The sequence below is a fragment of the Lutjanus erythropterus genome, chromosome 11 (assembly GCF_056507025.1).
Source record: "Lutjanus erythropterus isolate fLutEry1 chromosome 11, fLutEry1.hap2, whole genome shotgun sequence".
NCBI classification, from domain to species: Eukaryota; Metazoa; Chordata; class Actinopteri; order Lutjaniformes; family Lutjanidae; genus Lutjanus; species Lutjanus erythropterus.
The window spans coordinates 25,825,098-25,930,311 of NC_139327.1; the positions used below are offsets into that span (position 1 = coordinate 25,825,098).

Here is a 105,214-nt window from a genome sequence, read left to right on the forward strand (position 1 = left end):
AATGTAGTCAGTAACTTAATTCACAACATTAAAGTATTGTACTGTGATTACTTTCAGTTACTTTTATTAATAGGTTAATCGTTGCAGCTCTAATTGCACTGTTACATGTCATCAGTTAGTCTCGAAGCCCTGTTCTCAAATAGTGCAAAGTTTTCAGATTAATTTATTTAAATTATCATGATATAAAAAACATATTTACAAAAGGTTTCATACCTCAATGAATATTTTCATTTTAAAAAGTAATAGGGTCTCTATTGTATTGAAGTCACAGGCTTTGCCTAATACTGATCTTTTTTTTTTTTTTTTTTTTTTTACATTTTTATGAGGCTTATTTTATATTATATATATTTTCTAGTATTTTAAATAATCATAATTGCATTTTATTTTATGTATGCACTAAGCATGAAACACTCTCTTAATGTGTCTGCATGTATGCTATGGTTATTCTGTGTTTGACACGGTGCAAATATTTAAAAAGATGTCTGATATCTTTCTTAGACCTTTTTTCTTGTGTGTTATTCTTTCTCATAAAGTGAAAAAGACAAAAAAAAAAAAAGTGTTTGAAAAAAAAAAAAAGGACTGCTAAATCAAATTATAAGGGACATACCTGAGCGGGTCCCCGGTATATTTTTTGTCTTGTGAGGGGTCCTTGGCTGAAAAAGAAACTGAGAGCCTCATTTCATTTCAACGACAACGATGTTAGCGGGGTGAGGCTTTGTGCGTGAACGGACAGGAAGCTGACTGACAGAAGATGACAATACAACCTTGAATCAAAGGTTTCAAATGTTATCAGAACATTAAAAACAGCGTAGAAACTCATGGGATTAAGTTTGATCCTGATGCAAAGTCCAAGAGCTGCATGAGAAATCACTGGCTCAGTCCTGCTTCTTAACAAACATTTAACATCGCAAGCAACACCTTTAAGATTTTCTCCAGCTTGCAGATACAAAATGTAGATCATACAGTTCACCAGTTTGAGCTCGTCTCTGTTGACTTCCTGTCACATTATGATTGCTTTCAAAATGGACATATTAGTAATAAATAGTCATCAAAGATGTGTGCTCTAGAGATGTTGTTCCCTCTGACTGCTGGTAGCCAGAGGGAGAAGTTCTCAGCTCAAGGTGGAAAACCAGACAATTGTGCTTTTGTTGTTGTTGTTGCTCCTTGACTCTTAAACAGGCCTCTCATAAAGTCCTAAAGAAACCATCGTCATCAATTTTTCTTGATTTATTTACTTTATTATTTAATTCTTGCACTTCACCTCAGTGTTTTTCTATACTTTCTTCTCCATCTTCATTAATTCTCTTTTCTTCCTCTTGTGAAGCACTTTGTAACTTCTCTTAAAAAGTGCAATGTCAAGTTTGTTTGTTTTTATAAGAGCTGCAACAAATTAGTCGATTAATCTATTAGTTGTCAACTGTTGAATTAATCAGCAACTACTTTGTTAATCAATTATTTGTTTTGAGTAAACAAAAATATGTAAATTCTCTGATTCCAGCTTCTCAAATGTGAATATTTCCAGGTTTATTTACTCCTGTATAACAATAAACGGAGGACTGTGGAAAAAAACAAGACATCTGAGAACGTCATCTTAGGCTCTGGGAAACAATGCTCAACATTTCTCACAATTTTCTGACATTTTATGGACCAAATAACTAATCAGTTAATCCATTCTCAAGTTTTTATGCTGTTAGTTGCAGGACTGCACGATTATTTTAACAATAAAAAAATTATAAAGAAACAAAAATTCTAATAAATTATAGACCTGTCTTTTTAACTTTAATTTGGGCTAACTCTGCCATGTTTTATTGTATTATGATCAGTTTTTGGTGGTTTTGTTTGTCTGTTTGCCTATTTATTACAAATAATGTTTACCTGTTGTTATTGCTTTTTATTATTTTTAATCTACTTCCTTTTGGTAAGCAGTTTAGGCTGCATCCTTGACAAAATGACTGTTGGAAAATCTTACATCTTGCAAAGTCTAACAAACTAACAACTAACATTTGAGAACCTGAAATCATCAAATGTTGACGATCAATTATTATCAAAATAGTTATCCGATTGAGTGTCTGTCAATCTATGAATCAGCTAATTGTTGCAGCTGTTGTTAGTAAGTTAATAATGATTATCAAATCATAAATCATTGACATTTTCTTTTATTTTGACTCAAGTCATTCAGCCCAACATTCCCACAGCCATGTTCCCTCAAAAATACACTCCCTCCCTTATTAAATCTCATATATTAACATTCGTTCTACCTGTCAGAATCATGATGAACAGATTCTCAGATCCTTCACGTTTCACTACATCACTCATTTACAGCTGATTGGCCACAAAATAAACATGAAGTAACTCAGTACACGGATCAGTCATACAGACGTTCTGTAAGCCGTGGCGACAGAAATGTGCGCGTAACGGTGGCCATCACAAGCCAAAATTTTTTAAAAAAAGAAAGGCAGGACCATGAAGAACTCGCAACTGTGTCACCACTTCACATCCAATCACGTGTGGAGAGGAAGAGGATGTGATATACAGCACTGAATGATGGACACAGTAGTTAATCCCACCTCATCCAAAGGTCTGACGGCCCTATCATAGGCTGTCTCTATGATACCAGGGCTCGTCTGATTGGCTAGTCAGTCTTACGGGGTGACTGCAGCTTCCAGGCTCCGGTGATGTAACGCAGGCGAATGAAAATCAGGTCCCGTCCCATCTGCAGCCAACTCCAAAACGGGACCAGCTTGGACCCTGGCAGAGCAAACACAAAGACACTTAAAGGGACAGTTCACCCCAAATCAAAAATAAATATTTTTCCTCTTACCTGTACTGCCTTTTTTTTAATCCACGTAGATAATTTTGGTGCGAGTTGCAGAGTTTGGGAGATATTGGCTGTAGAGATGTCTGACTTCTCGCCAATATAATAGAGCCCCCCCCCAAAAAGTATTTGGAAAACTCAAAAGCAGCGTCTCCTTCCAAAAACCATGACTGAGTCACTCAAGATAAGCCCCAGTCCTTGTTGTGAGCAGAAATACTTTCTTTTCATGATAGAATCTACCAGAACTGTGTTTTTTCTGCAGGACAATATCTGTACTAGAGAGAAAGTAGTTCCTACATGAAAATACTTTCAACAAGGTCTGTGGATTGTCTTGAGCAACTGGGTCATGACTTCTGGAAAGAGATGTTGTCGTTACATTTTTCAAAAGAAAAATTTTTTGGTGCTTTGAGCTGAGTGCCATTTAGTCCCATTATATTTGAGAGAACTAAGCATTTTTTCAGTCTAATCAGATTTGGCTGTACAATTTGAATATTTGACAGTTTGGTCTTTTTTCCTTCTTTCAGTTCAGTGTGTCTCGCTAAATTCCTCTATGAGCCTACATGAGTGTGTTTTAGCTAGGTTTATTTTGACCAAACCAGAATTAGTGATTATTGGAACAGTGGAAAGATGAACCAAGATGTTTTTGGTGAGTCTTATTTTCTATCTGTCATTTGAATAAAACAGCACTTTCTGGTTAAACAAAACATATCTTAGTTTTTAAAATAAGGTCTCTCACTGTCGCGATCCTTTTCATGTTATCAGACCCTTAGCCTGTCAGCCTGTCACACTACTGCACAGCTCTCTGTACAATGACGCAACTACAAAAGCAAGAAGTGAAACTTGTTTACCAGGAATTTCACATTCTCTCACCAGTTAACCATGCTGTCATGAGGGTTACACCAGCTAATATAAAAATACATTAATGCTTCACGTTATATATATATATAAAATTCCTCACTTAAGTCTTATTCCTGTACATTTTTATAAGCTTCTATCTGTTTTATCCTGTTACTGTAATACACAGTGACTGCTCGTCTAGATGAGTCTCAGATGACTGAGAGGTCTGCAATTTTTGATTGAAATCTTCGATTTTCAGGGGGCAGCCCTATTTTTTTCCATCAAAAGCTGAGTGCCGTCTAGCTCCATTATATTCGAGAGAAGGCAGACATCTCTACAGCAGATATCTCCAAAACACGGCAACTTGCACCAAAACAATCTAGATGTATTTTTGATTTTAGGGTGAACTGTCCTTTAATTCTTTAGTGATACTTTTATAGGACAAATAGTGGAATTGACATTTACTGCTGATTCATGAAATTATTCTAGCAGAAAAGTAAGTAAGAAGAAGCTGAGCATATAGGTGAAAAGATGCTTCGTAAATTGAGAAAAAAAAAGAGAAAATCACAGACAAATGAATCAATCAAGCAAACGACAACAAAATTGGAATAGAATACAAAAACCTACAATATGCAATTATTTATGTTAAAAATATGTCAATCACTAGGTGAAATAAAAAAAAAAATCAAAATCAGCCAATCGCAGACTTGCAAACACATCCATCTGAGATATTTATAGAAGTGCCGTTAAGTGGCACAGTGGGAGGACACACGTCCACATATTCCATGAAAAACCAACCTTCTATTTCAGTCCAGTTGACCGCCACCTCTGCTATGGGGATTTTAAAACACTGGGCGATATACAGGAGCTCCACATCAAAAGCCCTGTGAGAGGAGAGATAAAAGTATGCGACAGATGTTCAACAGGTGCATTAAAATTCATGTTTTATTGGTGTTTAAAAGTGGTGCCAGTGGTCTAGTCACTGGTGCTGGTATGAATCATCAGTATCGTTTTGGTACTGAGATAAAAATGTTCACAGTCCATAAAGTTTTGAAAACTATTAAGCACTGGAAACTAGCCTCAAATGTTTCATCAGATTTGTAGTTATTATTATTTGCTCACTATTTTAAATCGGTGGCTCCTTAATTAAAGGACCAGTGTGCAGGAATTAAAGTCATCTAGTGGTGAGCTTCCAGATAACAAACAACTCACCTCACCCTCACCTTCCAAGCTTCTAACAGTAACTAAGGTGGCCACCAAACTCACAAAAAACACGAAAGGTCCTAACTAAAGCCAGTGGTTGGTTTGTCTCTTGTGGGCTACTGTAGAAACATGGAGGTGCAACATGGCAGAGCTGTGTTCTCTGCAGTTGACTCATTCTAAAGTAAACATAAATTAAAACATACTTAGGAATATTATAATCCATTTCTGCCCCAAAAAACAAACTCTTACACACTGGACTTTTAAATCAAAATGTTGCCAAATGTTTAGGTGATGTCTTACCAAAACATTTATATAGCATATTTTATTGCAAGACTGTATTTTATTTAGACAAAGTTCTGGTTCAGCTGCTTGTGTTTGTGCTGCGTTTAGAAAACATTTGACATTTGAGAAGTTTGGTTTCTTTTGTGACATAAAAAATAGGTTTGCAGAAAAATACATTTATACTTCTCTATGAAAGTATCAAATTAAATCCTGTTTTTGATATTCAACCTGGAGTATTGTACTAATATTGTAAAAGTTAAAAACACCCTCTCTAGTCACAACAACCTTTATCAAACAATATTAAAGCCCCTACACACACTTTTTAACTTATGTTGCCTGATTAGATCTCTTCTCACGGCTGTGAGGATTCCTTCAGTCTCCTCCTGTTTTCTTGCATCTGTCCAGGCAGGACAATTTACACTGTTGCTATTCTTATTGGTCCATGGAGTTGGCTGACATCTATCTTCAACTTGGGGCATGTTCAGCCCCGACATAAGATGACTCACCAGATGTAGACTGTGAGTATAAGCCTGCCATTGGATGCTTGTTTCATGCGGCATCACAGGTTCTGCTATCTGAGTTTTCAAAGTCCTCGAGAAATAACAATAACCTCAGAGATAGCAACCTACATGCTGAAAATGGTAAATTAGCACCTGGATTGCTAACAGTACAAACATAAACAAGCAAGCAGCTGTTACATTTTCTTTTGCACTGATTTAGACATTTTAATGCCACGGCTTGCCTCCCAACGAGAAAATGTGCCACCAAAACAAAACATTTCTCTAGTTCTGAGCGCTTTGAGGCCTGGCAAAGACGATTTAAACTGAAACGCTTGTGAGGTGAAGACCCTGGTGTGTCTGCAATCGCACCACACTGTCTTTTTAATATGCCAGTGCTTATATACACATTACATTTTAAATAACACGTCAAACAGACCCACCCAATGAATGAAAATGTACCTCAAAGCCTGTTGCACACTGCTTTGAGTTAAGATGTTGTTCAATCCAGAAACCACAGAAAAATGGTGCACACCATTTTCAGATTGAAAATGCCCCAGACTAACGGTCTAATCAACCATATTTATTGAAAATATCTGTGTGGGATTTCTGGTTACACTTTTAGAATAGTGTTTTTTGGACCCAACTGTCAGATGGTTTTTAGACCAACACTTTGTTAACAGTATGATAGCTTAATAAATCATACAGACAAATGCTTCAGCGACTGCAAAATAAGTTAATAAACACTTTTGTTTTCAAAGACCCAGCATGAACAGGTTTGAGGGCCTTCCACACCAGGAACAATGACTATCGTAAACAACTGTTACTATAAAAAATTTGGGCTGCGACTAAAGATTATTTTCATAATTGATTAACCTGTCTTATGTTTCCCAAAGCCCAAGGTGACGTCCTCAAATGTCTTGCTTTGCTCACAGCCCAAAGATATTCAGCTTACTGTCACAGAGAAGTACAGAAACCACAAAAATACTCACATTTAAGAAGCTGGAATCAGAGAGTTTTGACTTTTTTTTTCATAAAAAAATGTCCCCAGTCTGATTAATCAACTAATCATTGCATGTCTATAAAAAATATAGTTCCAAAATAGTTCTAACTCAAGCCGATGGAGGAACCCACACCACAACTATAAAGCTGCAGTCTGGACTCCACCATCCGTTTTAGTTAGAATGATTTCAGAACAAGATATTTTTTATAGTTATAGTCCTTGATGTGAACGGCCCTTTATGCTTTTAACAAAAAGACACTGCATCGCAGCATTGCACTCAGTAATAAAGTGTCCATGGTGGAATCGGTGCAAGTCCTTACCATCGCTCTACGTGGAGAGAAGAGAAGGTCTTGAGAGCAGCCTCGCGTGTGAAAAGCTTGAAGCCGCACTGCGTGTCCTTGATCCCTCTCACACAGAAGAACCACACCAGGAAGTGGAAGCCATACATGAGGAATGTACGAAACACAGATCGCTGTAGCAGAGACACGACTGTGGTTATTTTAATGATCAGACAGGCATAATCTACAATAATCTGGTCTCCAAGGAGACAAAAAGGACAAACAGCTACCTGAGCTACCGACTCTTTCTCCAGGTGAGCTCTGGAACCGCAGGAGATCCCCATGTTCTCCTAAATGTACAGATGGGCATTTTTAGGACACACTGCTTTCTATTAATACGGAAATGTGAGACAGAACAATAAAAACTGAACACCACCACACCGGTTTTGGGTTGAGGTCATTAAGCCCAGCCTCCACTTTTTCAATGTCAGAAAACTTTGTGGCTCCGTCAGCATCTGCCATGAGAATGACTTTCCCTCTGGAGCTCATTGTTCCCTTTGAGTGGGACAGAAAAAAAAACATGTAAAATCAGCACAAAATCAACTCCATATTGTTGTTTGTGCTGCATTCAGACACACTGTAGTTAAACATCTACAGTCTCACCATCCGCACAGCTCCTCCTTTCCCCCTATTCTTCACCAGCGTCAGGACCCGCACTTTATCTGCACCGTGGCTCCTGGTGTACCGCAAAGCAACCTGGTAGGACATCACAACAAATCTCTGTTGGTATAACTTGGAAATGTTTAGCTAAGGAAAAAAGAGCAGGGGAAAAAATAGACATCTTGGTAACATATTCCCAAAAAAAGGTTTAAAATGATCACCTCTGTGGTTTTGTCTTTGCTGCCATCATCAACCACAATGACCTCATAGGTGAAAGACGGGTTCTGTTTCTGCAGTGGGGAAAAAACATGAGGAACTTGTTTCACAACAGGCACTTTTAAAGTTGAATGCTGCCACCTACTGGAAGCCATAAGAAATGCAGGAACATGAGACTGGCCCTGTTCAGACCTGGTATTATAAAGCTGTGAGTACAGATGCGGACCCACTCGGGACACAGGTGAGATCTGATTGCTCAGACCACATGTGGAGGTGAAAGACCTACTCATCTGACGTCCTGTACCTCGGAGGGTGAGAGGCACTTTTCAGGGCAGCCTCCAAAATTTTATACTTTTGCTATTTTTGAATCAGAAACCATGAATGCTCCTTATTCCTCATGTTCTTAAACTGCTTTTACATTACTTATTTATTCAAAAGTTTATGTGCTTGATTTTATGCTTCTGCTGTGATAAATCTGTGATTATGTTTGATGCATTTCAGGATTTACTGCTTAAAAGCTATGTTTTGTGCCAAACTGCCTTGTCAAACTGTAATGCAAATTATATATGGGCTCTTTTACCTTCAGCAGATGTTTGTGTGAACACATTAGTAACCCCAGACTACCTTTAGAAAAAAACAAAACAAAACACTATTTTGAGTGTTGTTAAGTGAGGAGAAACTTCAGAACACTGTCCATGACAAATTCTTGATAATGTGGGTCTTCTAGTAAATTTGGCAAATAGTATAGAGTTATTTCTTTATTTATGGAAAAAACACTGTGATCATTTATCACAACAGGCACCAACAGGCCATTCTGCAAACATGTACAGTATATTTGCTTTCAGAGAGGGAAGTGAAACAGCTACAGTGAATTCTTAATAAGCTGTACCTTCTTGTAAATTTGGCATTAAATGCAACACATTAAGTTGTTTCATTCCTTGTAAAACAGTTCAAGTATAAAATCCCACCACAGCACTGTCCCTGTCTGGCTGCTGACAGCACAGGTAAAACATGAGGCTCCTGTACACTGAAAGAGGAGTAAATGTTGCAACTGTTCAATTGACAAAACAGCCCTCGTGTATATTTGCACATAAAGTTGGGATGTGATCATAAGTGATCACTGGAGACACATCTGGAGATGCACTTCAATGCAAGATGTGAAGTCACATACTCTGAGCTGTCCACTTGTAATTGGATTACGCAGGACACATGTTAATACCAGGTCTGCCACAGAAGTTATGATTAAGGTCGAATTTAATGCTGCCTTTACGAGGCTGAGACACTTACCTGTCTGTTTTCCAGGTACTCCATAGCTTCATCCAACATCACAGGCACTGTAATGACACACGGTCACACATATTAGGAACTGTAACCTACTGTAGATATTATAGATTTACTAATGCACTTTTCATTAGTTTCTACTTTTACTTTGATTTAATTTTTGTTTTCAATTCAGTTTAGATTCTTTAGTTTACAGAGAGGGTTTGCTTGTTTCAGTTCAGTTTATAGTGTTTAAAAATGTTTTGTTTATTTTAGTTTTTATTAGCATCAGTGGTAGTTTTTCAGTCTATATATATATATATATTTTTTTTTTTTTTATTATAATATGGGGGGTATATGTGTGGGGAAAAATTAAAGACATTCAGAATTGGTATTACAACACAAACGTAACACTTTGTGAAAACAATCAATCAATTTGCACCAGTGCCCCCTCAAGCTTTTTGGTGTTGGCAAAACTGACAAGTACTAAAACTAAATACATTTCCTGTATATATATATTTTTTATTTGAGTTTAGCTCACTCCTGAACTCCTCGTTGTAGGCTGGGATCACCACAGAGAGCTCTCTGGAGTGTGGATCATGCAGGCTGGGGAACAGCTCCTTCTCTCCTGTAGCAGTGAGGAAGTATTTCTCCTTCTCATGGCATGTCAGGTTCACCATCCCGGCAGTGACGTGTGCAATTACGAGCACCTGAAAAGAGAGAAATATGAGAATCATGAGAATCATGAGAATCATGAGAATAACACTCTTGTTACTTTTGCTGTCAGGTACAGTCGTATTTGATATTTGAGAACATGTACTGCTTATACAATGAGTTATACCTACAATTACAAAATTTGCATGCCAGAACATCCACTTAAGTCTGTAATGTAGCTGAGGCAAAGCAGTGTTTGTTGGTACTATGACTTGTTAACTTTTAGTGTTTTTATTTTGTTTCAGTTTATGCCTTACATCTTCTTTTTGTTCCCTGCTATTACGGGTGTCACAACGCTCCAAATCCATGATAAGGCTTTTAAATTTCAAGATCATTATTCAATTTAAGTTTTTTTTTCTTTTCTGCACTGATGGCCATGCCATTATTAGAATCTCGAGTTCTCACCTGCAAAAAGCCATGAACCCCCTTTAGGAAAGGTGGCTGGTTTGTTGTAGGAAGTCTCTATATGACTTACATAAGCAAATAAAACCATCAGTGTGAAGAACAGCTATTTCTGTTAAATTGTTTTTAATGCCTGCCACTGATGGTATAATACTGGAAGAATCTCTGATCCTGCCTTTGAGTTTAACTTGATTTTGATATTGTTAGACTTGAAATTACGACACCCCTACATGTTTGTAATTTTTTGGTGCTTTGAGCAAGACAAGCCAAGTGTCATTTAATCCTATTATACTGGAGAGAAGGCAGACATCTTTGTGGCCTTTATTTCAAAACTCTGAAACTCACACTAAAAAAAATAGATGGATAAACAGCACCACAGGCCAGGGGGAAACGTGTATTTAGGATTTGGGGGTGAACTGTCCATTTAACAACAAAATGTTAGTGTTTTGAAACAAACACAGAAAGAAAAAGAGGAAGCCTAAAATCAGGTGAAGGTACAGGATGAATGAGAGTGTAAAAAGCCCACGACTAGCCTAACCATGATGCACTTCTCAATGACTTCTGACAGAGAAAAAGTACACAAAGGAAGAAATCCACCCTGTCACTGATACTGTCAATCAATGGGTGCACAAAGGGGGGGAATGCAGTTGGACAACTCTTACAGCTTCACATTACAAATACTGAACACTTGCTAGAACAAACTGCAACAAATGTCTGCCAGCACTATATCACCTAAATCTTTTAACTACTTGTCTATTTGTTTATTTACGCATACATAACATTTAATAAAGATACAGTATATATAATAATTTCAAGGGAATATGAGGGAGATTTGCCTAAAAACCCTTGAGGGGCTTTTTCCCAGAGGCTAGGCAGCATCTTGAGGGAAATAATTACAGTGAAACACAATTTGTAGAAACCAGTAAATTTAAAACTAGTCTAATACTTACCACAATGAAAGCTAGAGCTGCCAGTGCGGCCAAACCTTGAACTATTTCACAGAGGAAATCCATTTCCCATAAGTGTCCCTGCAGCCACAGACAGACAGACCACCAGTCAAAGGAGCTAGCTAAAAAGCTAGCTTACTTTATCCCCGCTTTTCCTCGTGTCTTCGGAAACGTTACTCTGACTTCCCGGGATATTACAAGAAAATCAAGCTTCCGAGATTGTTTAGGAGGTAGTAGGTCTGAATATGAGCCCTTTCCATTAACTTCCAATCACAACTGAACACAACGCCGACGCGGAAGTGGCAGGTTGTTCTCGACACATCATCAGTTAGAGGGAAGAGAGCACCGAGCGGCGCTACGGCAGCCTGCAGCGCCCACACCGCCACCTAGCGGACAGGAGTGGAAACAACCGCAACAACTCAATCATCAGGGGCCAGTATTTCAAAACTTTTAATCTAGACCAGAATTTACAAGATTTTGTCACAGACCAGATAAAAGTGACCCTGCAGGTTTTGTCCTACTTTTTCAAACAATTTTTTAGACAGGATCATTCTGATCCATAATAATAATAATAATAATAATAATAATAATAATAATAATAATAATAATAATAATAAGAAATAAATAAAATAAATCAGGATTACAGAACATCTAGGTTCATCTGTTGGTCAAAATAACATTTCATCAACACAAACGTGAAAATGTTAGGAGATGCATTATTATCATTATTAATTAAATGCCTTGCTGAATAAAACATAATAAATTTAGTTAGTTAGTTAGTTTTGTTTTTTAGTTTGCCAGACTGAATTGAATAATTGAATGAACGGATGATACACGGACCAGGAAAGTACAGGCATCCAAAAGACTACTTAATTACCGTAATTTGAGTATGTGTAATTAGTTACTTTCACCCCTGGTTTTTGCATGATCCGTTTTACTTTAATATACAAGAAATTCAGGAAAGAAGGATTAAATACATCCCACGAGTCCCACATGCCTCTACATCCACCAGAAGACATACACAAGTGCAAAACATCTGGACAGACAAACTTTGTTACAGAGAAATATTCCCAAACAAACAAGATAAAGTCATGTTTACAGTACAGAAGCATAAAAAGTGGAGTATGATAGTGTTCTCAGTCAGATCTTCTCTGAAGCACCATTATTCAGCTTTAGGAGATCTTCAAGATAAACTGGTCCTCAACCCAGCAATTATAGCTGGACCTCTATAACAGCAACACATCCACACTCATTATGCTTATTTAATATCTTGTCTTTGTACTACACTCAATTGAATATAGGTTTAAAAGATTTTGCAAATCACTGCATTCTGTTTTTATTTACATTTTACACAATGTCCCAACTTTTTTGGAATAGAGGTTGTAGCATGTTGCTCTTTATTCCAATTTTTGATAAATATTGTGGCCTAAACAACGCCATCTGCTGGAGTGTTTATGTGTCCACACCCTCTCAAGGCCACTGACGGATTCCTATTGGAGGGAAGACCAACACAAATGGAACTTTTGTTCCATTTGATCTGTGTTATGTGTTTTAATGTCTTAGATGTCCACGCTGGACAATAAAGGCATTTTAATTGTTTTAAAAAAGATAGTGCATTGGTGTGTTTTGTGATTTTGTACTATTTCAGTACACTAACAAAATTAGTGGGACCACTAAAGAAAATTGCAGAGAAAAGAACATTTAATATCCAGGAAGTCACATTATGGACATTACCACTGACTGACCCTTTAACAAACTGGACACATTTTCATGCACTGAAACTACATGAGCCATATACAAGGTTTTGACCTGGTCTTGTTTAGGAAAATCCTGCATAGTATGGTCAAGTCAAGTCAAATTTATTCAGTATATTTTTAAGTAGGTTACAAAGGGACTTACAATATACGATATAGCACACAAAAATAAATAAAACAGAACATCAACATCTTAATAAACAAATAGGTACAGTCTGTGACCATCACTGTCACTTCATGACTATAAAAAAAAGAACAAAATAAAAAATACAAACAAAACAACAATCATAAAAAACTATAGCTTGGATTCTTTAGTCTTATAATCAGCAGTGTTCTCCCCATTTTCAGCTTCCTTTTCTTGTTTTCCTCGTCTCCTGTTTGAACATTGAGAAGACGTTTAACAACAGTGTAGTTTTTTTTATTATACAGTACACACATCTTGGCATATAGCACATGTAAAAGCAACATATTAATAAATGATTTTCTGTTGCACTTGCAGCACTTTAGTGAAACAGTTTAGACAGGACCTAAAAATAAAAAAGGTAAATAGTAACTAATTCCTTTTTACGTCTGCCCTCTGTTAAAGTTAAACTAGCTGCGTCATCATTAAAACTATTTGTGCTGAAATATTAATTTGAATCTCATTAATTTCTCCAAGTGCAGTGGTATAAAGAGCTCCATTAACTTATCTTAACTTCTATCATCAGATCATATAGTGGTGACTTGTTAGTTCAGTAAACATACAGTGTCTCCAGTGTGTTAACTCACCCACATATCTTCTGCATTTGTGATATGGTCTCTGGCAAAGCCCTCTTGTATGTTTCTGGCAGCAGGAGACATAAAATGGCACCAACAATGGCTAAACTTCCCATAAATATGTACGGGAGTGCCTTGTAATATCGTCCTGCCAAAAAAGAAGAAAAAATACTAAGCAAAGGGAAGAAGAAACCATGAATTACAAAATCAAAATTAAATTGTTGATTGTTAAATTAAAATTAAAACTGTTCTGTGTGCATTTTTCCTTCATATGTGTGAATGTGCCTGTTCTATTTTCCATCAGCATGATGGATAAGCACTGCAGTGTGTGTGTGCGTGTGTGCGTGCAGTGGACGAGCAAAAGAGAGAAATGAAAAAATAGAGTGCAAGTGGCTCCTCTCAGAGCGGAAGGATTTAAGTTTAGCAGTTAAGTTGTCTAGTGGCAGCAAGTGTACATTTTGCCCAGCAAAGCACTGCAGAAAAAGTCCAAGACGTTCCTTGTTTTGCTTCCCAGCTGCTGGATAAAGTGAGGGGCGTGTCTGTGGGATCACAAACCAGAGCAGACTGAACTGATCTCTGGTTCTGGAGCAAACTCTGCTCCACCGAGGTTAGAGAATGTGGATAAAATATGTATTCAGTGTGTTTATACTGAGAACCAGTTTCTCGTTCATGCATGCACTGTAAAAAAAAAATTGAATAAATAAATGCTGCAGGGTGCATTTACGCCCCTTAGATGTAGCTGAGATGCACAGAACTGGTGCAGACAGCTGCATGGATTCTGTTTCTGACAAGTAAGAAATATGTCTGGCTCCCTTGCAGTCAAGAGAGAGAGTAACAGTCTAAAACCTTCGGATATTCAATTTACTGTCACGTGCCAAAGCAAAACACCTAATTGACACATTTGAGAAGCTGGACCAAGACGATATTTGGCATTTTCACTTGAAAATCACCTGAAATAAATTGCTTCAGCTACATGAAATAATTATAACAGCTATAATTTGTGTCAGAGACCAAAATATGAAATTAAATCAACTTACCCAGATAAATGATGAAGGGGGAGACAATGGTTCCAATGCGAGCAGCCATAGAACAACAGCCCATCGCTGTATTTCTGATAACGGTGGGGAAGATCTCTGATGTGACGGCGTACACCACACAAAATGAAGACGTGATGCCAAACTTCCCCAACATCTCAAGGAACACAGCCACACCTGGCAAACCTAAGGAAGTGAAAAATAACTTAAATTATTATAAGAATTACAAAAATTTGGGTGAGAAAATAAACCCAGCATGTTAACTGTACTTGTCTTTCTGCTGACTACCGCATAAAGATTTAAAGCATTTGATTATTACCTATTGGGATGAGGTGAACGCAGAGGATCATAACGCCTCCGAGGAAGAGTGTAGAAGATTGGCAGAAGTGTCTGGAGCAGTGCTGGAGCAGCAACAAGGCGATTATGTAAGCTGGAACTTCTGTCACAGCAGACAGGAAGCAGTTTATGTAAGGGTCACCGTGCAGGTTTGAGGTGTTGAGGATTAAAGCATAGTAGCTAATGGTGATGATGACCCTGCAGAGACATTCAGAACAACAGATTTAATGTAGCATAGGAATGGAAAATGTCAAAGACTAGACCAAAAACAAAAAATGTTGGGTTCAACTGTAATAAATACCTTTTACACCTATTTATTGACTTTTTGATGAAGTTTGACCATAAGTGATTTTATCATCTGTTAGTTTTGATGCTTAAAGCATTTGTTTAACGAGAAAGTCGCAGACTTACCACAAAAGTGCACACACTAATGTAAGAGAGAACATGTTGCAGCTGCTCAGGACAACTGAAATGTTGTATTTTGTTTCTTTCATTGCCAGTGCATCTTCAATCTGGGAAAAAGAAGAAGACACACTTTCAACAATTAAACCTGAAATTAGTCCTGAATCAGTGTGAATGAAACACAAGCCCTTAATTATACTGTGTGCACCAAGCTCTCTGCACCGAGCACCAAAACACCACAGAGAACGTGAATCTCAAAGGTCAGAGCGCTGATCGTGCTGGTTGTCACATCGGCTGATTGTTTAATATGTCACCTAACAAAACAGACTAATATGCAACACTGAGTCCGGACATAACAAGAACATCTCCATTTGTAGCTGATGATTATCACATACTAAAAGCAAAGACAAGCTGATGAACTTACCTCAGCTTGTGTAAAAATGTCCTGTGGAGGCTCTACATTATTCTCCTTGGCAGCGTCTCTCAGTATGGCCTCAGCCTCCTGCACTCTTCCCTGATAGAGCAGCCAGCGAGGAGACTCTGGGACTATCCTGGAGAGTTGAAACACAGCAAGGGGTACAACATTATCAGATGATACACAAAGAGACACAAGACAAAACCAAAGCAGTCTGTGGTCTGTAATCATAACCCTAAAGGGCCTGTTCAGTCCATGCTTACCTCTAAGGGGCTCTAATGTTAAATCAATATAGGGGAAGCTATCATGTTGGCTTTGTGCATCATCTAATTTTATATAACAAACCACATCATCTGTTCAAGTAAGTCTTTGAATGTTTGCTTCATTCTGGTGCCGCAGTGGGTTCATTACAGAAAGCAGAAAACACCCACCCACTGGGAAACTGCAGTCGTAGTAGTACCATGGACAGAACCCACTAAGATGAGTTTTACGCTGAAGAAAATTCTAGTTCTACAAAAGAGGAGGGTTCTATGAAAGAACAGAACAGCACTAAATACAAGTGTAAACAACCACCAAGATGCAATGTTAATCTGATCACTGAAACCACTTGCTGAGGTGGCATTTAACGACAAAGAGTGTAAATGCATCAATGCATCCTGATGAGTCCCCAACCAGCACGTAACAGGAAAATATGTCACCAATGCAGGACTTGGTGGTCCTTTTGCATCTTGTCCTGCACTCTTTTGCAAGTCACAGATGACTTTGTTCTGCCAGTATTAGTTCTTGAGAAATTGGTCATAGTCATGAGCTTGGGGTTGTGACTAGAGGAATGAGATTGGGGACACGAGCAGCTAAAATGAGTTTCCTTTGCAGAGTGGCTGGGCTTAGCCTTACAGATAGGGTGAGGAGTTCAGACATCTGATAGGAGCTTGGAGTAGGTCTATTGCTCCTTCAGTCAAACAGAGACAGTTGAGGTAGTTCAGGCATCTGATAAGGATGCCTCCGTTTCGAGGTTTTCGGGGCACTGGGAGGAGGCTCTGGGGTGGACCCAGAAACCGCTGGAGGGATTACATATCTCATCTGGCTTGGGAGAGCCTGGGATCCCCCAGCAAGAGCTGGAAAGTGTTGCTGGAAAGGGGGACATCTGGAATACCCTGCTTAGCCTACTGCTACCATGATCTGACCCCGGATAAGCCAAAGAAAATGGATGGATGGATGGACAGACACATGGGAAAGTTTTCTTAGTTAGCCCATGTGAGAGATGATACCTGTGTGTGGGTTTCTTTGACCTTCTAGTGACATAATCTCAACACAAGTGGAGCACAAGCTGGACACCCTGAAGACGCATGATGGACACAGGTGTGAACAGCGATGTGTCTCAATTGTCCGCTTGGGTTTGGAATGCTGAAATGCATTTTTTAAAACAGGACTTTACCGTATATTGTTCTGTATTGGCGGTAATATTTCCAACCAAATGTGACAAGCATGAGAAAGAAAGAGAAATTGCACATAAACCAAGCAATGAGGATATTGCTGTGTGTGAGCAAACTGAAACGGAATAAGTGAATATTCTTACCACCACAGAGGGACGTAGATGAGGCCAGACACAGCCATGGGAATCAGCAGCAGCCACCATTCACGGAGGAAGTAAGCCACAGCGGGCATCGCCATGTACCCCAAAGCAGAGCTCATAAAAACCCCAAGGGAGCCGAAGACCACTCGTGCTTTTGGGCTTAGAGTTTCCGTACCTGTAGGTGTCATGAAGATGAAGAATTAATACACTCCGGAGTCCGGATAATATTGTGCATCCCAGATTTTAATAAAAAGTAGTAAGTGCATTTCTATCACTATATTGACAGGTATGATTTCAGTGAATAATTTCCAGTAAGAACCATGATGTCTTCACTTAGACTATTTTTACAGAGGAGTACTGAGGATTGATAGAGATCTTCAGTTGTTATTGCAGAATAGTATTGCAAATTATGGACAAAAATATGTTTCCTGCCATCGCAGTGATGTTGACCCTTGACCTCCAAAATCTAATCAGTTCATCCTTGAAGTCCAAGGGGACATTTGTGCCAGATGCAATGAAATTCTCTCCAGGTGTTTGTGAAAATGGAGCTGACATGAGATCAGTGACCCTGAATTTTGACCTTCGACCACAAACATCTAATCAGTTCCTGCTCAAGTCTAACTGGACGTGTGTCCCAAGTTTGATGAAATTCTGTCAAAGCATTCTTGAGATATCGCATTCATGAGAATGGGACGTGTGGACATATGAACAATTTGAAGACATGATGCCTATGAACTGCACAGAAGCAAAAAAATGTTGATGTCAGCCGGTAGTATGAGATGGGAAGGACACTGAGCGTGCCACAGTCAAAGACACGCACTAATCTGAGCCATAGACACTGAACATGTGCATGATTGAAATCTTTAATGGAAAACACACCCAGCACAAATGCAATGGTGTAGTTGGAGAATCCCCCTGCACCCGCAAAGAAGAAAATGAGGGTGAAGACCTCCCAGTTCGGGGAGAAAATCTGCGCCGTGATTGCCACAGTCTGAAGAGCCATCATGAGGAAGAGTGCTGGCCTCCTTCCATACCTGTGTAAGAAATACAGTTTGTAGTTTCATTTTCTTCATCCCCAACAGCAAAATTGGACTGTTTACACACAATGTTGTGTACAGGACTTACCTGTCAGACATCTGGCCCGAGAGAAATGCTCCCACTAACACACCAATGTAATGGATGGAGGTGGTCAGTGGAGGTTTGTATGCATTCTCACATACCAAGTCCCACTGCAATAAAAAATCAAGACACGTCATCAGTCTTTTATGTCCACAGATAGTAAGCCTTCGAGAAGTAGCAGCAGCAGCATTCACACTCGAATCAGTCTTCTTAGTTGTTGTAGCGATGTTATGTGTAGCTTTGTGTGAGTAATACTGGCTACAACAATAGTAGTCAAACATTTAATACTTTCTGCTAGTAGTAGCAGCAACATAATTATCAGCAGTCGAAGTAATGATATAGTCATAGAAAATTTCCACTCATGAGGTCTCAAACAGTGGTGGGCAAGGTATTGAAATTTAGTAATTAGTTACAGTTACTAGTTATGTCTCTCAGAGGGTAATTGATTTACTTTAGCAATTACTGCATAAAAAAAAATAATTTAACTTGGGTGAGTAACTTTTATGTTGCTTTAAATGTCTGTACATTAGCTTTAGTTGTCAGATCGCACGTTGTTACGCTTTACATCCTCACTGAGAGCTGGGGCACAAATTTAACACTGGCCACCAGTCAAATGAAAAACGCGGCAGGTAGATTTGCTTTGCTCATCAGCCAAAAAAACCCAGAGGTAATTCTTTGACCATTCGTCTGTCCAGCACTGACACAGTGCTGTGAAAATAGTGTTAGGACTTGCTAATAGTGATGATCAATTTTGCAATAAATGACCTCTTTGCCTCTTTATGTGGGCATTTATCTTAGCAGACCCATATTTAAGCTACTACATGCCTAAAATGTGATATTATGGAATGTATTTTTTAATTTTAAAATGAGAAATTACTTACAATTGAATTAAATACCTTTTCCATGCCAGTATTTTGTATTTGTATTTTGATACATTTGATGGGTAAATGTTTGTAATTTCAAACTTCCTGATGCATTTCCGCTCCTCTCTTACCTGAACTCGCATCCACTGTCATAAGTAGCTGATATGACTCAAGGCTTCACAGCTTCTAGGCTTTTATCAACATGTTGACTGACATCTTATCTCCGGAGCTGCAATAAACTGCCTTTTTTTTTTATCCTAATGTCACTGTGACATTCATAACATAACAGTTAAACACTAAAACCCCTGTGTCAGTAAAACGTTTGAACTGTGGCAGATAAAGGATGGACACTGGATGATCTTGTTTTAGTATTTAAAGGCCCTGCTTTTGACATCACATATTTTGAGAAGTTGTTCTTTTGAACTTCTTTGTTCCTTAGTCCCATTTTTTGTGGAAGACTTGAAAAACATTTTGAAGGGAAGTTAATTTATATGACTAGACAACTGGACTTGATAGAACCTTCACAGACATTATGATTTATCGCTCACCTCTGTGACAATGGTTGACTGGTAGATTTCCTTGCTGTATTTCCACCCGTCCTGACAACTCTCCAAAGGAATTTCGCTCACGTTCACGTCCACATTTGGGATGATTTTATTTTGAGAGTAGTTCCTGACAGTTTCCAGGTTGAGCCTTGAGCATGAGCTGCGCTTCTGAACTCCATCGACTGTTTCCAGAGGGATCGTCACATTTCTCCACGCTTCACTGATGTTGTAGTTTTCAGGTATGTAGCACTCATGAGGTGGGGTATCAGCTACAAATACTATATAGATGCCAATAAATCCATTTGGGAGGATGCTGACGGCCAGCGCTAAGAAAATCCTTCGCTGAAAGGGTCCCCAAGATCCAAGAAAAGATGTGATGCTGTCGTAGTCTCTGATTTTTAAGTTGCCCATTATGTTTCCAAAATCCTCAGTGGTAAGATGGACAAAAAGGCAGACACGTTGTTAATACTGATGAGCACAAGTCTCAAAGCTCTCTGAGCCATGAAGTTGAGGCTCACCTTTTATAAGCCAGCTTCACCTGATGTGGGTGGACACACAGTCACATCCAGTGCTATGAAAAAAAAACTACAGCTGAGAAGTATAACATCACTCTGGCATATGCACAATATGTTGTGCTACATAATGCTTTAAAATGTATGCTTTTTAGATTTATATACTTTGTATAGGTGTTATGTAGTAATAAGACAATTGTAATCATTATATAACATGCAATACAAGGAAACCAAATTCAGAGAATTAGAAAGGAGGGTCAGGGAAGTTAATAATTTTCAACCAGAGGTGAAACATTAATGATGCCTGTCGTTGCAATGTCCAGTGATGCCTGTGAAAGTGAATCGGCATGAAATACTAAGATTTATCACTATCAAGATTCATCACTTCTTGTTCTGGGTAGGTCAAATTATCTCAGAAGATGATCAATTTGTCTCTTCTTCTCTTTTTTTTAAATTAAACTTAAGTTTCTAGTATATTTGGAAATAGTGTAGAAAAACTGACAGCAACACGCAGAGAAGAATTTAATTACACTGATAGCATATTTATTTTTGCATATGACAATTTTGAATCTGTTGAATAAAAAATGCAAAAAGTGAAGAAAAAAAAATCAATTGCTGCAATACTGGAGGGCTGATCTGTCATCTTTTATCAAGTATTTCTTCACCACCTGTATCGTTTTCTCAGTCCCTGCTGTTTCTGTTGTTGTGAGTGTGTCGGTTTACCTTGTTTTCCCCTTTTACAAATCTCAGTTCTACAACTTGTGTTGTTAAGTCTTTGTCGCATTTAATATTCAGATGAATTACATCATGTACAAATCTGACTCATAGTAATTTATTATTTTTTGGAAAAAATGCTTATGCTTGAATGAACAAATCAAAGTGCCTCAATCTAAAAATACTTAATGTTAAGAACTGTATGTAACAGTTCTTAACATTATTATTATTATTATTATTATTATTATTATTATTATTATAAAATCATTTGGATAAAACTGCTTTTATTGATCAATTTTTAAAATGAAAAAACATGTTTCATGCTAAGTTAACTAGGTTACAGATGAATGAACAATGAAGAACATTTAAAAATAAACATTTAAAATAAAAATACAGAGCACAGATCTTCACATGAAACAAAATATCTTAATGAGCAAATATGTCATTTTAAAAAAAGGGTTTAAAATGCATCACTTGTAGTCTAGTTACAGTCTGTGACCATCGCTGTTGTTTCATGAAAGAATATTTTACACAGAAAAACAGCAAAACCAGCAAAAATCATAACTATAACTTGGATTCTTTAAGCTCATAATCAGTGGTGCGCTCTCCATTTTCAGCTTCATTTTCTCGTCTCCTGTTTGAACAATGAGAGGATTTTAGCAAAAGTCCAGCAGCAGAGGTCGTAACAATACACACATGTTGCAGTGTTGTGCGTGTAAGAGCAACAAAATAGTAAATGATTTTCTTTTAATGTAGCACATAAAACACAAAAATAATAACTAACTAATTAATTTTTATGACTGTCCTGTGTTAGTTATCTATCATCATTAAATCTATCTGCACTGAAATATTTATTTGCATGTAATTACTTTCTCCTAGCGACAGTGGTAGAACAAGCTTCTTAACTAACCTTTATCTTGGTCATACAGTAATCGAACAAGACTGGTGACTAATTAACATTTTTATTGTAACTGCTGGTTGTCAATGGTTAAGCCAAATTATCTATTACCTTGATTCTCAACCTGTGGCAGGTGTACCACTGGTGGTATGTGAGCTGCCTCCAGTGGTATGCAGAGAAATGTCAGAAATATTTTAAAAAAAATGAAATTAACCACTTTAAAACATATAATACAGGCAAAATACTACAAATTTTAAAATAAACATTAAGTGTGAGATCACTGAAATGCATTTGAAAAGTTCTGTCTTACCTCTATTCTTGTTTTAATAACAGCCTGATTAATGGTAGTTATTAGCTAAACTGCATTGCGAGATGGTAAGTGGAGGTGAAATGTAAAGACTGAAAACGGATGGTGCAAAAACACCACAATCATGGCTCCAAACATGAATAATTATGAAGAGAAGTGCAGACCAGGAGAATATTTCAAGCAGCCGTGTTGAAAATGAAGTGGAATGACAGTGAACTGAGCACGTGCACCAGTGGTTATTTAAGATGCAGCAGTAAAGTAAATGTCCGCCTCGGCTGCTAACACCAAGCAGCACAAAACCGTAGGGTGGTACTTCAAGAGCTCAGTATTATCTGAAGTGGTATGTGGTGTAAAAAGTTTGAGAAACACTGATCTAATAGGTTCCCATGCACCCCATTTTTTTTTGTTTGTTTAGGATCTGTGATAGAAATTCCCATTTCTCATGTAATCCTGCATCTGCATATTGTGACTACCTAAATACAAGACAACATGAGATAGAACAAGCCAGAATTACTGTATTGTTTTTCTGAATGTCCTGTACCATCATGTGATAACAATATGCAACTCACCATTTCCTGACCTTGCATTTATCTGTATACAACATTGACAGATTCTCTGTTCTGGGCTCATTCTGCCGAGTTCATTCTTTGACTGTGCTGTGAGTCCGTCTGCAGATGCCTGAGTAAACCTTACAGAAAGACATGTTTCTGACTCCGTGTTTTACTCAACACAAATTGCCACCACAGATCCTAATGTTGTCTTTATTCCCTTCCAGTTGATATAACAGAACATACTAATTTCATTTGACAAATGTTTCATTGTTATGAGCCTAAAATTGGTTATTTTCACCAGTAAGGAGTGTGATTTCTAGTATCAATATTATGTAGAAAAATAAGTGGGCTTATTTGTCTTTGCTCATTTGTTCTGCTGTCTGGTTCAGGGGGAAAATCTGCATTTCTTTCCATTCACATGAGCATTAATTCAAGATGGCTGCCAAACAATCCCCAAGGGACATTAGTCGACCTCACCAACATTAGACATTCTTAATTAGACACCATAAGGGCCCTAAAACCAGATTAAAAATGCCATTCACACACATGGGAACCTCTTTTGACCTTTGCAGTGGCTCCATCTGTACAGACAGTGAAACGCTGTGGCCAGTAAACATACAGGACGTCTGGTGTGTAAACTCACCCGCATACTGGTTGCATCTGTGATATGGTCTCTGGCAAAGCCTTCCTGAATGTTTCTGGCAGCATGAGACATAAGACGGCACCAGCAATGGCTAGACCTCCCATCAGTATATATGGGAGTGCTTTGTAGAATTGTCCTGCAAAAAGAAGCCGAAAATACCATGAGTACCATAAACTGATATATATCACAAAGAAACAGCAAACTGTCACATTTGAGAAGCTGGAACCAGAGAACATTTTGCACTTTTGCTTGAAAAATGGCTGAAATTATTAGTTAAAATAGTTACCTTCATTTTTTTTTTTTTTTTAATTCTTAATCGTTTAATTGACCAATCATTGAAGCTCTATGCTGCAGAAAAAATGAAATTAATTACAACAGCTACTGAATATACTAACCCAGATAAATGATAAAAGGGGAGATGATGGTTCCAATGCGAGCAGCCATAGAACAACAGCCCATCGCTGTATTTCTGATAACAGTGGGGAAGAGCTCTGATGTGACGGCGTACACCACACAAAATGAAGACGTGACGCCAAACTTCCCCAACATCTCAAGGAACACAGAAACACTTGGTAAACCTAAGGGAATAAACAAAATAATTACATAAATAACAGCAAACACTAACAAAGTCAAATGAGTTGCACGCAAAATAGTCAATTAAAGGAGGTTTTCTTTTATGTCCCACATGTGAAAATGTACGAGACATTCGTGGCTCCCAGAGGATGAATGAACATAAGTGATCCTCTGACTTTTCATGTAAAGCCGTCCACGAGGTTCACATTTCTGGTTTCTCTGCATTACCTATCGGGATGAGGTGAACGCAGAGGATCATAACGCCTCCGAGGAAGAGTGTAGAAGACTGGCAGAAGTGTCTGGAGCAGTGCTGGAGCAGCAACAAGGCGATTATGTAAGCTGGAACTTCTGTCACAGCAGACAGGAAGCAGTTTAGGAAAGGGTCGCCGTGCAGGTTTGAGGTGTTGAGGATTAAAGCGTAGTAGCTAATGGTGATGATGACCCTGCAGAGACATTCAGAACAACAAATTAAAATACACAGGATGGGAAACACCAAAAACTAAACCAAAATAATTTTATTTGCAGCTATCTTGGGCATGAACTGTGAAGGAAGATGTAAGGTGTGATCATTAATGATGTTATCATCTTTTGGTTTTGAGGGGTACAAGTTTTATATTGTGACAAATTCATGGACTTACCACAGAAGTGAAGACAATAATGTCACAGAGAACACATTGCAGTTGCTCAGGACAATCGAAACGTTATACTTCTTGTCTTTCGTAGCCATTGCATCATCAATCTGGGAAAAATAAAAATAAACTGTTTCAATAATTAAACCTGAAAGCTGTAAATGAACATGGTATTGTGGACTATACATGTAATGTATAACCACCTTAGACATTATGGGTCCTATATTAGGGCCTGTGTCCACATATCACTTTTTTTCAGGCAACCAATCAGATATTAGAAAGGGACTCATCATCCTGGTAACTAAGCAATTGAAGACCTTTCCTTGTTTTTCAGATGTGCAACTTATTGTGAAGAATATATAGGAAATGGCATGTGGTTAACCAGCATCTTGCAGCTGCAAATGCAAACTGCAACATGTCAAACAAATAGATACGAATAGATGATATAAACCAAAGGACCAATGGTTCGTGCAACAATGATGCAGTCAGAGGAATTTTCAGGATATCATTGTCAAAGAAACAAAACCAACATGCAGCACTTCATCCAGCACTATGTGGACACGGGCCCTCAATAAACAAAGTGGTCAGTTGTGGACAAAGCAACTGTGACAATTAAATATTGTCTGATAAACTTACCTCAGCTTGTGTAAAAATTTCCTGTGGAGCCTCTACGTTATTCTTCTTGGCGGCATCCCTCAGTATGGCCTCAGCCTCCTGCACTCTTCCCTGATAGAGCAGCCAGCGAGGAGACTCTGGGACTATCCTGGAGAGTTAAAAGACAGGGGGACAACATTATCAGCACATGCACACAGAGACAAAGTCTACCAATAGACGATGCCATCGTCCATTGCGATGGATGACAGTCATCGATCACTGAGTCCTCGAACATCGTAAAATTGTGATTTAAAAGCCTTCCGTATTCGTAGTATCTCTCCCAAAAGTTGCCATAGAATTGTTGAATAAGTTCAGTTTTTGACGTGTGAGAGAAAATAAAACAAAGCTGTTGCTGCTGTTCATGGTGCTATGTCACCATGTCATGTTTATTATTTTATTTTTAAACACAACTAAGTTATGGACATGTGGTGCAGAGACAAAGACCTTTTTAGACACATCAATGATATCATCATCCATCGTGATGTTACACTGTGGATCCCAGTGTGCCAATTTAGTAGATATCGCCCAACCTGAGTCAGCATCTCCAAGTCTGAAAATGGTGGACTCACTCCTGCAGACGGGGAGAGAGTTGCTGCTCAAAGTGAAGGAGTTTCAGTATCTCATGGTCTCGCTGTGTGACTGTAAAATGAACTTTGAGATCAACACACAGATTGGTGCAGCGTCAGCAGTAAGTGGGCCAGACCGTTGTGGTCAAGAGGGAGCTGAGCCAGGATCTACATCCCAACGCCCTCAGCTATGGTCATGAGTTCTGCATAGTGACCAAAAAAATTAGATTGCAAATTCAAGCAGACGAAATGAGCTCCCTCTGTTGATTGGCATGGCTCAGCCTTGCAGATAGGGTAAAGAGCTCAGACATCCAGAGGGAGCTCAGAGCAGAGCCACTGCTGCTTTGCATCAAAATGAGCCGAGTGATCTGGTTCGGGCATCTGATTAGGATGCATCCTGGACAACTTCCTTTGTCCAACTAGGAAGAGACGCTGGGGTAGACCCTGAACTGGAGGGATTACATATCCAAACTGGTCTGGGAACACCTTGGGAAAGCATTGCTGGGACGTCTGGAACACCCTGCTCTGCCTGCTGCCACCATGACTCAACCAGAAGAAAGTGGATGGATGGATGGATGGATATTATTAGTAATAATGTATATAAGTACATAATGGAACATAAAGATTGCTGTGTGTGGGTGAGCTGAAATAGAGTACGTGAATATTCTTACCACCATAGAGGAACATAGATGAGCCCAGAGGCAGCCATGGGAATCAGCAGCAGCCACCATTCACGGAGGAAGTAAGCCACAGCGGGCATTACCATGTATCCCAAAGCAGAGCCCATAAACACCCCAAGGGAGCAGAAAACCACTCGTGCTTTTGGGCTTAGGATTTCTGTACCTGTGCAATAAATTAATGGAAAAAATATCAAAATCAAATTTCTGGGTGCTTCATTGTCCATCAGTTCTGTTCAGGCAATTTTTCAGGAACTTTTCATTGCAGAGGCATTCATGTAATTTGGATCCAACTTTTGAACCAGAATATTACAGATTTTTTTTTTTTCTGCTTTATCTACCAGGTGAGACATGCTATTACAACCTACAGTGTGTAAACATATCAAGCAGTATCAGATACTGCATGTTGAGAATCCTTTCTGAAAAACATACCCAGCACAAATGCAATGATATAGTTGGAGTACCCCCCGCCTCCCACAAAGAAGAAAATGAGGGTGAAGACCTCCCAGCTCGGGGAGAATATCTGCACTGTGATCGCCACAGTCTGAAGAACCATCATGAGAAAGAGCGCCGGCCTCCTTCCATACCTGTAGGAGTACAGCAGAAAATTTACATGATTTTTCTTTTTCTCTAACAGCAGAATTGGACTGTTTCTGTTGGACTGTACTTAGGTGTACAGTACCTGTCAGACATCAGGCCTGAGAGAAATGCTCCCACGAGCACACCAGCGTAATGGATAGAGGTGGCCAGTGGAGTTTTGTATCCATTATCACATACCAAGTCCCACTAGGAAAAAAAACAAAAATGAAGTCAACACAATTTACCCTACTTAGCATCGTTCTTGTCAAGGTTAAGAACAAACAAACAAACAAACACAAGAAGTAACAAAAGAGATAGTGATGGGAATTCTGGCTCTTTTTAGCGAGCTGGTTCTTTTGGCTCAGCTCCCTAAAAAGAGCCGGTTCTTTCGGCTCCCAAGTGGCTCCTCAGATTTTTTGTTGCTCAAATTAATTTATTACCCAAAATAATGTAAAATGAATTACTAATGTAAAAAACATACATTATATCGAATGTTTATTATTTATATACTCAATATACTCAACATGGAGGAGAGTACTACAATATTAAGCAGAGTGCTTAATTTTGACAACAAACACCACATATTATATTAATTACTAATTTTCTGTGTAATTGTAATATTTAACACTGGATATATTAGTCTTCTGTTGTGCAATGAAGTTTTAATCTGTCAACAAGCAGATATTTCGTCTGATAATAATAAAGATTATATATATATGACTTATATATGACTTGGTTTTACAAGGCAGATAAAAGAACAGATGTTACATGTATCAGAAGGGGGATCTCTTCTATTTTAACTTCAATCAGCGATCAAGAACGCACTTTATTTCTTCAGCTATGATCGTGGTCTGCAGACTACAGGTAACCTACAGGTGGTCTCTTCTTCTATTCTCTCTTAACTCTGTTGAAAACTGTCCAACTCGACTGTAGATTTTCGTCTCCACTTCCTGCTGCGGCCGCCTGATCTCGTCTACTTTCCAGGTGAGGCGCAGTTCATCTCAAACGAGTGTATTTTCTCACCTTTCAAGTGTTGTCTCTGTCTGTAGCGCATATTCTCTCTCGTCTCCCTCCCACTTGCTTATGTGCTCACTGTGTTGTGTGTCTGTAACCCCTCCCCTCCCCCTTCTACTCAGTGTGGACACACACACACACGCCACCAATCATGTGCGACTTTAACAGAAAAAAAGAGGAGAAAAAAACAAATCGGCTCCCAATCAAGAGCCGGTTCCCGTCGTTCACTTCAAAGAGCCGGCTCTAAGATCCGGATCGTTCGCGACCGACACATCACTAAAAAGAGATACAACACGTAAATAAGTGAGCTTCCAAGGTGTTGGGCATTTTTTTTGAACTTTGAATGGAGCATGGCTAGTCACTTAGCCCTGATTCCATTCTATGCTAGCTAAGCTATTTGACTACTAGCGCTAACTCCATAAGGAATAGTTTGACATTTGGGAAAAAAGCTTAATAATTTTCCTTCCGAGATGAGAAGATTTGTGCCACTTTCATCTTTGTACGTTAAATATAAAGCTAGAAGCAGCAGGCAGTTAGCTTAACTAGCTAACAAATAGAATGAAGCAGGCTGACAAAGTTAGCATGGCTCCTTTCAAAGTTTAAAAATAATGCACAGAATGCACAGATGATACAAGTGATACAACATATAAATTACTAAGCTTTAAAGGTGCTAGCAGTGATACATTTGAACTTTGAACAGAGCAAGGCTAGCTTTAGCTAAGCATCACCATGTCAATTACTCCTTCAATACTTTTTGTATGAACTTGGAAGGGGAAAAAGTCATGTTACTCATACTTATACTGTAACTGCGCTACGTCTGAACAACTGCTACAAACATGATAAAAACTTTTGTTTGTTTGTTTTTTTTTAAAGTCTAATTATCCTGAAATAGATAAGCCAGTGGCCTTAAATGGGAGTGTTTATGAGTATCAAATGAAAGTTTGGCCTTTGACCCTGCTGAGTGTTGTGACGGGCTTCAGTACAACATCATCACAGAGATGTGACCTGATGACGGTACTGAGAGTCAACTATTGTTTGCTAACATTTTGCACAATATGAGTGTCAACAAAGTCAACAAAGATTCACTAAACCATGCAAAATGTACATTGATTACACTTGTTGACTATAATCTTTTGGCCAGCTACCAAAGCCTTCGAATGAAAGCACAATCTGTATTGTTTTTTTTAACAAGAAACCCGTCTATATAATTGGAGTGCTACTATTTTGCAGTCACTGAATTTAGTTTGGACTGTGTGACTTTTGTTTTGACCAGATTTCATTCTTATGAGTTACATTTTTGCAAATTTATTTATAATATTTTTTAACTATGCAAACTGGAAAATCTATAATATGTAAAGATTATTACCATATTATAGTTATTAATTAATTGATTGGTGACTTGTCACTCACCTCTGTGACAATGGTTGACTGGTAGATTTCCTTGCTATATGTCCACCCATCCAGACAACTCTCTAGAGGAATGTCACTCACATTCACGTCCACATTTGGGATGATTTTACTTTGAGAGTAGTTCCTGACAATTTCCAGGTTAAGCCGTGAGCATGAGCTGCGCTTTGCAACGCCATCAACTGTTTCCATTGGGATTGTCACATTTCTCCACGCTTCATTGATGCTGTAGTTTTCAGGGATGTAGCACTCGTGAGGTGGCGTATCACCCACAAATACTATGTAGGTGCCAACAAACCCATTTGGGAGGATGCTGACGGCCAGTGCTAAGAAAATCCTTCGCTGAAAGGGTCCCCAAGACCCAAGAAAAGATGTGATGCTGTCGTAGTCTCTGATTTTTAAGTTGCCCATTACCTCTCCAAAATCCTTGATATTTTTAAAAAAGTAAAGATGAAAAAAGATAAGCAGACACTTTGTCAGTGCTGGAGGCACGAGAGAGTGCGATAGTCTGCTCTGCACGTGAGTCATAAAGCCGAGGAAGTTTCATAAACACCTGGGAGGTTACATAGTAACATACAGTGCTGTGAAAAAGAGTGCAACACCACTTGAGTTATACACACTTGTCTATGCAACAAAATTGTTGAAAATATAACATTTTTAGATTTAGATATTGTCTGGTCAAAATCCAGTAATAAGAAAATTATATTCATTATATATTCATATCCATATTCATTATATAAGATGTAAGAGGGTATGTTACTTAAACTTAATCATTCCAAGCAGGAGGTAAATCATTAGTCAACCCTGTCATTGCAGACTTTCATAAACTATCACAGATGATCAAACTCCTGTTGGGCAGCAGCCCATTTATGAAGTTACTGTTATGTGACTGTGTTAAATACTCAATGCTGATTGGTCAGTTACAACATTCTAAGGCCTGTTATTACATCATAGCAGACTGTTGCTATGTGGAACAGATTGTTGTTATGAAGAACAGACCGTTGCTATGGACACAGTTCTGATCATAGACTCCGAAGGAACAATTAAAGTCATTGTTAAATCACTAAAAATAATTTTACAATTAATATTTTGTGTCAATGTTTGACTGGTGTGCCACAGGCCTAAAAAAGCAAGATACAATGTGTTAATGGGTGAACTCTGACTGGCATATGGATTTTGTTCCCTATGGACGGAGCCACGTTAACTTTTTCAACCTATTTACACTCTTTATGCTAAGCTAAGCTAAGTGACCCACTGGCTGCAGCCCTACATTTACTGTAAAGACACAAGAGTGGTATTTTCGCCCTCTAATGTTTCTCAAAATGGCACGATTATACACACAGAGAACCGCATTAATTCATGATCATTTTTTTTATAAAGAGGAAAACAACCCAGGCTGTGTATTAGGAGGTTTCATATTTTCAAATTTTATTTACATGTGTTGTGTGACAGAAATTAGAGACCAATCAGACAGGTATTTCAATTTCATACAAAAAAATTTAAGATCTAAAAATTTGGCAGTTCTTTACAACATTTCTAAAAACAATCTTGAATTAGCAAACATCAAGTGAGTACAAAAATAAAGAGTTTTTTTTTTTAAAAATGATAAAAATCCCACAGTTCTTGGCAGTGCACTTGTGGGGATCCCACTGTGCATGTTTTGGATTTTATTTTCAGATTTGAGATAATTACTTTCAAGCAAGAGAAATGCTCTTTCTTTGTGTCTGTCTGCCTAAGAAAAACTGATACAAGGCCATTGACAGAAACTATGCATTAAGACTTTGCACATCAGATTTGATCTCACGTTGTACGGGTGGATTTCCACTCCCTCCGTTTTCTACGTATTTCTTCTTTTTGGGTCCATTGCACAAGCTGTAATCAAAAGAAACACCATGTTAAAAATAGCAAGTGAGCAACACAGATAACTAAATGGCAGACAACATGTTTATATTTTCAACTTGTCTTCTTTTCTTTCATTCTGCTCTTTTTTTATTTTGACTGGTGAACACCAGGCATGTGTTCCTTTTTGAATTGTCTGTTTTTGAAGATAGCCAGAGCCTAATATGGAGCCAGCAAAACAGAGTAAGATGTGCATCATCATATCAGTAACTCAATTAATCCTGACCATTTTCAAGGAGAGTTCAGGTCTTGGTGACACTTTACAGTACAGTAACACAAAAATGTTAAGTAGGAGGAACAATCTGATAATCAATGAAGCATTAAGAGTAACAATAAGAGTAACTAATTATTAAGTAATTGGTAATGAATGAGATGTTAATGGTTTGTGCTACTCAGTGGCTTATTCATAGTTATTTAGGAAGAATTCATGAAGAGAGAAGTTATTAATTCAGATACTTATTAACTAACCAGTACCTAATGCTTTATTAATATAGTGCCTCCCAGTCTGTTCTCTAGTAACTCATCTATTATCTGTTAATTAAAATAACAACTACTTTCTTTAGTCTTTAGTTTTTCATTACTAATTACTTACTTACTTACTAATTAGTTACTCTTTTTGTCATCATACTGAGTATTTACTAAGTGGTCCCTCATTACCTCATGACTAATTATTACAGGGCTCTGTTATCTAAATTATCATTATCTACTGTGTTCCTTTAATCAGAGTTATTCAGGAAACAATTGAATACTTATTACTTGTTCCTAAGTAACTACTTTGTTAAGTGTTATTCAGGTCTTTCCCATTGCTATGAATACTGAAAAGAGTTTTTTCTTTCCTGTAAATCTCTTTCAAGGACGAGCACTAAACCCGCTGTCACTTCTAGAGTTTTAGTGCGCTCATCACGTGACTGGGTTAGCAGGTTTATCTTATCTGATCGAGTGCGCTCTAAAACAATGTTGTAAATGTGAACGACAGTGACCTGAGTGAAATGCACCTACCCCTGACATTCTTGCATCTGCTCGACTGTTTCTGGAAGATCTTTGTTGAGGGTCTCTGGGAGGAAGAAGTTCACCACAGAGGAGGCAATTGTGAGACTTCCCATGAGAATATAAGGAAGAACCTTGTTATAAGTACCTGTAAATAACAAGGAAGCAAAATTATACATTAGGCAAAGACAAACTTATACGATATAGATAGACATTTGTGACATATCATTGTGAAGTTAACATTCACATACCTAAATAGATGACATAAGGAGCTGTGATACTGCCAATGCGTGCAGCAGAGGAGCACATTCCCATGCCGACGTTCCTGAGTACAGTGGGGTAGATCTCAGCGGTGTAGATGTAGACGATGCTGAAGGCCATGGTGAAGCCAAACTTCCCAGTCATTTCCAGCGCCAGAGCAATATACTGAAGGGCTAAGGAGGAAGAGGAGGAGGGAGAAGATATTTAGCGTGATTTATGAATGAATTCCAATTCACCTGAAGATGAAAAAAAAAAATGGTCAGAGAAAAGAAAAGATTAACGCCCTGCTAGGCAGAGAATGAAGAAGAAGAAGTCTTCATCAAGGCAACTTTTTTGTGGCCAAATGTTTTACACTGAAACAAAAGAAGAGCTGGAATTAAAGTGACTATATGAAACTTCTTAAACCCATTTATGAAAAACTGATCAATCAGAGGACTGCAGTAATCTATAGTATGTTTTTTTTTTAAATAATCTTGAAGATACACAAATAAACAAATAAAAATATAGACCAATAAATATTACAGGACATTATAGGACATACATGGGCATAGATGTTATTTTTCTGTACTCTTTCTGTACTTTTTTTTGTGATGGATGACAGAGGAAGGGTGAAGTTGCTAAGCTCACGTGCCACAGTTCAATGTGTAGTTTCCTAAGTGCCATCTGATGAAGGACTGATGTTAAATATTAATCACTGCAGCACACTGTATGTACTTTAAAATATACCTTGACACTGGTTTAGAGAGGAAAATTCAATCATTGCCAGTGTTGACTTGTAAAAAAACATAACAGAAAACTATTTTTCTGAATTTTCTCTGGTTGCCTTGACATTAGTAACACTGTAATTTCTTTATAGATAAGACAGAACCATAATATTACAAAATCTTCTTAGAAGAGGGTATGTTACTTAAACTCACCTGAAATGCACTATCAGCAGCACGAACAGTAATTTACATATGTGATAAACTGCCTGCACCCATGTTTCTGAGAATTTTGCATAACTAGTTAGCTTGTACATTTACACAACCCCATAAAGCCTATTTCTTTGAAACAGCCTGCTAAGGCACCTTGTGACGAGCTATACATTGCCAGCATAATCTCCTCTTATGAAAACAGGATGAGAAAGAAAGAAAGAAAGAAAGAAAGAAAGAAAGAAAGAAAGAAAGAAAGAAAGAAAGAGCTTTAGTTTTTCAGAAAGTTTGATGGTAGGTTGATAACTGAATATGCATTGTCAATGTGCCTCTTAGGAAATAGCTCAATTAATTAATCCAAATTACAAATAAGTGTACAACAAATTAGTCACTGCCATCAAGATTTTATGTATAAATCAACAGGAACATGTCCTTCTAAAAACAGTCCCCATTATGCAGGATAATCTACAGACGTAACTCTAAACTCATCCGTTATTTATTCATGAACACAGGAGAGAAAATTATTTACATCATGCTTAGAAAATTGATCACCATATATATTTTTTTTATTTTCCTCTTCCCTAGTGTTTTGCTTTCTACTGTGAAGAAATAGTCTTCATATAAACAACTGTCCTGTGGATTATGCAGAGTTAACAGGGACGCTATTTCTGGATGTTGCCGTTGAATTGTCGAATTTTTCTTTGCTGCTAATGCGACAAATGAATATCGCTCACTGTCATTTTATGGAGGTGGCAAAAATAAGTACAATAAAAGAAAACATCTGCATGGCTAGATACCGCAAGAAGTAAAAGAGAAAATGTTTTTAAATTTAGGTGAATGGCACTGGTGAGTTTCTTCCATCAATGTGTGTTTTAGCAGCAGGAAAAGTGATTATCATTTAAACCACTGTGTGCGTTAGATCGGTCGTCCCACTGTACTTTGGCATAACAATAAAAGAAGTCTTACTGTCGGGAATGAACTGGATGAGAAGAAGAACTCCTCCTCCAATGACAAGGAACGATGACAGAAGAACTCTTCTCGGACATTTCCTGAGCAGCCAAGTGGAAACAACATAGGCTGGGACCTCAGTGGTAGCTGATAAAAAGCAGTTCATGAAGGGGTTGCCGCTCAGGTTGGAGGTGTTCAGAGATAATCCAAAATACCCAATGTTGATTGCCATCCTGGAAAGAAAAGAAAAAGGAAACTAGACTTAATGGCATATATTTGTATTATCAAATAAATGTCATTGGATATGTTTCCATTGTAGATTTTTACTTCCTCTGGTTTTTACACTTTCTTCATCCATATGCAGATGAACATGTAGTTTTCTAGTCAAGTCAAGTCAAGTCAATTTTATATATCACCAAATCATAACAGACAGTTATCTCTGGGAACTTATCATATAAAGCAGGTCTAGACCGTACTCTTCATAATATAACTTACAGAGACCCTACAATTCCCACCATGTGCAAGCATTTGACAGCGGTGACGAGGAAAAACTGAATCATTACTAATAAAAAACGGTGTCTAAATGTGAATTTTGAACAACAACTCACCACAGAAAGAGACACATCAGTGTGATGCATCTGATGTTCTTGGATTTCAGGATATCGAGCATGGTGTACATCCTGGTTGGAGTCACTGTCTGCAGCTAAAGCAAACGCAAACAAGAGAATTCATGTGGTTACATTTTCCAGACATGCACACAGAACATCAGGGTCAATTTATGCTTTGGCCATGAAATAATTTATGTAGTTTGGAAACAGTTTGGGATATAGAATTACATATTAGATATAACTGTGAAATAACAGAAGCATGCTTACTTCCAAATACAAATGAATGGTTTCAGGGTTAAAAAAAAGAAGAACAATTTAAAATAAAATGTAAAGAAACAGTGATAATGTGTTTGGCTGTAACATGAAATATCGGTTTGTGTCTTTAAATGTGAAGGTTATTACACAAAATTATAAATCCTGTAATGGAATATGTCTTTTTAAATGGTGGATAGATTTTACGGTGCACATTTCCCACAGGTAAAATCTCTGCTCTTGTCAGACTACATATGAAAACATAATAGAGATAAAAAAGGGACACTGGAAATTGATAATTGTGTCAAATTTTGTTTTGATGCAGTGTATCTTATATATAAATATGTGATGTGAACTATTTTTATTTTAATCCCTTGCATTTTTTTCTATTTTTTTCTTTTGCTTTTTAATTTTATGCTATTTTACACGATTAATTTTACTGTTCTTTGTCTTACGTGTGCATGTATATGTGTAGACACCTGTATGTACTGTACAATAAGTGCAGTTATTAAAAAATAAATAAATATTTGTAGATGTCAAAAGGTCAGTGGGATTTCCATTCCAACAGCGATGTGAAGACAGTTTTCAGTGTTTCAGTTGGTCGGTGTTGACCAAAATGTATCAAGGGACTTTAAAATGAAAATGTCACAAATTAAATAATAATAATAATAATAATAAAAAAAAAAAAACTCACCTCAGATTCTTTAAAAATGACCGGTGGTGCTTCAACTTTGTTTTTCCTTGCAGCATCTCTCACGATGGCCTCGGCCTCCTCCACTCGTCCCTGAGTGATCAGCCACCGAGGAGACTCTGGGATGAACCTGCACAAAACAGGTTGTTTATTATCTTGGATGCTGACTATGGGACCGTTATATCCATGTACAAAATATTCGTATTATGGGGAACGTACCACCACAATGGGATGTAGACCACAGATGTCATGGACAGAACAGCCAGAAGTGTCCTCCACTCTCTGATGCCATAGGCAATCCAGGGTAGAGTCATGTACCCGATGCAGTAGAAAAGAAAAGCCCCAAGAGTTGTAAAGACCACTCGCATGGTTTTACTCAACACCTCTGTTCCTGTTCAAGATAGAATATAATTAAATGTTTAGTGATGAACCAGATATTAAAAAACAGACAAACATAAGATGAGGAGTAGTTTACAAGTCTTACCTAGTACAAATGCAGAGATGTAGATGGAAATCTGGGAGGCTCCAACAAAGAGGAACATGACGCAGAACATCTTCCATGACTGAGAGAAAGACTGAAGCAGGACTGAGGCACACTGCGCCGCCAGAGAGATGAACACAACCTTCTTCCTCCCAAACCTGCAAGGAAAAGAGTTGCATATCGTTAACAGTGATTCACAGACACAGTGAATTTTGAAAATATGATGATAGTGACATGTTTGTCATTGCTTTGTACCTTTTTGCTCATATTTTGAGGAAGGGTAGCTGTGTAGTGATCATAAAACAACAACGATGTTCTTAACTGGCCTCCTGACTTCAATTCAGCTGAGTGAGTTTTACTTGCTGAAGCGCAGACTGAATACAAACACCCACTAAACAAGCAACAAGTGAAGAGCTTTGCAGCACAGGCCAGACAGAGCATCATTAGGGAAGATATTATGTGTCTGCTGATGTCTAGCCACTTTTTGTGAACCAAATATTATATTAACTTTATCCAAGTTTAGATCAGCTTGGTTAATTACTATCTGTTTCATGTAAAATGGTCCATAATTCCTGCAAGTTGAGAGTCAGCACTTTACCCTTAACTCACTTATCAGTTATTGTTTCATGTCAGTGTTGGAGTACTGAGCCAAAACAATAATAGTTACCGTAAAACTAGACTGTATGTAACCAATATTGTCATTGTTCTGCGCCTCCCTGCAAGGAGCGGGAAACTGTGTGCAACTTAAGTTGAAACTTTTTTGCAGCCATGTTAATGCAACAGCCAACCAAAGTGCTGATATCATGCCACATGACTTTTGATCAGATACAACTGGGACTTACTGCAATCCGAAACATATTTTCAGCATTTGGAACTTAGGTTTTGTTATACTCCAGGTAAGTTAAATATTTTTTGATGCAAGGTTGACTTTGCACCGGCAGATGATGATCCATGAAGACTAGTGAAAACAATCTCCTTTTGTTAAACATAATCCCATAATCCTAGTGCATTGTTTGATTGTATAATAAGAGACTGTGTCCTTGATCTCTCGACTGATCTCCCTCAGTAAAGTCAATAAAGTCACTGCAGATGTGTGACAATGCTAACAGAACTTTTTATGGGAGTGTAATGTGGTCGAAAGTTTGTAGAAGGAGATTCCTGACCTGGTTAGCCAAATTAAAAAATCGTGAAAATCCCTTGTTTGTTAAACTTGTGCATCCAGAGTATTTATCCAAGTTACTAAGAAGAGTGACTGTGCACTAATAGACTTGTGTCTCATACAGCTAACAGATCAAAAGAATAAAAAGGAACAAGGGGAACAAACCAAGTATGAATCAATGTATTCAGGATCTATCTAAAGGGAAGCTGGCAGTTACAGAAGCTGTGTAAACACATCCAGACACCAACATTGGCCATAATAGCCACCAGAGACCTCCTTGACGTAAGGAAAGACTACACAACAGGTTATTAATCTGCTTTTTCAGATTGCAGGCGAGCCCCTAAATTTGTTGCTTGACCTCACATAGGAATGTTAGGAGAGATGGGTTTAAATGTACATTTTAACAGCAAATTATACAACATGAGGACTATTTTAAATCTGACTGAATGGAGACATTAACATCTACTCCTGCACTGAGGTAAAGTCTTCAACAGCTTTTTATTGTACTCTTTATAATCATCATCACTGTGACTCGGTGATCAAAAACTTCAAAGCCTCTCACCGCCCCCCCTCCCCTCGTCTCAACCATTGAGAGGACAGTTTTCACAGCTGCAAAATAGCTGAACAGTTAAACACAGTGTTCTCCAAACTGCTGTGTCCTGAACCCCCTGCCTGCTTCTCTACAATCAAAGGTACACAACATTAATATCTGTCAGAGCTGGACCCTCAACACAACTAACATCAAATACTCTAAACTCTGCAAATACTCTGAGTCATTCTCCTCACACCTGTCAGATGTGGCAAAAAAACCTACAGCTTGTCTCTTAGATAAAGCTAATATTCGTTTGGTTTCCGGGAAGGACAATGTTGAAATAAAACACAATGTTATAAATAGTTACTTAATAAGTAATCAGGAGCTCTTGAACAATAAACTTAAATAAATAACCATAAAAAAACAGTTACAGTACCAACACGGACATGATTCTGTGATTCCTCAACATGGTCATAATGTCAGACTCTTTGTATAAATATTGAGCAGACTCTGGCAACCTCTGTCTTTTCAGTACACATAATAACACCATCCACCACCAGTATTACACAAATTCAGTTCACTACTCCTGGCTGGATGTCTCTCTATTCATGCCAGACCATTTAATCAAGACAAAGTTGTTTTAATTCAATAAAAGCCCTGAAAAAAAAAACACAGTGGTCGAAACATGCTGGCATTTTAACTGATTTAATCACTACAATAAAGTTTTTAAAAGTAATTTTTTCTTAATCTTTACTTTGGAGCGCTGGGTTTGCCCTCCTGTTCATCTCGTGTTTTTTTCCCCCCCAGCATGATTATACAGACCAGCCTTTTGTCAAAGGTGATTTAATACTCGGGAACGCATCACTTTAAGACTGGTGATGATTTCAAAGTAGGAGACTTTTATCTCTTCAGCTTCAACAGTAGATGGAGCTGTTGTCATTATAATGACAGATTACCAGGTCTAAGTCTCCACACTTAACTGATTATTCTCTATTTTCACAAGAAAACTTTGAGCAACATTTCATGAATAAAATAATAAAAACACAGCATGTAGTTAATGTCAAAAATATACTTACTATATAGTACATAAAGTACATTCATGGTTAAATCAGTTAAGTCATATTACTGTGTAATCTAGTCACTTAATATGAATGAAATACAAATTACATGGCAATTTTTGTAACTACTAACATAATCCATTGGGTTTTGCAACACTGTTTTTGCATCTCAAATGCAAATGAAATGCATTTTGCACTGGGCTCTTTTTTTCTGTCAGTTTCGCTACAAAGTGGAGGAGTTGTCTAAGGAACTAAAAAAAAGTTTCAGAATTTTTAAACTTACATATTTAAGACATAATAAAATAAAAAATATTATGTTATTAAATATCAAGTAATCCTTGACAATGTGGCTATTATCTAAATACACATTTTTTAGATGCAATTTTTGGTGATTTTTAGTTACCTATTTTTTGTAATCTGATTATGTAATTCTGATCACATGTAATCTGATACTACCCAACCCTGGACAGTGTGTGGAGTGTGTTCAGGGAATTTCACTGGTAAAAAAAAAAAAGATTGAAATACCTGTCAGAAAGCTGTCCTGAGATGAGAGACCCAACGAGGTATCCCACAAAGAGAGTCGAGGATGCAAAGGGAACTTTCCACTGGTTGTCACAAACAAGGTCCCACTGTGAAAAAAAACATATATTTCAAGCAAAAAACAGAAAAAAAGCAAACTGAAAACTTTCTGATTTGACATTTCTTATACAGGAAACACATGCGCATTCATACTGACCTCAGTGACTATGTTGGACTGGTAGATGTCTTTGCTGTAGGTCCATCCATCCAAACATCCCTCCTGCTCCAGGCTGGTGAGGTTGACATCCCTCCCAGGAACAAATCCCTCAGCGGAAAGGTTTCTCACCACATCCAGCCTGTATCTGCTGCACTGGCTCTGCACCTCCTCACCCTTCACTGCTGTGATGGGAATGATGGCCTCTTTCCACTCCTCAGTCAAGTTAATGTCTGGAATGAGACAGTGGTGTTTCGGAGCTGCCCCAACAAAGACAATGTAAAGTCCGTTGAATCCAGTTGAGACAAAAACTGTGTTTAGGAGGAAGAAAGCGGTCCAGAAATAAGGACCAGTCTGTCCGAGGAATGCAGTGTCTTCGTCATAGTCTCCCATTCTTTATAAAAATGCCTCCCTGCTCTTGAGGGAGAGAAAAAAAAAATCCTCTGAAATTCTTCAGAGAATGAGACGTGGTATCCCTCTTAAAGTCTTCAGCTCAGTACCAGAGTGGTAGGGCTGAGCTCTCTGAGGGGCAGAGTGAGCTGGTCCCTCGGTGGGACGGAGTCACAATCCAGTTTCCAGTCCCGAGAGAGTATTAAAACCTCCTTTTTCGATCCCAGAGTGACTTCCAGTAAGACTAACTGGATCCAGTGTCCCTCAGTTTATAAGCAGACGGGGAAACAATGTATCTGATGCCAGTGAATGGAAGTCCTCTCACTCTTTGATTTGATTTGATTTACTCAGAGAAAAATGATCAAACACTTCAGAGTGGCCAATCTATCCACCCAGCCCCCGCGCCACTGTGGTCAAAGTGGTATTTTCTCTGAACAACATTCCACACTTTTAAATACCCCCAAAGAAGTGCACGTGCCTGTACTCTAAATGTTGCTAAGTAGCATTAAGACTCCCATTGGACTATTTTTATGCCACACTGCAGAGGCAAGAGGCCTCCATATGAAGTTCAGCAGAAACTCTAGCAAACTTTGTATGTTTACCCTATAATAACCTGCTCAAACAAATATGAGAATTGTAACTACATTTACTCAAGTACTATACTTAAAGGGACAGTTCACCCCAAAATCAAAAACACATATTTCTCCCCTGGCCTGTAGCGCTGTTAATACGTCTAGATTTTGTCGGCTTCGGTCGCAGAGTTTTGGAGTTGTCAGTCATAGAGATGTCTTCCTTCTCTCCAATATAATGGGACTAAAATGGCATTCAGCTTGTGATGCTCAAAGTGCCAAAAATGTCTGAAAGATTCAAAACCAGGGACTCTTTCCATAAAACATGACTTGGTTACTCAAGATAATCGAGCAGTTTCATGTAGGAACAATACTCCAATCAGATTTTATGTGCAGTATCAATACTACCTGTGTGCAATGATGTAAATTCAACTGATGCGTCTGTTCATATTGTATATACTGCTCCTATTTCTAATGGTTTGTTGCGTTCTTTATGAGTTTATAAATATAAATGTTATAGCAATTCATGGTGTGTTTTTCTAAGTCTGAGTCCCTCGGAGACACCAAATTTCTCTTTTGGGCCTCAAGCTGAAAAAGTCTGGGAACCACTGTTCTAAAGTAAGAAAATCACAATGATTTTTATTTTCAGACAAACACTTATGCGTATGTTGATGAATATTATATTCCTTTACTGTAATATTCTGCTAAAAAATTTTTAATACTTCTACTTCTCCTCGTTTATTTTGACAACCAGTCCTCCTGTTGTGTTCCAGTCAACTTGAAGCAAATTTTCTCCCTGAAGTTTATTGTTCATTTAATCTGATTGTCATGAGGTTCAGTGACTTTGTCCACACATCTGAAGACACATACTTTGTCTCATAACCTGTCAGTGGTTGCTGCATTTGCATTTACGAATCAGTCTCTTTGTTGTGCCTCACAGTGTGAACTTTAACAAACAGCCTTTTGCACAGGCTCTGAATATTCTGTAGAAAGCTATAAATAATTTTGAAAGGTTGAACATGAAGCAATGTCTTTTGAATTAATGTATTCAGACATTAAGTTTTCATGTTTATTTTTGGACATCTTTTCTTTACTAATAGTTAATAGTTACTTTGCAGATTCAGATTATTAATACAAAATATAAATCAACTAAACAAATACGATGTTTTATTATGGATGAATCCATCTAGCAGTATATAAAGTAGAAAATAGTCTTTATCAGCTGCAATATCAATGATGCTTACACATTAATGCATCACTAACAACACTGTTAATCAGTTTATTAAGTGTTTGCATGAACAACCTTTCAGGAAGATAATCAGGAATGTTTCATCTGAGCTTAAAGCACAATGGTGATTCAGGACATTAATTCACAACAAGATTAGGTCATTGTCACCTTTAATCAGTGAAGACACAAAAGGGCTTCCAGAAACAACTCATCAAAACTCTATAGATGAAAACAATGTAAAGCAATAGCAAAGATGCTCACATGCTACTGTAGGTTTAATACTAGAGGAAGTTAGTGACTGTATCCAAACCAAGTTTCTCATAAGTGGATAATGAGCTTAAATGATTTATTCTAACCAAGTTATGATAATCACGTGACCATCTGGACAAACAGCAGTTTACAGTCAGTGCAAACCAAGTAAAGAGTGGATTTCTCCATGCACAAAAATAGAGTAGATAGAGAATAGCATATGAAGATTATAGAATAAGCTGCATTTTACATGCATTGTATAGAGCAACATTTTCCCTTCTGGGCTACATTTTAAAAAAAAAATCCACCAACACAGATAAAAGACTGATTTTACAAGGCCATGACAGTGTATTTGCTACTACTACACTGTAAACATACACTACTTGTTTTAACTTTAAAACATAGTATCTGGGCTGCATCATTCAAGTTGACTTATATATAAATAAAATATTCTGGTTAAAAAAAAAAAAAAAAAGACTAGATACCAATTAAGAAGTACACGCACTGTAAAAACTGTCGCTTAGACGTAACTCAAAACTGACGTAAACGTAACGTAAAAACTGAGGCAACATTTTCCAACTATGTTTTGTAAGTTTAGTGAACTTTTTTGAGTTAAGTAAACTCAGAAAAATGTATTTGACTGTATGCTAAAAGATTAAGTACAGTCTACAGGAAACAGGAAAGAAATTTAATTTAGCCACTGTCAAAAACTTCAGCATTTAACTACATGACACTAATACACTAACTAATACACTTAATAATACACAATTGGTTAGCACTGCCATAAATTTAAAGAAAGCATATACATACACATTTAAACTTAAAGTAAAGAGACGTAACTGTCTCCTACATTTATTAAACAGCAAGCAAAAAATACTGCTTCACACTGTCAGTGACAATGAGTGGAACAGTAGTTGGAATATTTGAGTACATCTGTAAATGCAGCTTAGAACACCGTCACAGTAGTGCATATATATAAATCCTTAAAACATTTTAACATTAAACAGTTTACATATCAGAAATGCTGAAATCGGCATAAAAAAGCAGCCCACTAGAGCACCTTCACAGTAGTGTCTTTTTGTTTGCATGTTGTTCTCTTGTGAGGAAAAGGTCGCACACACTGGCTGAGGACAATCACTGCTGTCAGTTCATATATAGGGAAGCTGAGTGATGGCACTGATAAGTTCACTATTGTTAAAAAAGGTCTCTGCACACCTGAATGTATGACAGGTGCGTCGGAAGGAGATTCAACTTGAAGAAAATCAGAAAAGAAACTGAATAATGCACTATACATACACTATAGTGCATAATGGCCACACATTTTTGTTTAGCAGTAATATATTCAAATCAGTAATTCCTTAAAGAATATTTAATTTGCCCTTGTGTTATGTGGACACTGAAGCCGGTCTACTTCTTCGTTGTTTGACATCTCACAGACCTCACTGCTGTTCGAATAAAAAAATTAACAACTGCATCCTTCAAATAATTTATGAGCTTAATAAAGAGTCAATAGGAAAAGTCATGGAATATCAAGATAGATAAAACGATGTTAAGACTTTCTCTGAGCGTTTTAAGAGGGCTGGGTGTCTGCAGGACCCCAACCAAACATTAGGGTTAAACTAAGATAAACATTTTACAAAGGATTTACACTTTAAAAAAGTATATTAGTCTACTGTTGACAGACAGTTGGATGTCTGATAAAATTTAAAGTTTAAACTTTTGGTAGTCTCTTGTATCATCAGTCTTTGCATGGTGACTGAGCAGGAACCACACATTCTTATAATAGTTTTTTTTTTTATCATCAAGCAAAAAAGCAAAAACTACCCACTCTTACATTAAAGACATGCTGTAGCTGTGGCTATCCAATCATGATGCATTGTCTATATTTCACATACTAAGATCAGCTATTGCAGTAACTGCTGTTGTCACAGTAACACACTAAGCCAACCACATTAACTGTGTCATCACGAACAGTAATGCAGGCATACTGGCAGTTAGCTTAAAAGCTAGCGAGGCTAGTTCTGAAACAGGCTAATTACTGAAACTAGTCTGAGCTTACATATTCGATGATTGGTGTTAATATAATAGTTTCAAAAGAAGAAAAAAAAAAATTGGTTGAAGGGTGCAGCATGATGCATGGAGGGCATTTTGGAGCAGATCTGAATCACAGGGAGGATTCAAGAGTTATTTTTCACTTTTATTAGCATGCTGCTGTGTTCCAGAGTCACATAACGTAACATCACATAACATAAGTCACATAACGGTTGAGAGTCCACTTCCCAGTTAATCAGAAACTGAAAAGACAATGTATAGGGAATATCCAGAGGGAACCTATTTCCAGCTAAAATTACATATATGCCAACTCATAAGCTATTGTGAGCTAACGTTAGCATTCAAACACTCCCTAGCTGACTTCTATCCTGGAGCTGTACGACGGTGTCCTTTCTAGAGGGGTGACACAATGTTTTCTGGCTGAGAATCAGACAAGAGTATTGATCAGTCTGTTGAATAGGAGAGGCTACAGGCAACACAACAGCCAGTTAGCTTAGCGCTAGAGATACAGCTATTTGTCAACTAATCAATTAGTTGTCAACTATTAAATTATTCCCCAACTACTCTGAAGATCAGTTAATCATTTTGAGTCTTTTTTAGAGAGTATGTCCAAATTCTCTGATTTTAGTTTCTCAAATGTAAATTCTTTCTGGTTTCTGGTATCTTTTAATGAAAATAATTGTTAGTTGGAGCTTAGCTTAGCACAAAGACTGGGAACAGGAGGAAATGGCTAGCTTAGCTCCGTTTGATGGAAACAAAACTTGCCTGACAGAACCTCTAAAGTGTACTATTTAACATGTTGTATCTTGATAAAGTGTGAAAATTTGTTAATTAGTGAGCTTTAAATGTGCTTGTAGGCTAATTTTACTAGTGCTGAATAGATTCAGGGAAGCTGTGTCATCCTGTGTCCTGTCAAAGTTAAGCTAACCTGATTATAGCTTCATTAATATTTACCAGACAGACCTGTGAGTGGTATTCACCTTCTCATTAAGGTCAACTCTCTGCCAGGAAGGTCCCAAAATGCCTAACTATTCCTTTAATGTATCATATACTAGGCTTTGAAGGAATGATGCACTGCACAGGCCAGTGGAAGTGTCTGCTACTGCAGTAAAGCAGAGTGGAGATCTTTAAGAAGCTGTCAGAAAGGAAATAATAATGTTTTGTACTCTGACCTTGGACGAAAGACCACTGCTATCATTGCAGAGATAAAACAGTACAGAGTTCATCTAAGTCTTGTGTGGCAACAAAGTAGGGAGTTCCTGGCAGTGTAGGATGGACAGACTGTGTCACCACTCACTCCCTCCACCACGTAATGATGCACTTTTCCACAAATTAAGTACATAATATTTCTTTTCCAGTTGTGAAAACTACTGAAGCGGAGAGCAAAATAAAAAGGTGCATTGTTTTACACACTGTGATTCATACCTTTACAAGTCACACATAGGAAATGTAAAAGTCTAAATAGCTCTTGGCTATTTACTTTATTCAAATCTGGCCTCTAAATAAGTTAGCAAATAGACCTGGCGCTAAGCTATATACACACTGATATACTTTAATGTAATATGGTGTTTCTCAAACTTTTTCTGACAGGCCCCCACCTTCAGAAGCCTTCAGAAGGTTCACGCCCTCCACCTCACAATATTTATCAATAATTGACAATGATAGAGAAAGCAACTATTGTAAAGGGTCCAAGTTAAAATGTAGTAAAATAAAGGTCAGCACAATTACATCAGCAAATTCTTGTTTGTTTACATCTCCCCCCTGCAGTGACCCTATGCCCCACTAGGGGGGCTCGCCCCACAGTTTCACAACCACAGAATATAACATAATATAATTAAAATTTCAGCCTGTTTTATGTGTCTGATGCAAACAAAGGTTTAACAGCATAAAAAAGCATTTAGGCCAGGTTATATTATTGTTTGTCATTGTATTCCAGCTGCATATGTAAACATTTCAAAATGAACTGTAATAACAGGCCAGGGAATCATTCTGAGATCGCTGGAACCGTGGTCTTCAAATAGAGGTCTGTGAAAAGTTTTCAGATCAAGTCATTTTAAAATTCAATATATAACAGATTTTTTTTCTTTAAAAAAGGCTTTGTAGCTCAATGAATAAAATTTGTAACTTTTGAAACTGTAAACAAGGCAAAACACAACATAAGACGTCAGATGAAAAAGAGATATATGAGATATAAAAATGCCATAAACGATGTAAGACAAAGAAGAAATGACAAGACTAAAAATTACAAAACATGAAACAAAAAAGATGCAGCAAGATGAAATTCAATGATTAAGACATAAAACATGGAGAAAGACGAAGTAAAAGACATAATAAGACAAAAAAGACAACAAGACAACAAAACACGTCAGACAAAAAAAGTCATAACAAGATATACATATATATATATATATATATGACATAACAAGATGTAAAGATGAAAAAGACATAACACTTAAAACTCTGTCTCTTCTTGTCTTTGTATATCTTGTTAAGTCATTTTGGTCTTGCTATGTATTGTTATGCCGGTTTTGTGTTGTTTATTATTATGTTGTTTTAGTCTGGTTACGTCATCTTTGCCTTGTTACATCTTGTTATGTCATATTCATCTTTTTACATCTTTTACATCAGGTTCATCTTATTATGTACTGTTATGTCAGTTTCATCTTATTATGTATTGTTATGTTGTTTTTACATCATTTTCATGTTGTATGTCGCTTTTGTCTTGTTACACCTTGTAAGTTATTTATTGTTATGTTGTCTTTGTCAGGTTACATTGTTGACATCTTATGTTTTTACATCATTTTTGTGTTGTGACATCCTTCTATGTCGTGTGCCTGTTGTCACACCTTTTACATTATTTTTGTCTCATTATGTCTTTTACATTGTTTTCCTTGTTGCTAATGCTTGTTACATTATTTTTGTCTTGTTGCGTATTTTATGTCATTTTCATCTTGTTACGTCCTTTTACGTAATTTTCGTCTCGTTAAATCTTTTTAAGTACTTTTTGCCTTGCATTAAGTAACAAAATGAAAATGTAAGGAGTAAAAAGTACAGATAATTTCGCTAAAATGTAGGGAGTAAAAGTAAAAAGTTGTTGGGAAATACTCAAGTAGAGTACAGATACCTAGAAAATCTACATAGCATCCTAGTATTTGTACTTAGTTACCTCTTATGTCTGGAAACAGCAGGTAAAAATGTCCTTCAGAGGGCTACTTCTTACTTTTATACTTTGAGTACATCTCAGAGCCAAGTTGAATCAGCACTGCTACTTTTAGGAGAGGACAGAATGAATGTACTTTTCCCACCTGTGGTTTTGGTTTAGCCTGCTCTTGGACCTCAGGTTGTGCCTTTAACCAGTTAATTTTGGATGGGTGGGATGGCTTTGTAGGTGAAACAAAAACCACCGCTTTTTAAATACCCACTCCAAAGTCCCCTCACCCGTGTCTGGGTGTGAACTCGTCCCCAGTTTTGCGCGTAACGACAACACGACATGAGCGACTATGAAGATGCAACCGCCTTCCTCGGGGAATGGGGACCTTTCCAGCAGCAGGTGTTTTTCCTGCTCTGTGCGACCATCATCCCGAACGGTTTCACCTCCCTGTCCATCGTGTTCCTGGCCGACACCCCGCCCCACCGCTGCCTCATCCCCGCGCACCTGAACCTGACCGCCGCCTGGAGGAACAGCAGCGCGCCTCTGGAGGAGGACGGCCACAGCGGCGCTCTGGTGCCCAGCAAGTGCTCCAGATACAAACTGGAAGATGTGCTGCGGTTCTCGGACGGAGGTCTGCTGCCTGGAGTTGATGTTAACCTGTCTAATGTGGCGACGGAGAGCTGCTTGGATGGCTGGGAGTACGACCGGAGCGTGTACACTTCTACCATCGTCTCTGAGGTTTGTGTTCCTAAATTTAGAGGAAGCTGCAGCTGCTTGAGTTTACACTGCTGGTGTGGGTCTACAGGAAGCATGCCGAATCAAATGATAATACACTTCTTTTAACTTAAGACTCACTGGGTATAAAGTCACTTTAAACACACCTGTAAGTTGAATAAGCAGGATTTGTCCGAGCTGTTCCTAAACACACCAGAATGTCCCTGGACGTCACATACCAACGTTTTGCGTTGGTAAAATGTCCTGAGATCAGCGAAATAATGAGAAAATATGGAAATACAGGTTAGAGTCTCTGCAGACACAGACACCACCACACACTTCTAATGAGTCATAAGTGATGACTGAAAGTGATTATGTTCATATGAGTCCATACATTGTTTTTAGGGAAATGCTGCAGATTATGCCTTTAATAATTACAGCCAGATACATATTGGTTTGCTGATTGACCCTATATTGGCTTACAGCTACATCAGTATATTAGTATCAGCATACATGTCTGATATTTTTTTTCAGAACAAAATGCAGAGCATTTAATCCTTTTTCTTAATTCAAGTTGTTCTATTTATGTTTTCTTTCATTTATAGTTATTTATACTCATTAAAAAAAAATACAAGTGAAAGCATTGTTTCAGTGCCCTGATCTCCATACCTGCCTACCTACCTACCTTCAGGGCACTGAACATAAATATAGTGGTGATTTCGAAACCAAAACATTTGAGTTTCAGAGACTTTTTTTTGCTGCATTTTGTTGACTTTTAAAAGAATGAACAAATAAACTAATAAGTGCACTGCAACAGCATTTTTATGTCTCTGGTATAAACTAATATTCATCAGTTTTCTTTAGTTCATGTATTTTTTGGCTTGCCCCTAAAAGAAAATTGATGCAGCAGATTTTAAGAAATGCATGCCCTTTTCCCTCAAAATAGTAGGCTTCTGGAGTTGTAGGACTTACAGTACACTCTGTACAGTGCCAGAAACAGGTTGTGGTAAAGAAAAAGGTGTAAAAGTCTCATAAATTGGGAGAAATACAGGACAGTTGTCATCCTGGGAGGAAACAGGGAGGTGGGAATGATAAACATAAGTCCCCTGGGAAAATCAGGAGGGTTGGCAAGTATCTCACTTTAGATTTTATATAAAAAACATTTGGATTTTTTTTTTTTTTGCTGCCTCTGCATGCACTCATGGCTGCAGGGGAATCGCAGCCTCCATACATGGGGCACACGCTCTACTAACTGAGTAATCTGTGTGCTCCACCCATTGTAAACTTTTATAGCGAATGGATTAAATTAAAAACAACAATAACTTGTTAGGGTTATGTTTTTGTTGTTTTTTATGCAGTTTATGACATGGCATTGTTAGATACTTAATTCTGATTGGTCAGTTGCAACCTTCTAAGCTGTTTTAGTTTTTTATTGCAGATGGTTATTATGAAGAACAGGTTGTTCGTGTTGATACAGTTCTGATCATAGACTGGAGGAGCAATAAAATAATTTTTAAATCAGTAGGGATTGGTGTCCTGCATCGCCCTGTCAGGATTTATTTCACAAAAATGTCCTGCTCAAAGTCTGTTATCCCTCACATGCAGGCTGAGTCTGTGTGGACTGTTTTTGTTCCTAAGAAACTGCAGTTTCAGGATTCATTTCTTTTTTTGTGGACCCTGACCTCCTACTGCATGACTCTGTGTGTGTGTTTGTGTGTTTTTGCAGTGGGACTTGGTGTGTGATGACAGCTGGAAGAAGCCACTGACCTCCTCCCTCTTCTTCTGTGGTGTTCTCACTGGCTCCCTCCTCTCAGGACAGCTCTCTGACAGGTTGTGAACAAAAGATGATATTTTAGTTTTTTTTTTTCAAAATGTACATGACACTCACTCAGCACACCTGTCAGTCCCTGCATGCTGTGTGCTAATCCCTACACTCTTAGAAATAAGGTGCTAACTAGAACCATAAAAGGTTCTTCAGCTTTGCCCCATAGGAAAACATTTCCTGATAAAACATTTTATAAAGGTTCCACTTGGAACCCTTTCAGAGAGATCTAGCAAGAATCCAACACAGAAGGTTATACCTAGAACCGCCTGTGAAAGATATCACCAAGACTCAACAAGTCTTTTGAACTGTCAATAAATAGACGTTTTAATTATTTAAAGAGGTTCTACACACTTAAATGTGTTTTTGGAGCTGTAAAATAAATGATATGACCATACTGTGATAAAACAAACTAATACTGGTGGTAATATTAACATTTCCAATTTGATGTTATCAGATTTATAAAAATGAATAATCATTTCATTGGCTGAAAATGGCTCAACACTGTTTTAATATAAATACAAGAATGTTAGCACCTTTTAATCAGGTGTGCGGCTCACCTCACTGAGAAATACCTGCCTCACTCATCCCCACCCCTGCCTCCCCTTTTAACCTCTTGCCAACTTTTTTAACAATTAACAGCGTTCGTTAGTTAAGTTCATGGGGGTAAAGTTACACTTTAAATGTGAAGATTCTGTTTAACTTGACCTAAACCAGGTCCAGCTCCAGCAACAGGCTCAAAAAAACTTTTTATTGTGTCTGTATTGTTTTCAGTGGAAGCCAAACGAATAGAAAAAGCAGAATTTCAAATCGTTAGGTACTTCTGACTGTCTTAAATGAAGAAATAGATGCAATATGTGAAGAGTGAAAATCAAGCAGCAGCATTAAACATTCTAGGTTTTTCTAGGGCTACGTGTGGGGCTTTTCCATTGGCTGTTTTGGCTTTGCCAAGTCAAACCTCTCACCCTCGCCCTAGCGTGAATGCCCCAGTGGCCCAGATGTTGTAATCAGTAAAGTGGGATAGATGACAGCTCATAAAATCAGCGCAGTTTGTCAGTATTTTGATGTAGAAAGTGAAAATAAAGATGAATGTAGGCTGTGTCAGAATAAACTGGTATTTAACCACTCGACTGGAGCAATGTGTAACCACATTCAGCACAGACACAGAGCAGAGCAGGCTGCTGCTGCTAGCACTGCTAACATTAGCCCACTATGTGGCAAGCTGGCAGCTAACATCAGCGCCGGATGAACAATGTCGTTTACCAGAAGAAACTGTGATCCAGTTGGGTCTGAGAAGTTGAAGCATGTAGTGAGCTGTCATAATGCACAGCACAAAGTACAGTTTGGTCATTGAAAAATGTGATTAACAGCTTCAGATGGCTTTTAATACCCACAGTATGTTTTGGCCAGTGTTTAACATCATCAGTTGATAAACTGTGCTCAATTTTTACCTGCTTTCTGAATGTTTTCTAACTGTTGGACTAGTTGACTGGTCTAACTTAAAATTTGCATTTAATCGACAGGAAAATTAGTCTCCAGGAACATTCTTACTCCAAACGTTAGCATCCACAAAATAGGATGGAAATGAGGTCATAGTGATGTTGACCTTTTACCTTTGACCTAATCAGTTCATCCTTGAGTCCAAGTGGTCATTCATGCCAAGAAATTCCCTCAAGGTGTTCCTGAGATTATCACGTTCGTAAGAATCGGATGACCTGAAAACATAAAGCCTCTGGCGCGCTCGCTTCACTCACTTTAGTTCTTGTTAAGTCTCAGCTACCATCTGAGAAGGTCAGGTCAGGTGGGTCATGTACAGCTGCTGTTAATGATCATTCTGAACAGTCAGTGTTGGCTGAGCCTGGTTGACATCTGCACAGCGTGCTTACTTGGTCATTTACCTGAGCTTTTGTATCACTTCCAGGTTTGGGAGAAAAATAGTGTTATTTGTCACCATGGCGGTCCAGACAGTGTTCACATTCATCCAGGTCTTCTCTCCATCCTGGGCCATGTTCTGCGCAGTCCACTTTGTTGTCGGGGTTGGAATAATCTCCAATTATGTGGCTGCGTTTGTGCTAGGTACTTTTGCTCTCCTCTACTTATTGATTCTCATATTTATTTAGTTGCTAGCGTTTTCATGATAATGCAAATGACTGTACAACGAATAGCTTTGTTCTGAATCCCCTCTTTTCTCTTTAAGGAACAGAGATATTAGGCCCACGGGTTCGGACAATCTTCTCCACTGCGGGTGTGTCTCTTTTCTTTGGCGCGGGCTACATGCTGCTGCCGCTGTTCGCTTTCTTCATCAGAGGCTGGAGGATGCTTCTCCTCGGCCTCACCCTGCCTGGCTTTCTGTTTGTGCCTCTCTGGTGGTAGGTGGGTGTGTGTCTGTCTGTGTGAGGTATTTTTTTTAGTTGATATTATGCATGTAGCCATCTGTGATGGTGGCTGATTGCATATTGTCAAGAATAGTCTTTTTATGCCCTGCTGGTTGCGGTGCTTTCAGCAGATTCAGGCAGGGAATCTGAGTGGGTGGCAACTATTTTTATATTTATGAATTCTTGAATACTAAATGCAGGCAAGTTATGAAGCTATATGCAAGCCAGTTTAACAAGGTATTTGAACTTATTTTGCAAAAAACATATCAGACACCATTTATTACTTCTTGCAGAGCATTTTCTTATTGCAAACTGTTTCATATGAATAAATAAGTATGAATTGATTGCACTTCCACGGTATGTGTTGCCAGTTTAACCACAACAGCACCAACCTATAGCGGCTTTCTAATGGCTGTACAGCTCAGGTAGCTTTTACTTTTATGGAGGCACTCATTTGAGCCTTATAAGTAATTAAACTTTTGCTGTACATGTTTTCCTCCGTTCTGGAGGATTATTGAACCTCTGTGCCTCTTTGTTTTGTAATGAGGCAGGTTTGTCCCTGAGTCTCCTCGGTGGTTGCTCTCTCAGGGAAGAGCAGAAGAGGCCGAGGCCATAATGAAAGATGCTGCTAAGAAGAACAAAATTGAGCCTCCGCCCGTCATCTTTGCTTCTTTGCAGGTGAGATCTCATACAAAAACTTGCTTCTGTCAGTGCGAGGTCTCTTATGAAAACCAGGTGTAGGTGTACTATATGATCACTGCATACATAGTAATTGAGTAACTAGTTGTTGAAGTTATTTGGAGAAGGAAGGGGGTGTTAAATTTGTCTTTGTCTCCCATATAGCTTCCAGTGACTGCTTCTCAGACTTAAGTTCATCATATTTGCATTTTACACTGCACAGATCACAACATATTGTTTTTAACATATTTTTGAGAAAGCAAATGTGCCTCCTTTTATCAGTTTTACTTGTAAATGTGTCTTTATCTTCAAAACTAATTGCCTTTTCTTGAAACTGGGTTCAACATTTTGTGCATGCATACAAAAACTGGACTGCTGAGTTTAGTCTATAGCTTGGATGGGATATAAATCGGATGTAAATTAAGTTTCATATATGATTTAAAGTGAGGTTGATTGAAAAACCAACACTTTCTGACCCATGCAGAGAGTCAGTTGTCCAGGACAAGGACCGAAAAGTCCAGGACATTATGTGCTTGAAGGTTCTTTATTGTAAGAAATGGCACCTTCAGGTGTGAAAATTTTCCTGCCATACTAATCTTGCACTCTGACACTCATTGGTTTGAACAGTTAAATTTTACATATTGTTCCTTAATGACAAAAAAGTACAAAAAGTTTTGGAATTGGTCCAGTAGATTGCCAATTGTAGTTGCTGGTTTACTGCTGTCCCCCACTGTAAACGTTTTAAAGGCGGATGCTGTGAAATGTAGTGTTTTACAAGAGTGTAAATAAATGTTTTATTACATGTTCATGTTCTGGTGAGCCTGATTGCAGTTTTCTTGTAGATTAGCTTTCTCTTGGCGCATTTACCTCATAGAAGAGAGTGAACCTTTTCAGGGTCACTGCACCTGAGTGAACAACACTCATGTGCAATGAACCCTGAATTGCAGCTGGCAGAGACTTTGCCAAGATTTATCCAACAGATTTGCTTCTGTTGATGGAATTATTTACCAAAATGTCCAATCTTCAATCATGAGACAGGTTTTCCTGTGAAACTTCAATCAGCATGAGGGGGAGAAGACAATGACTGAATTTTCATTTCTAGATGAACTATTCCTTAAAATGTTGTGTCAAAATTTAGGAACTGGACAGTCCTTTCACTTCACCCTCCTATCCAGCTGTTCTCTCTGACACATGACCTTTGACCTGTGAAGTTTACTCTAGAAACAAAACTGAGACATAAACTCTGTGCAGACACGTTGTCCTGCACGTTCCTCATTGACAGACAATCCACTCTCGAAGGGGAGGGAAAATATTGGTTGTCAAATCAATCTCACGTTCAATCAAAACCTAACTTACAGAGCCATCCAGTTCAAGCTATAGAGTTCACTTAACAGTCCAGGTTATGTATGCAAGTCAAAATTGTTGTCAAATTCTTATTTAGGAACACTTTTATCTCAGTTCAGCTCACACCTGGAGGGGATTATGCAGTCGTTTGTGTGTTTGTGGATTTGCGTGACCAATGGACTTGAAGCTTGTCTGCAGCTAATCTCACATACTGCTGGACCGATCAGCTTAATATTTTTGTACACATCCATGACTTTACGCTGAAGGACCTCTGTGATTCACAATTTTTGAAAAACTTCCACGAAAAATCTCAGGAATGCCATTTTTGTTATCATCAGAAACTTTTTCTTCTTCTTTGAGGTAACATTCGACTCTGAGCATCACCCTCTAATGGATGTATTTCTTAAAGGAGTAATATGTAACAAGTACACATCCAAAAATGAGTACTGCAGTCCACATTGTGAGTTGGAGCCATAGACTGTAGACTGACGGCCAGACCAAATATCATGGAGTTGGTGCTCAGTGGCTTGTTTTAAGTATTTTTGGCCCCTTCATTTTCATTGCACATTGAACTTTTGCTTCCATTAATCCGCATCCTAGTGTTTGGGTACTATTCAGTATGTGTGGACACGTGTACATGCATGTGTTCACTCAGCAAGTGGCCATGCATTCACGAGCTTGTCTCTAATGAAATTATTTCCAGACTGATGGCTCTGCCTGCTAAGTGTTTGTTGTTCCACGTGTTCTACCGCTCCGCAGACAGAACTTCAATCTGAGAAGAGGAAGGCCCACAACATCTGTGACCTGCTCCGTTCCCCAAACATCCGCTGGATCTCTGTCACGCTGTGGCTGGTCTGGTGAGTCCCCGCTGTCCCACCTGACCTCCACATTCAGTACAGCGACCCTGCACGCACAATGACGCACACGCCTGAGCACACACATGCAGACATATACCGTACACACACGCTGTTACGCTTTTACAAACACACATACATGCAAGCACAGTCTCAGACTGCTCATGCATCACCTTCGACCACATGCCAGTCCATTTCACTAACAACAAATAATGACCTGTCAGGTGCTGTGAAGCCTGCAATGAAGATCAAAATCAGGTTTTACGTAACTGCACAGTATGTCTGTACTTTTCCTATGCTCACTTCCTTGCTGAGTCTGAAAACAGATGCAGTTTAATTTTTGTTTGATTTAGAAACAGGAAAAAAAAAAGTTGTGAGCTAATCATAGCAGGTGGATAAGCTTTAGGTTTCACAGACAAGTCTTAAGCCTAGTCCCAGACTGAAATGCCAGTTTTGGCTGTTTTAACTCAAAGTGACTTGAACAGATTTGTTGTAAAGGTGCAATATTAAACACCCAAGAGTTCAACAATGAGTCCAAATCACAAGCCGGAGTCATGGAAATATATCGGCTATAGAATAGGTTGAATTACTATTTCATATACAACCCCAATTCCAAAAAAAGTTGGGGTGCTGTGTAAAACATAAATAAAAACAGAATGCAATGATTTACAAATTCTTTCCAACCTATATTCACTTGAATACAGTGCATTCAACAGCAATGTCTCTTTCTAGAAATCACAACCCAGTTAAGCAAGATAATCCACAGACCTTGTTGTGAGCAGTTTCATGTAAGATCTTTTTAGTAGAAGACAGTTCCAGCAGATCGTAAATGTGCAATGACTAGTCAACTATTAGCTTTAACTAAGGACTGCAAGTTGACTAGGAAAATCTTTAGCCAGCGTAGACCTACCAGGACTCTATAGTCACAGACTAACAAAGCCAAATTCAAAGGTAGAATAAGTAGGATTTGTCTGAGCTGTTCTTAAACGCACAAGAAAGATAGTTGATAGTGAATGTCATTCCCAGGTCGTCTAATGTAGATGCTTTTTGGTTGGTTAGAAAATAATAAAATACAGGCAGAGGGCAGGGCAGAAGATACCACCAAACACTTCTAGTGGGTCATACATGATGATTGACAAGAATAATTTTTATATTAGTCATTATAAAGTCTTGATAATTTGTAGGACAATACTGCATAATATGCCTTTAGGGCTAGTTTAACTAGTATAGATTAAGGCCGACTCCTGGCTCAATCTAAGCTCGGTCGGTTTCTGTTGCGTCATCCCATAGAGCTACACAGGATAATAAATACCCTGCACTTTGACATTTATGCTTAACAATTATCTCCACAGGAGCACCCTGACCATCGGCTACTTCGCTCTTTCCCTGAACACGGCGAACCTTCACGGTAACTCATACTTCAACTGTTTCCTGTCAGCTTTGGTAGAGATGCCAGCCTACACTCTGTCATGGGTTGCATTTCGCTGGTGTTCCAGACGACTGAGTCTTTTTTCAACCCTCTTTCTGGGAGGATTGTTTCTACTCTTTATACAGCTCATACCAGCAGGTATGACACTTCAATAGCCAACTCTTTAACACTCAATTAATATAGCCTTGATTGCTGTTTGTTTATATAAGATATATCATTCTATTATTCTGTATAATATTCTAAGTTTTGTTTACTTTCTTACATACAATAACTCACATTTAACCTTAACATTTTGATGCTTTTGTCCCTCTAGATCTGGTTTATTTAGCCATAACACTTGAGATGATGGGGAAGTTTGCCGTGACGACAGCATTTGCTATCGTGTACGCATACACAGCAGAACTCTACCCAACCGTTCTAAGGAATACTGCTTTGGGCGCCTGCTCCATGGCTGCCAGAATAGGCAGCATCACTGCCCCGTACTTCATATACTTAAGTAAGGATGCTCTTACCTCTGCCTGAAGTTCAGTAAGTTCACTCACCTTAAAGGTTGTGCTAATTTCCAGCTCTATATTTTCATTCTGGGACTTCACTAGAGTAACTAGGCATGATTCAGTTCAAAAACATTATTTTATACTGGTGGGCTGAAACAAGCTGTTTTAGTTCCTGTCTCTTTAAGGCCCCCTTCCCTCAAAGCCCACTTTCTTCTGATTGGTCAGCTTCCTAGAAGCCTGCCAAGGGGCAGGACCCCCTGATGGCGAACACGACTTACCAGAGTACTGGCTGCCAATCCTCAGTGTGGCTACTCTTCTGGCCACCAGCCAAAGTAGTAGCCGTTAATACTACTTAAATGATCTTAAAGGTGTAATATCCAATTTAATGGAACTTATGCTCAAAAATACATTTAAAAAACTTAAAAGCAGTGTCTCTTTCGAGAAATGATGACCCGGTTACTCAAGATAATCCATAGACCTTGTTATGAGCAGTGCAAGTGTGCACTCAGCCATTAATATTTATGTCCTGTCATGTTATGAGCATGAGCCTCTCATCAGTGAGTAGATGCACACTTCCTTCTGAGTGGCAGTACAATTGGTGGGTGTAGTTTGCCAGAAAGAAAATATTTTCTGCTCATTATGTCTTCAAAGACATATACTGTATATGTTGCGTTTTTCTGTATATTTGTTTGGCGCATTGAGCACCACAAGCCGAGTGCCATCTAGCTCCATAATATTTGCGAGAAGGCAGACATCTCTATGGCCAATATCTCCAAAATTCAGAAACTTTTTCTCTGAATTGATTAGATAATTTCTCATGAAAATTTTTTACATTAAAAATGATCTCTAATTCTCTAATTAATCAAGTGAATGCAATAAGCTTCTGTACTACAGATAAGAGGAAACGTATGTGTATTTTTGATTTGGGGGTGAACTGTCCTTTTCTCTCCCAACTTGCACTTGCACTTGCACTGACAAAGTGAGAAACAGAGGCCGACAACAAGCAGCTGGTGCCTCTACAGAAACAAAACTCCCTAGAACATGAACATAAAAGCAGGCTTGATTAGCACTCAGATCAGATAGACCAGTCTGCTGAAAAACCCAATGCTTTCAGTTAAAATTTAGAAGTTTCTTTTAGGATTTAGTGCAGTGGGTTTAAACTCATGCAGCCAAATCAAACTTGTTTAAGTCCAGCTTTTGTTTTTAACCACTCTACGGTACGGTTGTAGCCGGGGTTGTTTTTCACTTTCTCTTTCTTTGATGTGTTGCCACAGGAAGCTATTCCATTTCACTGCCTTACATCCTGATGGGAAGCCTCACAGTTCTGTCGGGGTTGCTGAGTCTCCTGCTGCCTGAGAGCTATGGAATGCCTCTGCCTGACACCATCACTCACATGCAACACTTCAACGGGTAAGACTACACCTCCCCGTCATGAAGAGTCCAGAGACCAGCGATGTTACAGGTTAGGACCGCTCACTGTTGTTGATTTCCGCTTTGTTTGGTAAGTTTATCTGTTTTTTGCGGGTCATTAAAGCTGCAGTATATTAAGAGCCATTTGAAGCCATTAGTCACAGTATACAATCGCCAAATCGTACTTTAAATGCCGCTGAAAATACATGCTGATACAGATATAGCTTTGAGAGGCAATATTGGGCCAATAAAATCTTTGTCCATGATGGGAAAATTTGGCCAATCATAGGTTGATAATTATTGAATCTCATTTGCAGCCACCAACTGAAAGCCTTGGCCTTTCTCCAGAATCACTTGACCCTTCACTAAGCCCCGCCCTCCTTTAGTTATTGTTGTCAAGTGATAATGGTGGCATATTTAACATCGAAATTTGGTAATTTCTGAAACATTAGGTCTTCGATTCCAAGGAGGAGTTTACAAAAGCTAGTTGATGACCGTGGATTTTGTTGGCTAAAATGAAAACTCTCGCTAGCAGATTTCAAAAGTGTAGCTAGCTAATTTAAGCTAATGCTAATTCATAAACTCCTTAAGTAAGTCTGTCTCCACTTACTTTTTAATGTTTCCATCTGACACATTTTAAAACAAAACCCCTGTGAAATGGTCTTGAATATGTGAAGATACTGAATGGCTGTGCACATGATGAGGCTAAAGCTATAGCACAGAAAACACTGGTCGGACGTTCAAATATGACCCGCATACGTTAGACAACAATACGCTCATTAATGTTGTAAAAGGAAGCACAGGCATTAGATTAGGTAGAGCTATCTAACTCAAACTAGGTAATGTTACTGCAGACAATTAGCTAGTTAGCTGGACATGCTAACATTTGCAGCTCACGTTAGAGCAGATAAAGACAAAGTTTATCCATTCCTGATTCTTGTACTCATGTTTTATGTTTAAGGTACTTCAAAAAAGACACTACCCTCCAAACTCATGAGACAGAGTATTGCTTTTAGAGCCAAACGCACAAGGAATCAACATAGAGAGAAATGCAAAGCTTGATGATTGGGTAGGTGCTTTTCAGAGAAGGGTAACTAGATAAAGTTAAACAACACACTATAAGTAACCCAGCTGGACATAAAGGAGTAATTTTACACGTTTTTTGAAATGAGCTTCTTTACCTCCTTGCTGACAGTTTGATGAGAAGATTGATTCCGCTTTGTTTTTTTTTGTATGGCTTAAACAATCAAATCTTTAGCTGCCTGCTAAGTTCACCTTCATCAAGTTTAAAAACAGGCCTGGACAGCACTGTGAATCATTACTGTTGTTACTGTGTTTTTTGCACTAGATGTTGTCAGAAGACGCCGTATACACTCACACAGACAGAGGAAAAGGAAAACACCAGTGAAAGGAAGTCACAGGTCGTCTCTTGAACAAGGAGCAGCACTGATATCCGGCTTGGGCTGGACAAACATCACGTCTTTGTCCTCGCTGTCACTGGATTTGTGGGAATGATGTGACTTCAGCCAGACCGTGACAGTTATTCCAGTAATGTAATGGTGCCTTCAGATATCTTCACAAACCTGTAGTAATGTTTTCTCTTTGAAAGTGTCTTAATGCTGTGAAACGAAAAGTGTAAGCATCATAAACCATGTGTTTATACATTCTCTATACCAATGCGAATATTACCATACTAGTATAGTAACCGTATATATATACATAAAACAGTTTCTTATATTCCAATATCATTTCAATCATAAACAGTAGCCACATTGGGGTTTTATTTATACAAATGCACATTTAGCTTCACATTTAAAATAACTGCATATTTTTTGTCACTGTTTTGTATCAGTCGTTGAGATTGAAGTTAAAATGCACAAAGGCACAATTTAATTATTTAAATCAGTGTTTTCCAAACTTTTTTTCTGGGTACCCACTTTTTAAAAATGACCGACAGTCATTCACAAAAGGGAAGTCTTGAGAAGAGTTAATTTGTGCACAGATGAAATTCCTGACCATTTCCACTTCACCTTATTATCTTTGCATGTTATTATGAACATAACCTAATATGTTAGCTCATTTATAAATGAGAATTAAATGTATATAGATTGAGTTAACAGGCCATCTCATTGTTTTAATTTACTCTCACCAGGAAAACAATGCAGGAATTTTTATGCTACTTTATAGACTATAGATTTTTAAACACTTTATAAAATGTGTGAACCAGAAATTTGCTGATTTTCTCCCGTAGACTTTTATTTATTTGGTAACCCAAATAAAATTTTATATGATGGGAATGTCAAACTTTAATTCTTTTGATTTCACTTCTTACAAAAAGGTCATGTACTGTCATTAAATCATTTTCTGATAGAAATTTTGAATAGTAAGAATAGTAAATAATAGGAATAGTACAATATTTATTAATAAGTCATTCATGTAAATAATGATATAGAGCTGACTTCTGAAAAGCACCACTGGTCCTACATGTTTTTTTAAGTGATAAATGGGCACTTTATGCTGTTGGGACAAAAGACAAAGAAACAAACAAAACATCATGTGCTTCAATGTTCAGCATATAGGAAAACTAAAAAAAATGCAGTGTTTGAGTATTTTTTTGCAACTACCTGGTTACATTAAAAGAATTATCCTTAACTTTTTGGTTGCTGTTATTTTTGTTGCCATTTTCTTGCCTGAACACCCAGAATTATGCACTGTAGGTCTGTGTAGGGAAAAGTCTCAGTTACACACTAAAAACAGTATACTGTATTTTACACACTTTTCAGTAGCAACAGGTGGTTTAAGTACAGTAACTGGGTAGTAGTTTGTTGAGCCGTGGTGACTGTAGTTTGTCATGCAAAGACACACAAGCCCAAGTCATGTGACTCAAGTTCACACCTCTGAGAGTTGCTGAGTCAGGCTTGAATTCGACTTTAGACTCGACAAAATCAAAAACAACTCTTAACTTGGCTTCGCCTATTACAGCTAAACAGTACACTGGAACATGTTTCTAAAAACATTTTAGGTGAGAAATAGGCAATGTAATATCAGAATCTTGATTCCTATTTGATCAACACTCTCTAATTTTACAGTTCAATCTGAGTTTTGTGAGCCCTGTGTGTTGCGCTGGACGGACTTACTGAGTTTGTTTGTTTGTAAATGTTCAATAATGTTCCGTGGTTGTTCTTTGGAAAGTTGCATATTAGCCTGCACACACACACACACAGAGTACAAGAGCTTAACTATGTTATTCATTCTGTCCCTGGTAGGCTTTTATTTTTGAACCATTCCAACATTTGAGCAACTGCATGATGAAAGAGCTTCCAACTTTTTTTTTTTTCTGTTAACCAAATGCTCAGTGCCCTAAACCCACTTACCAAATCATTTACTCTTTTGGCAAAACTTTAAACACATTTTTACTTGCTAGTTTCTGTTGCCTGCGCTTACCATTTCGCAACATAACTAGAACACAACAACAGTCATCATTTACACACAGCAACTCAAAATTTACACTTGTTCCTAATGATAAGAATTAGTTTTTCACCATTGTTTACACACTAAAATTGGAACCTGAAATGCAGTCACTGAAATCTTTCCAGTTTTTTTGTTGCAACTTTTTTAAAAGCGTGTTGCAGGCATCAAATTCAAAATGAGTGTATATTTACAAAAAATAATACAGTCAACAGTTTGGGCATTAAATATCTTTGGTGCTCAGACTGGACACTCACCACACCAGGTACATAATGACAGTTGTGTTTCTAATGTTTCTTGTCTTCAGCAAGTTGAGGACATTAAGGTGTTCCTTACAGTGTGTCTTTGTCTCATCAGCCTATAAAATACAAAAACCTCAGTCTCATCAGCAACTGGATGGATTGCCAAGAACTTTGGTACAGACATTCATGTTCCCTGCAGGATGAACAGACAGTGTGTATCCTCAAGCATGCACATTGGCTCCTGTGTGTGATCCTGCATGATTTAAGTCAAAGCAGACTTACATGTGCACCGTAATGTTGAAAGATAACCTCTGGAGCCTCAACTTTGTTCCACTTCGCAGCCTTTCTCAGGATGGCCTCAGCCTCCTCCACTCGTCCCTGAGAGGTAATCCACCGAAGAGACCCTGGGATGAACCTGCCTCAGTGTTCAACAGAGAAACAGACAAGATCAAGTTCAGGGTAAATACACCATGAATACATTTTCTTGTAATGACTACAACCTACCACCAGAGGGGGAGGCATTGCAAGCCATTGCCAACAGGAGAGACTTCCAGTCTCCTAAAACGTAAGCAAGGAGAGGTGGAATCGTGTAGCCAACTCTCTCTCTCTCTCTCTCTCTCTCTCTCTCTCTCTCTCTCTCTCTCTCTCTCTCAGTTCACAGAATTCTTTTGAGGCATGTAAATATCTTTTTTAAATAGATTTTTTTCTTGCAAAAGGCCTTTTGTAATGACGATTTGTCTGCAGCAGGTTCATCTGTGTTTTAGTAACCTACTTCAGCAACATGTACAGCGCATGGACAGGTCGACGGCCAAGACCCTGACAGACTGAAAAGCCTCTTTTCTCACTCTCTTAAGAACATTCAGTTCAAGTTCAGGTATGGTGGGTGTGGGTCTTAAAAAACCTGCCAAATATATTAATTTGCAATAATCTTAAGTCCCACTGCTTATCTACTGGGATTTTCACGCACAACCATCTCTAGGGTTTACAGAGGATGGTCCGAAAAAGAGAAAATGTCCAGCGAGCGGCAGTTCTCTGGGTAAAAATGCCTTGTTGGTTGCTTGCTAGTTTGAGATGATAGAAAGGCAACAGTTAGTCAAATAACGACTTGTTACAGCCAAGGTATGCAGAAGACCATCTCTGAATACACAACACATTGGATCTTGAAGCAGATGGGCTACAGCAGCAGAAGACCACACCAGGTGCCACTCCTGTCAGCTAAGAACAGGAAACTGAGGCTACAATTCACACACAGACTCAGCAAAATCGGACAATAGAAGATTGGAAAAACGTTGCCTGGTCTCATGAGTTTCGATTTCTGTTGCAACTGACAAGGAATAATAAAGTTGTAGAAGAAGGTGGGCTTGTTAATACACAGCCTTGTTCGGGCTAGGATTCTGATCAAGTGTGAGAGAGAGAGAGAGAATGACAGAGAACGCGGAAGAGGAGAGTCCTGCTTTCACATGCTTTGGCCTGCTCTGCCCACACCTGTGATATTGTCTAATGGGCTGACTTGAACCCATTAGCAAGAATGCAAGTAAGTTAAAGCTGCAAGCAGCAGCAATGGGCACTCACAGCCCCATGCCTGTCAGGGCATGCTGCAGCCACAACCCTGTCATAGATGTGTTCAGGCTGGGACTCTGATCAATCGTGTGAAGTCTGGTGTGGATCAGACCATTTACACCAAAGTTATAGCAATTTTGTGTTTAACGGCGAGATCAAAATTCGCAATGCCACAGCCAAGCCCTTCAACAATAGATAAATATTTTAATAACTTTTGATCACCAAGTAGTCTGGATGGCCCCCACCAATTTTGAAGTCATTATGATGAATTCTGTAGAAGTTTGTTAAAATACAACATATGGAAAATGCTAAAGTCAAGGAGTAAATTCAAAATGGCTGACTTCTGTTTGGTTTTTGACTTCTTTGTGCATCTGGGCATGATACATATCTGTCCTGACTTTCCTGCACATGGGGGCTGTTGTTTAGAGGGTGTGGCCAAGCCATTTGGCCATGTACACGTCACATGAACTTTTTCACCATGACTAATGCATGTACCAAGTTTCATGTGCCATTGAGCACATTTAGCCCCTCAACAATGCAACTGAAGATCGTGGAGTAGAAGCAGAAAAATAATAATAATCAAAGCAAATCCAATAGGGTCCTTGCACTGTTTGGTGCTCGGACCCTACTAAACAAACAACAAGGACCACAAAGATCATTTTAATTATATATTATATCTTAAAACAGAAAATAAGATAACAGAAAATATCTTGTCTTTGTGCTGTATTCAGCTGAATATAGGTCAAAAAGTTTTTCCAAGTCATTCTGTTTTTATTTACAAAGCATCCCAACTTCTTCGCAACGGGTTTGTACACATACACACTCACCTTAGAAACTATGGTAGATTGGTAGATGTCTTTGCTGTAGCTCCATCCATCCACACATCCCTCCTCCAGGTCTGTGAGGTTGACGTCTCTGTCAGGAATGAGTCCCTGAGCAGAGAGATTTCTGACCACATCCAGCCTGTACTTGCTGCATCTGCTCAGCTCCTGTTTCCCATTCACCACCTCACAGTCACAAAGACACAAACCTTATTGGTAACATTTCTTTTGCAAATAATCTACCTCAGTATTATGCATGGTGCACCACGGTACAAGGAAATGTGATGAAATTATGATGCAACAATATGGCGTTCACAGCTGTGCTCTTGCAGTACCCAGAATGTAGCCACACTGCTTTATCAGCTATACATAAAACAGGTCAAACAGAAATTACACACTAATTTAAAGCTGCTATGAGCAATTCTGGAGAAAGGCATCACCATAATCCTCCATCATTTCAGAATTCTCATAAATCTACATTCTTAACTGCAGAAGAAAAGGAACACCAGCATGTCTTCTTCTTATCTGACAGTTGGTCATACCCCGCACAGACATGCACGGTAAAGCTAGTTAAAAAGGAAGCATGCTGGGGGCTGCAGTTCTACGACCGTGAATTGGGAACAATATATAGTTTGGATATTATAGCAGATAATATGATATTAACAGCTGTCATAGAAGCAAAAATTAGAAAGGTGATTAAAAAAAATATAGTTTTCTGATGCAAAACCTCAGATGAAGTTGTGTTAGGTTTCCACATATAAAGCATGAACCTTGCAAACTTAGCTAGGCCATTGAAACATTTATTAACTACTTTAGAATGTATCTTCCATTAATGTAAAACACACCTGTCTGCTGTATATATATGCATAAATGAGATTAAAAGATATGTAGCCAAAGTATATTTTGTAACATGGTTATTTGAGATGTGAAATTTGACTGACACTGAAAACCGTTATTAAGAGATTTTTTTTATTAATATTTTGTGTTCATCTTCACCATTTAAAGTAACGCACAAAATATCACACACAGTAGTGAAAATCATTTAAAAAAAAAAATCCACTTCAGAATGGTCACAGGTAGAAGTCCACTCCATGCCATTTAATTCCCCAATTTCAATAGGATATTCTGACATCTTTAAGAGTAATGTTTTCACATGCATTCAAAAGGAAAACTATAAGTAAAATTTTGTAGAAATGTAAACAGTAGTACAGTAATTATACTCAACTGCAATATCAACATATGACCTACACAAGCCTGAACAGTAACAGAATATATGTACAGAGTTATGCAACTGGGATACAAAAAAAGGGAACTGTATTCCAATACAGTTACACAAAAACAAAACACGTAATCAGATTACATGTAGTAAAGCTGATTCGATTACAAATTTAAAATACATTTTAAAATAAAGAACAATATTCTACCATGCAAAATGTCTCACATTACAATACTTGTCAAGTGTCCCTACTCCTCTCTGGTCCACAGTGAAACCATGAAGTTACAGTTATTTACAGCTGCCACGTCATTATCATGGCCTCTAAGTAAACAAATGCTTCACTGGGTGGATTTTTCACCATTATTTTCTCTTTAAATCATAAAAAACAGGAACAATATCATACTACAGTGCAAGTTATGCCTTCCAGCTTTGAAATGGCCATCGTCATCCAAGAACTCAATGTTGGATTTAAATGAACATTTACAGGTAAGAACAACCACTAATGTTAGCTACACAGACCAGCTGCTAACATTACCTCCCCACACCACTCACTAACAATAGCTACATAGAAATCCAGTTGGCTAATCTGTCAATACCTCTGCTACTACTATTACTACTACTATTATAAGTTTATGCCACTTTACTTTAAGTTTGAGTATTACGTGTAAATAGCATATTTAAAAAAATACAGTAAATGCATCTAGGTATCGCTATTGATGTAAACAGGCATTTGTGCACAACAAAGGAAGGATTAGCTGGACAAACAACTAATAAACCTAACAATGAAAATAAAACATTATATTAGTCTAAGATATTTGATCATATTTGGTATTGAGGTAATCCACACAAAATGTTAACAAGTTATGTTACTTCAAAGGTAGAATGTGCAGGATTTGTCAGTGGTTAGACAGATAGTTGATTGTTGACTCTCATTCTCAGGTCTCTTTGGGTCGGTAAAGCAAAAATAATTAGAAGACACTTCCAGTGGTTGATGTATGACTGAGAGAGATTATTTTTTATATGAGACTATACATTTTTTTAAAGGAGAATCCTGCATAGTATGCCTTTAATATTGTTACATTTGGATTAGGTGACTGACTAGATTGTTTTTCACCTTTAATTAGAAATTGCATCAGATTATTGTACATTTTTAAAGTAGTCCTCCCAGCCCTGGACCTAAACCACTAAAGCACTGGATAATCCTAGTGGATTGTCCTGGAGTGACACTTGTGTTGGGGTTTATTTTCCAGTGATGCATTGACAGTTTATTCTGTATTAAGGAGAAAAGACAGACAAACAAAAAAACATAAAAATGTTAGTGTTCTGAATTGAATATAAGGCAAAAGGCAAGAACAGAAAAAGTATAATTTTTCTTCATTGCTATAATTATTATTATTACAAGAAGCTGGTGCTGAGCAGGTTGTATTCAGTCTGAAAGCAGCTTTTTCTTTTTTTTCCTAAAGCAACCTACCTTTTTCGTTTATGCATCTGTTGTATAGTTTCAGGTAGAGGCTGTCCAAAACTCTCTGGGAGGAAGAGGGTGGCAAAGGCAGCCAACACAGCCAGTGTAGCCAATGTTATGTAAGGAAGGTATTTAAAGTATAAACCTAAACAATGAGAAGGGAAACTTTAGACGGGAAAATGTCTGATTTCATGCATGCCTCCAACCTTGGTGAAATAGTGATATTTAACGGGTACATCAGCGGATCAGTGCAGTTGCTTAATAAATATGTAAAACCAATTGTGATGAACCAAGTTTACTCACTCAGGTTTAACAAAAATGGCGTGATGCAGCTTCCTAGTCTGGAAACTGTGCCCATCATCCCCGTTGCTGTGTTCCTGAGCACTGTTGGGTAAATCTCTGCAGCGTAGGCATACATCAGGGAGGAACCAGTGGTAATAGCATATTTACCCAGCATCTCCAGTGCAACACACAGATTTGACATACCTAAAGGATGAGGAAATAGTTTGTTTTTTAACTGAATAAAACACATAGCACTTGAATAATTACAAATTTTCAGTGATTGGAGGTTGTTACTCCTGTGTTTGCATTGTGCAACCACTTTCATAATAAGGTTACAAATCACATTCTTACACATGCACTATTAAAAATGATCAAGTCACTTTGAGTTTTTATGATTAGTGTGCTGACAACTCTTTCACCCAAAGGCTGTGTTAAATACTAAGCTCCTGGGAGAAAAGCTTAATTTTTCTGAGGACTTGTTTTAGTCCATCAACATCAATCTCAACCAAGAATCTTTGTCAGCAGAGTCTTGGATGAGGAAATAATGAGCAGGGCTATGCCTGTACTTATTGTTTCTGCTTTGCACCTTAGTCAGACAACTGTCATGTGAGCATATTTTTGTCCTGCTTACTTTGTGGAAGTGGCAGAATGAGGTACAATGACACTGCTTCAAAGAGCAAAGTACAGATAACAGATACTCGTCGTGGAAGGTATCGCAGAGCCAGCCAGCTGGAAATGTATGCTGGCACCTCTACAGCTGCTGAGATGAAACAACTGATGTATGGGTCAACATGGAGCTGAGATGTGTTGAAGGACAGGCTATAGTATCCGGCAATCATAGTGAACCTGGGCATGACAAAGGGAGATGTTTTTAGAGAAACTGAAAATAATTTAACTGCCGTGGCAGATCATAAACATTGCACTCAGACATTCACTCTAATTGTATAAATGTTATTGTGATTTATAAATCTCATGGTGAGTTTATATTGACTGAATGCTCAGGCTGAAATAAATCCTCAGACTTACGACACAAAGCAGAGGAGGATTGTTGTGGTTCTGATGTTGCTCTTCCTCAGCAGATCTAAGACACTGTAGTGTTTCTTAGAGGGCGTCTTTGTCTTATTAACCTGAAGTTAAAAGAGAAATCTGTAACATATTTTTTGCAATTTATCATAAAATGACCATGACCATATGCAATCGGAGATTAAGGAACCAGGCCAAGCTCAAATAGTTAAAATTAATGCTGAATGTTCTTCAGAGGAGTTGGTGTCTGTTTATAAGCTGTAACAAATCATTTATAATCATGTTGAAGGAGGAGATGTTTACAACAGTTAAATTGAGCAATATACTAATCAAGTCTGGCAGACAGTAAAGGAGGCAGCCACTAAATTCAAACTCCAGTGTGTCTTCTCAGAGCATCTTTTGTTATTAGGATAACAGTCTTAACTTTACATTGACAGACAAGTGACATTTATAAACAGCTGATCAACTTAAAGCGTAGGATACATCACTTGTTATTATCAGTTTACAGTGTTGCATTCATTTTGTGCTCTTGCAGTGTCATAGATCATGTATTGAATAGGATTTAAACCTATTTAAAGTTAGGGTAGGCAACATTGTTTTGGTATCACTGAGAAATAATTTCATAAAAACATTTCAGCATATTGTAAATCAAGTGTTCTGAAACAGAAGTAGATTTCTACACCTCCTCTTGGCTCTGTTTTCAGCATTTAGAGAATCTGGCCCGTGATGATAGACTTAAACCAATCACAGGTCTTCTCAGACGGGGGGCTCCTATTGGCTGTTCTACTAATGCAGTTGCATGCGCATGTTCCTTTGATGAGACCCTGTATCATTGACAGGAACTACTGCAGGAAAAGCCGCTATAAAATGGGATTATAATAAAGATTATAATAAAGATAATAAATAAAGAGAATCTAATGAGCAACGTGCTCAGCCAAGAAGTTTGTAAGCTCACTCGGTTACTTTTGACTTCACTTTCTGTTGTGTTCATTCGCGTGTATCATGGAGCTTTGCCGAGTGCTGAGAGGACTGGGCGGAGTTGAGGGGCGGAGTTGAGACACAGAGCTGACAGACAGCTGCTCAGAGTCGGGGAGCTCTGGATGAGAGGGTCAGTGGCAGCGTGGCACTTCTGGATGCAAAAAACACAAGAGTCACTCTGATGCTGGCTCCTTTAGTGGCAGGAGGGGAGCTCAGAGTATATGTTTCAAACTTTTGGAATTAAAAAGAGGATTTATTTTTACTCCTGCCCCTCAGCCCCTTTGCAGTAGGATACACGAAACAATTATGGACATGCTGACTGCCCAGATGAGAGCTGTTAAACTTTTGGGATTAAAAAGTGGATTTATCTTCATATTTGCTTGTAAACCTGTGTGCAGCAGCACCACGGAGGAGCGGACTTTGCTGTTTACAGTAAGATAATTAGTCTCCTTGTCTGTCTTGTCTTGTCTGTGGACTGCTGACCGGAGGAACAGTCATGTCATGAGAGTAAAGAGAGGAGGGATGTAAAAGGAAAGAATCAACTTCACACACAATAACAGACACTGGGCTTTTGTATTAGCATTTTGGGCCGTGCTGAGTCAAACCGTGGTGCCGAGTTGCATTTCATGATCGCTTATTTTGCGCCGAGCTGTGCCTGACATGGACCGACTCTTGATCCCACTTACAGCTGTCCTATAAATTAAAACAGGCATTAACACCTCCCACATCATAAGACCACAAACAAGGAATCATAAAGGTGTTTTCATGTTTGGAAACATGAAGTACTTGAGTACAAGTTACTTTTCTCATTAGCTAACGCTGTAACAAAACAAGTTACATTTTAAGGGCAGTAATCTTGTAATGTAATGAGTTACTTTTAAAAGTAATGTTAGCCATCATCAGCATTATTAGAATTTACAGGGAGCTTCCTGTTCATACATGATTGGTGTCCATAAAAGTTCCCACCAGGATTATATTAATGTTTAATTTTTACAAACATTTCTTGTTGGTTGCTTGTTTTTTCACTTTTCTCTTGATATAGGCAAGAAATACACTGAACAGAAGACATCTTATTTTTGACAAAAGAATCATCACCTCAATCTATTTTTATTTCTCAGGGTTATAGATTTACTTCTTGTTGGATTTGTTCCCCCCATACTTTTATGACTCATTGAACACTGTGTGGCTTTGATGGTCTTGAGCTACTATGTTAAGTCCAAAGTCAACTTACACTATAACCATCAAAGATGACCCCTGGAGCCTTGACTTTGTTCCACTTAGCAGCCTTTCTCACTATGGCCTCAGCCTCGTCCACTCGTCCCTGAGAGAGAAGCCACCGAGGAGACTCTGGGATGAACCTGCCTCAGTATTCAACACAAAAACAGACAGACAGGTTCAGTTTGGATCAGAGGAGTTTCAAAGACAAAGCAGCAAAGAGTTGGTGAAGACAAGTTATAAAACTTCTTATTGTAGTCATTAATAATAATCACGTTTCCTTTTTAAAAATGACAAAGTCTAAAGAGACAAACACACTGAATTTCCGCCAGACAAGAGAAACAAATAAACAAAAAACAAAAATGAAATCTATAGTATAATCCACAATTTCAAAAAAGCTGGGATGCTGTGAAAAACATAAATAAAAACAGAATGCAATGATTTGCAAATCCTTTTGAAATATATTCTACGGACTGTTTGCACAGCAGACATTCTGAACTATAAGCAGTGAAAAGTTCAAAAGCCAGCATCATGGGTAACTGTCCCATCTGTGAAGGCCCCATTAATGCTGAAAGGTACATACAAGTTTTGAAGCAACATATGCTGCCATTCAGACAACATCTATGTCAGGGACGTCCCTGCTTATTTCAGCAAGATAGTGCCAAGACACATTCTGCATATTCTTACAATAGTGTAGCTTTGCAGTAAAAGAGTTCAGGTACTAGACTGACCTGCCTGCAGTCCAGACTTGTCTCTGTTCCTAATTGCTTACTTGGTGTTGTTAAAAGAAAAGGTGATGTAAGACAGTTTTAAAGATGCCCAGGTCCCAACTTTTTTGCAACATACTGCAGCCATCAAATTTGGAATAAGTGTATATTTACAAAAACAATAAAGTTTATCAGTTTTATATTTTGTCTTTGTACTGTACTCAGTTGAACTTTGATCAAAAGCATTTGCAAATCATTGCATTGTGATTTAATTACGTTTTACACAGCGTCCCAATATTTTTGGCCTTTGTAATTCATGTAGTGAGTGCAACCTACCACCACAGGGGGAGGTAGGCCAGACCAGGCACGGACAAAGCCAACAGAAGAGATTTCCAGTCCCTTAAAAAGTAAGCAAAGAGAGGCAGTATCATGTAGCCAACTGCAAAGCCTAAACATGTGCCCATAGACGAGTAAAGGACCCGCACATGGCCAGTCAAGGTCTCAGCACCTGCACACAGACATAAGGAAGTACAAAGTGATGGACATGTGGTGACACAGCAACAGGCCAGTGGATACATACAGTATAATTTTAACTGCATCTACTGTTATTCAAAATCTGACATATACGTGAAACTAAAGTGGCAGTCTTTACAGAATGTTCATACGTACCCAGCACTAAAGCTGATACATAGTTGGACATCTGCCCCAAACCGTTAATGAAGAGGAGGATGGTGAACATTGTCCATGAGGTAGAGAAGACTTGAATAAAGGTACAAACAGTCTGGGCAGCCATAGTTGCAACAAGAACAGGTTTCCTTCCAAATCTATCAAGAGAAGTGGAATAAAAAAGTTAAATATGAGAAAAAAATCCTTCCTTAAGTACATGTACTGAACATAAACAAACATATTTAATGTACTTAATTTGGACAAAAATGTCAACAAAACCTGGAGGATAAGTGTAGCCTCTTTTTTGAAAGCACTGTTTTTTCCATGTATCATGCTCTAGGTGTCAATGAATAAATCGGAGGTATAGCAGCACTTGAAATGAGTGGTGCAGAGTTGGGAACTACTGTACATATGGTATTAAAAAGGTACTTCAGGTTTAAATGTACTGCGTGTATAGTATTTACTGTATATCCTTACCTGTCTGAGAGCTGTCCTGAGAAGAAGGATCCGAAAAGAACTCCAACAAAGAAAACTGTGGAGGTGAATGGCTGCTTCCACTGCTCACTGCACACCAGGTCATACTGGAATATCAATACATTATTGCATTGACTATAAGATATCCATATTAATTTTATGATCATTTATTGATTTAATGTGTTTGTTATGAACTCTCTGCTGCTGGTTTTATAGAACACTTTTTATTAATGTCCTTTCTCTTCAGATCTAGCTGGTCTGGTTTGTTATGTTTCAATGATGAGGCTGGCGTTACTCTATTTTTTTTTTTCTTACTGTGAACAAATCACATGAGCTGAGGAAATCCAACAAAGTGTGTTTGTCCACTCCTAAACTGACAAGAGAGATACCAGGGTTACATTCAAAAGCTTCTCCTCTGCGGTACAATGCAAAGACAAATTGCGTGGCAGACACACAAACAAATGTGGACACAAAAGTGCTCATCTGACAAGGGTGCGGTCACATGCCAGATCACAAGAACAAGTTGCAGCAACTTGTTAATACACAGGCTGTCTAGTTAGTGACAGTTAAAAGCAGTGGTTTTTTTTTTAAATATTTTATGCCTTAGTTACACCAGAGTGTTTCAAAATCTCAAGACCTGTATTAACATGCATTCAAAATAGCTTCAATAACGTGTTATAACTAGTATCACTCTGTAATTTTGTACCAATGTCATATAAAATTTGACAAACTATAACATTCAAATGTTCATTAACAAAATAATTTCAGACTTAATTTGAAACTTTGTCAAATTATATTAAAGCAGCAAAACACCCATTTTAACCAGACGGATCACAAAATTAAAAATGAGGTCCAGATGTTTTTTAAAATCCCTCTTCAATAATTTGGACTCTTTAGAGATGTGATGATGATTAGACTTGATGATTAGACTTGACTCAGTGTCTGTGGTCCGTGTTGTGTGAGTTGGCTTTGAGGCTACAAACATGTGCCAACTGACTGTTGTACTGACCGGGCTGTTTCTGATGCACTGGTATGATTTTGGTTTGTCTGGTCATGGCCACTCCCTTAACATTTTATTAACACTGCAAATACTTTCAGATCTAAATGCTGCAGGGCAAAGCCCTGCTTTAGTTAAACCCATAACAGAGAGGCAAAGAAAATGCAGACACAGGAAGAAAGGGATAAAATGTCTACAGACAGAGACAGACAAACAGACAACGAAAGGGGAGGGACACTGAGAAGACGGTAACAACAGAACATGACAGCAACTTTCTTCTTGTTTTGGATAAACCCACCCACTCACCTCAGAGACTATGGTAGATTGGTAGATGTCTTTGCTGTAGGTCCACCCGTCCACACAGTTCTCCTGCTCCAGGTCTGTGAGGTTGACGTCTCTGTCAGGAATGAGTCCCTGAGCAGAGAGGTTTCTGACCACATCCAGCCTGTATCTGCTGCATCTGCTCAGCTCCTGTTTCCCATTCACCACCTCACAGTCATAATGACACGTTAATGACACGATGTTATTATGCGAACCTGAAAATATGTTCAAATTGAGACACAAAATGTGCCTGACAACTGTGTACTTAAAATACTTGTTCCCTTCAATACCATCACATAAATCTGGACCGTAACCATACAGCTTTGTCAGGCTCTCTGATCCATAAACTACAAAACTATAAATTTTTTATTAAAATATATAAATTATTCTGGCCAAACTGCCATAAAAAACCCTTTAAATAGTACATAAACCCTGAGATTTAATCTGTACTGCTTTATGATCATGTTTTAACATAAAATACACAAAACGAAAACATCTTAACAAAGTAATAAACTGAATCTGTTAAATTTTGCAAAAGCAACAGTGGGTATCCTTGGAGCACCTTAAAGGTACTCCAAGGATACCCACAATATACTGTTATCCTGGAAAGTGGCAATACAACTTTATACCACAACAGTTGGCTTTCATTCAAATTGTAATAAGTGATATAAATGTGGACCAAAACATATATTTTCATAGCTTTAAAATGCTGTATTGAAAAGATCATGTTTTTTATGTTTGCATGACACCAAGCATTAAACTATACAGTTTCTCAAAAGTTAAGTGAGCATGGTTTTACTTAAAAACCAGTGTCCAGTCTCAGTCACCAGCTCTGGTTTGGCCAAAAATCTTAATTCACTGTGCCGGGTGTGAAAATACTTTGGTTCTACAGGATGTTTTTCTCTTTCTCGACCTCCTGGCTCAGCACAACAGCAGTGTCCTGTCACTCAGCAGACATTTCAAATAGCAAACTAAAATGAGAAAAATTGCTTTAACAAAAAATAAATAAATAAAATAAATAAATAAATAAAACAGCTAGCAAGTGTAAGCTAACCTGTTTAGGGAGTTTTCTAGCCTCCACCTAAGCTCTGCCCACAAAAAAACATGTTTACCAACAGAAAAGGGGCCTATAGAACCCCCCAAATCTTGCACACTGCCCTTTAATGAAAATATTTAGAAAGCTCTCGATATGATCAGTTTAGGACTTGCATATATGCAAATATTGGGTGGGAATGGGATATATCTATATTTCATAATACACTACATTATTTTAAGGTAACACACACAATGACATTACTGTAGTAATTTCTTTTTTTTGTTTTAAGTGCGGAGCCCCTTGTGTGGACACTCAGTCAGGTGTGCACACAGATAAAAATAATTTTGAGTGGAGCTCTTGCTCTGGTCTCACCTTAACTGGTATGATGGTTTTACGCCAGTTGTCAGTTAGGTTGACATCAGGAACAGCACAGTGATGACTTGGTATGTCAGTCAGGAAAACAAGGGTGAAAGCTCCAAATCCATTGGGTATGATGCTGGCACAGAGCAGGAAGAAGACGACCTGCTGGAAACGGCCCCACTGACCCAGAAAAGCGATTGAGTCAGCATAGCCCTTCATCGACACAGAATACTGTTCCTGGGACTACGTCTCTGTGGGAGAAATTTACGGATATGAAAGAGTGTTAAATCTGTACAGTGACATCATTAGTTGTATATATCCAAGGAAGGACATCTCCAGATGAACAAGTTTTTATTCTTCCATTGATCAGAACAACAATTTAACAAAAGTTTTTCCAAAATAAAATACAATAAATACAATAATAGTCACATAATCTCAAGAATCATTAACTTTCATTACATTTAAATCATTATTAATGGCTAAGAAATCCTTAAATTGTATTGCTCCTCTTTTCTTTTTCAAGTTTTTTTTTTTAACTGAATACATGGTTAACTAGAAGGGCACTCGTAAATGCAGACTTCTTAAAACTAAATGTCATCCACACTTACTTCAACCTCAACAAAAACAAAATAAAACTCACCAAAACACCCTTTGTTAGTCTTCCCACTTTTCCAAAAATCACCAACCGTGGTTTGGTCAAAATAAATCCCTAGCTCATCGAGTTAAATAATAGAAAATAAAACATATTTGGGCTCTACTGCACACGCTGTTATCCCGATATATCTCTCTGCTATTGTTACTGGCACTTGCATCCGCTCTTCACCTGCTGGTTTACTCTGCTGCAGGGTTATCTTGCTGAACAAGTTTGTCACTGAGCAGCGTTCAAAGCCAAGTGCTCTAGTTTATATTGATGTGATCTGAATTCCCTTTAACATGTCATGTGTTCTTCCTTGGCCCATGCTACTTCCTTCCACCAAGTCCAATGGATTTGGGGTAACAAACAAGACAGCAGAGAGAACACACCCTCCTTGGCGGAGGTCATAACTTATTTTAAATGTTCAGTTGTAGCTGCAGGGTATGTGCCTTGTAAAGGGAGGGACACAGTATAAACACAGTATTTGAATGAATGAATATATTTTAATAATCAAGAGAATCAGGTCATAATTAAATGTTAGAAAAGCAACTGAAATTACACATTGATATTGATATCATGAAATTAGTAGTTTAAATCTTAAATGGAAAATAGAAAGGCTTAAATGTAAATGTGCAGATGAGATGCTTAGATGTAAAATCCTAAATTTAAATGTGTGTTTCCATTTTATTTCAATTTTAATTCTGAATAAAACTGACTGATGTTTTAGGAGTATTGTAATGTTATAAGATTATTAAGTAGAAAAACTGCCAGTTCAAACCTAAGGAAATCCTGTGAAAACACAGCAAAACATTTAAAATAGAACAGTTGTCATCATACACAATTGCCATGTGTTACAGAATGGATTAATGAATCACAGTTGACTTTCCAAAACCACCACAGATTCTGGTGTTTCTTTTTGAGTCATGCAGAGTATCCAGAATCCACGTTCTGTAAATTTAAGCAGGAAAAGAAGCATATCAGCAAAAGGATGTAAACAAAGTAGAGAGTAAGCAGCAAAGCATCTGTACTGTTAGGAAGCTGGAAATGGTGCATTCACCCTTTAATTCAAGGAAAATAAATAGCTATTTGCTGCTACCTTCTGGTATCAGTATGAAACTGCAGCTGGACATATGATGGTATTTCAGATAACAGTTCTGATTCTTATCAAAATTTTATATTGAAGCATAGCTATAACTAAGCAGTAGCATTAGTCACCTGCTAACTGCAATAGAAAGAAGCATCAAAAAGACAATTTTCAAATTTGTCACATTGTTTATTTTAAAGATGATAAGCTGTTATTAAGTTGAAATCAATTTTGGAGTGTGAGCATCAAAGCAGTTTGATACTTTGAGTGTGTTTTACCATTTAAAACAATGGGTGTAATTCAAAACACGGGCAGCAGGCACTTTTAGTGCATTCTGGCCTTAAGTCATTCATTTCTATGAGACACTCAATTTTCTGTTTGATATTGTTTAAATAATTTCATTTATAAGGTTTTTTTTTTAAGACCTTACGTTCTGTACCATGTATTTTGTGTGGTCAGGAAGTAAACAAAAGCATTCAAATGGTTATGTCTATTGTTACACAGTCACTTAGTATTTTAAAAAAGTTTTAACTCTTTAGGCCATATGGGGAATTTAGGAGAAGTCAAATTAAATGAAGAAAGATGTTACCTGCAACACTGTTTATTACAACTATGAGCTACTTCTAATCTAGGATTCCAGAGGTACATTGTTTTTCCTGTTCTTCTGTACATGTTTCTTTTCAATTGTGAAAACTAATAAAAAGGAAAAAAAAAATGTGTGTACCCATTTGTATTCCTAACTTTACAGGTCAGACATTTTTTCCAAATCTGTCCCATCTAAAAAAGTAATTCACTTAGCCCGACTGAAACTCTTGCAAATCCTGATGGGAACACACACATTAGGGAAATGAAAGAGTGCCCTCATGTTTAAAAAAGAAAAAATTTAAAGACATACTGTTACTTAATTCTTGGATGCAATACAAAACAAGAATTAGCCAACAAGTCAATGTCAACAAGTCAATGATGATCCCTGTGAATAATTTCCAGTGAGAAACATTCTGTTTTCACTTACAGACTATTTTTACAGAGGAGTACAGAGGACTGATAGGGAGCTGACCATTGTGATGTCACTGTGACCTTGACCTTTGACCACCTAAATCTAATCAGTTCATCACCAAATGAATGTTTGTACCAAATTTGAAGGAATTCCCTCAAGGGATTCTTGGGATATCACATTCACAATAATGGGACAACCCAAAAACACACAGAGGCCTAAAAAGTGGTGATGAGGATTTAAGGGCTGTCCACACCAAGAACTATAACTAACAGTGGCATAATGATTTACCTCCTAACTCCAGAGGACAGAGGAGTCCAGACCGCAGCTTTACAAAAATATTTTTGTAGCTACAGTTATAGTTCTTGGTTTGGGTTTCAGTCTTCAAACCCTACCATTAGATATTCTGTTTACTTTTCTGTGCTGTTGTTGACTTAATTCTCATAATACCTGTGTGTGGCAGTGCTATTTTGAGAACAGTTGTCACTGACATAATTTCAGTTCTGTAGCAGCCGCACTTTGAGTATCAAATTAAAACCACACACAGATAACTTATAGATGAAGACAAAGAGGGATTCAAAGAAAGAATGAGGAGGAGAGTCTTAGCTATCCATTATGTCACCAGTCACACCTGCTCTACTAAAACAGTTAATCTACACAGAAGCACCTCCCTTTCTATATCTGCCTTTTCCCCTCTTCCTTCTCTTTCTCATTCTCATGTCTCGTTCTGTCTTTTTTCCTTTTATTTACCTATACAACAGTAATATATTCTGTAAAAGGTAGAAACCTTTTGTTCTTCTCATTTCACTTGAAAAAATCCACTGTTTTTGTTTCTTTATTTCTTGCTATCACTTGCAATTTAAGTAAGCATTCATTTTCTGAAGCAGAGGCAGCGTTTCATCAAAGTCAAAGGTATGTTGAAATAATATTTGTACAAACAACAGTAGATTTTTGAAGGAGCAACGACTTCAACCATTACTCCTGTCACTGCTTGAGTTATTGCTGCAATTGTAACTTTTGTTTCTGCTGCTCATATAATACAATACCATTACTACAGGGACTAACCATTAATTCTCCTTCTATTAAACATAATTAATGCCCTGTAGGATCTGACGATGGAAACTCAACCAAAAACAAAGCGTGTGAAAACAGTGGCTTCCATTCTCTGCAAAATCCCACTCCTCTTTCTGCTCCTGTACCTCTTCGTGTGCTCGCTTGACATCTTAAGTTCTGCCTTCCAACTAGCTGGAGGTAAGCTGCGATTTAGATGCATTATAAAATACGGTGGCATGCGTAGTGTTATAGACATGTAATTGAAAGTTTCATTCACGATTATAGAGGCTAAGTTTGATTTAAAATATCAAAGCTATTCCACTGTGTTTGTCTCTCCTTTTCAGGCAGGGTAGCAGGAGATATCTTCCAGGAAAATGCCATCCTGTCAAACCCAGTAGCAGGGCTGGTAGTGGGAATACTGGTGACAGTGTTAGTCCAGAGCTCCTCCACCTCTACCTCCATTATAGTCAGCCTCGTCTCTTCTGGTTGTGAGTTAAACAATTCTGTAACAATGTTAGATATGGATTATATGCTAAAACGCACTAAACGGCACTTTGAACAACAGAATACCACTGTTCAATTTATCAATCTAAATTTATGTTGCTTATATTTTGTCAAATTTGTCTTTCTGTACAGTGTTGGATGTTCAGTCAGCCGTTCCTATCATCATGGGCTCTAACATCGGAACATCAGTCACCAATACTATTGTTGCTCTGATGCAGGCTGGGGAGAGACATGAGTTTGAAAGGTACAGCCGTGTGTTTATGTGCTCTGTACATGTTTACAGGTATATTTATTTAAAAAAAAACAAAAAACATGAAACTGTGTTTATTTCAGGGCATTTTCTGGTGCTACAGTCCATGACTGTTTTAACTGGTTGTCTGTTCTGGTGCTTCTCCCTCTGGAAGCTGTGACTGGGCTGTTGCAGCGAATGTCACACGCTGTGGTTGACACACTACAGCTCAGTACTGGAGAAGAAGCTCCTGAACTTCTTAAAGTCCTCACTGAGCCGCTCACTAAAATTATTATCCAGGTACTGTGTCGGCATTTACATATTACTTTTCAAGATAGATACGGAAACAAATTAATGAGGGGCAGAGATGAAGAAAGCACAATTTGTGAAGACAACAGCAGGAATAATTTAACAGAAAAAACAAAAAAAACATTAGATTTAACTGTAAACATCAACAGGATGTGTACGATTAGTCAACAAAATGTTGCAACCCTCACTAGTTGGCATCAGAAACACGAGTTGTTGATAAAATTAATTTTTAATATTTTATTACAGTAGCGGTTAAAGGTTGTGTTGTGATGTTAGGCAGCCAGCCATTTCTAGCCAGGGCTGCAGCCAGTGTGGCAGTAGTTTGATTTAAAAAATTAAAATAAGGTTGTATTTAGCTGTGTCAGAACAAAGTGCCATATATCCACTTGCCTGGAGTAATACGTAATCACAATCAGCACAGGCATGGGAACATTAACCTTCATGGAAAGCAGGCTGCTGGTTCAAGCATTGCTGACGTTAGCCACAATCACCAAACCAACAGAATTCCTACCCTGAGTGTTTTTCTTACTTTTAAACTAGTCAACTAAATTTAAATATCTATTAAATCGACAGACAAATTAATTGCGAGTTCAACATTATATCCTTCATTGTAAATAAATTAATGGAAAATGGAGTTTTCATATCCCAACAAAGAGACAACAGAAAGACAAGTCTGTCAGGAAAACATCACCTATTAAATGGATTTTGCATAATTATTCTACATCAAACGGTCACCTATTACACAAATTTTCAAATGAGGCAACAGTGCTCAGGGGAACAAGATAAAAAATGACAGAGAGCAGACCAGAGCAGCTTGGGAGCAACAAAATGCACCTTTCGTAATTTGACAATGTGCACACCTCATTAAGGGACACAAAGGTGTATCATGTTATAGATTATGGGGAGATTAAGCTGTCTAGGCTCCAACAAAAAATATTAGCACCTGTTCATTCACTGTGTAATCTGTCTGTAGACAACTGATGGCAACAATAAACTGTAATGATAGTGCCATAACGTGAGTTTCTGTGCGTAGCTGGATCGGTCAGTCATTACAGCCATCGCTGAAGGAGACCAGAGTGTGAGGAACAAGAGTCTGGTGAAGCACTGGTGTCAAACCACAACCTTGAAGGTACTGGTACCATACAACGTGCCCCATTTAATGTCAAGTTACTGCCCGTTTCTACTTGTGTCGACAAAACTGCATGATGCCAGGTTGGTTATGCAAATCATGCTCATATATTGAATGTGAAAAACAAAAAGTGAACTAAAAACTAATGTTATTGCTGCATATGTTGTATTTTGAAATTGTCCCATCTCTTTGTCTGAGTCTGCACTCTCCCTGTTTAACATTACTGACAGGACAATGACACATCCTGGGGAACACACAACCTCTCAGAACATACACAGAAATGTATGCCATTTTGTCTGTTTTTAAGTATTTCTGTGAGCTCTCAGCGACAAAATAACGTCTTCATCCTCTATCATACATTTTTCCTCATTCCTCATTTTCATCATTAAATTTAACTTCAATCAATTTAGCATCAATCATCAACATGCACTGCAAATTAACTGCACTGATAATTATGTTGCAAGTTAAATTTAGTTTCTCAATTCAACAATCTTGATCTCTGCATTAAATCCTCATCACACACGTCACATCTCTGTCTCTCTGCCCAGGCAGACATCTCTTTGTGGACTGCTCTCTGTCAGACTTGGCCATAGGTCTGATCCTCCTGGCCTGCTCCCTGTTGGTGCTGTGCAGCTGTCTGATACTGCTGGTTAAACTGCTCAACTCCCTGCTGAAGGGCCAGGTGGCTGGTGCTATTAATAAAGTTGTTAATACAGGTAATATACAATCTACATCGCAGTTAAGCCCACAGCTTTTTCATTATCCTTAACTGATCTTAAATTGAATCTTTATTTTAACAATGACAATTTGCAGGAGGACACATCCATGCACTGTCCTGTTATGTCCTGTCCTCTAGATTTCCCGTTCCCATTTACATGGCTGGCAGGTTATCTGGCTCTAATAGTGGGAGCCAGCATGACCTTTTTGGTTCAGAGTAGTTCAGTCTTCACCTCTGCCATCACTCCTCTCATAGGTAAGAAACACACAAACACATGTATAAATACATATACAGTATATAATAAATATCATAATGCCTACGTTGTTATTTACTATGTATTATACATTGGTATAAGCTGTTTGTAAATTCTAGCAACGTCTTCCTCTTTTTCTGTCCATTTCACCGATTAATAAATGACCACCTCAGTGTTTCATACAAAACTCCCCTGCTGGCTTGGTACAACATTAACAGGAGTGTAGCAGATAATAGTTAAGCATGTTTGTGGAATATCTTCCATAGGATATTTGTTCAATACCAAACAAACTCTACAATTTAAAGCTACTACAAGGAGTAGTTAACTTAATTTAAACCTGAAACATGACTTAATTTTCCATGAAAGACCGGTTATCAATTTACAATTTAAATCTTTTAGTAGATCTATTACTCATGTGTTTTACCTGACTGTAGCTAATAATGTAGTAATAATAATCCTTTTTCATGTTTAGCTTGATTGCTGTTCTTTTTGTTTTGTTTATCTTTTGTGTTTTAATCCTCAGGGATTGGTGTGATCAGTATTGAAAGGGCCTACCCTTTAACCCTGGGGTCCAACCTCGGCACCACTACAACAGCTACACTGGCAGCCCTGGCTAGTCCAGGAGATAAGCTAGCTGCTGCCACACAGGTATACACATATACATACACACACAACAGTGATAGAAATAATACATATACTCGCCTTTGTCCTTATTCCTGTAATTATTACATTTGGCCACTGGGGGGCAAAAAAAACAAAAAAAAACAAAGGTAATCTTTCTGTCTCTCTATGCTGCTGACACATTCAAAAGTGCCAAAGCATTTAAGCTCAGCCACTCTTTGTCTTTCTCTTGTGGTGCTAAAACATGCTTTGTGTCTCTAAATGATGCTCAATGGGTAAAGATTTGCTTATTTTGACCTGCTGTCCCTATTGTTGAAAAAAAAAAAACTGAACATAATAAAACTTATTTTACTTGGGAGATTTTTGCAAGAAAAGACTGCCTGCAAAAACCACACAGCATACAATATGAAAAAGAGCAGCAGTAGAAGTAAATATTAAAAAACTACCCCATGACACTTTTATAGGTAGTACCAACCTACTTTCACCTTTACCTCTTGTGTTTCAGGTTGCTTTATGTCATTTTTTCTTTAATCTCCTTGGTATCCTGCTGTGGTTTCCCATACCAGCCACACGCTTACCTATACGTATGGCCTGTGCCCTTGGCAAATGCACTGCCAGGTACTATTAGTAATAGTTTCTCTTTTTACTCACATCAAACAAAATGTCTGAACCATCAAAGGAAATCAAAATATTCTATTATTAAATCACATATACACAGGTACCGCTGGTTTGCTGTTTTGTACCTCCTCCTCTGCTTCCTGCTGCTCCCGTCCCTCGTGTTTGCCCTCTCCATGGCAGGGTGGAGGGTGATGACCGGGATTGGCGTACCGGTCATTATGGTGGTTATATCTGGCGCAACAGTAAACATGCTCCAGGTACACAGGCCTGGTTGTTTGCCACGTAGACTGCAGAACTGGGACTTTCTTCCTGTTTGGATGACCTCGCTACAGCCCCTTGATGACCTCATTACCAGGGTGACCCTGTTGTGCAGGCAGAGAAGAGGTAAAAACAACTTTTCAAATACATTTGTCATCCAAATAAATTAATGTACTGTTATCAAATTTCTCACCTACTATTGTGATATTACTTTCTGTTGTTTTCATTATAACAATAATTTACCTCTTCCTGGTTTGCTGTTCCTGAAAGATTGACCTTGTACTTCATGTTTTGCTCCTAGGTTGGACTTGCAAGCAAAATGAAAGCCAAGTAACATCACTGGAGGGCATTACTGTCAATCCTGAGAGAAAAGACAGAGAGAAATGGCAGCAGAGTGAACAAGGACAGGAGAGTGATAGGAACTGGCAGACAGAAAGAGGACTGGACAAACCTAAATGTTGTGATCTACAATACAATCAGGGAAACAACACAGAAACCAACATGTCTTCTAAGAAAAATACATGTAACTGGGCTGCAGTGTGCTCCATAAAGAAAAACAATCAGGGTACTCAGCTGAGCAGCACTCACTTGTAGTGCTACTATCGTGTGTCTACGGTGTGCCATATGTTGTATGAATTTAAAGATCTATACAGAGGTCATAACAATTGCATGCTGCTTTCAGACAAGTAAGGGATGAATAGTTAATAAATACCATGTTGGTGTCTTACCACCATACACAGAAAGATAATTATTAACAGACTAGCTTTTATTTTACACAACTGATGCAAGAGGACTCGGAATTTTAACTGTGATTATATCTAAAATTTTAAGAAGGTGAAGTCAGGCCTGAACTGGCAAATCTAAGCCATAATCTTTTATTCACATGTAGAATTAAACTGAAAGTATTACAGTGCCTTTGGGTCTTTGTCAGTTGGGCTGATGTTAAACATACCAAATAATATCTTGAAATTTAACATCACTTAATTGCAAGGTGCTGTTTTGTTCTTGTGTGTTTAAAATAAAATAAGTTTATGTTAGGAAAAAGTATGCAAAGGGATGTATGTTTTGTAACTGGCTCAGGTCAATTGTTCTCACAGAGTCTCTCCTGGAGCTGTGAACATTTCAAACCAGGTGCTGTGGCTGAGACAGAGAAAGAAAAAACTGTGGTTTTAAACTGCTCATCTCATGCATGTTTAATTTCATACATTGCAAAATGTGTTGCCTGTGAGGAAGTTTAGCAGTGCAGATGTTTGTGAGTACTGCACAGTAAAAAGTTTGGCTATACAGGACATTGAAAGGCAGAAGGTATTTCATTGCATGTCCTTTGCAGAAATACAACACTTCTGATGTTCCGGCAGGTTTATAATCTCATTACAACATAGTTACATGAATAAGAGCAGAGCAGGTCTCCATGCATGTGTTAGAACCATTTGTTTGTTTGATGTGAAAGGCAGCTTCTGATTCCATCAATTATAGCTCCTGTCTGAATCATTATGAATAAATGTTCTTCAGTTAGGTACTTAGTAGTATAGAACTGTATTTCTCAGACAAACTGTTACCATGTGTAAAGGAATGAGCAAAAGTGGGTGCTCTTAAAATCTATGCACCCTAGTAAGGAAAACTAACATTAGATAAGTGTCAGTTTGACACAAGTCAAAGATAAAACATTTACAGTAGGAGGCCTTTTGGCCAGTACACATCTGCAGCTGAAATTGAAACTCACACCCCACCCACAGTTGAACACCTGCAACAGCTGCGCAGTTGATTTTTTTTTTCTTTTTTTATTTGGCTTTCATTGCTCTGCAGATTTGTGAGCACTTATATGGGCAGTTGCTTTCTGCATGGCTATTAAAAACTAGCTTGTGGCTTGGTACTTTGTTTAACTGAAGATATTTTAATGTCCTCCTTTGGTCTCTCTATTCAAAAACAACTAAAAGACTCACACATGGTTAAATTTTACATTACCTGTGTTGCCTATGAGAAAGTTCAATGATGCAGATGTTTGTGAGTAATGTGTAGTATGTGGTTTTGTTTTTTGTTTGGCTATATAGTATGTTGTTACAACATACTATTACACCATATTGAGTGATAAAACAACAAAGTAAATGTTGAATCGTTTGATGACCACAAGGGATCACATTCCTCTCAGTGTAAAGGTCCTCACAAATGTTAAAGATGTCAGCAGGATAATTTGCATCTCCAAATATGTGATTCACAGAGTTGCTAAGCTGTACTGTAGCATGACAAAGAAATCAGAGGTTGCATTTACACTCAGTAGCCACTTCATTATGTAAATCTGTACAATCTAATGTAAGTCAATACCACTGTGTAAATTCGATTATTTTGTCCTCCCTATTTGAGCAGAGCAGGATATTAGAAACACAACACATCAAAACACCACCAACAACTGTGAGCTCAATGCTAAATTAAAGTCTATTACTGAATTGACATGTTAAGGAAAGTGTTAACAAACCAAGTATGTGACCCATACTGGCCATAAGTGTTAAAAACTTGAAAGAGAAGTGTCATAGCATACATACATACATACATAATACTTGCAGTTTTGGTTGTATTACCAACCCCATAATATCTGCTGTCAAAACAGGCTCATTTAATCTGATTGCAAGGAGAATCCAATATGGTGGCAGACATTAAGAACAACTACACAGAAATAGCCAATCTTCTTGAGGATGGTCTTGTTAACTTATGTAGGTCACATAGAAGAATCAGTAATAAACCAAGACTGTTTAAGAACCATATAAACTTGTAAATTGAAAACAGAAGAAAATACTCACTTTCTTGAATTGCCGTTGTTTCACGTTTTAGAAACCTCAGTTTAGATCAACATTTTTAATCTGTGTACTGCCATATCTAGGATGTTCAATAAGTTCATAACTACCAAAGCAGTGAATTATAGATCTTAGTTCACTGACAAGTTGTGGGTGATGACACAGTAACCGCTTCCTTGATTCTTATTACATACACAGACAACAAGAAGACAAGATGAACATAAACCCGTCAGTGGAAAATTCACAGACACAAAGAAGACATCGCACCATCGTGAAGGCAGTGAGTAACAGGTTTTGTGCAGAGATCTTATAAAAATTGACTTTTTAATTTCAAACTAACAACTAATCTCACATTTAGTAATTTTACAATAAATAAGTACAAATAAAATAGAAATAAAATGTAACATTTAAAATTACATGTGATTTTTGTGTTACAACAGAAAAACAATGATTTCTATCTACATGATCTTCACCGCTCTGGCAGCAACAGCTCTGGCTAAAGGTACATTTTAGTGCAAAAGTTACCACACTTAATTTAGTTAAAAAAATAAGTTAACATTTTTATAAGGCAGAAAAGTTCACAGAGAGAATCTCTGAATTTAAGAATGCAGTACCCAATAAAGTTGATGATTTAATGTTAATTCATTATTTACGTAAAAAGTATGACAGCACAATGTAAAAATATAATATATTAATGATGTTTTTTTTTTGTTTTTTTTTCTGGTGGGGCGGCTGTATGTTTTAGGGTCTGTTGAGTGCAATTTCTCTGAATCTACTGGAGCTCCGTGTTTCGGAGCAGTGGGACAGATGTTGATTTTTCATCTGACCAGTACAGCAAATACAGATATCAGGTTGGAAAAGGATGATAAGGGGCTGATTTTAAACACAGCCAAAGGTAAGACAACTATTAAAGAGGAGTATGTGAAACAGTCTGAACTCTTCCCCAATGGAACATTCAAACTAGGCACCGCGACAAAGAGACACTCTGGAGATTATAACCTGGAAGAATTTGGATATGATGGTGTTCGTTTGAAAAAAGTCACTGTGCATCTAGAAATACAAGGTAAGTATTTAAAAAAATTTAATTCTGGATATGTTTTTATAAAACAAAAATAGCATTAAATATTGATGGTGGATTAAATATATATACTGTGGTTATTAAACAGGGATAAATTAAGAAATTTTACTTTTATTTACATTTTACAAAAAAATAATAATTTATGGGAAACTACAAACAGAATGACATATGAGCAAATGAAACTTGGGCAAGCGTTAATTTTGACCCCAGATCATTAACATCTCTACATCTCAGTTAAATCATAAATACACTCAGTATAAAATAAGTCACATATGTTACTGGACACTGATCAGATTACATAGGATTGGTTTACTAAGAAATAACTCAAGTGTGGAAAGCCAGAAAGAAATAGACACTTTCTTACATTATATTTGGGACTGTCCGCTCCCGCAGCCCTTTCGGAGTCAAGTTTTACGACACGCGACTGACATCGCCAGTGTCTCAAATAATTTCTTTTACAGACAACAGATCACAAGTAGATAACATGTCAAGAGAATAATTTATGATTGCTACAGCTGGGGTCATGATGGCTGCAAGAACAATACTTGGAACTGGTATCAACTAAACCCCAAGAATTGAAAGAATGGGTGAATTACATAACAAAAACTGCCTCATGTATCCATGATTACCAGGATGACTGATAGAAATCATACCAAGGAGCTAATCTGAGGATATTTTTGGAATTATATTACATTGTCTGACAACCCTGAAATATATATTTTGTTTAATGATAACTAGTGCTGTGTCGTCTCTTGAATGAATCTCTCCTGAATCTTAAGTCTAGCCATTTTATTCCTACTTCTATTATTGATGTCATCAATGTAACGTCTCATAAGATATTTTAACCTGTCGCGCACCAACCAAAATCAATTTAAAATAAGTTAATACAGAGGTATGCAACCTGAAGCTCCAGAACCACATGTGGCTCTTTAGCTCCTCTCCAGTGGCTCCCTGTCACTTTGGCAAAAAATGACATGGAAATGAATAACATTATATTTTTAAAATATTTTTCAAGTTTCGTTGTTGTAGGTCTATGAAAAAGTTGAGACAGCTCAAAATTTCAAGCTTACTATGAATTTAACTGAGGAAGAATAGTAAATTTCTCAACTAAAGGTCAGAAGAAAGTTTGTAAAAGTTTGAGTTGGGCACAAAACTCAAAAATCTATTGCAGTATGTTGTACATCAAATTTTATGCATCAAAGATTGTGTCTATGGCTCTGTTTTTTTTCCTCTAAATTGTGATTGTGGCTTGTCTTCTTGAGTCTCCATAAGCTATGGCTGCCAAAAAAAAGTCTTCAGGGAAAAGAGAGCATTTAATAGATGCGGCTCCAAAAAGATTTTTTGTTTGTTTGTTTCCAGTAGATCATTTCACTTAGAGACTATTTTTATTTTACTATTTTTATTTTTAGATTAGGAGTACTGATAGAGAGCTGACCATTATGATGTCACAGTGAAGTTTATTATTTGGGTATAAATTGTCATCATGTCATAATTTGAAGAAATTTCCATCAGGCGTTCCTTAGATATTGTGTTCATGTGAATGGGACAGATATGAGGTCACAGTGACCATAAACTTGGACCACCAAAATCTAATCAGTTCATCCTTGAGTCCACTTGGACATGTGTACTATGTTCAAAGAAATTCCATCAAAGCGTTCTTAAGATAATGCACTCATGAGACGGGGACAGACGGACAACTCGATAACATGATGCCTCCGGGCACAGCTGTCGCCTGCACAGAGACATAAGTTTAGTCATAAATTTCTATACACCGGGGTGTAAAATAACTTTTTTCAAATTGCTAGTGAATGTTAAAATTGTACCTGCCATTAAATAGATTACCTTTTTTATTTGTGTTGGCTGGTAAGTGAAGCAAAACTACCAACCACTTGCATATTTTACCAGCATTTGACTGGTGGCTGGTGGACTTGTGTCCTCTGACACACACATAACTATCTTATTAATGAAAAAGCTGGAACAGTTCCTGAACAGTTTTAACCCCGAAAGTGTTTTTAACAATCACATTGGAATAGATTATGACTAGAATTTTACTTTACATTTTGTATTCTGGACAAATGTTACTCTGTTTGTCTTCTAGCGCCAGTGTCAAAGCCAGTGGTTGCTCAGATGTGTTCGTCACCAGAACAGATGAACATCAGCTGCTCCTCTGAGGGTGATAGAGTCGAGTTCAAGTTGACTCTGGATGATCTTTTACTGATGAAGACCAGTCTTTCAAATGTTACCATCAGCTTACATGGGCAGTTGACAGGAAACTTTATGTGTCATGTTTGGAACAATGTCAGCAGAGATGAAACAGTTATTCACCTGACAAGCTGCAAAGGTAAAATGTTTAAAGGACACCTGTTTTCTTTTCTAAATATCAGCTCTTTGCCACTATTTCACATTGTTTTCACCTGCCAAAAGGCTAGCAAATAATCAAATTTTATCATACACTCAATAGATTATCAATGATTTTTGGGGAGCTTCTCATATTTTTTATTTCATACATTTGTTAAGTAAATTCCACCAGGCATGGCTGCATTGCATTACAGCTGTGCCACATCAGCCGGAGCTGATCGCAGAGATTCTACACAATGCTTGTGAGCCCACCAGCAGTGCCTCGGTCTGTCCCAGATGCAGCTCTCTGCTCCACTCTGTTTCAAATACACGCCAAAACTGTTTTTGATGGATGCCGTGTCAATTAGCAAAGAGCATAACGAACGGCCAGGAAGTCAGACACAGAAAAGACAGGGAGACAGGGAGTTAATTTTTAAAATGAAAGACCCCATGCAGACTCACAATCATAAAAAACAGACGGAAAATAAACTATTTTACCACACAGCCTGCTTATCCATGATAGTAAGACAAAGAGGAAGGGAAGAGGACATAATCAATAAAATCTGAGCAAGTAAACATAATCAGGCGGGCAAAACACTGCACTGCTGAAATGCTTCTGAAACGCTGCTGGTGGGGCTTGCAGCCGTGTGGAGGACAGGTCAGAACCGTGGAGCAGACGTGCCCTGCTTGGTCTCATTAAAAGTACCATCTGGGATCTCAAATTGTCCTTGTCATAATTATGATTTTGCTTTTACTAATTACACATCTGTACACAACTGTACACATAACTGTATGCAGAACACCTGGATGACAAAATAATGAAATTGAAATATCAATGTCACTATCACTATCTAATATGGCATATTATTTGTGTTTTCTAGGTTTTTATTCCTTCCCTGTTATGACTGTGACTGTGTGTGTCATAGCTAGTGTTGTCACAGTCCTTCTCATTGTGGGTCTGTGTCTTGCTATAACAAAACTAAACAAATCAAGACCCGCGACTGTTAATGATGGTAAGTATAAATCGCCTCACATGTCCCATCTGTCTTAATAAAGACCATACTCACAAACAGGTTATTGTAGGTTTAAAGATGTTTGGATAACTTCTTTCCTCATTTTTCATAGCTCTTACAAAGCATTTATTTAATATGCGCATACCATGAAAATTGTTTTGGAAGACTTGTTTGTAAAGGGTTATAAAGAAAACGTTATATCCTCTATCATAGATTACCACTAAAAAACACATTTCACATCTGTTTTTAATTTTTCCAGTTACCTCTGAGGTTGTCTATGCAGATGTTAGAGTGATAAAACACAGGAGGAAAAACAGACCCAACTCCCATCAGAATGCAACTTTCTCCTAAAACAACCGCCAGCTATATTTTGAACCCTCAAGTTAATCTTGGGGAAACCTGAATAACCTTCGAGATATTAAAATTTCATCAATTATCACTGTCTTTGTGGCTTGAAAATAAATTGTGAAAATAATTTCCACCTGCAGACTGGAGCTTTATGAACTGTTACCACAATTAACTTGGGCTTAGTTTTATTTTATCTTAAGTTTTGAGCTACCATTTCAAAATTGTGAAATTGTTGAGTTTTTTTTAAGAATTCATGCATTTGTTCATTTGTTTCCCAAAAATAGCCATGCTTTTATGTGATATTTTTCTTATTTTCTGTTACATGTCTTGTGATTATGTGGCACATAAGTTTTAAAACATAAGTCAATTTGTTTTTTAACTTACAATTTTTCAATAAATGTACAACATATTGTAATTGACTTTCATCTGTTTTTTTTTCATACAACTCATCAAACCAGGGTCAAAGAAAAGAGAATAGAAGTTGATTAGGTTCAAACAAGTTGTCTTTGCACAATAATTCTACTTTAAATTGTGTAACTGAGTGACAGTAACCTGTTCTTGCTGTTAGTGACAGAAGGAAGTACAAGCTGTAGGCAATGCAACATTTTTTTCCTGACATGTAATTGCGTGATGGTCATGAAATAATACACACTTGATCTGCCATTTTTCCCATTTTAGAATGGCTGTTTAGTGTAAATACAGGATTGGTGTATATCACTATTTCCACTTGTTATGTCTCCGACTGTTGTGGGAAAAAAATGTCTTCAATGAAAAACAACAGAGAGAAGGACTTGGCGCAACTTGATGGCTGCTTTAATAGAAGCAGGTAAAACTGTCTGCCCTGGAGCAGGTCCTGGTACATAAAGCACTCTAGTGGCTTCTGAAAGTATCAACAAATAACACATTTTATATATAAATAACAAATAACCCCAACTCAGCACCAGCATCCTACCAATACATGCCTCTCACTGCATTTTTATACATTTCAAACACCACACCACTCCAACTCATGTCAGTTATTCAACTCACAAAGCATTCATTTCAAGAGGGCCATTGTTTTGGAGGAGCAGGGGTATCAACATGGACTCTGCCAAAAACACCCAACTCTGATTGAATTTGAACAATCATGTATTGCTGCTTTTTACATAAACAGAGATTTAAAGTATTTAAAATAACACATAAAATGTGTGATAAATATGATAAGTCATAGATCAAACTGGCTTTCCTGGACTGCATTTCTTCTTCTTAAAGGTACCTGTAGCCACATACTAACACAAACCCTTTTTTCTAATGCAGTACATTTTTTACATTTTAGTCACTTTTAAAAGTGAGGCTAATGGGTAACATCTTGAGGTTGTACACTGCTCTTTCAGGTACTACCAGAGAGCTTGAAGTACACACTGGAAGCAATGCGGGGATCATTTTTTCCACAAGATGGAGCCAAAAGTCCTCATGTGTTACTCAACAATGATCATGAGTTTAAAAAAGAATTTATGGTAACTTCCTCCATTTTAGTAGAGCTGTTTATTTGAGATGTGACAAATGTGTTTTCATATTAGCTGTCACATTACGTTAGCATCCACTCAGCTCCACTCACATTATGAGTCAGGACCAACTGTGACAGTCTATTTGGGCCACATGTGAACTGTGTTCTCAGCATTCAAGCCCCCCTATTATCAACTACAGACTTCATGCAGTGTCAGAAGATAGGATTCAGATTCAAGCACTTCTGAAGCATTTTCAAACTGCACTTTCAAGCTTTTCCAGCACCCTACTGTTGTGGTAAACTACATTTTTATATACCAAATACTTATTTCATCACATTAAGTCTCACATTATTGTACTACATACAACCAAAATTATGTTTCTTTATAGCATTCTACAGAAGGCTGACAAATAGACACAGCATTCTATATAACACTTTCAAACAGCAACCACTTAGCAGCCTCCCACTCACTCTTCCATCAGACAGCAAACATCAAAAAAAGACTGACAGATCACACCATGCAGAACCACACATGCAGAGTTGCAAGCGAGGCTTGAGCAGAGTCATTTTCATTTTCAGGCAAAAGCAATTTGGCACTTTGACTGATTGTATTTATCTACAAAATAAATAATTCTGTTAGACAATGGTTTGTGAGGAAAGAAATGTCATCATAATTTCAAGCAGTTTCAAGCACTTTATCCAAAGTCTAAGCATTTTTCAAACATTGAAAATGTTACATTAAATTTAAGGATTTTCAACACCGACAAGAACCCTGCAAATATCAAAAATTCCATCTTAAAAGTTTAATTTCTGTACTCAATACATTTTCACAGTGTTTGGGTCCACAGGGTGGCAACAAAATTCTAACTCCAGTTTTGCAGATTTATATGTATTCTTATCAATTTTGTCTTTTTATACCAGAGGTGAAATGAGATGCTCCTGTGACAGTTTTGAGCCTGGCCACATGACCTGTTGTTATTGGTGAATGGACCTCTTGGCATACTTGATAATTTGAGAAGAGCATTGAGTATTAAGTCATAACTGAAATTTCTTAAGCTTCTTTTGAATTCACAGAGTTGATTCCCCAGCAAGATCATTCAATCTACCACAGCATGACCACATCTCTCTCTATATATATCTTTCTATCTTAACTTTTTAGTCTTTGCACATTCAACATACAGTACACACCCTGTGGCCAGGACTGGGTCTCTGTGGCAGGAGCAGAGACTGAGGACGGAAAAGTTGTGGTTCACATTTTTTTCCATTCCTGTTTTGATGACCAGCTTAGACACTTGTTGTCAAGTTGTTATTTCCGTTTAGTTTCCTCTAACAAGTGGTGCAAAGTATCAGCATGATGTAGAGTACATGGTTTTACTGTGTGATTACATACTGAGAGGCAGGAAGTGCTTACTTCTTTGTAGTACCCTGTCCTCATCCTCACACAACTTTATAAAAGTGAGTACACCCCTCACATTTCTGCAAATATTTAATTATATCTTTTCATGGGACAACACTGAAGAAATGACACTGATACAATGTAAAGTAGTCGGTGTACAGCTTGTATAACAGTGTAAATTTACTGTCCTCTCAAAATAACTCAACACACAGCCATTAATGTCTAAACCGCTGGCAACAAAAGTGAGTACACCCCTTGGTGAAAATGTCCGAATTGGGCCCAATAAGCCATTTTCCCTCCCCAGTGTCATTTGACTCGTTAGTGTTACAAGGCCTCAGGTGTGAATGGGGAACAGGTGTGTTAAATTTGGTGTTATCACTCTCACACTCTCTCATACTGGTCACTGGAAGTTCAACATGGCACCTCATGGCAAAGAACTCTCTGAGGATCTGAAAAAAAGAATTGTTGATCTACATAAACATGGCCTTAGCTATAAGAATATTGCCAACACCCTGAAACTGAGCTGCAGCACGGTGGCCAAGACCATACAGTGGTTTAAAAGGACAGGTTCCACTCAGAACAGGCCTCACCATGGTTGACTAAAGAAGTTGAGTGCATGTGCTCAGCATCATATCCAGAGGTTGTCTTAATATAAAAAAAAATAGATGCATGAGTGCTGCCAGCATTGCTGCAGAGGTTGAAGGGGTGGGGGGGTCAGCCTGTCAGTGCTCAGACCATACGCCACACACTGCATCATATTGATCTGCATGGCTGTCGTCCCAGAAGGAAGCCTCTTCTAAAGATGATGCACATGAAAGCCCGCAAACAGTTTGCTAAAGACAAGCAGACTAAGGACATGGATTACTGGAACCATGCCCTGTGGTCTGATGAGACCAAGATAAACTTATTTGGTTCAGATGGTGTCAAGCGTGTGTGGCGGCAACCAGGTGAGGAGTACAAAGACAAGTGTGTCTTGCCTACAGTCAAGCATGGTGGTGGGAGTGTTATGGTCTGGGGCTGCATGAGTGCTGCCGGCACTGGGGAGCTACAGTTCATTGAGGGAACCATGAATGCCAACATGTACTGTGACATACTGAAGCAGAGCATGATCCCCTCCCTTCGGAAACTGGGCCGCAGGCCAGTATTCCAACATGTTAACGACCTCAAACACACTTCCAAGACAACCACTGCCTTGCTAAAGAAGCTGAGGGTAAAGGTGATGGACTGGCCAAGCATGTCTCCAGAACTAATCCCTATTGAGCATCTGTGGGGCATCTTCAAACGGAAGGTGGAGGAGCGCAAGGTCTCTAACATCCATCAGCCCCGTGATGTCATCATGGAGGAGTGGAAGAGGATTCCAGTGGCAACCTGTGAAGCTCTGGTGAACTCCATGCCCAAGAGGGTTAAGGCAGTGCTGGAAAATAATGGTGGCCACACAAAATATTGACACTTTGGGCCCAATTTGGACATTTCCACCTAGGGGTGTACTCACTTTTGTTGCCAGCAGTTTAGACATTAATGGCTGTGTGTTGAGTTATTTTGAGGGGACAGTAAATTTACACTGTTATACAAGCTGTACACCGACTACTTTACATTGTATCAAAATGTCATTTCCTCAGTGTTGTCCCATGAAAAGATATAATTAAATATTTGCAGAAATGTATTCTGCTAATGTAATAGTCTGCAGAGTGACAGCCTCTGCTTTGCAGTGACCAACCCACTCAGCCGACCATGAGTGTGCTGAGCTGGGTGACGAGTGAGAGTCAAACTCTTTATGCTGTTTTCGCATGGTGAATTAAGGATCTATTTTGACCAAACCAGAGTTGGTGATTGTTGAAAGAGTGGACAGACTAACAAAGATGGTTTTGGTGAGTTCTACATGTTTTTCTGTCGAATTTGAATTAAGTGTGTTTTCCAAGGAGTTAACGAGCCAATTAAGGTCATCTTAGTTTGGTAAAAGAGAGAAACCTGAATTCAGAAGGCGTACGGTTGTATTTCTCCATTTAAAATGGAAAATAAGTGCAAGAACATGTAATTTCTCAACACTTGGTGAGTTTATTTTGTCTACTGGACATAGTGAACGCACACAGCATGCGTAACAGTGAATTCACTGCTTGTGCGCATCTTCAAGCTGAGACTGGAGAGGACGGGAGGAGGTGGGAGTGGGGATGAAGATATCGCCAATTGTTGATGGATGGGCTGACAACGACTGTTTGGAAAAGTTTAACATATTGCCCAACTCTACTGGTTACACCCTCCATGCCCTCACTGAACAGATGAGCTACCTATGTAATGCTGTCATTGCAGAAAAATTAATTTTTATTGGCTTTTGCTGGGAACTCTGCAGACAGTGCAGTACATAGTCGGTATTGTAGCATTCTGCATCTCTTTTCTGTCTCATAAGCTAATTTAGGTAACTTTGGCTGCGAGCCTTCCGCCATGATGTTTGAAGGAATGTCTGACATCGACACGTTAGCAGGGCCGCTCATCCAATGGAGGCAGCAGCCTGCTGTAACTGGCCACTCCAGGGCTCCGTAGTAACAGAAATGAGAGTTGCCCCGGGCATTCAGGCAACCATTAATGTTGGACTCTGACATATACACAATGGACCTAATGCAATGATCCACAGCAAATCATAGAGAAGAAAGATTCTAATCTCCTATGTAAAAGCAAAAGATTTTTCTGAGCTGCAGTCACTGATAACTTATGACACATACAGGACACATTACACATTAATATAGTATTTTGCACCAACAACAAAGCAGACATACACACAAATCATTTCCCTTTTCAACAATACGATCAACTACAGAACATGTGTGTAGGATTTAACGGCATCTAGCGGTGAGCTTGATGATTGCAAACACTTCCTCCCATTCTTCAAGGGCTTGATGTAAAGTAATGAAAACACAACCATTTTTATTTTGTGGTGATTATACACTAATTAAAACATAATTATGTATTATATTCCATTTTTGCCATATTCTGCCAATAATCCCTGTAACTCTTGCACTGGAACTTTAAAATAATCTTCTGTTCTAATCTCCTAAATAATATACTATAACTGCATTCAGAAAGTCAGTCAGGTAGTATAAATGTATAATCTACATAACTGCTCACATAATGCATGATAATTCAGAAATGTGAATTAAACATGGTAGAGAATACCACTTTATGCTCCAAATACTTAGAAACAATATTCTACATGTTAGTATTTTTCTTAAAATTATAAAGTCAGACTCTTTGTAATTAAAGTCTGTATAAGTAACACAAAAAAGGAAAGCAGCCAAGTGTTTCAGTAGTCCGTTGCTGAGTGCAAATAGTCTCTTCCTCAAATCTCTCCACATACAAAGAGACCAGAAAAAAAACAGCATTGTGTCAGTGCAGATTCTTAGTTCAGTTAATGAGCCACATAGAAGGCAACCTATTGTAAAAGTGGTGAGTGAAATTTGTTTCAATTCAAGACAGTTAGATTAGTTAAAGTATACTAAATAGGTGTTAATTTTTTATTGCTCACTGCATAATTATCACAATTTCTGAGACATGCATTCTGATGACTTATTATGAAAATAATTCACACATGGTAACCAGATTGTCTAAACTTTATTAAAGTGTGTTTTTAACTTAAACTAAAAACCAAGGAACTAAATATCTTTTAATTTGTTGATTGTTTTGCTTACATGTGAAATTTATCATGTTTTTCAGATAATTTGATCGTGTAATAAAAGAAAAATGATTTCCATCTACATGATCATCGCAACTCTGGTTCCAGTGGCTTTGGCAAAAGGTACACTTCATGGTAATTGTGTAGTTAATAGTATTGTGTGTTAACCAATAAACAAAAAACAGTATATTAGGTTATCAAAAGCAGTGCCATTATACGGTTCCCTTAGTAATTTGCTATCATTTTCTTAATTTGCAAACAACTGAAATCCTAATCAAATATCTAATGCCAACTATGCTATTACCTACATGATAAATGTATATCACTGATTGAACACTGGTTGAACATATATTCACAGTTAATCTACGACTCTACATTTTTGCTCATCAACAGTACAGGGAAAATTTTAGAATATATAATCAAAGGATATTTATTAATTTCTATACTTGTAAATGGAAATGGCCGGTTATGTTTTCCTCTTCCCTACTGAAATGAAATGTTATTTTGTGTGTAGGATTGTTTTTTTTGAAAAAAACATTTGATGTTCTTGTTCCTATCAGGGACAATGGAATGCAATTTATCTGGACATACAGCAGCTCAGCAATGTTTTGGAGCACTCGGTGAGGAAGTGACTTTTCATCTGCCTACAGATGTAACAATACTATTTTTGAAAAAGATTAAGAAATCTCAGATTTTATACAAAAAGAAGGAAACAGTGCATATAGATGCGGGCTACATCAATCGCTCTGCATTCTTCACCAATGGAACATTCAAGCTGAATAATGCACAGAAGACAGACTCTGGAGATTATGAGCTTCAAACATTTCGTTCTGATGGTATACAGCTGCTTGAAGTCAACATACACCTGGAAATACAAGGTAGGATATTTTTGCGAGGTAGAAGTTATAATTATAGAAATGCTTCTTTGTTCTAGAAACCAGCCAATAAAAATGTGTTGTAAACATAAACACTGATTAAATAAACTGATATTTAAATTAAGAACTATATAACTATTAAAATGCGATACTTATTGGTTATTAAATTTAATTACAAAATAAAACACATCTATAATATAAATTTTAGAACTTTGATACTTGTAGTTATTTTTAAACAGCAATTTTCTATACGTATGTAAATATAAACACAGATGTCTTATATTTATACAAATGCTGCAAATATATTCAATATTGTACTTAATATAGAAAAAATACAAGATAAGGACGAAATTATTAGCCCCCCTATGAAAATGTCAATTTTTAAAAAGTATTTCCCCCGTGTTAATTTTTAACACAGCTTTTCCAAACATCCTAGTTTTATTTTGGATGCTTACATAATTTTATAATCACAGAAATTTTTTTTTTACAAAAAACAAAAACTACCAGGGTCAAAATTATAAGCCCCCCTGATGCTAATAGTCAATTGTGTATCCTTTTCAATAACTCGATAACTACCTGCGGTTGTTTGTTGTAGTTTTCAACAAGTCTCAGACACGTCTCCTCAGGAGTCTCAGCCCATTCTTCTTTGGCGAATCTCAAGCTCCTCCAGATTTAATGGTCTTCAGTTCACCCCACGGGTTTTCAATGGGATTCAAGTTGGGGCTTTGTGCAGGCCGGTCAATAACGCTCACTTTGGTCTTCTGAAGGTAGTTCTTCACCAGCAACAACGTATGTTTTGGGTTGTTGTCGTGTTGGAAGACAAAGCGACGATCCAAACCCTGTTTTTCTATTGACTTCTATTTTTTTTTCAAAATCTTGACATATCCTTTTTCTTCATGATTCTTTCCACCTTGACGAGATCCCCAGTTCCAGACAGACTGAAGCATCCCCACAGCATAATACTCCCACCACCATGTTTCATGGGGGACGGTGTTCTTTGGGTTATACGCCTCTCCCTTCTTTCTCCAAACACAAGCAACATCTCTATAGTCAAAGAGCTCTAGTTTCGTCTCATCTGACCAACGGACACGCTTCCAATATGTATAATCTTTCTCCATGTTTGTCCTTAGCATACTTCAGTCTGGCTTGAAAGTGTCTCTTCTGCAGAAGTGGAGTTTTTGTTGGTCTGCAACCTCGCTGTCCATTCCTGTGCAGGGCTCTAGTGGTGTCTTGTTCTGAGGTTTTTAGACACATCTCTCACTAGTTTTCTTTCCAAAGTCTTTGAAATCTTTCACTTCCTACCTCTGCCAGGCTTGTTCTGTGTGGCTCTCTTTGAATTTCTTGATGATACTTCTCACGCCAGTTCTTGACACTTGGAAACACTGTGATAACTTTGTATATCCGTCTCCTGCTTTGTGAGCATCAACAATTCTTGTTCTCACGTCTAAACTGATTTCTTTTATTTTTGGCATTATATTGTGTGTAAATTGGAAGATAACCCTCAGATAACTTGATTTTCCAAGCTTTGAGCACTGCAAAGTTAAAGCACATCATTGTACAACAGTGGTTTGTGCTATGCTATGCTTGTTTTTTTTTTTTGTTTTTTTTTTTCAATAATTCTGTTATTGTGTGCAAATTGAAATAATCTATGCTTTGCTATGTTGAAAATTCCTTGCTCTGTTAAAAAAGCACTTGGGAAAATTTTGAAAAAAAACCTTTAAATTTCATTGGGGGCTAATAATTTTGTCCTCAACTGTATATTGCAAATGACAGTATCAACAGTTATAAATATAATTTGTTTTAAGTGAATTCAATCTAAGTATATAATTTGTATTTGCTTTAAAAATTTACAATGTATAGTAAAAGTATTTTTATATATGTGGATGTGTACTCAGTTGCAAGCTTGTAAGATACACCTAACTGAATCTAATGCAGTCTTACATAGCCTGGTTTCAAATCTGTCATTCATGAAGTCATAATGTTAATTTTAAAAAACAAAAAACAAAAACAGGTGTCAATTGTATTGAATTATACTGAAATTTGTTTGGTCTACCCCTAATTGATATACAATACTGTATGTATATTAAATACTACATGCAATATAAATCCATTATTTTTTTTTATATGTATTTGTATCCGTGCAATATACATATATGTTTGTTCACTCTTTAAAAACAGCCATATATTGCTTTTAACATATTTTCACCACTTGTAGAGATCAGGCTAACTAAACTGTATATTTGTCTTTCAGCTCCAGTGTCAAAGCCTGCTGTTTCTCAGATGTGTTTGTCCCCAGAACAAATGAACATCAGCTGCTCCTCAATGGGAGATGGAGTAAAGTTCATTTTGACTCTGGATGGTCTTTTACTGATGCAGACAAGAGATCACAACCAGTCCTTGAGCTGCTCAACACTGGACACACTATCACTGTCTAGGAGTACAGATAACCAACACCGATCCAATATTACAAATATAACTATCAGCATACATGGTCAACTCACAGGAAATTTGATGTGTAATGTTCAAAACAATATCAATAGAGCGGAAACAGTTATTCATCTTACAAGCTGTAAAGGTAGTGTATTTCAAGAAATTATTACATTTTACTTTTGATAATTTATTGATTAAGTTATTTATTCCTCTAGTTAATATTGTATCCTCATGGCTATTGCACCTGTTTTAAATTGGTATCAAAAGTTTAAAAAGCCTGATTTTTCAGCTGTATGGAACAGGCTTTTAGATCTGTGCAGGATGATACATACATACACATACATACGTCTTATAAATAGCAAGTACACATCTAAGCATCTTGAGCTGTGGTTCAGACAGATCTTAGTAGCACTGAGACGATCATGGTTAACTTATCTCTATCTAATTTTGGTTGATGTTTGTATTTTATAGGTTCCATCTCTCACTTCTCTCTTGTGACTGTGGCTGTGACAGCAAGTGTTGCCACTCTACTTCTCCATTTGGCATTGTTTCTTGGTATCAAACACTTCAAAAAGAAGACAAGTCCCATGACTGTTAATGAAGGTAAGAGAAACATGTTCTCGTCCTCTATCTCCCCTGTACCCTTTTCCTGATAATTTTAGCAAAGCGTTGGTTACTGTAGTTCCATAGATATTTAAAAAAAAAAAACCTTTTGTTGCATCTGAGGTAACCCTTGCACTACGTTCAAGTTAGTGCATCATGATAATCAATATGGAAAGACCTAAATAGTGTATCTCCATCAAAATGAAAATTATATCTATTTCAATTATACAATTTGTTGCCTTCCTATGGTAGGACAATTGTCTGGACATGGTCTGCTTTGATAAGTCTCAAAACCACACAACATTAATGCCCTTTAACATTGTAAATGTGGTGGATTATCTGTCATTCATTTCAAGTGTCTGTTTTTTCTTCTTTCAGATCACACTGAGGATGAAATTATCTACTCAGATGTTAAAGTGAAGAATACAAGAAAAAACAGACCCAACTTGCATCAAAATGCAAATTAGTTTCTCCCAAAACATTATCACTCATTCCTAACATTAGCCTAAACCCTTACCATACCCCTGCCTATCTATCTACCCACACCAAAAAACATGGGATCACTGACTTTGTGTCTTCAACAAGTAAAAATGCAAGTTCCAATTGCAGACATAGTAACACCACAGTTTTGGTTCATGTTGTTGTGTACTGTCAGAGGTCATGAAAAAAAAATCCCTGTTGATATCCATAATTTTTACCTGTGTGGTGACTAAATGTAAATGATTTAATTGTTATAATCCTAGGTATTATTATTAAATTTTGTCAAATATATTTGTTGTATATTGGACTATAGACTATAAACAGTACTTCTTATGTCTACTTCATTTCTCTTCTTCCTGTGCACATGCACTTGTTTTTCAAAGATAACAGTGCCTTTCATGTTACCTAAATCCTAAATTTAAGCTTGCCAAGGACCTTTAATGTAACATGGCTGGGAGATTAAAATATATATTGTATTTTAAAACACGAAGTTGTGTGATTGAGATAGTTGGTACTGCACCTACCTAGCACCACAGATATAGAACTTTTTTTTTTTTTAATTAAATATACTTTTTATATGCTCAGAGTTTTTTAATCATTCATGCATTTTGTTTCTCATACTGTATGTTAAGTGCTTTTATTTTTGTGTTTTTTTTTGTTTTTATGATTTGCTTTGTAATTAGATGGCATTATGCATGATCTTTTACATTTTGTTTCTATGTAAACCATCAAAACAAGAACAAAAGGAGAGAAAAAGAAGATTACACTTATTTAAGGTTTTCACAAGTCAAAAGTCTTTTTCTTTACATTGGACCTGATTCCAGTATGTACATCTGAATTATGTATTCTTTAAAGACCTGCATAGCAATTAAAGTGTTGTTGGCTTCTGTGTGGCTGTGGAATAATTACTTGAGAGTTTTGAAGCATTCGACGCGATATAGAGTTGTAGAGGACTGATGTCTTTGTCCCACTCCTCCCATCCCTCCTCCCTCATATTGTTAGATGAGAGAGTAGAGATGAAACTGAATGAAAATCAGCACAGGTTTTCAAACTGGGGTCAGTAGTAACAGTAGTTCTTCACTGAGTTATAGGGGGTCCCAAGCAAAAGGAGGAACAGAGTATTTTAACTTTTATCACACTTTATTGGGAGTTGGAGCAACATAGGAAGACACTGGCTTGGCCATTTTGATTGATTGTAATCATAGTGATCCTACTTAGATTACTGATTGACAATGAAGACATTATCTTTAAACCTAAAAATAAAATACTAATACCTTCTTCAATTCAGGGTCCGTGGTTTAATGTGTATCTATATGGGGGTCCTTGACATGAGAGGGTTAAGGAACCCCTGCTATCCATTATAGGGTTTCTGCAGGTTTCAGCATGTTAAATCTCTTTAATGAACTGCAGAAGCCATGTATGGCTAGTATATGTCAACAATTTTAGTTTCTCCCCTGAATACATATTCAACCTGACAGCAGTTGCTCAGTTGTCGGCCTGCTGGCATCTTTTAATCCTCTGAAGTTAACCTGCACCAGAGCAAGGTGTTCATGCAGCATGGGATACCATGGGGATTCACCCCAGTTACAAGTAAGCCATGTCTCTGATACCAGAAAACCTGGGCCAAGGATATTTTGTTAGACTTAAATCCCACATACACTATAACCCAGTTTCAGTGAGCTGCTGTGGTGGAGTGGGTCATCCATCATGACTACAGTAAGTATCACAGAGGTCATCAAAGTCAAACTGCACACTGTATTCTACATTAAAAAGTATAGTAACAAGAATAAAGCAACAATCTATCGCAAATCCTGGAGAAAATCCAAACAAGTGTATACATGTATGTCAGCATTACATCTCATCAACACCTTGTTGTTGACAGCAGAGTTGGAGCGCGCTCTGCTGGACAAACTACATGATGGCATTATTTCAAAATCACCCCAGGCACATGTTTTTTTGCATTATATGTTCTATAAAAAAAAAAAAAAAAAAAAAAAAAAGAGTTTGCATATCCAGACAGACTGTTCACTCTAGTCAGCGCTTAATTTACTACAGATTTTCCAGCTGTCCTCCACTTTCACGGTTGAGTCCTTTTATCTTTTCACCAACAGTAAGTGTCAATCAACTCATCAACAACAGGTGCACCAAGTGATTACCTTTGCATGTGTATTACATGTAGCCTAATTTGTCATTATATGTGTCATTTTTACAAGCATTTAGAACCTCTAAACGTTCAGGGGCGTCTTCATAGGCCCCGCTGCAGAAAACAGCAGAAGCACAGGTAAATGCCCATAATTTAATTTGTTTCATAGTGGATAATACATACTTAGACTTTTGGTTATAATCTTCTAATTAATATGGTGCAACTCCATTTGGAAAGTGTTTAGTGAAAATGTAACCATTCACACAACACACATCAGAAGATAATCCAGTGTTAAAACTGAAGATGTAGGACACTACGACCCTTTTTTGGAAGTCTCACTTCTAATGGAGGTTTTATCTCAATATGACTTCCTTGTTAAATAAAGGCCATGTTATATTATTGTTTCAAGTTTGAGAAACCATAGTT

General features: G+C 37.8%; 8 protein-coding genes and 1 long non-coding RNA gene across 11 annotated transcripts; 3 read left to right on the top strand and 6 right to left on the bottom strand.

The window, feature by feature from the left end:
* Positions 1-2,140: 2,140 nt before the first annotated feature.
* On the bottom strand, positions 2,141-11,417 carry alg5 (ALG5 dolichyl-phosphate beta-glucosyltransferase). Its single transcript, XM_084729813.1, has 10 exons — positions 11,118-11,417; positions 9,593-9,761; positions 9,079-9,125; positions 7,797-7,865; positions 7,579-7,671; positions 7,357-7,470; positions 7,206-7,265; positions 6,958-7,109; positions 4,451-4,536; positions 2,141-2,748 (listed from the first exon to the last, which is right to left on the bottom strand). Exons 1-10 carry the CDS (start codon positions 11,178-11,180, stop codon positions 2,633-2,635), a joined length of 969 nt encoding a protein of 322 aa, XP_084585939.1. The 5' UTR covers positions 11,181-11,417; the 3' UTR covers positions 2,141-2,632.
* A 1,384-nt stretch (positions 11,418-12,801) lies between these two features.
* Positions 12,802-20,417, bottom strand: LOC146319229 (solute carrier family 22 member 4-like). Its single transcript, XM_084729814.1, has 10 exons — positions 19,915-20,417; positions 18,510-18,613; positions 18,264-18,418; positions 17,388-17,559; positions 15,821-15,947; positions 15,406-15,506; positions 14,978-15,192; positions 14,662-14,844; positions 13,637-13,772; positions 12,802-13,242 (listed from the first exon to the last, which is right to left on the bottom strand). The coding sequence occupies exons 1-10, from the start codon at positions 20,320-20,322 to the stop codon at positions 13,164-13,166; spliced, it is 1,680 nt and encodes a 559-aa protein (XP_084585940.1). The 5' UTR covers positions 20,323-20,417; the 3' UTR covers positions 12,802-13,163.
* A 528-nt stretch (positions 20,418-20,945) lies between these two features.
* Positions 20,946-30,079, bottom strand: LOC146319230 (solute carrier family 22 member 4-like). Its single transcript, XM_084729815.1, has 10 exons — positions 29,639-30,079; positions 27,318-27,421; positions 27,068-27,222; positions 26,630-26,801; positions 25,375-25,501; positions 24,748-24,848; positions 24,338-24,552; positions 23,932-24,114; positions 23,537-23,672; positions 20,946-21,771 (listed from the first exon to the last, which is right to left on the bottom strand). Exons 1-10 carry the CDS (start codon positions 30,044-30,046, stop codon positions 21,702-21,704), a joined length of 1,671 nt encoding a protein of 556 aa, XP_084585941.1. The 5' UTR covers positions 30,047-30,079; the 3' UTR covers positions 20,946-21,701.
* Positions 30,080-31,038: 959 nt separating this feature from the next.
* slc22a5 (solute carrier family 22 member 5) lies at positions 31,039-40,793 on the bottom strand. The gene is made up of 10 exons (XM_084729817.1): positions 40,159-40,793; positions 39,948-40,051; positions 36,677-36,831; positions 36,412-36,583; positions 36,196-36,322; positions 35,250-35,344; positions 34,660-34,874; positions 32,773-32,955; positions 32,534-32,669; positions 31,039-31,507 (listed from the first exon to the last, which is right to left on the bottom strand). Exons 1-10 carry the CDS (start codon positions 40,546-40,548, stop codon positions 31,402-31,404), a joined length of 1,683 nt encoding a protein of 560 aa, XP_084585943.1. The 5' UTR covers positions 40,549-40,793; the 3' UTR covers positions 31,039-31,401.
* A 7,212-nt stretch (positions 40,794-48,005) lies between these two features.
* LOC146319232 (organic cation/carnitine transporter 2-like) lies at positions 48,006-61,263 on the top strand. 2 transcript variants are annotated; one of them, XM_084729820.1, is made up of 10 exons: positions 48,006-48,532; positions 50,235-50,338; positions 52,252-52,406; positions 52,528-52,699; positions 53,257-53,383; positions 55,487-55,584; positions 56,934-57,148; positions 57,324-57,506; positions 58,779-58,966; positions 60,263-61,263. In XM_084729820.1, the coding sequence occupies exons 1-9, from the start codon at positions 48,134-48,136 to the stop codon at positions 58,916-58,918; spliced, it is 1,593 nt and encodes a 530-aa protein (XP_084585946.1). In that variant the 5' UTR covers positions 48,006-48,133; the 3' UTR covers positions 58,919-58,966; positions 60,263-61,263. The 2 variants fall into 2 exon arrangements, with proteins under 2 accessions (XP_084585946.1, XP_084585945.1); XM_084729819.1 differs by having other exon boundaries at positions 58,779-58,914.
* A 5,125-nt stretch (positions 61,264-66,388) lies between these two features.
* Positions 66,389-76,839, bottom strand: LOC146319233 (organic cation/carnitine transporter 2-like). 2 transcript variants are annotated; one of them, XM_084729821.1, is made up of 11 exons: positions 75,755-76,839; positions 74,332-74,514; positions 73,032-73,135; positions 72,558-72,712; positions 72,225-72,396; positions 71,198-71,324; positions 68,992-69,092; positions 68,597-68,811; positions 67,987-68,169; positions 67,693-67,828; positions 66,389-67,491 (listed from the first exon to the last, which is right to left on the bottom strand). In XM_084729821.1, the coding sequence occupies exons 1-11, from the start codon at positions 75,959-75,961 to the stop codon at positions 67,461-67,463; spliced, it is 1,614 nt and encodes a 537-aa protein (XP_084585947.1). In that variant the 5' UTR covers positions 75,962-76,839; the 3' UTR covers positions 66,389-67,460. The 2 variants fall into 2 exon arrangements, with proteins under 2 accessions (XP_084585947.1, XP_084585948.1); XM_084729822.1 differs by lacking the exon at positions 66,389-67,491 and having other exon boundaries at positions 67,689-67,828.
* An 11-nt stretch (positions 76,840-76,850) lies between these two features.
* Positions 76,851-84,558, bottom strand: LOC146319234 (uncharacterized). The gene is made up of 3 exons (XR_014771530.1): positions 84,390-84,558; positions 84,014-84,250; positions 76,851-77,324 (listed from the first exon to the last, which is right to left on the bottom strand). It is a non-coding gene; the product is annotated as an uncharacterized LOC146319234 (long non-coding RNA).
* Positions 78,655-84,815, top strand: LOC146319235 (sodium-dependent phosphate transport protein 2A-like). Its single transcript, XM_084729818.1, has 12 exons — positions 78,655-79,705; positions 79,852-79,995; positions 80,144-80,255; positions 80,345-80,540; positions 81,583-81,678; positions 81,909-81,960; positions 82,227-82,394; positions 82,535-82,651; positions 83,173-83,297; positions 83,776-83,888; positions 83,989-84,272; positions 84,448-84,815. Exons 1-12 carry the CDS (start codon positions 79,570-79,572, stop codon positions 84,738-84,740), a joined length of 1,836 nt encoding a protein of 611 aa, XP_084585944.1. The 5' UTR covers positions 78,655-79,569; the 3' UTR covers positions 84,741-84,815.
* A 2,369-nt stretch (positions 84,816-87,184) lies between these two features.
* LOC146319236 (uncharacterized) lies at positions 87,185-102,831 on the top strand. Its single transcript, XM_084730646.1, has 10 exons — positions 87,185-87,226; positions 87,376-87,437; positions 87,681-87,998; positions 90,112-90,354; positions 91,232-91,385; positions 98,322-98,380; positions 98,818-99,135; positions 101,384-101,707; positions 102,034-102,165; positions 102,535-102,831. Exons 2-10 carry the CDS (start codon positions 87,383-87,385, stop codon positions 102,630-102,632), a joined length of 1,701 nt encoding a protein of 566 aa, XP_084586772.1. The 5' UTR covers positions 87,185-87,226; positions 87,376-87,382; the 3' UTR covers positions 102,633-102,831.
* Positions 102,832-105,214: the final 2,383 nt, after the last annotated feature.

Excerpts from the sequence above, each read along its gene's own strand:
- alg5 (XM_084729813.1), bottom strand. The coding sequence starts at position 11,180 with ATGGATTTCCTCTGTGAAATAGTTCAAGGTTTGGCCGCACTGGCAGCT. Across the intron at positions 9,126-9,592 it reads CTACAACGAGGAGTTCAGGA|TGCCTGTGATGTTGGATGAA; the intron begins GTGAGCTAAACT and ends GTGTCATTACAG. Across the intron at positions 7,110-7,205 it reads AGAAAGAGTCGGTAGCTCAG|CGATCTGTGTTTCGTACATT; the intron begins GTAGCTGTTTGT and ends TCTCTGCTACAG.
- LOC146319229 (XM_084729814.1), bottom strand. The coding sequence starts at position 20,322 with ATGGGCAACTTAAAAATCAGAGACTACGACAGCATCACATCTTTTCTT. Across the intron at positions 17,560-18,263 it reads CACCATTGCATTTGTGCTGG|GTACGGAAACTCTAAGCCCA; the intron begins GTGTGTTTTCCA and ends TGACACCTACAG. Across the intron at positions 13,243-13,636 it reads CAAATGCAGAAGATATGTGG|GAGACGAGGAAAACAAGAAA; the intron begins GTGAGTTAACAC and ends ATGTTCAAACAG.
- LOC146319230 (XM_084729815.1), bottom strand. The coding sequence starts at position 30,046 with ATGGGCAACTTAAAAATCAGAGACTACGACAGCATCACATCTTTTCTT. Across the intron at positions 27,422-29,638 it reads AGTCAACCATTGTCACAGAG|TGGGACTTGGTATGTGATAA; the intron begins GTGAGTGACAAG and ends TTTTTTTCCTAG. Across the intron at positions 24,553-24,747 it reads TTATTGTCTTCACTTCTGTG|GGTCATCATCACCATTAGCT; the intron begins GTAAGTCCATGA and ends ATGTCTCTGCAG.
- slc22a5 (XM_084729817.1), bottom strand. The coding sequence starts at position 40,548 with ATGGGAGACTATGACGAAGACACTGCATTCCTCGGACAGACTGGTCCT. Across the intron at positions 35,345-36,195 it reads TCATTTTTAAAGAATCTGAG|CTGCAGACAGTGACTCCAAC; the intron begins GTGAGTTTTTTT and ends CGTTTGCTTTAG. Across the intron at positions 32,956-34,659 it reads CATCCAGTTCATTCCCGACA|CCCTTCAGTATATTGCTCTG; the intron begins GTAAGACTTCTT and ends CTTCCTCCTTAG.
- LOC146319232 (XM_084729819.1), top strand. The coding sequence starts at position 48,134 with ATGAGCGACTATGAAGATGCAACCGCCTTCCTCGGGGAATGGGGACCT. Across the intron at positions 52,700-53,256 it reads CTGTTTGTGCCTCTCTGGTG|GTTTGTCCCTGAGTCTCCTC; the intron begins GTAGGTGGGTGT and ends GTAATGAGGCAG. Across the intron at positions 58,915-60,262 it reads CACATGCAACACTTCAACGG|ATGTTGTCAGAAGACGCCGT; the intron begins GTAAGACTACAC and ends TTTTTGCACTAG.
- LOC146319233 (XM_084729821.1), bottom strand. The coding sequence starts at position 75,961 with ATGAAGGGCTATGCTGACTCAATCGCTTTTCTGGGTCAGTGGGGCCGT. Across the intron at positions 74,515-75,754 it reads AAACCATCATACCAGTTAAG|GTGGTGAATGGGAAACAGGA; the intron begins GTGAGACCAGAG and ends TATGACTGTGAG. Across the intron at positions 68,812-68,991 it reads ATCCTCCTCTGCTTTGTGTC|GTTCACTATGATTGCCGGAT; the intron begins GTAAGTCTGAGG and ends TGTCATGCCCAG.
- LOC146319235 (XM_084729818.1), top strand. The coding sequence starts at position 79,570 with ATGGAAACTCAACCAAAAACAAAGCGTGTGAAAACAGTGGCTTCCATT. Across the intron at positions 79,706-79,851 it reads TGCCTTCCAACTAGCTGGAG|GCAGGGTAGCAGGAGATATC; the intron begins GTAAGCTGCGAT and ends TCTCCTTTTCAG. Across the intron at positions 80,541-81,582 it reads TCACTAAAATTATTATCCAG|CTGGATCGGTCAGTCATTAC; the intron begins GTACTGTGTCGG and ends TTCTGTGCGTAG.
- LOC146319236 (XM_084730646.1), top strand. The coding sequence starts at position 87,383 with ATGATTTCTATCTACATGATCTTCACCGCTCTGGCAGCAACAGCTCTG. Across the intron at positions 90,355-91,231 it reads TCACCTGACAAGCTGCAAAG|GTTTTTATTCCTTCCCTGTT; the intron begins GTAAAATGTTTA and ends TGTGTTTTCTAG. Across the intron at positions 101,708-102,033 it reads TCATCTTACAAGCTGTAAAG|GTTCCATCTCTCACTTCTCT; the intron begins GTAGTGTATTTC and ends TGTATTTTATAG.